The 129,324-nt window shown below is 35.5% G+C and overlaps 1 protein-coding gene across 1 annotated transcript; it reads left to right on the top strand.

Moving 5' to 3' along the window:
* Nucleotides 1–34,865: 34,865 nt before the first annotated feature.
* LOC129235915 (uncharacterized) lies at nucleotides 34,866–111,081 on the top strand. Its single transcript, XM_054869988.1, has 3 exons — nucleotides 34,866–35,121; nucleotides 94,231–94,377; nucleotides 108,447–111,081. The coding sequence occupies exons 1-3, from the start codon at nucleotides 34,919–34,921 to the stop codon at nucleotides 110,461–110,463; spliced, it is 2,367 nt and encodes a 788-aa protein (XP_054725963.1). The 5' UTR covers nucleotides 34,866–34,918; the 3' UTR covers nucleotides 110,464–111,081.
* Nucleotides 111,082–129,324: the final 18,243 nt, after the last annotated feature.

Below are 129,324 nucleotides of genomic sequence, written 5' to 3'. Positions count from 1 at the left end.
CGCCAGCAATAAATTTTATTATGGGAATGTCCGTGGCTCACTCGGTATGTAAATTCTAAAAGGTTGCATATTTAAAGGTATATTTAAAATATTTTGGAATTTATATTAATTTAAATCCTTAGTGCAAAGCTATCAAGCGGATATATGTAGATCATTTCTTTTTATCGAAATGCCTAAAAAAAGTGAACACAAAGAGTGAGAATCCAAGCTTTAAGTGAAAAGGGAAGCTTCAGATTGAGATTTGCGTAGACTAAATTCCACCATAATAAATCAAAAAGTGGAAGAAAACGTCTCACTAGTGAACGGAAAGACCGAAAACGTATACACGAGCCTCTTAAGGATCGTGAAAAATACTCTTCTGTCCTTCCGCAGGAAATTAAAAAATCCTTTAGTGCTCGAACAGCTAGAAGAAGGTTTCTAGGAGTAGGTTTAAAAGGATGCAAAGCCCGAAAGTAGTTGTGGCTTTAAGAAAAAAAAATCGAAACAAGTGTTTGGAATGGGCTCTCCGATATCAACATTTTACGGAGGAAGATGGGTTGTTGTTGTTGTAGCTGCATAAACATTCCCCATACATACTTAAATGGGGAATGCTGTTGAAGTGACAGTCCTGGGCCGGATATAAATCCGGGTCGTTCCGGTAACGTAGAATCGACTGTCGTGGGAACAAGGAAGATTGGGCCTGTATGGCTGCTGATGGTGGCGGCGCAATTATCATTTGTGCAATTGTTTTATGAAAAAAAAAAAGAAATTCTAACTTTTTCAATATTTGCTAATTTGGAATTATTTGGTTATAAGTGTACACTGTACACATAAATTTTGTTTTTTTAGCTGTATGAGTCCCATCGATATCGATAAATGTTGTTTGACAGCTGAGAATGGCCAACTATGTTGACATTCCTGCTCAGTAAGGGTTGACAAGTCATCATAGTACATTGTTTAACGCCGGAACAACGTTTCCGAATTGAGGAAATTTACTTTGAAAAAAAAAAAAAATAAATAAATAATAATAAATCTGTTCGCGTACTGTTGAAGAAGACGCCAAAATGTCGACTTGTCGTCGTTCTCAACAGTTGGAGGAAATCCGTATGCGACGTTTACTGAGGTTGCAAAAAATTATGGCAGCAATGCGCATGGGATATTCTATATTACATTTTATAATAAGTAGTAAGAGGACAAAATGTTTATGGACACACGCTTTTTTCTGTAAAATGAATCCATAATTAATAATATTTAACAAAAATTTTATTAGTCTTATGTTCACAGACTTGTTTTCTTTGCCGGCATTCGTTAATAAATAACCATCATTGCGTCATTTTCCTGCAAGGGTTCATTTACATATATTTACATATTATTCAAATTTATTGGACAAGGTAGTCAAACATGGGGATGAACGAACGGACCATCTAACTCGTAGCCGCGGTGGACATATGCCGTATATCATCTTAAAAAAATAAATGCAATGTAGTTATCTATCGGATTATTATAAAAAAAAAAATCATTCCAACAATATTTTTTTTATTATCATTTTAAGTTCTCAAGCTCTTAAAAAAACATCCGATATAATCGTATCAACTGGATACTCCTGGTGATCATTCTGACCATTATTTTAAAAAATCGGATAAATATTAAATTTGTAGTGTCGATGGAGGGTTAAAATATTCCACAAAAATATTCTCTGAAAAATTTCAAGAGGAATTTTCGTAGACGAAAATAGTGTGCGATAACGAGATCGCTCCTCTTTGCAAAAATACATAACATGAATGTTTTTAATTATTTATTAAATATTATAATAGTTTGGGGAAAAAGCAATCCATTATTATAGGGATCGATATGTCGTAAAGTATCGATCAAACAAGTTCAAGTTTATGTTCGTTGCCAAGGTTGTTCACACTAAATAAATTCTTTTTCTGTTTTTTGATTGTTCCATTCAGTTGCGAGATACAGGGCGTTAATGAAATCTTGTGATTCCGAAGCTCGTTATTTTCCATTTTATTTGCTTTATTATGATTTTTTATTTAATACGAGGTAGCTCAAGTGGAAAAATGTTTAATATTTGGGATTTTCCTACCTTCTGATGTAGATGTTGTGTGTGTATCTGAAACATGGTTCTCTACGTGGCATAATAACGGTTCGTTTTGTGTTAATGTCTATAAAACTTTCCGTTTAGATAGAGCCAAGCGTGGTTGCGGTGTTGTAGTGTTTGTTTAAAATAGTCTGTCTTGCTCCCTTAAACATATTTCGGACACTATGAACCTAATAGAATATATTTTCCTTGAAATTAAAACTAAGTATGACAAAATTCTTATTGGCTATGTATATAGACCTAACAAATGTATCGCCTACGCATCATTTGTTGATTTCATCGAAAATTTGTCTCTTAATTATAATTATTTCGTTGTAGCAGGAGCTTTTAACAGCGACCTGCTATGTGAAAATGAGTTCGTGTTAGACATGTGGAGCTTGGGTTTGTTCCCCGCTAACGGTTCTATACCTACACATTTCACGCAAACTAGTAGCTCTTTGCTAGGTATACTTTTTTGTTAAGGATACCGCTAAAATTCTCCTATTTAACCAGCTTTCTGTGCCAAGTTTTTCTAAGCACAATTTAATTTTCATGATATTTGACTTCCAATTGACCTATGAATCTGAATACTATTCGTACCGAGATTTGAAGGGGCTGTGAAGGAAATGGAGTGGGAATGTATCCGTAACATAATATCTAGTAATGAACAAATTAGCTTCATTGACGAAAACATTAGTTCGCTCTTTGATATCTTCGTACCACTTGTATACAAACCAGCAAATGATAAAAACCGGCCATGGTTTAACAACCATATTAACACGTTCACGCCGGCGCGTACCACCGGTGGCTCGCACAAGTCTGCTTCATGGGGCGGCGCGTACCACCAATGGTACTTTATTAGACGGTACCTATGAGATGAGAAGCCATAAACGACTACCCTTATGAAAAAATTTCGTTTGATATAACCTGCAATCGCTTCCGATAGAGCGAAAAGATGTAAACGTTGCCGTCTGTGGGCGAAGACCATGAATAACAGCGCCGGCGGGAACGTGTTAAGGGGGGGGGTAAGGGATAAAAATCGATTTTTTTTTTGCATGTTATTGTAGTAAAACATTTCAAAAATACCGTGTTAAAATTTTAAGTCAATCCGAGCAAAACTTTTTAAGTTATAGAGCATAAAGCCGAGCCGCCTCAAAACTCTGCCGAGACGCAGCAGTTGCGCGCGTAGTCCGTTACAAACTTTAAACGCGGTTTTCTCGAACCTTTTTTTTTAAGTGCGTAGTCATTGGCATTTGAAAACTACTCAACCGATCCTTTTGAAATTTTCCACACATATTTTACATATAAAAAACCTCCTCCCAACGTTTTTTTTTCGCCATTTTTTTTATATTAAGGTGGTTTTACACCTACAAAATGGCGGCATTTTTTCGTCAAAAATCACTTTTTACTTCAAACGACTACCAAATGGCTGAAAATGAAAATAAATCGTCAAAATAAACGTTGGGGGGAAGTTTAACTCATACTTTAACTAAATTATTCGATTTTTTTGATTTCAGATGATTCTACGCTGAGATATGCTGACTACTGCAAAATGTATTTTTGAAAAGACGTCTACGTAAATGTGCTCTCATTCGCTCATTTTGCAATATTTTTACATGAAAATTTTATCAAATATTCTTGAAATGTTACTTTATAATATGCAACAACTTTTAATAAACTGACTTGAACCGTTTCGCTGCAATAAATTCATGAGAAAAGTGTTTTTTTTAGCGTTTGCCCAGTTTTTGTTTTGAATGTGTCGATGATTGTGAGGTAGTACAGCCCATGCTTAGTGTGAAGTCGAATGCGTGGTATTCATCCAAAATTTCTAAAATACCTGTTACCAAAGATTTTAAAATATCTTACCTATGCTCTGAATACCATCTTAACCACGTCAATCTTTCCCAACTCTTAGAAGAGAGCCAAAATCATACCAATTAAGAAACCGAATGGAGACTATCGCCCGATTGCAATATTGCCGTTCTTATCGAAAGTTCTTGAGCGTATTATGCATCGCCAGATAAACACGTTTCTGAATAACTACGCCTTGGTGAACACATTGAAGTCAGGACTTAGACGTAGTAGGAGCTGCAACACAGCACTCCTAAAAGTGTCTGACGACATAAGGCTCAACATTGTCAAAAAGCATGTGACTTTTCTAACTCTACTTGACTATATCCACTCCGTAGACCATGAACTTTTAATCTTGAAGCTTAAAAACTTATTTAGCTTTTCAACGTCGGCTTTAACTCTTATGGAAACATATCTTAGTGACCGATTACAAGCAGTATGTGGTGATAATAGCATATCCAACTTTCTACCTGTAACCAGAGGTGTACCTCAAGGCTCTATCCTGGGCCCTCTTTTATTTGTCTTGTACATTAATGATTTGTTCAGAGTGATTACATATAGTGATGCCCATGTATATGCCGATGACGTTCAATTATATATTAGTTGTCCCATTAGCTGTATTGATATTTGCATCAGTAATTTGAATTCTGACTTGGTCCTCACAAGCAAGTGGGCTTCTGACAACGGATTAATTCCTGATAAGTTCCAATGTATCGTTATACACAAAAAATATATAGCGCTAGGCGGCTATACAGAAGTCAAACTAAATGAGGCTGTGATTAAATATGTGGACATTGTTAAAAATTTAGGGGTTACATTTAATAGAACTTTGACATGGAGCAACCACATTTTTATTGCCATAGGCAAAGTTTATGGTATGCTCCGAAATTTATGGACAATTCAACATTTTACACCAGTAAACATTCGACTGCTACTAGCTAAAACGTATTTGTTACCAACGTTACTGTATGGTTGTGAGTTATATACTCCTTGTGATAGTGTGTGCCGTAGTAAGCTTAAAGTTTTGTAAAGGGTGGTTAAATTTCAAGGGCCGATATTGAATGTCAACCACACCTAAACGCTAAGTTTTTTTTCTACATTTCATTTGACATTTTTTAATTTTAGACTAACTCAATTTGAACTGTGGAAAGACATATAATCGAGCTACGCGTTAAAGTTATGAAAACGGGCGTTCAAATCAAAATGCATATCGCGCACTTCGTGATTTTTTCGGTCAACTTAATCGTCCAAATGTGCGTATAATCGGAAAAATTGTGCAAAAGTTTGAGCAAACCGGGTCTGTAGGAGATGTGAAAACACCAGTGCAAGCTCGTACAGCTCTTACTGCAGAAAATATTGCTGCTGATCGCGATAGTGTGGTTGAAGAGCTGTCCACCTCACCTCGTCGTCGTGCTCAACAATTGCACTTCTCACGCCCGTCGTTGATGAACATTATGCATAAAAACTTGCATTTACACGCTCACAAGGTGCAATTGACTCAAAAACTATAGCCTCTTGATCATTTAAAGCGTCGTCAATGGTCAGAATGGTGGCAGGAAATGGCAACAGTGAATGACCAATTTTCGAAGAAAACCATTTTCAGTGATGAGGCAGTTTGGTGCGGTTTACGGGCCGGCGGCATCATTGGGCCGTATTTTTTCCAAAATGAGGCCGGTTAGGCAGTTACTGTGAATAGTGTTCGCTATTGTGAGATGATAACGAACTTTTTATGGCACGAATTGGAACATATGGATGTGGACGATATGTGGTTTCAACAGGACGGTGCCACTTGTTACACAGCCAACGAAACAATGGCTCTTTTGCGCGAAAAATTTGATGGCCGAATAACCTCACGTCGCGGCGATGTCAATTGGCCGCCAAGACCATGTGATTTGACACCGTTGGACTTCTTTCTTTGGGGTTATTTGAAAGAAAAGGTGTACGTCGATAAGCCAGCAACAATTCAAGAGCTAAAGGATGAGATAATTCGGCACATTAACGGCATAGAACCTAAATTATGCCTCAGCGTCATCGAAAATTTGGACCACCGGATGGAGGTGTGCTGTCGAGGCCGCGGCGGCCATTTGGCCAATATTTTGTTCCATACGTAATTGAGCCATACCAATATTATCATAATAAAGAGAAATAATAATAATTTCATAAAAAAATTGTATTTTATTCAAAATCAACACCGGTCCTTGAAACTTATCCACCCTTTATAACAACATTGCAAGATACGTTAACTGTAAAAAACGTTCTGACCATATTTCTGTTTTTGCGAAAAAAATGCTTCCGTTTCTTTTTGCGACTTGCTTAGCTTTAAATGTTTAGTTTTACTCCAGAAGATCATAAACACTCAGGGACCCGGATACCTCAAAGATCGACTTATGTTTTCAAAGTCCTGCCATTCGTTAAACATAGTCCCGATGAAATACCGTTGTTTGGTGACTGAAAATCAATGCTTTGTGTTCTCTGTTCGTCTTTGGACGGACAAAATTATAAAAGAAAGCTCGTGCTTCAAAAATAAATATTTTTGCTACCTTTCCGAAAATTGCTGAATGTACTCAAATGGTTTCACATTATTCAAATCTCTTCCAATTAATTTCCTACTTCTACTAGTTTTACCTTACTTTCCTTTTTAATACCTTCTCCAACTTCAACTTCTTTACCACTAGTTGTAATTTTAATTTCAATTTTGATTTTACTGTTAATCTTTTTATGCAAACTATTCTTAAGGTCAATCATTGTAAAAATAACCTAGGTTCGCATTTTATATTTCGGGATTAGAGAACAAAAACAAATTTTAATCATCGAAAATCACTTTATTGTTTTTCAAAACATTCTCCATGAAGATCTATACACTTTTGCATGCATTTGAACCAATTGTCGAAGCACTTTTGCCACTCTGAATGAGGTACCTCCAAAACATGCATTCTGAATGCCGCAACCGCTTCTTCAGGTGTAGAAAAACGTTGGCCTCTGAGTTTGTTTTTTACGTACGGGAATAAAAAGAAGTCATTCGGTGCCAAGTCAGGACTATACGGCGGATGACAAATTAATTTGATGTTTTGGGTGCTCAAAAATGCAGTTGTTTGAGTCGATATGTGAGAGCTCGCATTGTCCTGGGGAAGAGTGATCCGTCTTTGGCGATTGGTTTTCCTAATTTCTTGGGAGACAACTGGCAAACAAATAGTTGTGTACCACTCAGAATTTACTGTTCTGCGTTGTTCTAGTGGTACGGTTGCGACATGTCCAGTTTTTCCGAAAAAACAGGCGACCATTTGCTTGGAAGTGCTTCGTGCGCGAACAACTTTTGTTGGATTTGGCTCATCTTGAAACACCTATACAGTCGACTGCTGTTTACTTTCGGGCTCATACGCGTAAATCCATGATTCATCACCTGTCACGATGTCATAGACGTGTTTGGAAGCCCCGCGATCGTATTTTTTGAGCATTTCCTTCGACCAATCGACACGAGCCTTTTTTTGAGCGATTGCCAAATTGTGTGGGATCCAACGCGAACAAATTTTTTTGACAGTTAAATGTTTATGCAATATTGAATGTATGCTGGTCCCACTAATGCCTAAGATTGTCTCAATCTCACGATAGGTCACATGACGATCTTGCAATATCAGTTCGCGCACAGCATCAATGGTTTTCGGAACAACAACTGATTTTGGACGACCTTCACGAAATTCGTCTTGGAGTGAACTACGACCACGATTGAATTCACCATAACATCGATAAACACTGGTCCTTGATGGAGTTTCATCGCCAAAAAATGAGTTAAGTTCATCCATGCAATACTGCTGAGTTAAACCACGTCGAAAGTTGTAAAAAATAATCGCACGAAAATGTTCACGATTTAATTCCATTTTTGGACCGAGATGAATCTTTTAAGTTACTGTAAACAACACAAATAGCGCTAGTATTTCAAAACGTTCTGAGTACGTAAAAGCCAAAAAATGTCAAACTTTCCGATACAGCTGTCAGTTGCCAGATTGCAACACCAGGGTTGCCAAATCCCGACATATAAAAGGCACCCCTCGTAAATAAATAAATAAGTAAATTTAACCAGCTGTTCATCAAACTTGCAAATTGTTACAGGCTTTGCGTTCATGTACTTTTTTTGATATTTTTCTCTTTGAGAGAGAATTCTGGGAAATTAAGTTACTGGATAATTTTTATTTTTATTTGAAAAGACCTACTGTAATAGCTAATTACGTGCAATTTAGGTTTCCCCGATTCCGTTCAGGCATTTTTGGTGTCGATAATGTCGAAAATGTCGATAAAATCACAGAAATAATTGAAGTTGATCGGCATGTTAGTATATTAGTTGTAGCATCGCCTAGGAGCTGAAGATCCACATTAAAACAATATTTGCGCACATTTTTTTTTTAAATAATGGATTTCTTTTTCTCCAAACGAATATATTTTTACGAACCATTTTTCCCTACCTGCATCTATTTTTAAAACTTTTTTTCACCAAAATTGACAAAAATTAATCTATAATGCAGAGTTCCACAAGAAAAGTCGTTATAGTTTAAGATTATTTTTCGATGACTTATTGTAATTTAAAATTTTACGTTTGAAAAGTTTGAAACTTTGAGTTATGGGGTATGGGTTCTATTTATAGTATGAATTATATTTACAAAAAAATAATTGGCAGAACTTTGCAATACGTCTCAATGCAAACCACAACTAGTGTCTATTTATGTTGGCCGCGGTAATGCCCAGTTAAAAGTAATAATATAATATTCGCTTCCGTCTAACTACACCAAAATCCTTTGTCAATAACTCTCCATCCCTGACGGACAGATATTCGTAGTTATGCATTGTGCCCATTTACACGAGGAGACATCTGGAAGGGAAACATTTTGTTCGGTGGTGAAGGACGGCCGCGGAAGAGAGAAGGGAATTTGTCTCCTGTACTAGCGACACGCTTTGCTCTTCTTATTCGTATTTCCAATCTTAAAGCAATTTTTGACAGTTGCTTCATTTGTTTTCTTCTTTTGTGGGAGAAGGTTCTGAGTTATGTGTTGGTTTTCAAGCAAACGGAAGATGACAAACATCCGAACACTGCTTGGGAAATGCACGATTATTTTTGCTAGTAAAGTAGGTATAATTTAAAATATATTATGGGGCATGTTGACGTTGAGTTCTAATTTTCCCCGCATTTCTAGATACTCAAGTTAATTTAAGTTAATTATTTATGTATGAAGTATTTTTAATTTAATTTTTTTTATTTAAGTACAACAACTTATAGATATATTTAAATAAAAAAACAACAAATTATTTATTATTTAACCAGTTTGCATTTTTCATTCATATATTAAGAAATTACATGTAAGCGCGTGCGAGAATACATCCGAACCAGACGATGCTAAAGCATTAAATGTCAAAATGTTGCCGAAAACAATTTTGCCCGTGTGGCCGCGAATGAGACATGAAAAGAGAATTTCCAGTGTCTCCCTTCCAGATGTCTCCTCGTGTAAATGGGCACATTCTGAGCGAATAAGACAAGTTTCTCTTAGATTAGGTTAGCTTGAAGTGGTTGCAGATGGGCTATACCGGTACAAATAGGACTGTGATTAGATCCATTGTAATACCACGCAGCTCAAGCCACGCATTAGTCATGCATTTGAAATTCAAGGTGAAGAGAAACCCAACCCTTCGAGCGGTCAGCAGACTTCCATTGACATAATTAAGAGTTGGAAAAATCAAGTCCAAATCACGATATATAGCACGTTTTTTTACGAAACCAAAGTGTTCAGGTCTCCGTTTTGATGCTTTGAGACATTGTTTCGGTTCTTATTTTAAAACACATATTAAAATGTAATACTTTGAAGAACATCCCCGCATTGAAAAGGGCCACACAAAAGAAATTTACGTATAGATTTTCATCTTTTCTCGGTTTTTGAATTTCTATAAGAATTTCGTTCAACCAAAAAACGCTTGTTTGTCATATTCCCTTTTTTGTCAGGGCAACATCGAACGCTGCTTCTACGTGCTGGTAGAAATCTCTTTCCTACTGTCAAATAGAAAAGCTTTTAACATGAATATGGGCTTTTGTTAACTAAATTTGCCAAAAGGTCCACTGTTTGTCATAGAGTCAGGATCTCATCTCTGCATACAAGGCAATCTAGTAACTCAAAATAAAAAATAATTATCGATATTGCCGAGCATCTGAGATAATGAGATAATTTTGGGGAATCAAGGCAAAATATTATTTAGGCTAACCAAATTTCTTTAGCACAATTATTTGCATTTCGAGAGTTTCACAGAGCTCCGACATATGGAAGCAGATAAAAACTTTATGACAGGCGTCAAACCCACTTCCGTTTCATCAATTTTCTACGTTTTGCAAACGCATATTGCTGAAGACATGTATACATGTGTGCATCCGTTGATAAAGCCAATTAATCTGAATGTCACGCCAATTATTTGTTTAATAGTGCCAGTGGAATATGTAAATATATTTGTGTTCTTGAGCCAGGAGTTCCATATAAATAAGTATGAATGCACATATGTATGTATAAGCACATACTCACCATAAGGGAACCGAAGAGACACTTTTTGGGCTCATTCCGAGCTGGTCACATTTAAAGCGTATTTTACACTTATTTCGCAATATATTTACTTAACTATAACTATTATTCTATATATATGTATGTATTGTAGAAACCTGCGAATTGTGTTATCCCCACTAAGTAAATACGCACGTGTGAGAATATTGACATACATACAAGCATATTTATGTATGTATTGGGACAGAGTGCAGTGTTAAGTGTAATTAAATAATTTGGTTAAAATTCCCTTGACAAATAAACACATTTTTGAACGTTTCAAATTTAAAGCTGCCTTAAATATTTAAGAATTGTACTAAATTATGTTAACTAATTCGTAAAATCTAATCAAATAATATAAAATTTAATTTAATTTACCACGTTTCTATATATTTTAGTTCATTTAGTCCAACAAGAAAATATTTTTTCCTGGACTCATCGAATTAGTCTGGACATATTGCGATTTTAAAATATTAGCAACAGTCATTATAAATAATTTATCACCAAGTTTGCCAAGAAAATCTTTTGACATACTAAAATATTCAAGTTATTTGCAATTTTCCAACTAAAACCATTGCTTCTTATTGAAATTATTTCTGTAATTTACATACATTAGTATTTCGTAACGGTAAACTTTTTGAGTCCAAAAAAAAATTTGGCATCATTGTTGACAGCAAACCTCAATTTAAGTTCTACTAGGACAGCGATCCAAAACATAAAGCCCATATAGTCAGAACGTGGCTTATTGTTATTGCAGTAAAGTATTGGATACAAAATTTTCACATTTTGTTCAGAAAATTGCTTCCTACAAAACACTGTATCAGAAGGCACCAGCGTTTGAGTCGCTCTGCTAATATTTGCTTTTGTTGTTTTTATTTTCACTATTTCAAATTTAATTTCCACATTATTTGCTCCTTGTTGCATATAGCACTTTTTTTTATAAAATCTACTTAAGTGTATTGGTATGGGTAAGCAAATAAAACATTTACTTGTGTCTACAGCTTTTCAAGCTTCAATGGATGTCACCCCTCACGAAGTGCTCAAGACTCATTCCGGCGCCCTTATCAGCGTGAAGGTGCTAAAGGTCCTCACTACAGTGAACACTAACGACATTTAAACACAACATTGTTTGTGTCATAACATAAATGCTCGCAGATGGGTATTGCTAAATCTGTAATTAGCTGTGATTTAAATACTGAACGAGTATAATCACCACGTAATCGTAACTCGGCATATAACTAGAAATACATACATATACGCTGAGTACAAGCGTACAAGTCTCAATGGGTTTCCTGTTTTCTCAACTTGGAAATATTACTAGGACAACTCCTAATGAAACAGTCTATATCGCGCCCACTGTACGATTTTTGAAGGATATACTAACGGCAGATGTCGTCCTCGAGGGTTGACATCTTGTCGTGATGAGGCAGCTAAGTAAGTGAAATAATCCCGAGAGCGATGCTCTTCCATATGTCTTGATGTTGCTCAGGCCTTCGATAAAGTATGGCATGACGGACTACTCCATAAGCTTAAAATCTTGCATCCAAGGGAGTTTTCGGACGTATCAAGAGCGATAGCTTTTAGCCAAAAGCCAATTAGAGCCGGGATTCCACAAGGCAGTATCCTTGGCCCTATACTTTATGTAATTTTCACATCTGACCTACCGGTCTCTAAAACTAGCACTACAGCTACCTTCGCTGACGATATATGCTTTTTAGCAATCGGAGACGATGATACACAGTCCACTCGTAAGCTTCAGCAAGATGTTAACAAAATCACCGAATGGACTACAAAGTGGCGTATAAAACTTAACGAAACAAAATCTCTTCACCTAGATCTTACGAATAAAAAAATTCATACAATTAGGCATTCAAATTCCATACTCCAAAGTAGTGAAGTACTTAGGAATGATGCTGAATACAAAACTCTGTTGGAAAGAGCACGTGAAAGTAAAAGATACGAAATTAAACCTCAAAATGCAAAAATTAAACTGGCTTACTGGAAGAAGTTCGCCTTTTTCCATATAAAACAAACTCTTAATTTATAATCAAGTATTTAAACTCGTGTGGACTTATGGTACACAGCTGTGGGGCTGTGCCAAACAAACTCATCTTAAGAAAATTTGACGATTTCAAAACAGGCTCATTGAAAGCGCACTAAACGCACCATGGTATGTGAGGAGTTCTGATTTACATCGTGACCCCAAGATATCATCAGTATCAGAAATTGTCAAACTTTTCGCTGCAGCCCATACCGAAAGGCTCAAAAAACATACCAACCCGGAGGCTCGACAAGTTGCCAATCCAGATGAGCAATGCCGGAGACACAAACGAAAAAAAAAACCATTTGATCTTGTTCCAGAAATTCTAACGGCTGGCAAACAGATGTAAATTTCTGTCAGTATATGTATATTTCATGTAAATACTGCCGCATTTAATAGAAAAATATTACTTGATAGTGTAAACTAAGTGTAATAAAATGAAGTGTATTTAAGTCTTTATAACAAAAATATATAATATTGTATATGTATATATATACTGTGGGATTGAGGCATACTTGGGAAATAATATGACGAGCATCAATAAGATTTTGCATTATCATCTTGTGGTAAAAAAAAAGAGGTTGTCTGTAAAGTCGGTAACGTCATAAGAAAATACTGAATGAATGGTTGCATTTTTCAAAAGAAAATTATATTTTTATTTGTTTGATAGATATTTTGTATGGATATAGAGAATGAGTTAACATTAACATAACATAATATACTTTAACATAACATAACATAACACAACGCAACATAATATAACATAACATAACATAACATAACATAACATAACATAACATAACATAACATAACATAACATGCTGTTCAATCAAGGTAACGACGCATGAGCAAGATAACGACGCATATTTTGGTGCGTGCAGCCGGCTACATAGAATTATAAGACGTTATCACGTAAAACAATAATAATAACATTAAAACAACAGGTATTGTTAACAAACTTGGTTTTATTTTAAATTCTTCAAGTAAATCAAATTAATAATAATCAATAAGAAGGCATATGCAAATACAAATACGTGAATTTATATATGTACATATGCGCATATACATACACATATACGCTCACTTAAGTAGGAGAGAGCAAGATGTCGAACGTTGCCGTTCGTTTGCTTTGTTTACTTTGTCGTTCGTTCCGCGCTTTCGCTTGCAGTTCATTCAAGGTAACGGCAATGAGCAAGGTAACGACAAATGAGCAAGGTAACGGCAATGAGCAAGGTAACACTAATGAGCAAGGTAACGACACATTTTTTCGTGCGTGCAGCCTGTTAAATCGAATTATTAGACGTTATCACGTCAAAATCTTGGATCCTGCATAACTTGAAAAACGGCCTGGAAACGCGACTGGTCAAAGGGCAGCGAAAATTTATTCTAAAAGTACAATATTTTGAAAAATAATAAGACCATTTTCAACCAACAATATTAATTTTACCTTTTTTAAGCCAGAAATATAAATATCAACACTCGAATCAAAACGGCACGTAAGTGCTACATGAAGTGTACCTGTGGTACTCTTGCCAACCATCATACAAGTACATATTTTTCTAATCATGCTGAGTGTCATGCAATCAAGGAGTCCAAAAAACCCGTTTCCTATATATATATATGTCACGAATAAGCAGGTCTAGCTATAACTGTTAAATTAAGTTAACTTTAAAAAATTTAAGAATTAATCTTATTTCTCTTGCGAAAAATGGGGATGAAAGATTTGGTTTTTTGTTATAGATTTTTAACAGCTAAGATTTCTCTGTTCATTTTAGTATTACTGTACTGCATAGGTACTTATGTATATATATGTTGCGAAATTACTTGTTTTTTATTTTAAGGTTTCTGTTTTCTTACTGAAAAGAACACAAAAAACTAAGCCGGTTGAAAATAAAAACCAAAAAACTTATCTCAATAAATACATACATCCACATAATTTAAAAAATAACAAAGAGGGTAGATAAGAAAATGCGACTTTTTATGCGATTTATTATACTATTTTTTCTTTGATTGATAACGGCTTTATGTCATGAGGATTAAGGGAACCATAAGGTGGAAGTGGCGGCCAAAGAGTTGATACTCGTACGTACAGTACAAACAACTACAAGTAATAATACCAAAGGAGCTAATTGTGAAGGGTGACATTTACATCGAAATATTTCCATTTGATGTCTTCATTATTTACTTCTAATTTGTAGCCATGGATGGATTCAAAAATTATCATCAGGTCATGAGAATTTATATACGCACGTTTTCATTTCTATACAAAGGTAATAGGAGCAGTATAAACTTGATGCACACTTATACGTGTGCTTGCATTTCTACTTGGCGCTGCATCAAATGCTGTCCAAGTTAGCAAGCACCTTCACACATGATCATGTATGTATGTGCATGTGTATGTACACATGTTAGCTGCACATACGTAGTGGTAGTTACCTAAGGTTGACACTTTCAAGCCATGGGAAACTGCTTAGGTGGTTAACACTTTTTCTCTCCCTCAATATTTCGCGATACACTGTGATGTGGCATATTTTCACTTTACCAATGCAAATAAAACGACTAACACAATAATAAACGCAGTAAGAAATTACAAAAAACAACAGCAACGCACAATGACAATGGTAGCAGCAGGTACATACATAACTGCGTGGCACAGTATTCACAGCTTAAGCACTCGTGGAGGTACGCACTGTCGAAGGAAAGAATAAACTACTTATTTACAAAAAAATTTATATCTGTTTAACATACAGGGTGACCCCAAATATATGCTTCTTTTCAATTTCATTTTTTTTATTTTATTGAAAAATTAAATAAATAAAAGTCAAGTGGCTTTTTGCTTGATTATCAGTGGGCATGCAAAATCAAATATAATAAAACATTTTTTCTGGATGCGGTTTAAAATTGTAGGTTCCTTCCTATAAAGTACAAAATGGAGACACGCAATATTTGTCAACATTGCTCAATCATAAAGCGAAGGTGTGCTAGCGAGTGGTAATCAAGGCTTTTTAGCGCATAAAAGCTGTCACGATCTAAAAATATACCTTTATTTGGATCACCCTGCAAAAACATATGTAACATTAACAATATAAAGCGGCAACAACAATAATAACACTAGAGGCCTCACCAACAATCGCGCCAATATTGCTCATTTACTTGCAAGTTGTTGACATCGCTTCTCTCGTTGCTGTTAATTGATTTCATTTAACAAATGTCGCGAGTAATATTTGTTCAACTTGTTATGATCATTCGCTCTGTTCGTTCGTTCGTTTGTTCATCGGTTCGTTAATGTTGAGCGGTTTGGCTAGTTAGTCTAAGTTTTATTGTTGTTTTCGTTTTTGCTGCTTTTTATTAAAACTAACATACATTCCTACACTTCTCACGTACTACTTATATTGTTGCTTTTCAACAAGTTGTATTTACTGTTTTTGCTGTCCATCACATTTAAGCGATTCGTTAGCCAATGGCAGCAGACATTAGCTGCCCGAGGCGGTCTTTTATTCGGTTGAACTTAATTGATTTAAATGATGCTTTAGCGGTTGATAGCCAATCAGCAGCGAGTAGAGATTTAATTTTTTTAACGATTACAATAAGTGTGTGTGTGTGCGTTTATACTTTTAACTGGTGGGCCTTTAAATATTTTATTTATAACATAATTTTCCCAATACAAGAAAGCTTATACAGTAGACTCGGGGTTGAGGGAACTAATTCGTGCAAGGGTTATTCCCCTTAACCCAGACTTTCCCTTCAATTGAGATTGAAATTATACATGTACAGAAGTGGGCGGATTATAAATATTTTATTAATACTTATTATTTAAAGAAGTCCAATATAGTACTTTGTTTTTTCTTAGCTTCCAGTGATTTTTTCACTGCAATATCCCTGATATTGTTAAGAAAAATTATGTGTTCGAGCGAGTTGGTATTGTGTTTGGTTGTTGTTGTAGCAGCATAAACATTCCCCATACTTACATACGGTGATTGCTGATGGAGTGACAGTCCATGGCCGGATATAAATCCGGGCCTTTTCGGTAACGTAGAACCGACTGTCGTGGAAACGTATTGTGTTTGGTCCAATGGATTGCTTTGTCAAAAATTTTAATGGCTTCAGCTGCCTCTATTGTACACTTGTCGCCGTTTATTTCGTCATGCTCATCCTTATTAGAGGCCCTCGGTACCATTAGCGCAATTGTCATCTATTCCTGTCCATATTCTTAGTTCGATGACACTTAGGTTTGACTAAAATAAAAAAATTATGGCATGTTAAGTGCACGTGTAACTGTGATGATTGTGTTTTTTACCTGTGGAAATGCAGTTTCAGTTAAATTGAGTAATTCTTCAAATTCGGAATGTTGTTGTGCAACTATCTGCTGTCTTAAAACACTGAGAGGCACATCAATCTCGATACATTCATCATTGTCTATCGGATGTTTATAGTCATGTAATGGACACCAGCATTTTTTAATAACTTCGGCATCGACTTTTTGCCATGCTTGTGTCAAAAGGCAAATGGCATCTTTCAAAGTAATTTTTTTTTAAAAGTTGTCTATTTCGTCTTTACCAATAGCTGATTTTAATAAATTTGTTCTATAGTGCAACTTGGTTAACCTTATTACAATCTGGTCCATCGGCAGGAGAAGGGGTGTTACATTTGGTGGCAAATATAAAACGAAAATTGAACCACATTCTGTTTTTAATAACTCTTGCTTTGGATGGCACGGTGCATTATCTAACATCAAAACAGCTTTGACTGGTAGACCCTCGTGTATTAGGAATGTGGTAACCTAAAAAACAAAAAAATTTATTTAGTTCAATTTATTATTTACCTAAGTTATGATTTAATAATTTAATTTACCTCTGGTACAAAGAAATTGTGGAACCATTCTTCGAAAATGTCCGCAGTCATCCATGCTCTTTTTGAGCACCTGTAGTTCAACGGAGGCTGAAAATTTCTGAATGATCGTGGTTTTTTGGCTTGACCTATTACTGTCTGCCAGTTCCATTAGTGCACACTAAAACTGTGACTCGCGCCTTTTCACTTTTTCTTCCGCACGCATTTTTTTCATTTGGTCTAACGTATGTTTTGTCTGGCAGTAATTTTCAAAATAATCCAGTTTCCTCAGCATTATAAACCTGGTTTTCATCCAACTGTAATTCATTTTTTAGTCGCCAAAATTTTGCCTTGAATGCTGGCACTGCACTATGGGCTGGCATCAAGGAAAAGCGGCCATAAATCGAAATCAAAACATTTTTTCGTGAAACTTGGTATATAAATGTTTTTGGGGTCGCTGATGTCGAATCTGAAATTAGATTTTAGAAATTCAATATGGCGGATCCAATATGGCGACCGAAAATTTAAAAAATCCATATTTTTATACAAATATTTGCATAAAGGGGTTTTCGAGGTCGCTGATTTCGAATCTGGACTCAGGATTTAAAAATTCAATATGGCGGATCCAATATGGCGACCGAAATTTTAAAAAATCAATTTTTTTATACAAATATTTGCATACAGGGGTTTTCGAGGTCGCTGATTTCGAATCTGGACTCAGAATTTAAAAATTCAATATGGCGGATCCAATATGGCGGCCGAAATTAAAAAAAATCAATTTTTTATACAAATATTTGCATAAAGGGGTTTTCGAGGTCGCTGATTTCGAATCTGGACTCAGAATTTGAAAAATCTTTATACCAAGCGCCTAAGTTGAAAATTCCAGCACTTTCATAAGCCTGTTATTAGCCTGCAAAGTTTGGTGAACATTTGCAGTTTCCAGAGCCTACCACGAGGAGGTTACAGGTTTAGAAGACTCCACTTTTATTTTTTTTTTATTTTTTTAAATTTTTTTTTTATTTTTTTTTATTTTTTCTTTATTTTTTAAATTTTTTTTTACGGTTTTTTGGTTTTTTTTTATTAAAACGATTTTTTTTTAAGATTTTTTTATTTTATATTTTTCTTAATTTGAAAATTAAAGATATTTTAGGAAAATAAAATTGATTTCAACTGAAAATATTTTTTTTTGCTTTTTTAAGATTTTTTTTTTTTAATTTTTTTATATTTTTATATTTTTTTTATGATTTACTTTTTTTTTATCTCTTTTGAGGAGTGGCCGTTACTCTTCACTTTGCGGAACCTCTGGTAATGCGAGTAATGCAATTACTGCAGATGGAAGAGGCAATTTTTTTCGTTTTTGTAGTCGTGAACTCAAGCTATGAGACGCTATTAGTGGATCTGAGGAATCCATAGAACGCAAGAACATATCTTGCATTGTAGCTTCTCGACTACATTTCCGACTGTGCCGCTCACGGTAACACTTATAATTTTTATTGCGGGCTTCAGAAGCTTCTTCTGCAAACATTCCTACAGGTAAAATACTATTTTCTATAATCGCAGAGCCGTGAATTAATATTTTATGAACCGTCGCAGGCATAAAATACCAATTGTAGTTCGCAACATAAATTCTTGCAGTCTGATGGCACAGTATATTGAATTTATTAGGATCTATCGGCAGATGGCAGGATAAAGCCATTAATATTATTGAAAAGTTGGTTACTAATTCTGTATTCAACTCTAAACAATTTGCAAAGACTTCTGAATTTTGAAAAGCCCGACGAGCTGAATTGCCATCATTACTGTTTCCGCAACCTCTATCCTTGGGCATGTCCACTTTCAATCCCAATTTCTTCCACAAAATATCTTGTATTTCTGCTTTTCTGCGCGAATATTCTTTTTTATCAACTTCGTTTGAGACTCTCCACTTTCTTATATTTTTCCTGTATGAAATATTTAAACAGCATTCCAAAATTTTAATCCAAGCGTGCAATGGACTTATGCCATGCTGCAGGGAGCCAGTAATTGGTAAGAAAACATCTGTCGCAATATTGGAAAGATCATTGAATTGTTTTGGTGTCGCGTGGCAAATTGGACATGACTGTGATGATGTTGTGTCAGTAAGTGCATTTAAAACTTTACCATCTATTAGAGTCATATGCAAAGAAAAATGTAAACGTATACGAAAATGTTGTACCTCAATTTCCAAGCACTCGAGCTTATTAATTTGTTCGTCCATTATTTGCTTTTGTGATTTAATAATTTCAGTAGTTTCTTTTATCCATTTAAGTGAAATTGGGCGACAAAATTTTTCAGATTGAGAAATAGCGTTGTTCCACAAAATGGTCCCATTTGACGTTACTAATCTTAAAGGAATGCATGTACAAGCAAGTAAATTTGTATCAACTTTTTCTACACTTGATTCAGAATAAGGTTGTTTGAATGATGGAAATCCACTGGTTCCATCAAACCCCCAAGAAAAAATAAAAACAGCTTCAATGTCGCAAAAATTAGACTTCTGTGCATATAAAAGTACTACTTCTTGCTGCAACTCGGCAATTCTTCTGGCAGTATGATTTAAAAGCGCTTGAAGATCGCACTTAGCTTCATTCTCATTTATTTGAATGAATTCTTTTAGAGGTCTACATTGCTCTTTAGCTTCCTTTAATCGATCGTAAGGAGGCCAAACATCAGCTCCGCTTAATTTTGTTGCTAACCTTATATTTGTATAAACTGATTTTGAAAGCCCATTATCGATCAAAAAAGCCAGAGCTTCTTCAGGAGATTTCACAATAAGTGAAAGCGTGGCTTTACTGGATTGCTTTATTTTCACGCAATACTCTGGGTTTTCTATGATTTTCTTCAAAACCGAACTTAATTCGCACTCCTGAGACTTTATTGCAGCTTGTCGTGCCGCCAATAATATTTTTAGAGGATCGTTTTCACATTGCTGGCTTATTTTTGCAATTGCCCGCCGCTTCGATCGATCTGACATTTTTTCAAATTCAACACATGGGCGACCACGTTTCAAGGAAGAAGAATCGGAACTAGACTTTATTCTTAATTCTGGAATGAGAAACTGTGAATTAATCCATTCGACATTTTTCTCTGTAAATGATTTATTATTTTTTTTGGTTTTTTTGTATTTAACCTTTCTTTTAGAAATAAGAGACGCAACCATCTTAACTAAACGCTTAAGATCCTCAGAATGTACCTTATTTTCTTCAATTAGTAATTTATTTAAAATATATTTTACACCGCTTCCTTTTTCAGCATCATTGGCATCTAAAATTTCCTTCTTCGTGAATGTCGCCATTATAATGAAACAGCTTTGATTAAATTGCATTTAACAATGAGCCGACCAACTAAGTTTCGAATTTTCTGAAATTTATTTTTGATTTAATGCCTACTATGTTGTTAGAAGCAAAATTCTAGACATTTAAAAAAACCTTCCCCCAATCAGAATTACGTTCTCCCAACGATTTTTTTAATTTATCATGGCTACTTTGTTACTTTTGTAATGTAAACAAAAAAAACATTTCTATTGGCTGTGTAACGATTTTTTAAAAATATTTTTAATATATCAAAAATGACTCAAATCTGTCAATTCAGTAAAACGTTATGGGCATTTGAACATAGACACAGTACAAAAGCTGTTCAGAGCGCACATACGTTTTTACCGTTATCTCTGAAAATACTAAAAAGCGCACATTTGCGCATTAATAGGTAATAATAGATACTTCAAAGAATATTTTCATATTGAAATTTTGTTAATATCATGGAGTGCCAAAAGTTGCCAGCATTCGACGGCTAAAACTTTTTGGTAAAAAACAACATTTTAAGAATAAAATTAATTTTTTTTCGTCAAGTTCCTTTATTTCAAAGCTTTTTCAGTATAATCTGTGTTGGAATATTCTAACTGAATACAAAAACGTAAAATTTACCAAAAATATTTTGAGCGATATTCGAATTTCGCACTGTTTTTAACTATATGACCAAGTGCAAAAAAAGCCGAAGTATGAATGGTTATCGCCCTTTAATGGCAAAACTACTAAACGAAATTCTCTGAAATTTTGCTCATAGCTGCTCTAAAGTGTATAGATATCAAAAATATACTCCATTGGTCCCAGTTCCAAAACCGACTTTTGGCCACCTTTCTTGATGCCAGCCCATAGTGCACTGTTTCTTGATCAGAAGACAGTTTTTCACCGCAAATTTTCAACAGTCTAATTCCAAATCTAGCCTTGAATCCATTTAGCCAGCCCGAACTTGCGTTAAAGCCTCTTCCATTTCCATAAATTTTTGCATGCAGTTCTTTAGCTTTTTCTTTAATAAGGTTTCCAGATATTGGAATATATCGACTTCTTTGAGTGATGAACCATTTATACGAGCTTAGTTTCCATATTAGCAAACTCACCCTTCTTCAGAGACTTCCGTTTAATGCTGCACGCTGTCGATGCTTTTAAAATCTTTCTTTTACCATTTTTTATACGTGATATGGTCGAGATTTTGTTTTGAGGGGTAAAAACCTTTTCGCTTTCATAGTTAACTAGCAAAAGTAAATTTATCTTTTTATCACTATCTTATTTCGCACAATTGCTTCAACGCACTGAACCGAACTAAATAGCTTTACACTGGACAATGTACACAATATACATATATGTATATGTATATACCAATCATATGCGCTTTCTAACATAACTGTAAAATAACTGAAATTGCATAAACATTTTGAGGATCCTTCTACTCGGTACTTATTAGATTGAAGGTTCCCTCTACAGAGTACACAATGAAAGAATTTTTGTGGTCCCCTCAACCGAGTAGTTCCCTCAATCCGGGGTTCCCTCAACCGCGAGTCTACTGTAGTTTTTTGAACAATTTTCGAGTCCTTAACACGTTCCCTGTCCCAATACAAAAATGCAAAATTGACTGACAAGTCCAACAGGGTTTTTTGAATAATTTGTTTTTTTGTAGTCGAGTATCCTATAGCTTTAGTAATAATAATAATTAAAAAAAAAAAAAACGGATGTAGGGTATTTCTACCTGAAACACATATGGTCCATGAGCGTAGAGGGACATTTTTGCTTCTGCACGTTCATGAAACACATGTGGTTCATATACCCCCTGACGCACATATGGCTCAGGAACGTATCAGTGCTTATCAGGCGCACGTTTACTGAACCATATGTGGCTCAGCGGACAGGGAACGTGTTAATACCCTATAAATTTAGTGTCGGGTAAAATTGGACGACAACGTAATTAGTTCGAAACATTTCAACTCAAATCGTTTAAGTATTACAAGTATATGTGTATATCCATATATTCATATACCGTCGTTTAAACTGCAAAATTGCGTATTTGTACCAAAAATGAGATTTGCTCAGCGGAAACTCATTTCTCTTAAAAAATAGTAGTTGGACTAATAATATATGTACGGGATTTTGCGTAATAATAAGTGATGATTTTGTACCTTAAACTACGATATGTAATTGATGCGTAACTAAAGGGTGATTTTTTAAGAGCTATAGGAAAGTTTTTCAAAAAAACATGCGTATAATTCAGAAAATTGCATGAAATTTTTATTCAAATCGATAGTACAGTCCATATAATTTAATGTTTGAAGATTATTTCATGCGAATGTTGACCGCGACTGCGCTTCAAATGGCCCATCCGCTTAGTCCATTTTTGGCATACTCTTTCCAATGTTTCGGCCGGTGTCTCACATATAAATGCTTTAATGTTGTCTTCCAATGCGTTAATTGAAGCAGACTTGTCTGAATAGACATGAGCTTTAACAAAGCCCCACAAAAAATAATCTAAAGGCGTTATATCGCACGATCTGGGTGGCCAATTGACAGGTCCCAAACGTGAAATAAAATGTTAACCGAACTCGCCTCTCAACAAGTCCATTGTTACGCGTGCTGTGTGGCATATGGCACCGTTTTGCTGGAACCACATGTCATGCAAGTCAAGCTCTTGCATTTTCGGCAAAAAAAGTTGGATATCATTTCACGGTAGCGCTCACCATTTACAGTTACGTTACGATTCGCCGCATCTTTGAAGAAGTACGGTCCAATGATACCTCCAGCCCATAAACCGCACCAAACTGTGACCTTTTCTGAATACAATGGTAGCTCTTGCAATTCCTCTTGCTGATCTTCACTCCAAAATCGACAATTCTGCTTATTTACGTACCCATTGATCCAAAAATGAGCTTCGTCGCTGAACACAATTTTTCCACAAAAAGGTGGATCTTCGGCCAACTTTCCAAGAGCTCATGCACCAAAAATTCTGCTTTGCGGTAGGTCGTTTGGCTTCAATTCTTGCACCAGCTGTATTTTGAAAGGCCACACCTAAATCCTTTCGCAAAATTTTCCACGTTGTTGAGTAACAGATGCCCAATTGCTGCGAACGGCGACGAATCGATAATTGATGGTCATCATTAACACTGGCCGATACAGCTGCGATATTTTCTTCAGTTCGCACTCTACGTAAGCGTGTTGGTGGTTTGATGGCCAATAATGTCAATTTGGTGCTAAATTTAGTCACAATAACTCGAATAGCCGCTTCAGTGGGTCGATTAAAGTGACTATAAAATGGAAGAAGCGCGCGATAAACTTTCTTAACAGGACACGCATTTTTATAATAAAATTCAATGATTTGCAAGCGTTGTTCGTTTGTGAGACGATTCATGGTTAAATTATAGACTAAACTGAAGATGTTTGACAGTGAAACAAAACTCGAAACATGCGTCAGCTGTTTAAACCAACTGTTTAAAAAGATAATAGCTAAAAAATCACCCGTTACTTTAATAGTTGTTTGGACGACATTCTCCTCCAATTTTTAGTGATTTTGTTCTACAATTATGTCGCCGTCTGCTATCGGTAAGTATTTGATGATTCGTACCTACAAATACACTCGGCTACAGCGACCGCCATGGAGATTATAACGAAAACTAATCTAAAAGATGATAACTTCTGTTTGGAAAATGCTCAAATAGCAGAATATTGCTATGAGATGAGGAACAGTCGGAGACTATTCGCTATTTTCTAATGACCAGCAATTCGCAGAACGCGATTCGAGTTTCTAGAGCACCACTTGTTTGAAGACTTAGATCGGTTAGGATAAATTTTTTTTTTTGGACTTTAACAAAATATACGTTTCGATTTTGGTTACTCAGCTATGCAAAATAAATAAAAAAAATGGCGAAATAAAGCAACGGATATACTATGTATACCCTTACACCTTTTATTTGGTGTTTGGCCGAGTTCCACTTCCTATTTGTGGCGTGCGTCTTGATGTGGTTCCAAAAATGGAGGATCCTGCAGTTTTAAGCCGACTCCGAACGGCAGATATTTTTTATGAAGAGCTTTTTCATCCCAGAATTACACTCGGAGGTTTGCCATTGTCTGCCGAGGGGCGACCGCTAATAGAAAAAATGTTTCTTCCTTTTGGTGTTTCACCGAGATTCGAACCGACGTTCTCTCTGAATTCGCATTGGGCTATGGCGGCCGCAGAAATATTCACCATAAATATAACAGAGAATGCTGCTGAAGTGTCACAGTCCTTGGCCAGATGTAAATCAGGGTCGTTCCGGATTGTCACAAGATGGATGTACATATGTAATTATGCTGAAATGACAGCCAGCTCTCTTGTTATGCTGTGTAAAAAGCATTATAGTTGTATCTATAGCGTCTTTAGAAGCCAATGTGATTTTAGTTTTACTTAAAAAGTAAGTAAATTGAAAACTTTGAATAAGTTTTTCATGGTATTTTGGTTTTTCGTAATAGAATGTTTTTTCAGCAAACGGCAGACACGATTTGTATTTTGTGGAAATATACTGAAGTAAATACGAAATACTTACATACATACGTGCTTCATGAATTGATTATACTAAAAGTCACAGGCCTATCACATTTTCATCGGTTTTAACACATGCTTATAAACAGGTGCACGCACACACGTACATACACATGCATGAAAGTGCGTAACGCAACAAAGGAATAAAAACCAAACGGAGCTGCCACGCATGACCACTTGTTGCTGCTGGTTGATCGTTAAAATTTTGATTTCTTAATTGTTTTATAACGCGGAGAACTAATGCTTAATAGTATATGACACCGGCAAGAAGGAGCATTGGAAGAAATTGAGTAGTAAAATGCTACATTTTTTTTTCTTTGACATACATACATACACATATGAAAGATTAGAAAAATATTATGTTTAGGTGCATTTGAAACGTGAACTGGTGTGGTGTAGCAAGAGTAATTTGGGTGTATATATGTGTGTATGAGTGTTTATTTTCTAACTATGTACATATATACATACAAGTCAGAGTAGGACTGTCTACGTAAAGCCACTGTTTGCTAAAGAAATGCCGCCCCCGATGAATTGTGCACCACCATACGTATGTAGGTGTGTGTGTGTAAGTAAGAATGAGTTGGTATATGTAAATAACACTAGTTGAAAAACCTATCAACGCAGCACTTCTCAATTTTCCTTGAGTTCTTTAAAGTTGACTGAACTGCAGTCCAAAGCGTGCAGTCGGGTCGACCGGCGCGGCGGTGCTTTGAAAGTGCAACATTAATTGGCTGCAAGTTGCTACAAAAATGAATGAATATAAAACTTCCATGAACATTCATACTTAGTTTAATCCAAGCTTCTTCAAGGCTCCACAAAACTACTTGCATGCTAGCCATTAGCATTTGTCTAATGCAGTGGTTGTGGTGCGGCTCTTGAGTTGAGACGGCTGCTACTACTCTGCACTTCGTCGGTGCATCGTATCGGTCTTTTTGATGTGCGAAATGCTCGAGTCATTTCTGTGCTGTCTTTGATGCAATAAGCGTTAGCCAAACATTATCAATATAGAAATTACAACATTTATCAATATTGAAATGGTATACAAAAATAAATACACGAGTATAAAAAATCAATTTACACTATAAACAGCAAATATATGTATGTATGCAACTCTAATAATGAAACTGGAGCACCAAAGAATGTTTTAGCTTTATTCTTATGTATGTATATACCCGTACTTTGTAGTAAAATATGTTTGCATACAAAGGCTAATAAAATGCTCGATTCGTAATTAAAATGTCTGCATCTGGAACGTATAAGTACTTGCGTACGTATATGTTTACATACATAAATACAGAGTTTGTGTGTGTATGCACTAAATGTATGTGTGCTTGCATTGCACAGGGTTGAGCTTTATGAATGAATTGCCGCTTGCCACTGCATACTAGTGACGCGATTTAATGCCTGAGAAATCTAGGAATTTGGCATGAAATCGAATTGTTTGATCTTCACCGCCTGGTCTTCAACATTTGCCCTTATTCGCTTCTGGTTTCAATATGTTGAAATTCGCTTGAAATGGTTTGCAATATTTTCAAAATGGTATTATTGAGAAGCTGTGCTGTTGACCTCGTTTAATATTGTACTCCTGTCATACTTATAAACGCACACTTAGGCCAGAATATGCAGAAATCATAGAATTCATATTTTCACGCACATATAAGTACGAGTCATGATGGAAAGAATAATAAAATGGCGCCTATCGTGGTACCATTACTCTGCTCTCAGCAAATTTGGCAATGGTGACGTCGCATTAGCACCAGTATCGCCAGATTACCATTTGCGTAACTTGATTTAGCATTTTTTTGTTATTTAGTCTTGGAGATTTAGTGCTTTCTTCATGAAATTTTTCTAGCCTGTTCTAATTAAAATGTAATGTTTATAATTTTGTAAAATATAAATTTTTTTTTAATTAGTTCAATAATTCACTCAGTTTTATTTAGCTTTACTTTTTTTAGCATCTGGTCGCATTGCTCGCGATTTCGGTTATTGTTGGTGTTCTTCTCCTACCTTTGAAAATAAAATACCAAATTTTTATTGAATTTCTTAAAAAACTATATATGCGTGAGAAATTGTCTTTGAAATGTATTTTTTTTTAAATAAATGTGTTATGATAATACTAAATTTTATTTATGAGCTTTTTGTTAAGAGAACAACCTTTTTGCTATATTTCAGGTTATGCAACAAGATAAGGTACTCTTTTTGCAAAAATGCCGTTATGGTTTCTCAAGTATTTTCCAGTATTTTGTGGCTTATTTTTACTATGAATACATCTCTTGATACCCTATGTCCCACTAAGGATTGAGGGCCGGAGGAAACGATTACATCTCTATGGTTTTAATTCGCATTCAGTAAATTCAAACGCTTTTTAAAATGTCTAAAAAGGTTTTCATTATTAAGAAGAGTTGAGAGATGAAGATTTTTATTCTAACATAACCTTTGGAGGAGCAAAATTAACTTTTGAAATATCAAATTTTATAAAAACCAACAAATTTTCATTAAAACTAAAATCTTCTCAAGTGACCTCATTCTTTTGTTTAATAATACAGTTTTTTTTTTACTTACAGTTTCGGTAGCTTTAAATTAAAAAAAAAAGAAACAAACAGGAAACTCAAAAATTTTCGCATTTCGGGTATAAAAGAGCACTAAATTTATAGCGAAGAGCAAATGGTTGCAACACTGCACAACTCAGGTAATACGACGTCACGCACTCTCTGATGGGCGCAATCTTGCTTTTATCACTCTTGAGTACGAGTATATCATAGCCCAGCTCTCTTTTGCATGACTAGATTCCTTAATCCATATCGGCCTTACATTTTTTTGTGCGAATATTTCATTTTTACTTTTTCAAATGGTGCCTAATTTCCATAAATTTTGGTTTTCCAAATACATATTGTACATTTAGTAGTATATGAGTCCCCGCCGAGCTTTCAAACAACGATTAACGCTATGCGGTATTACAGTTTAAAATGGGTTTTGAAAGTTAATCTAACTGAATAAAAAATCATACTTTTCAGAGAATGTAATAGAATATCGGGTTGTTATAGTCGGAGGTATGAGGGTGAGCCTTTGGAAATTATAAATTAATACAAATGCTTGGGAGTTCTTCTACATTTCAAACTGTCATATAAAAACCACTTAAGCTTAAAAAGGGAAGACCAAAAAAGCTATTAATGCAACATGACTGATGCATATGAACCCCCCCTCTGTATTTGTATTTCCAAAGGAATGAGGAAATGGCCTCAAGGTTTGTAATGTTTCATGGGGCTCACATAAATATGAGACAGTCCAGAAAGTTCTATATTTTTTTACAATAAAGATTTTTTTTATATTGGGTATGGGAATAAGTTTCCGCCCTCGTAAAAGATATTCGCTGCTGATACTCTATTTGTGTTCACTCTAGTAATATACTGGTGATTTGAAAGTGAATATGTGAGCTTTCGATCGCAGTAGTTAACACTCGTTTGAAGCGTAGAGATCCTTTTTTATCTGACGCCAAAAATATCTACGTTCGTCCCGAAAAAAAAACAGCATTTGCGGGAAGTCATGCTTTATTATTACATTTTAAAGAAAAGTGCAGCTGAAACGTGTCGTGTATTGATCCATATTTACGGTAATCACGCTCCATCAAACACAACTTGTAAAGAGTCGTTTCGACGCTTCCAAAGTGGCCATTTCGACATGAGTGATAAAGATCGCGAAGGGGCACCGAAAAACTTCGAATATACTCAACTACTACAATTATTGGATGAAGGCGCAGACTGAACCCTTGATGATATGTCTAAAAATTGGATGTTGACAGATCAACCGTCGATAAACGTTTGCCCGCGATGGGAATGGTTCAGAAAACAGGTAACTGGGTGCCACATCAATTGGAGGAGAGGGATATCGAGAGACGCTTGGTGACGTGTGAGATGGTTCCTGAACGGCAGAAAAGAAAAGGTTTTAAGACAACCCTAAGCGTCGAAAATGTTGGAGCCTGCCAGGTGAACCAGGTCCATCGACAGCGAAAAAATATTGCATGCTTCAAAAGTTATATTGTGCGTCTGGTGGGATTAGAAGGAGGTCATCTATTATGAACCCCTCAAATCATCTGAAATCATCACTGGCAATCATTACCGACTGCAGCTAATGGGTTTGAATCGAGCTCTCAAAGAAAAGCTGTTCGAAATGGGACAGTAGACATGCCAAACTGATTTTGCTGCATAACAACGCTAGACCACACGTTGTTAAATCAGTCCAGAAATATTTAGAGGGACTGAATTTAGAATTCTTGTCCCACCCGCCGTATTCCCCAGACATTGCACCTTCGGGTTACCATCTGTTCCGATCAATGCAGTCAGCCCTCATTGGAGAGCGGTTCACTTCTTACGGCAGCATTGCAAACTGGCTCAATGAATGGATCAAGTCAAAAGAACTCGAATTTTTCATCAGAGGAATTCGTATGCTGCCTGAAAGATGGAGGAAAGTTGTAGCTTCCAATGACTCATACTTCACATAATATATTATTTAATTGTTTAAATAATTCGTAACTTTATTTTTTATTATTATTTATCCACACCCTTTGTGTTCATGTGCTTTTTGTTTTGCGTTTGTGCCTAGGCTTGCGGTCTAATAGACTGCCACGTAAACTTGCTGAGAAAACGATGCGTAAAAATACTAAAAAGTGAGGCTTAAATAGCGGATTAATTTCGTTAAAAGCACAAATATGGACGCAGTAACTGAGTTCTCACCCGCATTGCTAAAATCTTTTATACCCGAGGTGTTAAATAGCCTTGCTAAAAATATATTTGGATTGTATGAGGAAACTGACCGCAAATTCACTTGTTATGAATCAAATCAAATTTTAAATATGTCAGATATAGACTACTTTGGTGGATGTATGAGGATGATTATATATAGTCAGCCTCACATTTCGTTCAAGAGGTGGTCCCTTAAAACTGAATGCAAGAACCTGCCCAATCTGTCATTTAGGCGAACCTGAAAATGTATATCTTCATCTGCCCAGTGTATAAGTGTTGAATCACATTTGGCGAAAAAACTCTGAATATATTTACTTAGTCCTCCCATAAGTTCTTGTAGCGTGTTGAAATTGTAATACTTTTTTTAATAAAGCTATTTTTATTTAATCATGTAAATATTAAAAAAAAAAAAACGTACGTTATCCATGGATATTGACGTCGTTACTCGAACGAAAGATTGTTTGAGACTGTCCAAATTTCTGTGAGGTCTTCGACAAGCCATGTTCTCCAATTCTGACCACAAACTGTAGTACAATGAATTCAGATCTGGACTTCCAGACGGCCAATCTTCTGCGGCTATGAACCCAGGAATATTGTTTTTTGGCCACTGCTGTTGCTTCAGCCATTATTAACAAGCGAAATTTGCCACGTAACTGAGTATAATTTATGAGTAGACAATGCATACGAACAAAAGCAAAAATAACGGATTTTTTTCTGCGAATTTGTTCTCGCCATTTGTATTGTAAAATTTTTCACAGAATTTATGGCAAGACTAAGTAGACAAAGTCATCAATGTATTAAATGGAAGTAATTATCTAACCCTGTGTCAATTTTTAAGTCCAGAGGGTTAATATTGAATGAATTCTTTTAAAGAATATTTTGCTACTCTATGTATTTGATTTACAACATACCTGTTAAAGTCGTATTTTCCTCTTTGCTATATTTATTTATAATATAATGAAACGAATTTTTGAATACTATATAATTTATTGTAAATATATTAAATAAAGAACATTACACTACTACTACGACATACATTTAGGATGTTCGACTAATTGATCGCTGAGCTCTATTTTGCATTTTTTTTTTAATTTTTTGTTATGTGTTGCATTGATATAACTGAAGGATTCCTGTTTAAGTGATCCAAGTATTTTTTGCCCATGGTCTTAAATTTTTCTGAAACTGATGTATTTATAGGTTTGGTTGGTTCGTTGGTTAGAGTGGTGATTCATCCAGAATCTAACTAGAGCTTCCGCTTCCGCTTCCCCAGGACCCAGATTAAGGTAACATTATGGTTTTCACTCATGGCGAAAGACTATTCCTACTTTGTTCCACCAGCATAGAGGTTGTTGTAGCTGAATCCAATGCCTGGATTGCAGCTTGGCTATCCGAAAGAAGAGTGATATTGCCCTTAAAAGAGGAAAGCTTCCCCAATTGCAAGTACTTCCACCTGGAAGACAGTGCAGGGGAGACGCACAGATTTTTTAATTTTAAGCCTATAAGAATATATACCAGCTCCAACACCATAATCCATTTTACTGCCATTTGTATAAACGGTAGAGTCGAAGTTGTTTAGTGAGAATCCCTTATTCCATTCCCCCTTAGCTGGAAACAGAGTGGAAAATTCCTTTTGAATGTTACCGCCGGGACGATGTAGTCAGTCCTAACTGAGTTTGTCGCAATAATAGACTAGCATGACCATACGTTTTTTCTTTCCAGCGACCCGCTTCTTTTAACCTAAATGCACTTCTGGGTGCCGTCTTCTTAATATGTGGGTCTATTGGAACAACGTGTGTCTGCGCATTAAGGACCTCCCTAGGACATGATATGATTGCACCGACCGTTATTCCACCGGCTGGTCTTTGTATTATGCCGAGTAATTTGGTGTTGTAATCTCTCCCTAGAGCTTTCCACCAGACTACCGAGCCATACGATGAAATTGGTCGTATAACCGCTTTGTACAACCATTATGTATGCTTAGGTTGATGAGATGGGGTCCAAACATACGTTTGCAGACATATAAAGCAATTTCTGCTTTCCTTACCCGTTCTTCGACGTTTAACTTCCAGCTAAGTTTTGAGTCCAACTTTACCCTTAAGTACTTAGCACTGGGGGAAGGTGAGAGGGTTTGTCCGTTAATATTTGGTAGGTTAAAGATATAGGCTTGAGTATAATAAAAAAGTGAAAAAAATTACAATAAAAAAAATTAATTATCTTGATATTTATTCAAAATCAAAAATTTTGGTACCGTGTTTTTTATAGTCAAATACCTTTTAACATTAAAAAATATGTATTTTTTTTAAGATAAAGTAACTATTCCCCAAACATTTTCAATATGGTTGGCATCAAGCGAATGTGATTACAATCCCATTTTGCTGTTTCCACTCTACACCCCTTCGTCTTGGGTGCTTCGAATCGTTTTTTGTTGTAAAATCTAAGGTTGGCTAGTTCTACCCAACATCTGTGCAGCTGACGGAAATAATGTTTTTTGGTAAATTTTATTCTTCAGAACTGCATTCAAATTGCCGGTGAAACAAATAAACGGCCAAATTCTTTTTCGGAGAACCTTCAACACAGTTTGTTGATGTTGTCGATTATCAGCAGCACACCAGAGCCGAAATGTGCAACTATTCGCCCATAAGGAAGACTCAACCGCGAATATTACGTTTGCCCACTTCCGATCTGAATTTGCCTTAGCCCATGAAAGTTGTTTTTCAATGTTTGATAATGAGAGTAGCGGTTTTTTTAATGTTCTGTATCTAAATGTTCTTGAATCGTGTCGTTGGATACATAAGCAACACGTTTTCTTAAAAATACTTTAGTTTCGCGCAATGAAAAGTTCGGCTTTGTCACAAACAAATCAATGATCTTCTGATCTGCTCTGTAACGAAATTTTTTTGGGCCTTATCCGGGGAAGTCGTCAACATTTTTAATTTCGGTATACCGTTGCATCCATTTTTTATGAACGTCTTCTACTTCAAATATTTTGTTGCAGGTGCACGTGACATTTGTGGTCCTTAAGGGTGTGTACATAGGAACACTGCTTCGAACCGTTTTTCATACGAGGAAATCATTTTGTAAAAACAACGTACGCTTTGTAAATTTCTAATTTTACGCCTATTTAGCAGCATTTACATTTTTTTGGTAACGGAACTCTAAGCTTGAATTTTGCCGGTCATACCTCTCATAGATAGGCTGTACCTTTGTAAAAAAGGTACAGGATTTCCATCAAGTAGCGGTGTATAGTTGCGAAACTGGCTGTCATGCATTGAAATTTTGTTTTTAATTTTAATTTTGTTTTGTAATAATAATGAATCGTTTATCTTTACACAAATTTTAGTTTTTTTTATTATAAAAATTCATTGTTTGGGGGTTTTAAATAGCAAACATGGATGTTACTTTTTCCACGAATCTTTAGGAAAATATTTCATCTTACACGGTTTTTTATAGTTGCGGAATACTATAACTACTAATTTATGGATGGATTAACATGGATTTTTTCAAACGATTGTTTTTCACCATTTTCAAAGGAATGTATTAAAAAAAGAAGCCCTTTAAATAGCAAAGGGGTGATTGCTTTTGTACTATTAAGTTATTACAAATAATTAAACTAGAAAATGTTTATTGATAGTATTTGTTGTTGTTCGAAACAAAAGTGTCCATCCAACCAGAGTTCTGTGTGCCCCATATTAAATCCAAGCTTGAAAAATGTGGGTTCAATTTTATCAGCAACAAAAAAATGTTTTCTAGAGGTTTATTATGTATCTACATCTGTCTACTAATGAAAATTATGGTATTGCCAAAACTAAACAGTTATAAAAACGTATTTACATTTATACTCCTGCAATATAAATTCGTATAGAAATAAGCACATTTACATATATTTACTATGTGTGTGTGCGTGTGTAAATAAAACTATCCTTGCCGGTGCGATGGCGCAAGTGTCACTATAAAACACACTTGAACGTTCACTCACATATAAACATATCAGGCGCTAATGCTTGAAAGTATTTATGATGCTATATTTGTAAAAAAAACTCTAAATAAGAGATCATACACTTGTATACAATTTACATACCTGTGTATGTATGCAACTATAATAACTAATGTTTAAGGGTTAGAACTTCGAAAGGCTTACACAAAAATTATTATAAGGCACATCTATACCTTACAGATATCCGTTACTTAAAGTGGGGGAGAAATGACTTGAAAACGTAGTGAATCAATACTTTCTATGTAAAGAATGCTTACACGCACAAATACCACCACAGATATGTTCACATATGTCCAATTAACTCATAAATCGAGAAAAAACTTGGGCCGACTTAAATGCGACTTGTCGGCTTTCATGTTAAATTTCCATATACATAACCGAGCCACGTGCATATATACATGTATGTGACTACATACACATTCCCATACACCTATGAATGCTCAAGTGCTTGCCGCCAAACGTTGGTTCGGCATATGATCGTAAAAGCGATCGTATGTGAAGGCGTGCAGTACCCGATTCGTTATCTCAGTGTTTGTCAATGTTGGCGCTCTTGTTGGGGTTATGCATGTTGTTGTTGTTGTTAGCTAAAGTTGTCTGTATGTGGTGCTTTAGATATCTTCATTTATGTTGGTGTTGGTTGTTAAGACTGATTTCTCAGCTAAGATCAGCGATCGGTGGCGACAGTTTTCGTCGGCGGTTCAAGCTATGCGCGTTACATTTCGATCGCCTGCGGAAAATTTTGAAAGTTTGGTGGTAGCATGTGGGGAATGAGGGTAGTGTAAGCGTGTGTTTGTGGTTTCAGAATTTCAAATAGCGTTTAGGAAGTGACAACAACAAAATGCTTGGTGGATATAAAAAACAATAGATGTATAGAAAAAATTAGTTATGAAATACTGTGAAAAGAGTAAACCTAAGTTCTAAACAAAAACAGAAAAAACAAACGTTTTATTCAAACGCATTTAATTTGCCTTATTTAATATAATGGATACGGACAACAGTTCCTCTGATTCAAAACCGGCACGCTCTAAGCCTGTGGAAACACTTGTTTTGGCCAATTATGCAGCCAAAGCAGAACAGAAACGGAGTGGCGTCGGTGGCGGCCGCAAAGAGGATGAACGCATTACGACGGCAGTTATGAAGGTTTTGGAAGGATACGATTGGAATTTGGTGCAAGCGACTGCAAAGTGAGTGCATGAATTTACCTACTCGACATAGGTATATAAATATATGTCTACGCATATCTATAAACAGAGGCAGCAATGAAAATTTCTTAGAAGTATTGCCTGAGATATAAAGGTGCAGGTGGTTGCTGTTGTCATATCTACTTCGTTTTTGTTGACTAAACTTACTATTTCATAAAATTTTTCCTGGAAAGATTGTCTTTCCCCGAGAGAAGTAATTTTAATGACCAAAAAAGAAGTAATTAGTACGAGTTTTATAAGTGAAACGGACTCTGGTAGTTTTAATTAACAGTTAAAAAAAAAATAAAGTCGCAAAAAGATAAAGTACTCGTAAGTCTTTTTTCCAAAATTAGGTTTTAATTCACAGTTTCCATTGGTTATCTGATGATGAAACGTTATTAAATTTAAATAAGATGAAAATTATTTTTCATATCGATCGATTGTAATAGTTTGAGAATACTTCTTTGTTGGAATACGAGTTGGTTAGAACTTTAAGCCTATACACGGAAAAAGCGGTGATCAATTGAAAATCGAAAAGGTCACTAAGAACAGAAGGGTCTCCACTTTTTTTGTGTAAGCTTGCTCAATCGTATCGATAAAGCCAATTTTGAAATAACTACTCATCGTAGCTCGGTATTTTGGGTAACTCCTATATTGACTCTTTAGTCTTCCACGCCCAGTGGGATTACTTCATAACTGGAGATATTTTGATAAATCTCTATATTTTGAAATTTGAATTTCGAACTTTTTTTATACAAAAGAAAACACAAAATAAACAAACATATATAGTATAATGCATACATGCATCGCCACAGACGGGTCTGCCAAAGGCATGATATACCGCCGGTATATCACTTCAGCGGCCGCCGTAGTCGAACTGGTTTATTATTATTATTCCGTTAGTCTGGGTTCAAAATCTACTAAAGGTGTGATTCATCAAACTTGAGAAAGAAGGTTTTTCTAACAACTCTCGATCATTGGCAGGCAATGCCAAAGCTCCGAGGGCATATCTGTCATGAAAAAAGGTCATTATGAAAATTATCTGCCGTTCGAAGTCGGTTTGTACATATATAAAAAAATGAGTCACTTTCGGACGGAATAGGTCTAGAATAAGAGGAGGAAATACGTATTTTATTTAAATATTTGTCGTAATAATATTAAAACAAAAATAATGTTTAAAAAATATTTATAACATATGTACAGCAATAATTAACTTTGAAGAAAAAATACAATTACCAAGTAACAGCTGATGCCACCGTGTTAAAAAAATCAATAGTATCAAAGGAATAGGCAAACATTAACGAGGGACTGGTGTCCCTAAACTCACTATGACAAAGGTTATTGCTCAAATTTACTTGGATCTATGCAGAAAAGTCATTGATAATTACAACTCTAGACAATAGACAATTTAGTAAATACCTCGCACACAACTTGTTTTATGTTATTTCGACCCGCCTTAATTGGAAACCCCTATGCTACCACTTCAATCACGTTTTCTAATAACATTCGCAATTCGGCAGCAAATTCTAGCCTTTGAGGATACAATTTTTCGGGAAAAGGTTTATCTTTCCTTCAGAGGTGTATAAAACCTTTCCTTCAGAGGTGTGTAAAACGTGTAGGAGCTCGCCATAAAACATATTGGGAAAGAAGCCTAACTATTTTTTAGATATGTAAGCTCTGGGTTATTACTGTTGCGAAGCACTGTAAGATTTCAACAGCTAACAACTACGATACCTATAATGCATTAACAACGAGTGATTCGAGTTCGTCGTACGACTTTTGTTCTGCCTATGACGTCATCGGAATAATGTACAGGATGCCTGGAGGCAGAGCTAAGATTTAAATTTAAAGTTTTTCCCTAGCCACTGAGCGCATGAGCGGAGAAGAAACCGCGTTAGCTTCGTTATTTGTGCGGGTTATTTAGTTACGATGTCACAGTGGTCGGGTGAATGACGTAAGCCTTTTTCAAGGCCAGTGATTCGTCTGCAACTGCTCCTCGTAGATTTTCTTTACGCTGCTAGAATATTCGACGTTTACGTGATGCCCCATGTGAAGATTTGATTCGTTAATGGGTACGAAGGTTTCGGGCAACAAGTTCGAAGACAAACAGCTCACGGCCGAGGACCAGCCGGGCATCGAAAAAATGAGAATATTGCACTTTTGAACCTGGATCTTCCAAAAACTATTGTACATGAAGTGTTAAGGAAGGATCTTAGATTTCACCGTTTCAAAATTCAAATAGTTGAAGCACTTAAACCCAACGATTACAATTTGCGTACAATTTCTGCGTTGGAGCGATTTTGTACGATTCATTTTCATTTAAATGGAATGTTAAATAAGCAAAATTGCCCTTATTGGTTACTTAAAGGGCAGACCCCAATATTAAAACAGCAATAGCCACTTCACAGTCTCAAAGTTTGATGTGCAAAGTGGGGCAGTGGAATAATTGCACCATATTTTTTTGAAAATTTCGAGGGCAAGCAATTTCTTGGGACGGTGGCATATGTAGCTACGTCTGAGGAGAATATATCGAAAAGGGAAAATAGTTTTATATTTAATTTCACCTCATTTTCTTTTCTACTAAGCATCCCGAAGATAGGGCAAAACTTAATAAATCAACAATTGAATTGAAAACATTATTAAAACAACACCAGGATAAAAAGCTTGAGAATTACATACATTACTTGGGGGCCACGGCAGTTAACAATTATTCTCAATGGCAAATAACTAAAAAGTAAGTCAAATCAGTTTCATATAAATCTCCCATCAAAACACAACACGGAACTCAGGAAAAGACCAATAAAGAGAAGGCAAACACACTAGCTGGACACTTTAAAATAATATTCTCAAACGAAAAAGACTATCAGCACATTGAACAAAATGTAAATAAGAGTAACTCAGAAAAGAAAATGAAAATGACAACCTCAGCAGAAATCAGATATCATTTGAAAAATCTGAACAGTAAAAAAGCACCGGGCTACGATCTAATAAATGGTAAAATACTATAAGAAGATGTAGAAATTACATATATACGACAAATATTCAACATCATCTTAAGGACGCAATGCTTCTCAAGCCTCTGGAAAGTTGCACAAATAATCGCCAAACCAAGTAAAAATGCATCAGAAACGACATCATATCGCCCCATTAGTCTCCTGCCCATTCTTTCAAAAGTGTTTAAAAAAAGTTACCTGGAAAACAGACATTTTTTATAAAGTTTGAAAACGAAGGCTCGAACATGATGCAAATGACAGCAGTTGTACCCTAAAGTAGTGTCCTAGGGCCTCTATTGTACCTGATATTTACAGCAGATAGACCGATCCCAACAACAAAAAATTGCATGATAGCCACTTCCACGGATGACGCGGTTTTAATGGCATCAGACAAAATAGAAAAAAAGCTACTAACATTCTTCAACAAACAATAAATTACACTGTAACATGGCTCGATAAATGGGGAATATAAGTTATTAAAGATAAAACGGTACAAGTAATATATACAAACGTAAAGCCTAAGAAACACAAACTAACAATAAAAAACAATGAAATAAAAATCCTTTCTAGTTCAAAGTACCTTGGCATAACTATATCATAGATGAAAAACTAAACGGAAACATATAGAAAACAATTTCAGACAACTATACTGGCTGTTGGCTAAAAATCCCAAACTAAGCCTTAAAAACAAAGAAGCGATATACATATAAATCTATGATCTCACCCATTTGGAAATATGGCATAAAAATCTGGGGTATTACTGTACCCCACCAAAAACCAATATTAAAATAATTCAAAGGACCCAATCTAAAATACTTCAAACAATAACAAAGCAGGCTGGTTATACCAAACGACGTGATCCACAGCGACCTCAATATAAACAGAATTAGAAAATACAGCATGAAACATATACAACGATTAACAATTCATTAAAATGAACAAATGCGCAAACTACCACAATCGGAGAAAGTGGGAAAACGAAGATTAAAACGATTAACTCCAACAGAACTCATAATATAACAAAAAGAAAAAACAAAAAATAATAATAATTATAACACTTAGAAAATAATATAATGTTGCATAATCGGAAGTAAAATTGAATGTTTATCTAATATTTTTTAGAGAACAAAGAATTCCATAACTACTTTAAAAATAATTACTTATTGTTTAAATTGAATTGGTAATTTAAAAATGGAAATAATAAAAAAAATGCTTTTCATTTCGCGAATTTTTTCACTGGGGCATTGATTCAGTTATAATTTCCCGAGGACTCAAAGTAAGATTCTATAAATCTTAGTCGGCACATAAGTAGAGTCCGATATTAAATTGAAAAAAAAAACAACAACAAAAATAAACATGTCATCTCAAATCTGCAAATATTATATGTTCGGAAGCAAGGTATATTTAATAAAAATTACAAAATAAAGAGAGAAAAAACATACAAGGGGGCACAAAATTAATCATCCAATTTTGTTTTGAATACCTTTTTTACTAAATAAAAAAAATATTTTGAGTAATGGAAATCTTTATTTTTATTTCTACGAGCTCCATTGCCTGTCTCTTTGTATACTGCAGCTCACTAGTTCACAAGTATAAAATATATTTGACGTCGAAGCTATTTGCAAAAATTATAAATCTACCGATTATAATTTCCAATAAAATTTGCGCCTGGTTATTGTTGTTCTACTGTCCCTATCTGTTTAATGTTTCTTGCTCGGAAGTAAAGAAAATACAAAACAGATGAAAGTTTCCAACAAAAGAACATAAATAGTAATGATTGAACAAATGGAAGAGCTACAACAAAGTCGACAAAAATATAAAAAAACAGCGTAAAACGATAATATAGAAGACCCTTCGAAATAATATGGGGGCCACTTCGAGGTAATTCCCAAACATTCATGAATCCTTTATAGACGTAGTTGGGGCGCAATACAAATATAGAAATCGTTAATAACGTGTAAGCGTCAGTGGAGTGTTGCCAGCATCGATCATTAATGCAAAGGAGGATATATTAAAAAACTGATACATTTTTTTTCCTCATTTATTTTATACAACTGTCCCTTGACATTAAGTAGGCTATTTAGCAAATTGGCAAGGAATTTATATATACATCGCTTAATGGCCAGTGCTAAAAGGGATAAAATTAAAATAAACGAAAATGATTTAAATAATATACAATACAATAAACAGTTTAAATAGTTACATTTTAACTATTTTTATATATTTATTTTTTATAGCATTTATTATTTCGCTTGGTCGAGTTCTCTTTAGACGTCTTTTAGAAGTTTGTTGATTTCTGCATTATTCACTTTCTAGAAGTTTGTTGATTTCTGTATTATTGTGTTTGTGTTTTGTTTTATTACTGTGTTTTGTCAAATTGCCTTGTTGTTATCTTTTTGTTTTCTTCTTCTACTGTTGCTTTATTAAAAGTCCTATGGATCTCATAAATTCTCGTGTATCTGTTAGACATAGTCAAAATTCGAAGAATCGTCCATTGTCGTTGGATTTTCGCTATATGAGTACTTTTAGCCGTATCCCACACCTGTAGATTGTGCAGACTAATCAATGAAGTTGCCGAAGTTTTTCCTTTATTTGTATGACTTTGTATGACTTTTTGTTTGATGTGTAATTCCAATTTATTTATAGTTTCCAATCCAAGTGAATTCCTAGGTATTTAGCGGTTGGTTCTATTGTAAGTGCTTTGTCATTTACTTTTATTGGAACTACAGTAAATTTTGTTTTGGTAGTAAATATGACTTGTATGGTTTTGGCCCCATTTATTTATCAAACCATTCATTAACTGCGTTTATGTGTAGCTGCAGCTTTTTAGTAGCGATAGTTAAGCTTTTGTCTGAAGCCAATAGTACTGTATCGTCTGCGAACGCCGCAGTTGATGAATTGGTTACCTCCTGCATGTCTGCGGTGAACAAAACATATAGTTTTGGTTCTAGAAAGCTTCCCTGCGGAACCCCAGCTGCTATTTGATGCATATCGGAACAATGATTGCCATATTTAATATAAAAACTTCGTTCGGTTTGGTTGCCTTTTATGATGAGATAGCAGCCACAAGATAGTATTGCTTTTATTTTGTGAAGCAAGCCTTGTGCCACTCTTTGTCAAACGTTTCGTTCACAAATTTATATTTTTTCCCTCCGCATGCCAATAACCACTTCCTATGTACTCAGTACTGCCATAAGTACTGTTACAAGTTTAGTCTGCTATAGATATGAAAGTATACTCATTTTTTTAATGAAGTTAGTTTTATTTAATCATGTAAATATTAAAAAAGAAAATTTAATTTTCATTCGAAATGGTTACCATTTGCTTTTACACAAGCCTTCAAACGAGAAGGCATTAAGCGCCAAATAGACGGGACAGAAGAGCCTCAAATATTCACCAGTTAGGAAGTTCAGTCAGCTGCGAGCAAGCTCAAAAACAACAAGGCGCCAGTACCGGATTGAGTACCAGCAGAAGCTCTCAAGGAGATCGCAAAAATGCGACCACAAATCTTATTAGACATGTGCAACGCCTGCCTAAGAGAGGGAACTTTCCCAGAAATCTTGAAAAAGCAACAACTCGTGCTGATAAGCAAGGGGAAAAGCAACTCGAACCTTCCATCAGCATATCGGTCATCATGCATGCTCGACATAGCAGGCAAGCTGCTTGAATGATTGATCAAGCCTCGACTGACCGCAGCCATAGATAACGCCAGAGGACTATCAGCAAGACAGCTCGGCTTTAGACGCGGAAAGTCTACAATAGCGGCAATCAAAACTGCCACAAATAGCCTAAGAGCAGCGCAACAGGATACTATACAACCCAGAAGCATAGCCCTCCTTGCCACCTTCGATGTAAGGAACGCTATTGGTCGCCTTAGAGCTAATGAGAAATTACTTACGACACCGCAAACTCGTCTATCAAACCTCAGAGGATTCTCGTTGTATAGACGTCACATCCGGATCGGCATAAGTATCAATTCTTAGTCCCGACTTATGGAAGATTAGTTATGAGGAGATATTCAATATGGAAATGCCTGATAGTGTCTTTCTAATAGGATACGCGGACGATATTGCAGCAGTCATCACAGCACGAAACCTTGAACAAGCTCGTAGAAAACTTAACTAATTAATGATACCAACACAAACGTGGCTAGATTCACCTGGCCTCAAATTAGCCGCAGAGAAAACGGAGTTAATACTTCTAGCCAAAAAACACATCCCGTAAGAAGTTAGTATGCAAACTTGCTCAAATACGCTAATCACAAACAAAGTTCTAAGGTACTTAGGCATAAGACTACACTCTAGACTAACATTCTGGACCCAAATAAAGCACGCAGCAGAGAAAGTCGCTAAGATGGCATCCCTACTCAGTAAATGGATGGAAAATATAGAGGGACCAATCCAAATGAAACCGGAAATAATGATGGCTACTACGCTCCCCGTTCTCTTATACGGAACTGAACTGTGGGCAAATGCGCTACAGGTAAATCACCAATGCAACCTCTTAACATCGGTACAACGAAGGCCTACCGCACAATATCAGGGCCAGCTGTTCAAGTAATAAGCGGTTCCAAGTCATGGGCATTAAAGAAAGAGGAAATGGAAGAAAGAGCTAGCAAACCTGAAGCGCGCGAAATAAGGGATGAAACGCCAAGGGTATGGCAATACCACTGGATTAACGAAACGGCTAGGCTCAATTTTTATATAACCCAAATGCTTTCGGTGCACGGGGTCTTCCAGAAATATCTGTTCAAAATAGGAAAATGCGAACACTCCACATGCATATACAGGATGGGGAAGAAGATGACGCTGAACACACATTCTTCCAATGTATGCATTGGGAATAAGAACGTCGAACGCTGGAGAATGCAGTCGGTGCCATGACCACTGTCAAATTTTTCGTAAATTTATCAAAATTGAACCGAAATCATCGGTGGAATTCATGGAATCGGAGTTGAATATCTCAAAAACATCGATTTATCGCATTTTAACTGACCATTTGGGCTTACGGAAGTTCTGTGCACGTTTCATTCCCCAGACGAGCCGCCACCCAAAAAGCCGCGTTTGGAGAAGTCAAAAATCAAGTGGATGCTCATTTGTTTTACGATTCCCAGAGAATTGTCGACAAATAGCTCATGCCAATGGGCCAAACCGTCAATGCTATTTTCTATTGAAGCATTTTGAAGCGTTTGTTGCATCGCATTCATCAAATTCGCCCTGAATACCATAAAGGAGGAAGCTGGCGCATATTCACATCTCATCGATCCACTCTTGTGACTGATTTTTTGATTAGGAGTCGCATTTTAACCATCAATCATTCACCGTATTTGTCTGATATGACTCCCTGTGACTTCTACCTATTCGATAAATTGCATTTGGCCATGAAAGGAAAACGTTTTGCGTCCGTAGAAACCATTCAAAAGATTTGTACCGACATCCTGAAGGACATTTTGGTCAATGATCTGAAACACTCTTTCGGAAAGCTTTTAGATCTAGATCGCGCAAAACAGTGTACCGAGGCCAGAGGGGACTATTTTGAATAAATAAACTCGAAGTTATCAGAACAAAGCTTCTGTCGTTTAATTCTAGATCAGTCTTGTTGATGTTGGATTCACCTTGTATACTATGCCAGCTCTTGACCCAATACTTGACTCCACACATTGATCGTAGGCTAATTGAGGTATGAATTTTAGTTTCTTCTGTGAATTTTCAGATTTATGTTTCTATGGTTAGGACAAATTCGGAAATCAAATTTCATCAAAATCACTTAATATGTAGTATTAGAGTAGGCGTGGTGGTGAACCAATCTCTGCCACATTTCATATTCTTTCTTTTTTAAGAGAAAATAAAGTACATGAATAAAAAAACTTATACGAAATTTTTCAACGCTTACTAATTGTGGCGACAACTTACATATATTTTTCTTATTTAGTTAAAAAGTTATTCTAAAACAAAATTTATATTTAATTTTGCGGTATAAGAGGAAGTTATAGTGTGCGGCGCCCCGTAGTCGGTTTGGTTTGTGCATGAGCACCATTTGGTTACCCCGGTTTCCAAGTTCATTTCTAATGGTGTTCACCCTTCGGTAGGCAATGGCAAACCCATGAATGCATTTCTACCATAAATTGATAAGTTTGTCATGAAAACTATATGCCACACTGAGTTGTCATAAAGTTGTAGGCTCCTCAATTGGTAGGACAACATTAAGCCGCATCCCACAAATTTGGAGGGAAGGCTTGGCTATATATCTAAAAAGGATGTACGTGGCACTCTATAGATATGTATGTCTATGTAATACAAAACACTCGCTATTGCAAATTTCTGCCTTTTTCTAAACTAGTTGCCACTGAGATATTCTTTGGACAAAATGACGACTTCATATTGAGTAATAGAGTTTGATAAACCATTTGATTCAATTTTAATAGGAATATATATGTAGGTGTATCAGTTGTACTTTTGGTAAAATATAAGTCACTCACTTGATAACGTGTCTCACGCTTTATAAGATTTTTCTTTATAGGTATTCATATAAATACATATAAATCATATCTGCTAGTCCCATTAATGTTATTCAATTTTATTACTGAATTTCCAGCAAAAAACCTAAATATCATATAAAAGTCTTTTTAAAAAATTATTTTGCAAAAAAGTGCTCTAAAATAGGGGAGCTAATTTTTGTTTACACAACTTATCATATTAAAATCGCGTTACTCGTATGCCATCGATATGTGTTTCGAATATATGTTTTTGCGTGATTAAAATATTTTATGCAAGCTACTTGTGTGTGTATGTGGGTAGAGTCGTAGCGGACCATCGCAAAAGGGGCATCGCTTTGGGGACATGAGTCATTTATTGTTTATGCCTTTATAAGCATTTGTATGTAAGAGCGCAGTATGCATAAATGATTTAGTAAAATATGAATTATTTGTTTTATGCTGAACTATAATTCATGTCAATACGTTAAGAGATAAATACTCCTAACAACCTTAATACGAAATAGGGAAGCATTTGCGAACTAAAAGTTAACGTTCGACTTAAGATAAGAATAAAAAGTAAATAATATTCTGGCCGGGTAGAAGTGGCAATAAAAGAGAGAAGGAGATACAAAACTTTTTACCTAGGTTCAGTTAGAATGCAGTTGCTATCATCTACTAAGGCATTATTTTTCAAGAAGAACCTGCTTGGACTTAGCTTACCTCGCACGCCCATCTAATATGCATTTTGCTTTTATGGCTCTATGTAAATCAAGTGAGGCGAAGACCCATCTTCTGTAAAGATGTACAACAGTTCATTGCAAGTTTAGAATGGAATGTGAATGAACCTAGAGTTCCAATTGTAGACCGAATATAACTAAATATGAAAACATCGCCATCTATAGGTTTGGTTTCGAGCAACTCCATATGACACTGGCTGGACTTTGCGTTAGAACATGCTTTTGTACTCGGGTAAGCAAAAAGGAAGTGCCCTTCGTGAGAAGATATCACCTGCACGTCTGCCCTCAAGTTTAGAGACATCCGTGGAAATGGCTACGGCAAGTTTGTCCTCCACTCATGTTCACCCTCTGCTCGGAATTTTTTTGTTGAAATTGTTCTCAGAAGTTTTATTTATATTCATCTGTCCCTGCTTCGCAAGACTCACTAGAATACTCACCGTAAGCGAAGGGTAGCTCCCATCTGATATTCTGCAAGATCTAGAAGTAGATGATTAATTTGTGTAAATTTACCGTAGTTTTTCAACTTCAAAACTTTGTGTAAAAATTAAGCTCTATCAAAGAGATAGGCCGCCTAACCCAAAAGCGCATTTCCATAGGAACATCCAATATGGATCGGCAAAGATTGTGATTTAGGGCCTACTTGCGCATGCCGTAACAAAAACGACTATAAATATACTCTCGGATAGCCAAGCGGCCATTAAATCGATGAATGCGGCTATACTAAGATCAAAGGTTGCACAGGAATGCCGAACAACCCTAAATTATATTAGCGTCGTATTCAAGGTCAGCCTTATTTGAGCTGATGCGCTAGTCAGAAAAGGTACTGCTCTTCAACTGTTCCGTGATAAAAGTGCCATGGGAATATCTTTGGCCACGAGTAAGCTAATAATAAAAAACAACATTACCCAAGAGGCCAATAGGTCATTGGAAGATGAAGATACATGCGTAACAGCTAGGCTACTATGGCTGGAAATAAACAAGAAAAGGACAAAGGAATTGCTGAGCCTCTCAAGGGAAGATATCTCGAAGGTCGAGGCTTGTGTCACAGGTCATTGGGTATTTGGCAGGCATTCCTTGAGACTAGAAGTATTCTCCCATGAATATTGTAGAAGTTGTAGGGATGAGGAAGAGGAAGAAACAGTTGAACACTTCCTTTACAATTGTCCAGCCTTAGCTAAAATCAGAGCAGGTTGTCTAGGTAAACACATTTTCAATTCTCTTACATAACTATCTGGCGCGGGGACTAGACCATTCCTGCGCTTCATAACAGCCTCAAAATGGTTTCATGAAAATAAATAACCAAGGTTCCCGTGACGCACATTGGTTTCACAACGGACCTGTAAGGTCTAAGTGAGTTGGTCATACGGACCGACTACCATAACCTAACCTAACCTAGGGCCTACTTGGCGGTCGAAGCTGTTTTACAAATATTCCAGACCATGAAATTTGCTCATGTTCGTTAATTATGTCATCCTTGCAATTCAGCTTCTTAGGGCCAGTTTTTCAGTGCAAATTTTACCATGCTAAACATGCTTATCCAGCTAAACTAAGGCTATTCGTCAAAATTTGCAAGCTTAAACTTAGTTTAAAAAACTTACCACTGAAACATTGGTCCTTATTCAACATAAGCCCCAAGAATTTAACTTTGTTTGTGAAGCTTAGGCGAACGCTGCTGAGCTGTTGTGGAATTTTGTACCTTTAGTGAGCGTAACTGATTAAATTTACGTGGAAGAAATGAAAAAAAGGCTTACATAGAATGTATTTTTGCCATGAAAAAGCCCCTCATAAAAGATCTCGGATTAAAACTGTAGATCTCTCCATTTGTAGAACAACATCAAGACGCACGCCACAAATAGGGCCGAAACACCCAAAAAGGATGTAAGCGTCAATTATATGTGTATTTACATATGTACATATACCAAAAGTATACGAAAACTTCGCTTTGAATCAGATAGCTCAAGGAAACCTAGATTTTTATCTAGATTTTTCCAATAAGGCTTTAGATCTAGTTACAGTTGTTCTCCGGCCGTGCTTTAGGTGACGGAAGACATTCTCTAGCTATCTTTCAAACTACAACGTTTCTCAATGCAGTAATACTCCTACGGGACCACCTCAAAGATCGCTAACCTAAAACCCACTTAAAGATTGTATGGAATTAAATAAGTATAATTTTAGAATCATCATAGGAATTCTAACGGGGTACTGTAGATTGAATTATCATCTTACTAACATGGGAATATATTGCAATGGAACTTGAAGGTTCGGTAGGGAGGAAGATGAAACCGCCTAACATGTCGCAGTGCTAAATCCTTTCATAATAATAATAATAATTATTATTATTATAATAATGAACTCATGGTCAATCTTGGATCCCATACCATCCTCATACCTATGAAGACGATACTCAAACTTATTTTCCATGCCTAATCGCTCCAGACTGAACGGTGACTTAGATGGGCCAAAATGAATGGCCTCTGCTTAAATTGAGGCAAAACGCAGATTCTGCCAACATCATACGATTTAGTCGACGTAACTGGCTTATCGCTATTAGTCCTGGATAGGACAGTTATAAAATCTCGAGCTGTGGTTACTAACCCTGTCGGTAAAATAAACTTTCGCTTATTCTGCTTGCATCTTATTATCTATATATAGGTAAGTTATCCCTAAAATATGCACCCTTTCGGAAGATGTAGTTTTTGCAAATGGCGTTGTACGTCAATCATGTTCGACACTTGTGAACTAGACAGTTGTAATATACAAACGAACAAGCAATGGAACGCATAAATGTCAAAATAGAGATTTTCTTTACACAAAATCGTTTTTTTTTATTACGTAAAAAAGTTACTCAAAAAGATACTTGGATGATTAATTTTGCGCCACCCTATTAATCTCTGTGGCATACCTGTTACTCCCTAGCATCCAATACAAAGCTTAAATTGGTTATGTGAGGTATATTTCTTTCATTGGGCTGCCTTGACTGGCTTAATGCCAAGTAAAACTTTCAATACCTCGTTAATGTTTCTGGTTATATTTTACGCACGGGTCTAATGATATGTTTCATAATATTCTGAACTGTTTTTGAATTTATCTGGGTACCACATAAAAAAGTTTAACCGCTTCAAGCCGCAGCTTACAGGCCAATGCTTGGCTTTGACAAAATAGTTGATAACTGAATGGCCAAACTTAGTGCGGAGTTTCCTGGGGCTAGACATTGCTGAAGCCTATGCATTCTATTTCAACTCTAAAGTGCACTGGCGTTAACAACAGAATTTTGGTGCATAAAGTGGACTAAAGACTTCAAGATCTATAGAAAACTCTCTGCGAAAGTATTGACTTATCGATAATCAAGTACGGATACTCTGATCTCCGAACATAGCAATTTTAGTGTTGAGAGTTTTGCACGATTCTACCATAAATTTTCGCATAGCATTCTGCAAAAACCCTAAATCCACTGTTCGGGACTGTTTAGCAACGCAGCATTCACTACGGACACAAGTGTGTAATATTTTTTGACATTCAATCCATATCATTTTGCGGTTGTAGCAGTGCTGAAATAACCCACAGTTCGAAAAGAAACTTTTATTTGGACCAACTCGCATTAAGGTAGTGTTTGCAAAAGAAACTTTTGTTATTTGGAGACAGCAAATAAAAGAAAATAGATGTATTTACATACATACATACTTACACAAATATAATATGTAAATAGAGTGAATGCATATTTTATTTTTTTTTATTTTTGTGTGTACCTGTAATGTACTGCTGTGTTTTCGTTTTTGTTTGCTTCCTACTTTGTAAATGAGCCAATTTTTTTCTTTACGTATTTAACTCCTTTTTGTACTTTTTTTTATTTAGCGAATTGTGTTAATTAAAGGTGAGGATTAGTCATCAATTTACACATGTTGCGCGTGCTAGACTAGGATGAACGCCAAGTGATTTATTTTCAAGTAAAATGATAAGGGTATTCACTGAAGTGTTCATTGGGTATGCACTGCAATAATTATTACCAATTATATTACAAGTGCGCATTAAAAAAATATGATAATGCAACCTTTTATGAGAATTTTTTCAAATAAAAACAGTTTTTTAAGAATAAATAAGTAAAAAAAAATTAAATTTTAATTAGACTTAAGTGTTTTCTAGTTTTTATCTGCAAATATTCCATATTTTTATGACACCTCCGAAAGCTCAAGCTTGTTTTATTAATAAAGTATAAACAATCATATGTAATAATCTAATTTTGTTTTTAAATATCTTGTTCCTTAAAGAAAGAATGATTTTGGGTGACTAAGATCTTTTTTTTTTTGGCCTTTACGTACTCTCCGCTTGTCTGTATATATACAGCGGATGTTTAGTTCACAAGACCCAAATATGATTGACATACGACGGCATTTGGAAAACCTATAAATCTTTTGATAGGGTAATTAATTTTGCGCCACCTTGTATAATATGTATTTATATATTTGTCGCTTTTGTTCTTTATTGGGTGCTTGGCTGAGTTCCATCCTTCACTATAGTGTGGAGTGCGAGTGAATCTACGGCAGAAATTTTAATGAGGAGCTTTTTCATGGCAGAAATACATTCGGGGGTTTGCCATTGCCTACCGAGGGGCGATCGCTATTAGAAAAATGTTTTTCTTCATTTTGGTGTTTCACCGAGATTCGAACCTACGATCTCTCTGTGAATTCCGAATGGTACTCACGCACCAACCCATTTGGCTACGGCGGCCGCCAAATATTCTTTTTACCAACACAAATATTACTACTGATGCTTTCCATTTCAATTCAACCGGGCTATTCGGGTCATGTTCTTCGATTTCGATGTAACTGAAATATGTTGCTCTCTGGTCAAAATAATGAGACCCGTATTTTTTTGTTTGCCCGAAAAAATTTTTTTTCAAGAGTTATCGGCAATTTTGTTTTTCGGCTCAAACTCGATTTTTTTTAATTATATAAGAAAATTTTTTTTTTAAGTGCCCATAACTTAGTCAAAAATGAACCGATTTTAATAATTCTGGATTCAAAATGATCGTAATTACTTACACGAGCGACTTCATGTAGAAACAATTGCAAAAAAGTAGTTGGAAATTTTTTATTTAGCAAAAAAGAAAAAAAATTGAAATTTTTTCGAAATTCAATATTTGAAAAAGTGTATTTTTGTTTTTTTTATAACTCTTTCCTAATCAAGAGGACACCTCAAACTTCAATTAAGCTGAATGCCCAGTAGCTAAAATGAGTTGTTTTTGAGTAATGAATTTTTGAGTAAAAAACCTGTTTCGCACTTTTTGTTTTTTGCAAAATAAAAAATTTGCAATTACTTTTTTGCAACTATTTCTACATGAAATCGCTCGTGTAAGTAATGACGATCCATTTGAACCCAAAATTATTAAAATCGGTTCATTTTTGACTAAGTTATGAGCATTTAAAAACAAAATTTTCTTATATTATAAAAAAAAAAATGGATTTTAAGCCGAAAAACAAAATTGCCGATAAAGCTTGAAAAAAATTTTTTTCGGTCGAAAAAAAAAATACGTGTCTCATTATTTTGACCAGAGATCAACATATTTCAGTTACATCGAAATCGAAGAACATGACCCGAATAGCCCGGTTGAATTGAAATGGAAGGCATCTACTACTATTATCATATATATTCAGGTATATTTTCGCTGTTAAAAAAAGTATTTTTAAAAATTTTACCTTTGACATATTTTGAACCAAGAACCTATACGTACGTAGGACAAAAGTTTTGTATGAAAGAATTGTTTCCGGTTTCAGTCTACATAGAAGTGTTTGTGGTGTTTCTTCTCGCCAAACCATTATTTTTAGAGAAATTAGGCGTTAAAGCCATACTCCATTTTTTGTTTAGTTTTTGGGCTTTGACTGACAAAAATAAAGACTTTTGCATTTGTGGGTGCTCCAATGTACGTGCATACATTGGTATGTGATAAAATAAAGCCCCTTTAACCGAATGTCTAGAAACAAAAGGTTTAATATATATTTTAAGATTTAATCGTGCGCAAACTTTTATTTTCTTATAGTACTAAACTTCCTCAAGATTTGTCGGAAATGGCAAGAACAAATTGAATTTTTCCTATTATCTTGTTAAATTTGTTGAATAAAAAAAGAGCGGCAATCGCTTGAGGTTGTAAAAAGATTTCCGAAACCACTTCTAGCAGTCTATTTCAGTTATTTATTGATTTTTTATTAGTACCTGAGAAATGTTCTCGTCTGCGAAATGCATACAAAAACATTCATTTAATACAATTTTATTGTGATTTAACCAAATTCATTCAAATCAAGTATTTCACATCACATTTTTCGCATAATATTTTTGCCGGAGGAAACTTCAAATTTCTATGAAATGTTAGTTTTGTATTTGTATTTTTGAAGCTTACAGATATGCATGCATCAGTTATGTGTAACAAACCACTCGAAATGTGCAAACCACATTTTGAGCTAGCATTCATCCTTGCTCATATTTATAAATATACTTGTATCATAAACGGACACTTATTTTTTAAATGCCAAAATTTGCAAGTATTGATTTTTGTGGTTTTTCACTTTGTACCGAAATGTCAAAATGCCTATAAAATAGTAATTTTTAAGTTATTGGAAATTTAAATATACAAGTACAGTTGAGGTAAAAAGAATAGAAATGCACCAGTGTTCATCATCATTTACTAATATGCTTCAAGTCGAAGTGTAGGAAAGATATGGATTACAATTTTACTAATCGATTTCATCTAACCGATGTGGTTGGGCCTGAATTTAAGTAAATGCAATTTATTAATCTATGAGCTAGTCGCTGCTTTAAGAATTGATAGTTTGTTTTGATGTAAAACAAATAAATAATATTCAAAGTCTATTTATTTGTCTTTAGCAAATGTTATTTAATATCATAAAATGGTATGCTAGAGTGTTTCTAGATCTTTTAAAAAAGTATTAACGTTTTTGAACATAAGAAACTATGCTCCGAGAGCATGGAATTACATTAAACTTTATTAAATATCGTTAATAAGCAGCATAAAAAAAGCTTCTAGTATTTATAAAAAACATTAAGGTTATTAAATTTAAGAATGTAATATTTCGGTACGAGTCCCCATAATTCGGAATTTGGGGATCACATAAAAATATTCTAAAATTCTCGGGATTAATTTTTTCTGTTAATATTAACAACCCTAACATAAGCATGGAGATCGGCATACAATTAGATAGCAAAGTTGTCGAAGGCAGTCTAGGTTTCTTAACACTAACCATACCAACACTTAATAGATCCTATTTCTATCATATCTATCCCGACTTTATGTTTTTGTATGTATGTATGCAGCCGCCGTAGCCGAATGGGTTGGTGCGTGATTACCATTCGGAATTCACAGAGAGGTCGTTAGTTCGAATCTCGGTGAAAGCAAAATTAATAAAAACATTTTTCTAATAGCGGTCGCCCCTCGGCAGGCAATGGCAAACCTCCGAGTGTATTTCTGCCATGAAAAAGCTCCTCATAAAAATATCTGCCGTTCGGAATCGGCTTGAAACTGTAGGTCCCCCCATTTGTGGAACAACATCAAGACGCACACCACAAATAGGAGGAGGAGCTCGGCCAAACACCTAACAGAAGTGTGCGCGCCAATTATTTATTTATTTTTTATGTATGTATGCATGTATGAAATATGTGTATTACGAAGGAAATAAAAATAAAAATTAAATTTGTTACAATTAAACGAAATAGTAGACTGACCATTTCTATTACAAACGCAAAAGGCGGCCACCGTAGTCGAATGGGTTGGTGCGTGACTACCATTTGGGATTCGGAGAGAACGTAGGTTTGAATCTCCGTGAAACACCAAAATGAAGAAAACGTTTTTCCAAAAAGCGGTCGCCCCTCGGCAGGCAATGGTAGACCTCCGAGTGCATTTCTGTCATAAAATATCTGCCGCTCGGAGTCGGTTTAAAACTGTAGATCCCTCCATTTGTGGAGCAACATCAAGACGCTTACCACAAATAGGAGGAGGAGCTCGGTCAAACACCCAAACAGGGTGTACGCGCTAATTATATATATATTCATTGCGGGTCGCATTTTTTACATATAAGTGTGCCCATTGTACATTTGCCGCAAACATATTTTTTACATTAGATCAATTGTTGTTGATTTTATTTTCCTTACAGTATCCTATATGACATCTTTTCAAATCATTTGTAATAGACTTAGGCAACAATCCTTTCGTATTTGCTCTTCCTTTTGGTTGTTCACGGGCTTTTCGAAAACCGGTGCCAAGTTCTACTGCTAGCTTGAGTAAAATATTTTCTTTCGAGATATTTACTTCTGTCATTTTCTTGTACAAAATCCAGTCGTTTATGTCAGCTAAATCAAGGATATTAAAAAAAATATTGGAGTGGCCATCTGCAAGACTTAGATTTTGTAGTAAATTTCCTCGCCATTTGATCGACATGTCTACACCAAATTTGACTTGTTGTAATATGAAAGAGTTTATTATTGTTTTCTACTGTTACAAATTTATGTTTATTCTTCTTCTTAATTGGTGCGATAACTGCGATTTTGTCGCACCAGTCGTTTCTTTCTCGTGCTAACCGGCTCCAATTGGACACACCAAGTGAAGCCAAGTCCGCCTTCCTCTTTTATTTTTAGAACTAAGTAAAAGTATCTTTTTTTTTGACTACTTTTATAGACCGTAAGAGTACAATTATCTGTTACAAAAGTGTTCGCGATTAGTGGTAATTAAATACTTTTTATTTGACCGAATAGTTTCAACCAACGTAGTCTTTTTTGCTAGAAGTTGTGTTGCTAGGTCACAGTTCTTCCACAACCTCAGAGAATTATACTGAAGAGGGCCTTTATGATGTAGGTATTTGCTATCGACGTCCGAAGCTAACCAAAATTTGATTCCAAATTTATCCGGCTTGTTAGGCATGTATTGCGTAAATCGGCATCTTACTTTAGAGACAGTTTTGGATGTTCTTAATGAAAATATTCCATATCGTAGATATCTAGCGAAGGTGTCTGTTTCAAACGTTGGCTCCGCTGATTTTTTTTTATCAAAACGAATAAACCTAAAAGTTTCGGAAAATTATTTCTGCTCATAGTTTCAGAAAGAAATTGATGCCCTCATATGTTATTCTACAAAAAAGAAATATTCAAATTCTTTGTCCTTATGCAGCTCGTGCTTATAAAACTGTAGAAAATGCAAAAAAACTGCATCTAATTTTTCTTGAGATAAACTCCAATCGAAATCATCCGATGAAACGACGCTTGGAGTGTTTGAGAGAAAGATTCTGCGTAAGATTTTTGGACCTTTGCAAGTTGGCAACGGCAAATATCGCAGACGATGGAACGATGAGCTGTATGATCTTTACGACGACATAGACATAGCGCAACGAATAAAGATCCAGCGGCCACGTTGGCTGGGTCATGTCGTCCGAATGGATACAAACGCTCCGGCTTTGAAAGTATTCGATGCGGTACCAGCTGGTGGTAGCAGAGGAAGAGGGCGGCCTCCTCTGCGTTGGAAAGATCAGGTGGAGAAGGACTTGGCTTCACTTCGTGTACCCAATTGGCGCCGGTTAGCACGAGAAAGAAACGACTCGCGCCAATTAAGAAGAAGAAACTCCAATCGGATCCTCAGGCAATGGCGAACCTCCGACTGTATTTCAGCCACGAAAAGGCGCCTCATAAAAAACCAATTTGCTATTCGGAGGCAGCATAAAACTGTAGATTCCTCCATTTGTGGAACAACAGCAAGACACGTATCATAAATAGGAGGAGGAACTCGCTGAAATCCCCAAGAAAAGAGTGTAAAGCCCAAAGTATTCAGATTGACTGAAGGAATCGATTTAGCCAGTTGAATCGGCCACCGTAGTTCTTGTGCGAAACATATCGTCGGTGAGGCCTTGGTTGAGTGGTTTTTCTAAAAAAAGCCAATTTCATTTCAGCAAAAGCTTTTCGTAAACATCCGTCTCCCATTCGAAAGTAGCCCAAAATTACAGGATCCTCCCTTTTCTAAGTCAATATCAGGACGTAGACATCAGATTGAAATAGAAGTTCAATACAAACCTCTTTTATGTTACTATTATTTTGATTGCAACTGTACTTATGCCCACATAAATGCTGCATGTGGATGCTTGTGGATGGCATGAAAATGCAACACTCTGAAATATTTTATATTTGCTTAGAAATCAGAAATACTATTGAAAAAAAAAATCTTTCAGGAATATTTAAAAATTTGAAAGGCCGCAAATAAAGCATAACAAAATAAATGTATATTATTCATACATACCTAAGTTCATATATATAGAAAGCTATATGTAATTTTTGGCTTCGTAATGGACATTTTTCACATTGAAAATTTTCTGCAACTGACACAAACCACAAAGCGCATAAAATTGACCACAAAAAGTGGGTAACTATAAAATAAAATACAACTTAGATACTTCGAAAACCATAGACATCATGCGAAAATGGGTGAAAATACAGAAACGTAAACTAACAAATTAAAAAGAAAAAAAAAAACAGAAATATTCACAAATACGTTTATATTCATATAAACGCACATGGCTTTGCGTGAAGATTTTTTTATTTTTTATCAATTGAACGTGTTAAACAGGAATTGTATGCCAATTATATTATTTTTCACATGAAAATTCACATATGAAATATTTTTTTGTTTTATAAAACAATAAAGAAAACGCATCAAGCTTGTCAACGACAGATTTTTGTCGCCTGCAAGCTATTACAACTATCAACGTTTAATTGCAACTGTCGTGAAAAGCTTGACACTCCTCCTGCGAGAAATGTAGCTTCATTCGAACGCTTATAAAATAACACACAAATACAAATAAACATATATATATATATACATGCATACATATATATAAATGTATATATATGCTTATTAATTACATTCTTTATTCCCGGATTACTTAGAGTTACTTAGAGCGGTGATGGAATTGGAAAAATTAAAACTATACCGAATTCTAAGAGAAAAATACAGGAAAAATACGCGTAGATACATCGCTCGCCACGTTAACCATCTGTCTCTTAAATAGATTATGATATTTCATGCTACCATACATTCTCTGATACTTGTATTGCGTTAGAAAAATTTAGTTTTCCATTTAAAAAAATAATAGAAGAAAAATGTACTATTTACTTTCTCAAACCCCATTTTTTCCTTTTTATACGTACGTACCCCTTTCATGAAAAATTTCCCGGCACAATCCCCAGGAGACACTCTAAGTCAACAGATTTGAGTTCTGTTTTTTTCGATACATTAGGCTTATGAGTACGACACAAAATCCAGATATGAGGAGAGCTCCGAATGAATCAAGACCCAAAAAAACCAAGCCAGTAGGTCAGGCAGTTAATACGATTTTTATTAATTGTCGTTATGGGATGTTAACGTGAAGCAGTTCGCCAAAAAAGTAAGGGTTTATAGGAAAACAGCTCGTGTATTTTGCACCATGATAACGCATCGTCGCACAGTGTCATCATAATGTCCGAATTTTTTACCAAGAATGAAACGAATACCATTCAACAGCCATCCAATTCACCTGATATGGCTTCCTCCGATTTTTTCTGTTTGTTTGATTAAAAAAACCACAGCCGAAGGGAGTTCCAAGAGCTGAATCAAACACTGAAAGGTGATTTCTTAATTCATCTAAGGTGTAGCAAGCAAATGTTGACTTGTTAAATTTTGAAAACATTCACTCATAATAAATTTAAAAGGATAAAAGAACTTTCTCCATATATGGCATTGCTGTTTTGATTAAATTTTATTTCCAAATTATGTATTAATTATATATAATATATTATTATATTAATTAAGTAATTTAATCCATTAAATATATATTTAACAATTAATTCAAATAATGTCATTATGATATTTCGAAATAACCTCACTTTTGTAATTGAAGTGCGTGGGAATTATCTATCCTTAAGATTAGCAAGAGCTAACGTCTGTTTTTTTTAATCATTGACTCTATCAGGGCTCTCCCTACGTTTTATTCTCATACCGTTCTAGATTAAGTAAAATATTATCACGAAACAAAGTGAGTATTAGGGAGGACCAAAAAAGAAAAAGGTTTGTTATAAAATCAAAAAATTAGACACTGATTTTATTTTTACTTAATTTTTACGAGTTATATCAATTCCCGTGGAAAATGCAGCTTGAATTTGGTACAACATGTTTATAAATAAATATTATTTATTTTCCTCTATTTATTTACATACATACCTTCACAAAAGTTTAAAAACTTGGGAAGAAAACTTTTAAAGAGAACCATTATATGGAGCACCCTATACAAGGCGGCTGGTTACTGATATACACCGGAGCTAACACATCGGCAGAGCGAACTTAAATCAGCCCTTTAAGGTCGAAGGTAGAAAGCCCTAGCGACCTATCCAGGGACTCCCAGTGCGCCCCGTTGTATATCGGCCATGCTTTTTACATAAACAGTCGCACCTAACATGGATAACATACACTGACCAACACACCGTCCAATAATGGAGAACAAATATATGCGGGATTTTGTCTCCTAACTATCTAGCTAACTCTTACAATGTCACTGAAGCGAGGGACATCTTGACTAGGGTCCGCAAGGTCGTCGGACCCGTCACCTCCTTGAGGGAGATGCCCTTGCGGGAAAGTAAAAAGGTAATGGAATTGAGAGTGGGTAAATTATTTATTTTATTTGAATTACCAACAAAAACAACACTCGTTGGAATAGCAGGACAACCATCCTCGAATCCAAACTCAAAGAAAATGCTCGCGGGTCAAAGCAAAAAATCGTTCACAGAAATTCGGAGCATCTGCTATGGACGCGCCAATTTAGTGACAATCACTGCAAGTTATGCCCTTCTACTCATGCATTTGTTCAAAGATATATGCGTTTGTCTACGATGGGTAATTGCGTGTCCTTTCAAGTATCCTTGAAAGTTGTGACAGGATAGTCGACACGGCAGTTGAAAAACATTCATGACACGACCAACAACAACAATAAAAGTAAGAAATAAAAAGCATTTACAATTTGAAGTGTGTCAAAAGCACAGACCACACAACAACAAAAAAAAACATGAAACAGCTATGTGTGTTAAACCAAGGTTAAACACACATTTACAAGGTGGCAAAAAAAATATCATCCTGCTTGAAAATGCTACAATTCTGTCATGTGGCGCTTAGCATAATTTTTTTTTTTTTTTTGTAAATTTGCCTGCTGGCAGTGATGGAATTTATTGTGTTTTAAAAATAATGAGTAAAAATTGTTCCACTAATTTTTCTTAATAAATCTCTAGTGCTTCTGACTTGACGTGAATTTCGGAACGAGGTACATTACTAACTCTCCAGACATTTTAAAAAAAGAAAATAGTTAGTTTTCGGGCAATTTGCAATTTTCTTGTTCCTAAGAGATACCAATCCACTTACAAGAAAATATTCTATTGCGTGCTAAGACTAAAAATATAAGATATGTGGACATAAGATTTCACATATAGCGACTCCAAATTCCTTTTTCTGAGGCCACTCAAAGAGACTAGTCTAGGTTACTAGCCATCTAGACTAACATTTGCTAAGAAATGGACAATCTAACGCTTTGCTACCTTACATGTTATTGTTTTTGATAAGGGACTCTCGAACCGACTGTGAGTTGTGGTTTTATGTAGTCATCCTTTGTGCTGGTAAATGCAAAATGTAAAGAAATTTATATTTTTGTGGTTAAGAACACATACATATACAGTGGCTCAATAAATAACTCCGACATACATGGCATGCAGCTACAAAATCAAATTATTTTTATTTTATTTATATTTATTTTTTGTTTTTTATAATTTTCTATTGGGTATTCAAATAGGATTTTAAAAACAGTATATACAAATTCACAAATTCACTTGATCATTGTTATCATGTAGCATTCGCGAAATTGATGTAAAAAAAGAAGTCGGACATCTGACATTATTGCGATTGTTTAGCACTTTAAAACGGGGAATCCCACAATTAAATTGCTCTCGATAGGACAGTGAAAAGAATGAACCAAACGTAGTATATTAAATTAAATTTTCAGTCGTGTTTTGTTGAATAAAAAAAAAAATAAATAAATAATTCGCGCGTACACTTCTGTTAGATGTTTGGCCGAGCTCCTCCTCCTATTTGTGATGTGCGTCTTGATGTTGTTCCACAAATGGGGGGACCTACAGTTTCAAGCCGACTCCGAACGGCAGATATTTTTATGAGGAGCTTTTTCATGGCAGAAATACACTCGGAAGTTTGCCATTGCCTGCCGAGGGGCGACCGCTATTAGAAAAATGTTTTTATTAATTTTTCTTTCACCGAGATTCGAACCAACGATCTTTCTGTGAATCCCGAATGGTAATCACGCACCAACCCATTCGGTTACGGCGGCCACCATGTGTTGAATAAAAGTCCCAATTATAAGCATGGGTATACAGTGTGGATAGAACTCAATTGAAGTCAAAAATTTAATTATTAGTCATCAGTCACCGTTCGATTGTATACGACGAGATAAAACGTTTTAAAGAAATAAAATCTGTGGAAAATAAGAAGAAATCGGGACGACCAACACAGATGAACGGTGGATAGGGCAACAAATTAAGTAAAATCCAAATTTGAGAGCTTCTAAGCCCACAACAGAAGTCGCCCAACACCTTAATATTAACTGCAACCCCGAAAGTATACGTATAGTGTTGCGAAATTATAATTATAATGGAAGAGCTGGACGAAAAAACCTTCAGCAACGAGATTAGCCGACACAAGAGAATAAAATTCGCAAAGCGTCTGCACGTTTTACTTGCAGATGAAAGCACGTTTAACATATCGCACCCTAAATACAAAAGGGTCACAACTCAAAATACTAAGATTTTCAGGAGAGACGAAAAACGTTTTATGTAAAAATTATTGTAATATTTAAAGAAAATATAGTTCCATCATGAAAATATACAACATTGAAGAAGGTTCTACTATATTTTTTTCCAATTTTATATTATGTTTGCGAAAATAAAACAAAATTTTGATTTATGACTCTTTAACTGAAATTTGTTCGATTAACTAGTGATATTATCTTAAGTTGTGCCTTTTTAACTGATAAAATGTTTTAATTTTATAAGTTTCCTAACCTAATTGAACTCACTTTTCACAACTAAAGAGGCACAATGCAAAATAATATACCACGAAATTTATCTCTTTTTACAGTTATAGAGGCAGAACTCAAAATAAAACTCTTTATGTGTAATAAAAGTAATCAGCTGCTCTTGAGCCCATTAACGCAACTCAAAATAATTCTCTTTAGTTGATCGTGCAAAAGCAACACACTTGACATAAAAATAGACATAACTGTATTTTTCCAGTTAAAGAAGATAGTTATGTGAACGAAATATTTGCAGCAGTTAGAAATGTGTACTCTGAATTAATTTATGCAAAAGACTCAGTTTTGGAACATTTTGAGTTGTGATCCTTCTATACTGAGGGTGCGATATGTAGGTCAGATGCACAATCATATGTGTGGAAAAGACCTATGAAGAGTTGGGGGGGGGGGGACTGTTGAATGTTGTGAGAAAAAATAAAGGAAGACTGAATGTTGTGAGAAAAAATAAAGGATTGCTGACTAAATATTTGTTATATTTTTTTTAAAACGCATAAGTTATGAAGAGTGAAAGTGGGGCGAAAACCTTAATTTTCTTTATGATTTTTTCGTAGTACATACCAGGTGTGTTTCAAGCCAAACATACAAATAAATTATCCAATTTTGTTTTGAATAACTTTTTTACTAAAAAGCAAACATATTATTTTGAGTGATGAAAGTTTTTGTTTTGACCTTTACGCGCTCCATTACTTGTCTGTTTGTATACTGCAGCTGTATAGTTTACAACTGTCAAATATGATTGACGTATGACGCCATTATAAAATAAAATTAATTTTGCGCCACCTTGTATATAACTTTCTAGTTAAGCAATGTGCATGTTTCAATATTTTTTCTTTTACTTTCTTCAAAATATTTCTATGACGAATTCTTGCCATGAAAGATACTTTGTAATACATGCATTTGATTTCCTTCGCCTAACTAAGTTTCTTACAGCACTTAGATCTTTTTAAGAAGGTAACTAGTCCCTCCAGTGAGACATTTTGCAAATTTCCCAGGTCCTCACAGAAAAAATCGCCAAGATATTTGGCACGGCTTCTTTGAAATGTAGGACATTCACAGAGGAGGTGTTGTACAATACCTGTGAGGACGTTGGTAGTTGATCTGTTGAATCCAAGCAGACATTTTGTCCTTTTAAGATTCAGTTAGTAGTCAGAGACCACCTTTTATTGGTTTCCGCGGTTACGCTCAGGCCAATCGCAGTGTATAACTCGTTTAGAGGAATGCTTGTGTTCTCTACCACTCGCTGAAGGTCAAGCTCAAAGCCTTTCCTTGCACACTCATCCGCCCTTTCCCTCCACTCCAGAGTGTCTGGGAACTCAACAAAGTGAGTGTTGTGTTGTTCGATGAGCGAGAGCTGCATTCTGCATTGACATATCTTGAATTGATGCCCGTTGAGACCAGTGCCATGATCAACACCCTGGAAGTTTAAATGAGCAATTTAAAAATAATTTTTTCGAGTAAACTCCTGATCTAGTGCAATTGTCAATCTTTGAGCAGTCAGTATACAATGGTGACCACTATCATCTGATATGACTCTGGTCTGCCATTCCTTTCTGTCGGGTATTCGTATTTTATGCTCTCTTTTCAGATCTATCGTGGAAACCAGTTAGTCTGTTTTTGATGCATGACCGTACGTGTTTTCTTTTATCATGCCTGCTGCTTTAATCCCGGAAGCACATTTGGCCGTTATCTCTTTAACATATATATCAATGGGTGGAATATGTAGAATCACTTGTGCCGCCGCCTGAGACGTCGATCGGAGCGCACCTGTTATTCCTACACAAGCTAATCGTTGAAGTTTTATGATGCTCTTTAGGTATCATAGAATTGTGTCTGCACCGCCTTCCACTACACGAAATCTCCATTAGTCAAAATAGTCTGATTATCGTATTGTACGTTGGTTGATATACAGTTTCAGGCTGCATTTTTTTCCGAAAGTTCTCTTACCTTACCTCAGTGTTCTTTTTCCAAGAAAGCTTTGAGTGCAGAATTATGCCAAGGTACTTGGCTTCGCTCTATAAGGTTAGTGTTACTCCATCTATAGGCGGCTGGCTGGGTTACCCATTAGTCCGTTTGAGGTCGCCCACTTGGAGAGTTCCCTTAACGCTGATTGCATGAACCCACTGATAGTCTTTTCGCTCGTATAATGAGCAATGAATTTATCGATTTCGCATCAACATTGTTGAACCCTCCTTCAATATCCAGAAAAGTTGCCATACTAAATTCCTTATTTTTAAGGGATTTTTCTATTGTTCCAATAACTTTGTGCAGTGCTGTTTCTGCAGACTTACCCTTCTGGTAAGTATGTTGTTCCCTGCTGCAGTTATTGTACTAAGACTGCTCTTGATGTGTCGATCAGTTTTTCTAATGTTTTGAGTAAAAACGAAGAGAGACAAACTGGGCAAATTGGTCTGAAATCTTTCCCAGTGTTATGGTCCGGTTTCCCTGTTGATATGTAAGTAGTATGCATTAACAATCATTTAGTGTACACAAGTATATCACTGAAGTGTGGAACTTTAATCCGGACTCCACTGTAAAGTGTTTCATTTCACATTTTAGAAGCATTTATTTATAAATATTTCTCAGCACTCACATGCATACAACAAAAACCTTAGTGCTCAAAGTATCAAACTTCGTATAAAATTTTACAAAGTTCAAAAGAATTGCATCAAAATTTCAAATGTTTTAGTCAGAATTTTGTACTCAATTTAATTTTGGTTGATTACTGTGCCACTTTAAGGTGATTCAAAATCCGTGTTGGTTTTTGATCATTTTTTTTTTTTGTTGACTATGGTATGTAATATTTTATTTCATATAACGATTTCTCGAAATTTCTTTATATAAAAAAATGCTCAAGATTACCATCAAAAAAAAAAAAAAAGAAAAAGTGTTAAAAATCCACGAGAACCAGTAAAACCGAAAAAACTCTATACCAAAGTTTTGAAGATTGAATAAATATCAAAATTATCAAATTTTTTGTTTAATTTTTTCAGATTATTTCTTATTACACTCAGGCCTACAATTAAACCAATTTTCAGAAAAATTTACGACAGTATCCATAACTTGATATTAAATTATACGCTGATTAGATGATCAAAAAGAAGTGCTAATTTCTAATAATCAATAGAAGATATATTTGACGATATCTTTTAATTAAAGATTTGATAACTTAGTTCTGAATCACCAGATTTAGTCAAGCTGAATCAGTAGGCTGGCAATCAAAAATTCAAATATGGAAACTGGATACTACTGGGCAAATTCCATTACTTGCAAGCTCGTATATACATATGCACTTATGGTCTCAAGAATGTGCATATATAAAGTCATTCAAGTTTTGTGTTTCAGAGTATCCTACTGGCTTTGATGGGTACATGAATTGAATGAGTGGGCGTTGAATCATCGCCACTGAGTGGCTGCGAGAATGAGTAATTTATTCATCTTTACATTTTGTGCAATTGTGTTATTTATACAAATGACTTCAGCATTCTATTATTGTACTATCTATGCGCAAATCACTTAATGATTAAATTTCTTTGGCATATAATCCTGAGCCGATATTGAGCTTTGTAACAGTTTCGAACGCAAAACCAGCAATACCAATTTGAGCTTAATAAAAATTTGTTCGATTTATGGTGCCTATATGTAATTCGTTATTAGTTAAGGTACGTCAGGTACGTATTTAATTGGTAACACTAACCGATAAATTTGTTAAAAGCCCAAATGGGGTTACGTTAATCAGAAGCAGAATCAGCTATTTGTTGTTGTTTATTTTTGTGTTATGGGATATACACTTATTGTTATTTAACACAGAGATTTATTGACAATTCTTGATAATTTATTTATTTCGCATTTAATATACAATAATTATTTTTTTTAATGATAATGTAGCTTATTCTCCTCCAAAAACCAGATAAATACAAATTTCGCGCAAGTTTAGAAAAAGTTCAACAATTTCAAAACTTTCCATCTTTTCAATCAAGCAGATTCAATCACGCAGCTTTGTGGCCTGTGAAACTTTGGTATATGTTAATAAAGCTAAAATTTTAAGTCACTCAAAAATTGTGCTGATTTTTGACCACTATTTTCTGTCGAGGTCAGGTGTTTTCTTCCATATAAAAAAGTATTGAGCATTCATTATATGTGACCTGGTCTACATTATCCAGATATTTAAAATTTTTGTGATCCACTTTGTCGGCTTTAATCTAAAGCCGTTATTTGTAAAATGTAAATATGTAGATTTTTGGGCTCTTGGATTTCCAATCCCTATAGGTCTGGCTTTTGTGTTTTCTTGGCTGTAAGCTGGTGTTGTTATCGTCCTCCATAAAGAGCGATTTGCTTCATTAAGCCACTGCTTTCTTTCTACGTTTTCTGTCAATATTTTTTTAACAATTTTTGGTTTTTATGGTGTTTGAAAATTTTCTTTTGAGCTTTCGCTGTCTGAGGTAGTCACCTGAATATGTTTTATAACCTAAGCGCCAATAAAACCTAAAAAAGTTAAGCTTCATATATTCGTGTATATATATATATATTTATGTGCTTACTCACCAAGTACCAGCCAATTACTTTATTTTGTTCTATGTATATACAGTCAACGTCAAAAGAAAGTGTACACCATATATTGGCAAATTTGACTATTTATTTATTTACTTTTTAATTTAATTTATTCTTTAAAAAACCCAGTTCATACTACAAAAACAAAAAAAAAAACCGAATAAAGCAAAGCTTCAAACCTTGTACAAAATTTGTAAGAATTCAAATTTTTTACTCAGAATTCTTAGAGACTATATTTTAGTATAATAAAGTGCAAGTTCATGTGGTTAAAAAATCGAGTAGAATTTTGACAATTTTTTCTGCTGACGATGCAGGATGTTTTCCTCAATATAAAAAAAATATGGAGTAAGCGATAAATGGAGAAAATTCGCAAGACCTCGACCAAAAAAAAAAAATTATCAAAAATCAGTGTGATTTTTTACCGATTTGAAGCTTGCACTTGATTATGCCAATTTTTTTTTTAAAATTCTGAGTAAAAAGTTTGAAGTTTTTATGAACATTTGCCGTATTCTTACAAATTTCGTACAAATCTTGAAACGTTAGTTTATATGGTTTTTGTTTTAGTAAGAACTGTATATTTATAAGGAAGTAATTGAAATTAAAAAGTAAATATTCTAAATAAATAGTCAAAACTGGTCAATATACAATATTTCTGAATTTTTTTCAGAAATTCTGAGTAAGAAGTTTGAAAGTTTCATGAAAATTTACCGATTTTTTACAAATTGTATACAAAGTTCGAAACTTCTTTTTTTGGTATTACAGTTCATATACAGAAAAATAATTGAAAGCACAAAATAAATAGTCAAAATTATCACACCACCACACACTTGGTTTCGACCAAGCAAGCCTGAAAGGACCTATCCCAAAATCCTCCAAATCATTTATCTCAGCTATAAAAAAATCTATATACATACATGATAATATTCTCTTTTTCAAAGCAATCAAATATTTAAGTGAATGGCAGCGGAAATTTGCTTAAGCTACTTTACCTTACAACAATATACGTGAATGTATAAGTGAAAACATCATAAAGCCGCAGCATCAATTTTACTACCGTTGTTATCAATTTGCTGCACGTTTTCACCGGTAAATGCTGTTTTATTTTCGTTTTAAGTTGAAAAAATTTACATTCTATGAAAGTGAATGAAAATTATGTTTGCTGTAGCGTCATTGCTTATCTTGCACCAGGGCAACCTGCAAGAGCAAATTAAAAAAAAAGGAAAATCAAAGTAAACATTAACCGTAAAACGTCAACAAGTTCACAAAGCACAAAAAAGCAAAAACAAAATCAAAAATCAACAGACAGCTTCCGACCTTCTGTTGCATGGAAGGCGAAAAATGCACGAAACCAAAAACTAACAACTAACCGACATGTAAATAAACAAACAAATGTACATAGATTTGTATTTGCTGCATACTACTAGGTATTCAGTGCGTGGGAACTGTGACGCACCAGCAGATACGTAAGCAGACATCTGAATGGACAGGTAAATACCTGCAATGGCTATTGTTGCAGCAAAGTCGCACTTCTATAAATTTCGCTGTAATGCGTTTGGAATTCATGCCTACGTGTTACAACGTATGTATGTATATATAAGTACATTAGGGTGGTCCTTAAATGAAGGGAGAAAATTTGCATATCAGTTTTCCTAAACCTCTACGCATATGTCGATACTACATACTATAGTCGAAAGTATCATACCGTATACTCAAATATGAACGAGACGTTATCAATAAAACGGTCCGCGGATGCCATATAGCAAAAATAAATTTTTTGTTTTTTGGTAGGACTGTTATAAGCTTACATGGCAAATTTCAGCGTGATATGTCACATAGTTTGTTTGATGCAAGAACCATGACTTGTTGTCCCACAATTCCTTCCTTTTAAGACGAATGTTCTCGCGCAAGCGCTTTAAAACGTCTAAATAATATTCAGCGTTAACCGATCGGTCTTGCGGAAGGAACTCCGAGTGCACCACACCTTCGTAATCGAAAAAAACAGTCAGCATAACCTTAATTTTTGAGCGACTTTGGGGTGGTTTTTTGAGTTGATGTACGGCCCTCTTTGAACGATTTGTACCACTGGAAAACACGTGCACGCGATAGAGCAGAGTCCCCATAGGTTGTCTGCAACATTTTTAAGGCGTCTGAAGCCGAAATTTTGTTGGAATAACAAAATTTCAAACAAATTCTTTGTTCAACTTGAATTTCCATCGTTAAATTCGATGAACACATTCGAGCTTGACTTGTTTACAGTAGCACAGAAAACAAACTATGTGACATATCACGCTGAAATTTGCCATGTAAGCTTATAAAAGTCCTACCAAAAAACAAAAAATTTATTTTTGGCATATGTCATCCGCGGACCGTTTTATTGATAACGCGGACCGTATATACATTTTGGCTAATTCTGTAAAACGATTAGCGTATTGCAGCCATTGTTGTTGGTCGTTATTTATGGTTCCATTTCCAACAATTCAATTATAACCTACAAAAAGAGAAAAATAAATATGTCAAAAAATAAAAAAAGTTATTTGTGCTTAACATTAGTATGTCTTTGGTAGGTATTTGGCCCACCCTGTACATCGGGTATAAGAATTTGTAAGTGATATCTTTGACCGTGGCATTACCGATTCAAGGGATGTGACTGAACAAAATTTTATTTTGATTTTTTAAGGCCCACCTTAATATACAGATTTACATACATATGCACCAATGCAACACGCAGGGTCTTTCAAGTCCGAGTTTATTTTTCATATCTTGACTGAAAATTAAGGGTCTGCTTATTAATGATGTTATCCAAATGTCTCAAAATTTACGTATAATTAACGAAATGTTACGCTCAAGGCTTTATTTAATTTTTTTCTATTCACATAAACTCCGTCTTATGGATGAGCTCATAGAAAATAGTCCAAAGGTGTTAAATTTTGCGATTTTGGCCTCCAAATTGCTATAGAATATCGTGAAAGTATTCTTGCCAGGATTGATTCATTTGCAAGTGATTGCTTCGTTGGGTATGTGGCATGCCGCACCGTTTTATTGAAACCACATATCGTTGACAACCGTCCCATCAGTGGCACCGGACAAGTTAAAAATTTGGAAAGGGCTTTATAGTTGTTCTCACTGAATTGGCTCCTTCTAAATTCAATGGCGTCCACGGCTTTGTCAGTACTCAGACCTCTAAGAGATAAAATATATATACTATATGTCGAATGATCTGATCTTGATGATTTTCAGAAAAAACTGGGGCTGTAGCAAAAAGCTGTTCCATACAAAATTGTAGTAGTATAGCTCTGAAACTGGAGGTGCTATCTCCAAAAACCTTAAAATTGAAGGAAATTCACTAAAAAGAAACACAAACATAATAACAAATTAGAAGTGTAGTGAAGGTGTTTTGAAGTTAATATACGAGTACACATATCCCATTCGAACTGCGTTTACCTTACAAATATATTGTGAATATTTTGCATATATTTAAATATTCCGGCAATTACTTACCGTTATGTAGACAATGAAGTGAGGAACCTTGTTATTTTCTAATGCTTTTGTAATTTAAGAATGTAATGAAATAATGAATTAATAAAATATGTCTTCAAATATAAATTTACCTCGTGTTTTTATTCAACTTAAAAATATTTATATGGTGAACGCAGACCTTGAAAGCGGGTAATTTCTGCTCATTTGGTTACGGATTTTGCATAGGCGTAATGGAAAGCCTCTTTTTTTCTTCTTCTCAACTCCTCTCATCCCCGGTAGGACATAGAGCCTCAAGGTACGAAAAATTGTTGATATATTTAGAGATGTGACACCTCTCACACTAACTTAAAATTCTATACTGGTTATCTTTAGAAATATTTATGGTAGAGTACTGGAATTTAGAATGGATACAAATGTTATTATTCCCATACCAGTGGATGAAAATTGTATCTATTGGAAGAGATGGCATGACACTGCGTAAAAACAAACAGAAATGTTCATACCGCAAATTTCTGAAATGAATTTAATTAACGCAACGCTACAGAGGCATAGTTGGAAATATTAAAATAGGTCTTCATCACGATGTAAGAGTATCTTGGAAAGTCACATGTAACGTCTACAAAAACTTAGAGTGAAATCGGCGAGTATTAGCTAGTTATATAAATTAAGATTTAAATGGTTTTCCATTTCAAAATGTATGCTTTAAAGCAGGGCTTCTTAATCTTTTTTGTATAGCGACCCCCTTCAAGCTTAGGAAATTTTAAACGACCCCCTCCTCCATATAATGAAATATATATTAACCGTAGATGTAGATGTAATACCGCACTATTTTACAATGTAAATAAAATAGGGATTAAAGAATATGTTCCCATTCATTTCACATATATATAATTGGCAACGTTGACGGGATATCGGTCCTAATAAAACACAATAAATAGAATGACATAAAACTATATATCTATATATTCAATAGAAAAAATAAACTTTTGTAACAATTTTTTTAATAAAAACATATTATTAACATCAAACAATATTAATGTGATGGATGTGATTGTTTATTTTTACACAAATAATTAAATCTAGGCTCAATTTGAGTTAGTGCAGATCGTAATAAATTTTCAACATTTATTAAAGCTGAACGGTATTTTTATTTTATGTAAGTTAATGTGGAAAAGGCTGATTCACATAAATATGTTGTACAAAATGACAGTAATTTGTTCATTGCCATTTCCGATAGTAGGGGATAATCTGATTTGATTTCTATCCAAAATTCATGCACAGGCACTTGAGAAAATCTGAGTCGCAAGGTAGTACCACTTGTTAATTTGGCAAATTCTTCTTGTGCTTTTAAGTTTAAAAAATTAATTCCTTTTCCCTTTCAGTAGTCTCGCGACCCCCCTGGGTCCATTTTTGAGAAAAAATGTCCCAACGCTATAATAACTCCAATACACACCATGCTAGAGAACCATAAATCCTTCTCAACAGTTTTAATTTTTACACATTTTTGCAATATTTCCGTTCAAATGAAGTGCGCTTCGTCTGTAATTTTTCCAGTAAAATCATCAGATTTTCGGATGGACTTCACGAATTGTCGATGTTGCTAATGGTCGTAAGTCATTGATTATATCACCAACTAAATTATGTAAGGCTAAATGATCTATTCTATATGTAAAATTAGCTACGAAGCTTTTTCATCCATACATTGAACGCCCGCGATGAACGGCTACGAAGTTTAAAAAACTTGCGGATGTGAACCAGATGAAAAATTTAATTGGTTCGGTTCAGCGGTTCGAACCATTTTTTCAACTTTGGATTGGTTCATCAATGGGTTGGTGCGTGGCTACCATTCGGAATTCGAAGATTATACGTTCGAATCTCCGTGAAACACCAAATAATGAAACGTTTTTTCTAATAGCGGTCGCCTCTCGGCAGGCAATGGCAAGCCTCCGAGTATATTTACTCCTCTTAATATTTGCTCCTATTTGCGAGTGTATTTGCTCCTCGCCAATTATATATTTATATATTGGTTCATAAAAAAGAGTTTTTTGCTTTCAAATCAGGATTCGATTTGATTCATTCGTCCGAAAATTAAATTAAGAAATTGTGCTTATTTGTGTTATTTTCAATCAATAGTAATACAAAAAAATATAAAGAGTGGTTAAGTTTCAAGGGCTGGTGTTGATTTTGAATAAAATAAATTTTTTTTAAGATATTATCGTTATTTTCCTTTGTTATGATACTATTAATATGACTCAATTATGTATAAAGCAAAATATTGGCTAAATGGCCGCCGCGGCTTCGGCGGCCCACCTCCATCCGATGGTCCAAATTTTCGATGACGCTGAGGCATAATTTAGGTTCTATGCCGTTATTGTGCCAAATTATCTCATCCTTTAGCTCTTGAATTGTTGCTGGCTTATCGACGTACACCTTTTCTTTCAAATAACTCCAAAGAAAGAAGTCCAACGGTGTCAAATCACATGATCTTGGCGGCCAATTGACATCGCCGCGACGTGAGATTCTTCGGCCATCAAATTTTTCGCGCAAAAGAGCAATTGTTTCTTTAGCTGTGTGACAAGTGGCACCGTCCTGTTGAAACCACATATCGTCCTCATCCATATCTTCCAATTCGCGCCATAGAAAGTTCGTTATCATCTCACGATAGCGAACACTATTCACAGTAACTGCCTGACTGATGCCACCGGCCCATAAACCGCACCAAACAGTCACTCTTTGTGGGTGCATTGGTTTTTCGGCAATCACTATTGCGGCAATTCTGCTTATTGACGAGTCCATTGAGGTGAAAATGTGCCTCATCACTGAAGATGATTTTCTTCGATATGCATTTTGATTTGAACGCCCGTTTTCATAATAAGCCTGAATAACTTTAACGCGTTGCTCGATTGTGTATCTTTCCATGGTTCAAATTGAGTTAATCTGAAATTGAAAAATGTCAAATGAAATGCAGAAAAAAAACTTGACGTTTAGGTGTGGTTTACATTCAATATCGGCCCCTGAAACCACCCTTTATAACTAATAAACTTTTATAAAAATTGTTTCGGTTTTCAGATTAAACACTTGTGATAAATTCCGGTTCGGTATGGGGTTCAGTTAATTAGTACAAAGAAGTGGATAATTCGGTTCAAAAACGGATCACATTTCTGTCTTTTATGTCCAGTATTGAGCCAGTTGTCTTCATTGAGTGCCTTTCTTATTGCGGTCTCTGATGGATGATCATAACGAACTCAAAGCGAACGGAAGCGTACGGTATTTGAGGACAAATTGAGAGTAAAACTAATAGGCTTTTATTGGAGCAAAATTTCATGAAACTTCATGAATTTTTTATACAACATTGTTTATTTTATACATTAATCTGTATCTATAAAGTCATTCCATAAAATTTCCATTGGCTCAATAACCTCCTCGATCCGAGTCCGGAAACGATTGCTTGCTCAAATCAAATGCTAATTACTCATAGAAGAAATTGGGATGCTTACTGGTTTCACGCTCAACTACGCTCCATACGTAGTAATCCAGGGGATTGTAGTCTGCGGAGTTTGGCGTCCATGAGTCCGGTGCTATGTGGTCAGCCATTCAATCTTGTGTTACCATCACTTGTCCTTAGAACCTCGATGTGTGCAGCAGATTTTCTCGAAATTGAAGATTGTGGTGACATGTGATGCCATGTCCTTTGTTACGCACAATACCTAAAACCGTAACAGTGGCTTGAAACTTGGTGTGCATGAACGATTAGAACATTAGAGTAGATTAAAACATTAGTAATCTGTCCTTTCTGCGGTTGGTCTTTTGGGCTTAGTCAAATTGTTTTTGCCAGAAAAAAAACCATAACATCGCGGACGCTTCAAGGTGTTTAATTTTGTTTAGAAGGCATTTTGATCGGATAACTCACTGTTCTCATGTTTTCTCCCGCATAAACTATCCTCTGTGCATAACATGAGAGTTATACCGGAGATCTTCATGGACCTTAAGTTTCCTTGCAAGGTCCCTCATTGGTTTTGAAGTGTCCTCGTTAATAATCGCTGGCAATTATTGAATAAAGTCAGCAGATCGGACAGTCTCAGAACTTTCCTCGCGTTTTTGTCGTTTTGCAACAGATTCTGCGTCGCCGCGTGGTACTTCCAATTGGCGCACTTAAGAAAATTAAATATTTCTAAATCGGTGTTATTTGCACATAAAGCGATGATAAATGCATGTCTCTTCATTTCTTGAGTTAAGTAGCAGTCCTTTATGTCTATTGAAAATTGGTTAGTTGGAAATTTTCTTCTTAGTATTTGTCAGAAGGGATGTTGCTGCTAAATAGAAGCTCACACTTGAAAAACCCTTTATCTTTGTTCCCGCTTGCTTATTTGTGCTTGTAAATATGAGCGATCGTATTGTTATCTTTTCAATCAATATTTATTTTTCGGCTCGTATGTAACAGTCAATTTGTTGTTGGCTTTCGCTTTTTGTGTTGCTGCAACATTTTGACTGCAAACTGCACATTTTAACCGAAAATTAATTTGTTTGCTGCTGTTAAATATGTACAGATACTTAAACGATGACAAAAAACATCAACAAAGGTGCTAATTGCGCCTCATTTCGTTGAAATGTAAATTTATTTACGAATTTATTGCATTGGGAATACTGTACTAGAATATGCATATACATACATACAGGAAAACGAATATTTTATATTTGGAGCTGCACGTACTTGTGTTGGCTGTGCCAGTTATGTATGCATGTATTTAGATTGCTCATTTATTCTACTTGTTTCAAGTTTCTAATTTTCCTTCTTCTTTTCAGTTTTAAATTCATTCATTCTTTCTTTTCGCTTTTTTACAGCTTTATTCGGCCATTTCATTAAGTTTTTTAATATACATCATAAGTTTGATCGTTGGTGTTGGTGCATTTTTGATTTGGTTTGACTCAGTGCATTAGTTTTTCGCCCTCTTGTTGGGAAAAACAATTTTTTCGTGTGTTTTATTTCAAAAATCAAATGATGCAGTTTTAAAGAGAATGTCTGACTGAATAGAGCCAATTTGCCAAAAATTTATCAACTCAAGAGTAAGCTATAAATGGAAGGGCATAGGAAAAGCAAAGTTTAATCTAACTATATTTAACCCTAAAGCACACAATTTGAAAAATGACAAATTCACACAAATGAGCCTCTGAGGCTCACATATAAGAAAAAGTAAATATATTGATGAAATGGTATTTTTATAACTCAAATCTTTATTTCATGAAAAAAAAACATAAATTGACAAATTTTTATTCATTACCTACATATTTAATTCATTTATTGTTTTCGCAATTTTGGCAAATCTTGGTTGTTTGAGAATGCTCATTACAGACGTTTTTGTTACAAATTTTACAACATTGCTTTTGCATTCTTGCTTTTTTTGAAGGGCAAATATAGCAACGTTTTCTTTTATTATTGTTGTCATTGCTACTTACAGGCAATACATCGTTGCGAATTTGCAAAATATCTGAAATTGCGCTTTGTGTCTCCATTCTCATGTGTGGTTTTTTCTGCCTTTTCAATATCATAGGTTCCACTAACTGCTCACAAAGTTCTCTGAGAAAAAGGTGTCGACGGTTAGACTTTCCGCTGTTCCATAAAGAATTTTGTTTTGTCCATATAATGTATGCTGCAATTCTTGCTGCATCCAACATATTCATAAAAAATGCAAGAGGCCAACGGTTCGTTTTGCGTTTTGTCATGTATTCATGTACAAGTTGGTCGAATGTATCAACACCACCCTTGGTTTCATTATAAAACATATTTATTTCTGAAATATTTTTTCACCGTTTTTCAAAATATTGCATGTGTGATGCATTGTTGACAAAAAAATAACTGCCTTGCCGACTTTTGGAACATGTGAAGCAATAGTTATATTTTTCTGAAAGCCAAATATTGTAGATGAAACTGATGCTTTCCATTTCAATTCAACCGGGCTACTCGGGTCATGTTCTTCGATTTCGATGTAACTTAAATATGTTGCTCTCTGGTCAAAATAATGAGACACGTATTTTTTTGTTCGCCCGAAAAAAATTTTTTTCAAGAGTTATCGGCAATTTTGTTTTTTGCCTCAAACTCGATTTTTTTTAATTATATAAGAAAAAGATTTTTTGAAATGCCCATAACTTAGTCAAAAATGAACCGATTTTAATAATTCTGGGTTCAAAATGATCGTAATTACTTACACAAGCGACTTCATGTAGAAACAATTGCAAAAAAGTAGTTGAAAATTTTTTATTTAGTAAAAAAGAAAAAAAATTTAAATTTTTTCAAAATTCAATATTTCAAAAAGTGCATTTTTTTTTTTTTATAACTTTTTCCAAATCAAAAAAACATCTCAAACTTTAATTGAGCTGCATGCCTAGTAGCTAAAATGCGTTGTTTTTGAGTAATGAATTTTTAAGTAAACACCCTGTTTCGCACTTTTTGTTTTTTGCAAAATAAAAAATTTTCAACTACTTTTTTGCAACTATTTCTACATGAAGTCGCTTGTGTAAGTAATTACGATCATTTTGAACCCAAAACTATTAAAATCGGTTCATTTTTGACTAAGTTATGAGCAATTAAAAAAAATTTTCTTATATAGATTATTTCCATTTCAATTCAACCGGGCTACTCGGGTCATGTTCTTCGATTTCGATGTAACTTAAATATGTTGCTCTCTGGTCAAAATAATGAGACACGTATTTTTTTGTTCGCCCGAAAAAAATTTTTTTCAAGAGTTATCGGCAATTTTGTTTTTTGCCTCAAACTCGATTTTTTTTAATTATATAAGAAAAAAATTTTTTGAAATGCCCATAACTTAGTCAAAAATGAACCGATTTTAATAATTTTGGGTTCAAAATGATCGTTATTACTTACACGAGCGATTTCATTTAGAAATAGTTGCAAAAAATTAGTTGAAAATTTTTTATTTTGCAAAAAACAAAAAGTGCGAAACAGGGTGTTTACTCAAAAATTCATTACTCAAAAACAACGCATTTTAGCTACTAGGCATGCAGCTCAATTAAAGTTTGAGATGTTTTTTTGATTTGGAAAAAGTTATAAAAAAAAAAAAATGCACTTTTTGAAATATTGAATTTTGAAAAAATTTAAATTTTTTTTCTTTTTTACTAAATAAAAAATTTTCAACTACTTTTTTGCAATTGTTTCTACATGAAGTCGCTTGTGTAAGTAATTACGATCATTTTGAACTCAGAATTATTAAAATCGGTTCATTTTTGACTAAGTTATGGGCATTTCAAAAAATTTTTTTCTTATATAATTAAAAAAAATCGAGTTTGAGGCAAAAAACAAAATTGCCGATAACTCTTGAAAAAAATTTTTTTCGGGCGAACAAAAAAATACGTGTCTCATTATTTTGACCAGAGAGCAACATATTTAAGTTACATCGAAATCGAAGAACATGACCCGAGTAGCCCGGTTGAATTGAAATGGAAAGCATCAACTGCTCTTTTTCTGTTGGGCAAAAATTCAGGCGGGATGCAAGCCTTATTTTTTCTCAAAGTTCCAACGATAGTGAGTCGTTTACCAAGAAGGTTTTCTGCTAATTCTTTATTGTGAAATAGTTATCCATTGTTATATTTCGGTTTGTCCTGTAATAGGGTTCACAAAGTCGTTCAACGACATTTTTAGCAAGGCCAACACTTCTCGTATTTCCTTCTTTTCCTGTATAAGGAATTCCTCGAAGAGGATATGCGTTTTTGCTGTCACACAGCCACCAAATTTTTATGCCGTATTTGTCAGGCTTAGAAGGAAGATACTGAATAAAGCAACAGCGGCTTCCACATGGCATGAGTTGTTCATCGACAACTAAATATTCACTTGGCATATAATATTTACCTAAATTGTCATTAACCATATCCAAAATATTTCGAATAGGGGCCAACTTATCCCCTAGTCGTCGTGAGGATCTGGTCAATTTGTCATCGAAACGTATAAAACGCAATAATTCCTCAAATCTGCGACTTGACATACTTGCTTTGAAAATTGTTATTCCATAAAGCCGATCCCAAAATAAACGGTAATTTTGATTGTTTGATTTCATATGTCGTGCTGTCATAAGAAGTCCGAAGAAAGATAATAACTCATCATTGTCTAGTGCTTTCCATTTTATCGACTGATTAGCATATACCCTTTCCGCTTCTTGATTAGTGTATTGGATTATTTGTGCACAAACTTCATTGGAAATGAACAGTCTGAAGCAATCAAGTATATTTTCCAAAGTTTTCCCTGGAGGCAATAAAACCTTGTCAACTTTGCCTTTTATTTTGTTGGAAGATCGAATTTTCGAGGTTGGTGGGGGACTTTTCGACCATATAGTTCCATCTTTTCCTTTGTAAATTGCCATATTTTCTGTTGCGTCCTCAATATTTTCAGCGCCATCGTCTGAAAACTCATCTTCAATTTCCGAAGCAGAAAAAACATATTCTGATTCCGAATCAGAAGAAAAATCAGGAAGAACGAACTTTTCTTCTTCTTCAACAGAGTTTTCTAAAGCCTGTGCAATTTGTGTATCACTAAGTTTAGTTTTCGCCATTTTCTATAAAAAATATGTTTTTTTGAATTATTTTCGATATGAGAATCTCGGAATTATGAATTTTGTACTTACCAAGATAATCCAAACGAAATGACGAACGTTGTACCACTCAGCAATTATTGAAAATAAATACAAAAATTTTCGAACGTACATGAGTCAAACCACGTCAAGTGGGCCCCGAATTTTCCATCAAATTCCCGATTTTAAAATCAAATGCATTTTTGGATAGGGAATTTGTCACATAATAATTGCTGTGAATATTTTTTTTTTATTTCAATTTTTGTTTATGTTATTAACAATTGAATTTTTTTGCATGATATTTTTGTAAAATCAATATCTCAGAAACTACAATTGATAATTTAATGAAATTTATTTCGGTTACCGAAAAATGTGCCTCGACTGACAAAAAATTCGATATCTTCAGAACGGATTGGATGAACAAAGTTTTTTTTGCAGATTATTAAAGGTGAGCATTGTGCGCTTAATCTGACTGTAATATTGTCCATTTAGAGCGTGAAGAACGCAAAAATAATTGCGATTTTTCATAAAAATTATTGTTAAAATTTATTGTTTCAACAAATACATAGTCTTTGAACGTTAAATCGGTGGAGTAAACATTTTTCGGTAACCGAAATAAATTTCATTAAATTATCAATTGTAGTTTCTGAGATATTGATTTTACAAAAATATCATGCAAAAAAATTCAATTGTTAATAACATAAACAAAAATTGAAATAAAAAAAAAACTATTCACAGCAATTATTATGTGATAAATTCCCTATCCAAAAAAGCATTTGATTTTAAAATCGGGAATTTGATGGAAAATTCGGGGCCCACTTGACGTGGCTTGACTCACATAAACAATGTCTATACAATGATCAATATTCCGTTAGAGATTATCAAAACAGACGGTAGTTATATCAACCGTTATGAATTTTTTTTTTATATTATTACACAAGTTACTGACACAATCAACGTATTCTTTTTTATTCGAACCAAATTTGCATTGACATAAATTTTTGCAATTGAAATAAAATAACAATAACCCAAAAATATGAAGGAGCTCATTAGGCACATATGTGTAAATGTGTAACATTTATATTAAAAATTTTTTTTGAGATTAAATATATTTATATTTTGAAAACTAATAACACTAAATTAATTAAGGAACTTATATTGAAGAATACCAAAAAGATGAAAGACTTTTTTTTAAAAGCCATGAAGAAACTGCAGTCATGATATAGATTTGAGCCTCAGAGGCTCACTTGTGTGCTTTAGGGTTCAGAATTGAAATATGCGAAATCAATACATTTTCATCTTTCCAAAGAGTTTAAAAACTTTTGTTTATGCGGCGTCGGTAGTCTGGCGTAAGTGCACTAGCCTGCCATCTCAGAGGTTGTGGATTCGAGTCTCACGTAATGCACGGTCCTCGCACTTTTCCAAATGTACCTATTTTCCCTATTTAAAAAAAAAAATCTCATTCCTCAACCTCAACAACTTATCCTTTCCATCCTTACTCCCTTACAATGGTCAGCACCTTATTTGCATTGTGGCTGCTAAAGCAAGCAAAACTAAAAAAAAAACACATAATTTCACAATGCATTAGTAGCGCCAGCAAGAGGTACCGGGCAATCGCGATAATAGCGCCCTATGCTCCCGAGAGGATTGAACAAGGAAAAAAAACAAATGCTGTGTTTCTTTACTCAAAATTCTGAGTAAAGAAATAGTGTTAATTGTGTTTTGCACTCCGTTTGTTTTTTCTATAATTTCCATTAAATTAAGGCATGTTAAAATATCTTAACCATCGGTTGCAGAATGTTAAGGGCTAAATTTACTGTCACCAACCCTAAGCTCAAGGGTCGCCGCTAGCGAGTATTGTTATACCTCATAAATCTGGTATAACAACTATTTTCAATGCTGCCAGCTCTCTTTTCTCAGAGCATTTTCATAAGGCCGAATAATTGCAATAATAGTTCCGTTAACACACGGAATCTTCGTTGCTTGCAAGTGCTTAGTTTTTAGGCTACAGCCAACAACACATAAAGGGTGTTGACAATTATTTCCCTGTATGAATGCGGGCTAACTAACACTAATTAAGCGTTTTCAAAAAAATGTAATTTTTGGCAGCTTTTCTAGTTTATTTATACCAGTTTCTTCACGCTGACGCATGGCGAATCGAAGGCGCCTAAAATAAGACAAACATTTCTTTATTTTAAATTTCCGCTCATAGAATATAGAAAAAATGTAGAAAAATATGGACAAGTTTTAGTTTTTGGCATATGTACTTTTTAATGTATCCTATGATCAATTTTTAACCCAGTCCTACATGCACCCCTGGTAGACTGCCTGGTCCGATGGAAAGTAGTTAGGGTCCACTACACCTTGACAATCGAAGAAAACAGTCAACATCACCTTCCCGCTACTTTTTGATCATATCGTATTACAGTTCAAATGACTTTTAGAGAATATGACAGCTTAATTATTGCTCTAGATACATTATTAAAATTTCTTTTATTATACAAAATAAATGTTAAGCTCTGAGTAATTTGTTCGACCTCCGAAGATTATGCATTTTTATGCTCATTTTTTAGAATTTATTTTTTCAACAGGTAATATATAATTTAAAAATATATTAAATAAAGATTTTTCAAATCTTTTTTGTTTGACACCCATATAGTATCCACATAGCAGTATTTTAGTTAATTTGTTCATTAAATTGGATTAACAACCCTTTCCAACAGGTGGAAACCATATTCATAAATAATAAAATAAGCTTTCTTAAATTTATTTTATTCCACACCCTGAATTTCTGAATTTCTGTATTAATTATTGTTAATTACAATATTTCATTTATAATCAGGTGGTAACTCTATTCAAAAATGTATTCGAAATTAAGATGTTCAAATCACTTTTTTTTTACCTCAATAGTGTTATAGTTCTACTTGAAAATCTTTCTTCTTTTCAAAAAGGTGACAACCTTCTTCAAAATATGATCGAGACTAAACTCTCTTAAATCCTTCATAATTTAACCTTTCTGAAACTTATTAGTTCAATTAAATACAGTTTGATAATAGGTGGCAACTCTAATAAAAAAGTAGGCTATTTTCCAACCTGCGTCAGTAACTACTTGAGTGGAAGTCTGTTCAGTTGCTTTTCCGTGATTAAGTCACAAATATCCAAACATAGGCAAACAAACTTTCGTTCGTTCCCAAACGTTCAAACGAATTTGAACTATCATACGCGCTTTCTTTAGTTCTGTTTGAAGTATCACTGACTGATGCCCTACTTTTGATAAACGAATAGGGGAGGACCATGGCAGAGGTCATATTATAAGGTGTAAAACTGTTGCAAAGCCATGACAAATAAAGTAGCAGGTGCGAAAATGAAATCGCAATCATAACTCAAAACTGTGCTCGGCTTAGTAATTAACACATAGTTAACCAAATATAATACAAAATATATGAAATATTTTTTAACCTTGTTGCTTATTCGTAAATGAAAATATTTAGAAATCATTGTCGTAAGAAGAAAGGAAATTCTTTCAATCAAATTTGCAATTTTCATTCACTATCTGAAGCTAACCATGAATTCAATACTTCAAAACTTATAAACAATACCAATATGCGGTGCTAATCACCCTTTTCAAAACTTGCACACAGTTCTATAGGAACTTCGAAAGGCAATCCAAATATCGAAGTTGGGAAATTTCTCTTTATTATGAGAAGTAGGCGTGATTGTTGCCTAATTTCGCTCGTTTTTATTACCTTCGATATCTTTTATTAGAGAAATTTATATATCGATTTCCGATAAGTCATCTTTTTATGCTGATTTTTATTCTGATTGAGAATCACTAAAAAAACTCGATCCATCAGCTTGTTGAATAAAGCAGATTTGTTATATTTTAATTATGAGGTCAGTCCATAAGCCCATAATTTCACTTTTGTACGATTTTTGCATACAAAAAATTATTCGCGAAATATAACGGAAGTATTTATATTTTCTTTGATATATTGTGCATTCAACAAGTGATTTTAATCGCAGATAGAAGCACGTGTTGTTAAAAAATAAAATGGAATCTTCGAACTTGTATAAGAGGGATATTTTGTATTTTTTTTATAAAGTAAAAATGCAATAACTGCTACTGCAGAAATTAACACTGTTCACGGAGAAAATACCGTGAGTGTAAGGACTGCGCAAAAGTGGTTTTCAAAATTTCGAAGTGTAACTTCGACGTGGAGGATGCCCCGCGCCCTGGTTGTCCTGAAGTCTTAAACTCCGACGCCTTGCTCGAACTCGTGGAAGCTGAGCCAAATTTGATAGTCGATATGATAGCTCAGAGGTTAAATTCATCGCATGGAACAGTTCACAGGCACCTGGTTCAGTTGGAAAAGGTTTCAAAGCTGGGAAAATGGGTTCCGCATAGACTTTCCGTCGCCAACCTTCAGCAGAGAGTGAATGTGTATTCCCAACTGCTGCAACGGCTTGAAAATGAAAGACTTTTGAACCGTATCGTTACACGTGAAATGAAAAATGGGTCCTTTACAATAATCCTGTTCGCAAACGCCAATGGTTAGATAAAGATGAAACACCAGAACCGAACCCTAGAGATGGCCTTCACCCCAAGAAGATTCTCCTGTCTGTTTGGTGGGATATGGCTTGTATTGTTTATTATGAGCTTCTGGAACCAAACGATAACTCCTGATTATTATTCCTATCAGCTATCAAACCTGAATGAGGCACTTAACAAAAATCGGCCGTCTTTAGTGAATAGACGCAAAGTTTTGTTTCACCACGACAACGCAAGACCTCATACCACAAGGCAAACATTAGGCAAGCTGAACGAGCTCGGATGGGAGCTAATGCCGCATCCACCATACTCTCCGGATATTGCACTTTGTGATTATCACCTTTTCCGTGGACTTCAATCCCATATGAGTAACAAGAACTACTCCTCAAAAGAAGTTATAAAAAGGGATATCGAAGCGTATTTTGGCTCCAAGGACAAACAATTTTTTGCGCAGGGAATTAAAAATTTGCCTAAACGTTGGCAAGACATTGTAAATAATGAAGGAAAATATATTATTGATTAATAAATACTTTAAACATCTTTTTTATTAATTTTAAAACCACTCACGAGCTTATGGACTGACCTGGTACTTATTAGAAACTTCTAACTGAAATCAAAATTTAAGTATGTATTGTATAAAAATGCTTCATAAAACTTGGAAGAATGTGTGTTGCAAAAAAAAGAAAAAATGCAAATAAAATAATTATTAAAATTAAAATTAATTAAAAATAGCTTATTTTATTGCTGCTGTAGCTATCATCACCGATAGGGTTTCTTAAAATTAATTTGCACTTCAAATATTAAACTTGGACTTCAAAGATTAAAACTCAAAGGACAGAAAACTGTAATTCTGGTTAAATCTTAGGTTTTGGTACACTTTTGAAAAATTGTATACCATATAAAGCTTGAAACTTTTGAAGTTGTATGATTTTTGTTGTGGTATGAACTTATTTGGTGAGATTATAATTTTGTAACGGGGTGTACAGGAGAAGAAACCGTTTGGGTACGAATTAATAGTGGTTAGGGTACGTACATATAAAATATGCGTTCGGTGTTCACAGATGCAATGGGTTAGGCCTGACATAATGTACTCATTGTCGGGTGTTTTTAATTGGATTCTCTAAAAGAGTTTTGTAGAAATTTTCGATATTTCAAAACCTATATTTTTCAGAAAATTAGAGAAAACTTTTTGAGATGAATCTTTAACGTTTCCACTTTCGTCCAGTATTTTATCTTCACTTACAATTTATACAGCAGTTTTTAATTATGGAATTTGCGCTTACAGCTTTTTAATCAATTTTGCTGCTTTTTGAATGCAGGTTTTGCAGATTATTTATATAATATTATATATTTCCTGTCACAACTTTAACTAAGAAAAATGGGGGAAATAAATTTTAAAATATAATTATGAAATAAGTACACTCAAAACTAGAAATTATGCAGTAAAAAGGAAAATTATGCCACTATGCCAAGCATTTAATCTACTCATCATTAACCCGTCTCAAACTCGGTGGCGACTGTCCGTGGTATGCCAGCGGCGCAATTGTTGAGGGAGTTGTATACCACCGATTGTCTATGACTGGTCATGGCATTGACTTGCCCCCAAGCGCGTTACGTTTTATTTTGGCAAAATTGAGATATTCACAAAATCATCTACAACTACAAAAAATCGATTTAAAGCACTTTGTTATAAAAAGGCATTGCGACAAAAAAGGCAAGACGTCCCTCATTTGTTTTGATTGTGAATACGTGGCTCATTTACGCTTCATTAGGTGCATTGGAAAAAATGGGGAACCCTACCGTTACAAATGAAAATTATCAGCTTAACGTTAGGGTAAAACCATTTCAATAATTACTCCATAATCAGCGTTTGGAAATATAATGAAAGTGATTGCCCAAGGGTGATGCTAATAACAAAAAATATTTGGAATTCAAAGCGTTTGTTTTCGATACATTTTAGGGGAATTGTGTTAAAAGATGTATTTACTAAGTAGAGGCTAAGTAATAATAAAAACAAGCAACTGAAAATTGAAAGATTGCGCCCAAAGCCTTTTTACTGCAATTTTATTTCGTAAATATTTCGACAGCAGTCACGTCCAACGCAAGCACTTGAGGGCGTTTGTAATGCCAATTTTAAATGGAGACAACAAACAATGCGACTGCGCACTCAATTACATTTTAAAATCTCTTATTAAAAGATAAAAAATCTCATAATTGTTGCAAGTCACTAACAAATTGGCAAAACGAGATAAAAATGCAGACGATGTACATTCACCAAAATTAACTTATAATACATAGAAGCAAGGAATGACAAACAAAAAACAAGAACAAAACAGAGAAAAAAAGTTCAACTTAGCGGACCCGCCTTCATAAGCTCTTCCGTTGCTTGTCGCATTTTGGGCCAATTGTACATTTACTATTGCACACGTACTTTATGTACATACGAGGGATGCTAATATCAACGAAAAAGTGTGATCTCGAAATTACGGGATATTTTCGGGACAAAAATTCAATAACATATTTATTAATACAGAAAATCTTAAAAATCATATGCAAGGTACCTTTGAAAGTAATGATTAACATAAAAAGCATTGAAACAAAAATTAAAAAAATTTGCGAAACCATTATTTTACTCATTGAAGTAATCGTATATGACGAAAATCATATTTAATTAAATAAAAATAATTATTGCATTTAAAATGTACGTTAGAACAGCAAAGCATTTCAAGTAGAGGCGGCCGCCGTAGCCGAATGGGATGGTGCGTGATTACCATTCGGAAGGCAATGGCAAACCTCCGAGTGTATTTCTGCCATTAAAAATCTCCTCATAAAAATATCTGCCGTTCGGAGTCGGCTTGAAACTATAGGCCCCTTCATTTGTGGAACAACATCAACAAGCACACCACAAATAGGAGGAGGAGCTCGGTCAAACACCCAAAAATGGTGTACGCGCAATTATATATATATATTTCAAGTAGAGTCATTTAATATTGACCTGAATCTGCCTCACACAAAGCCTGTTGATGAAAAACATATTTCGGCCTCAACACTTATTGGCCGGTGGAACTGTCGAAAGGAAGTCATAAGCCATTGTTTTTATCAGTGCGAGTATGCCTTAATTATAAGAAATTCGATTTAAGCAGATTGACTTAATAAATTATGCAAATATTCCTTAAAACTATCTGTTTCCTTTACATTAGTGATGTTATTCCTTTAAACCAATCTCTTTTACAAAAAAACATACTTCTGCTCATATAAGCTATTAAGGTTTAGTTTGATAATTCTCTTGACTTCTTTAAACTAAAACAAGTTTCTTGCAAATTGACAAGCTTTTATTGTAATAAAATTTTGCAATAAACAATTTGAATTTAATATTTTAAATTTTTCGGCCTATCGGGATTAATATCCAGTATATGTAACAATTCAGTATCCCAGAAATCCGGGATTGATATCCTTAGTACATACAAATGTGCGGATATCACATATGACTCTCTGCCTTTTTCACCTCCCTTATCCGCAACCGTTTAAAATTCGAACTACCCAACTACATGACGTTCTCGCTGATATCTCAAATGTTGCACAGATTGCATTTGCAAAACGTCTGTGACTCTGACAGATGACACAAGTCCACTTGGATGCATTTTTTTTACGTTGTCTCATGTTTACATTTAGATTTGCAGCCACGCATAAAAACGAGCATACACATGAGAATGTAGCGAAAATTGCGACGGTGTCACAGGAGCACTAGTTGCATACCAAATATCTGCAGACTCTCTAAAAGCTAATCTAAAACGGACAAAAAAAAAACGGCAGTGCGAGCTTGTCCTTTTGTAGAGACAATTTATAGTTGGATTTGTTGATCTAAATTGGACTAAATAGTTATAATAGGGTAAAACCTGACTCTTTCTCGTACCTAGAGGTGGCTATCGCGGAAATGGAAATAAGTGGGAGACAGTTGACATCATCACATCAATGCTATAATCAGAGACCAACAATCAGCTATTACAGTCACAGAGCTCGAGTAGTGTTATTTTTGGAGTAGTTATTGTCATTTTGGATATTACAGCAAAATAAACTCATGTCTGTTCAAAACAGACCGCGGCAAACCAAACACTAAGTAGTCCCGCGCAATACTAACCACCTCTTCACTGACCTACTTAAATACATAAACTGACCTAACATCGCTCTACAGCTGCTCTACAGTGAAACGTCGTTGTTAGATAGGGTTTAGTAAGGTTGCCACAACAACAACAACAATTACATTCGTATCTACAATAATACCGAAATGCAAAAGTTTCAGATTGTTCATCTTGCGAATGCGGAAGGGAGAGAGGTTCGTGGGGTGTTTGGGTACATACATATATGTGGCTATAACTTCCCGAAATCATTATTTTTTTTTTGAAATCACACCGATTTAGAAATCTCTAATTTTCTTAAGTGCGCATGAACGGGCGTTCATAAGCTGTATCGTGATTTTGAAATATCAGGCGGGCTTAATTCAGGTATGCCATCGTTTTCGGACATGGTTCGAGTAGGTTATTGCAGCTAATAAAAATACAGTTGAAAGCTAACAATTGGGACCAGTATTGGCGCAAAATCAACTAGTTACATACTAGTTTCCTAATACTCCACTTCAATGCAAGGAAATGAGCGCGAGCTTCCAGCTGTGCTTGTGTTTGTTTACAAGTTGTTTGCCAGGCGGGTTGCTTTCTTTGCCTTCTACTGCGCTTACGCGGATGGGCACTTCACGCTTGGCAGCGCGCTAATCACAATCAACTGAAGCATTTCGCCGTTGTGGCACTTGTTGCTGTGCAGCATGCTGTTGTAATTTTTGTCTTCAATTGATGTGTTTTTGTTGCCTTCAAATATGTACATATGTACGTAGATGTGCAAAACTCATTAAAATGATAGCTTCAAGTGCGCTTGAGTCTTCTTCCTTTTGAATATGGAAAAATGTATATATAGCGATACGCGTTGCATGCAACATTATTGCATTCGGTATTCTCAATCAGCGTCCGGTGTAAATGAAGCATTTAGCAGCATATTTGCACTTTGATAAGTCACTGCGCGCAGCTGTGTGGATGTTTATATCTATGGGTTTATGAAATCATATTAAAGTAAGCAAAAATTTTATAGGGGGACATTTATTTACGAATACATACTTCTATTTGCATTTTACTTCTTTCAAACTCATTTTGATGACCGCGATAATTAGTTATTTCTAAAAAATATAGAAGCCTGCCCATAATTTACTACGCACTCTCCCATTGCAAAATTAGTCCCTCCTTTGAAATCGCAAAATTATTTTGAATTACTCTTGACTGACGTATTATTACCACTTTAGTGCCTCTGATAACTGACACTTGCCATGGCCACTTAACTTCATTTTTCACACCATCCTCATAGCTTGTCTGTCGTAAGAAGCAGCGAAAAGATTTTGACCCTGTCATGGACTTTACTTAAGCTGCAATTTTCATTAATATCAAGGGAAACACCTCATGGTGACTTTGAAATTTCATTACTCTGCTGTCTGAGACACATAGTACAAACATAGCGCTAAAGAATGCAAGGAACGTACACGACAAGGGTTGCCAGACTGTGAAGTATGCAGGCGGAATAGTTTTCAATTCCTTCTCAGCCACCTTGAAAATGCTAAAATCGAAAAAATGGATCAAAGAAGTTGCATCAAATTTTGCGTAAAAAATGGATTTAAGTGCTCAAAAACACTTGAATATTGGTAGAGGCATACGGTGATAGTACTCTGAGTAAAAAAAATGTTTACAAGTGGTACAAGCTTTTCACAGAAGAACGAGAAGATGTGAATGACGACGCTCGCTCTGGACGCCCTAGCACATCAACAACCGATGAAAATGTTGAGTCGAATCACAATTAGAGAAGTTGCTGAGGATGTCGGCATATCGGTTGGCTTATGCCATGCAATCTTTTCGGAAATTTTAGGCATGAAGCGTATGGCAGCGAAGTTCGTTCCAAAATTGCTCGCATGAGCATCGCTCAGGAATTGTTGAATGACGTCAATGATGATCCAGATTTGTTTAAAAGGGTCATAACTGGTGACGAACCAGGGGCATATGGTTATGACATCGAAACCAAAACCTAATCGTCCCAGTAGAAGAGTCCAGTAGAGCCTAAAGTCGACAGCAGAAACTCGTCAAACACGCAAAACACTTGTCATTTAAGCCACCCACAAATAAACTAAACATTCTACATTGCTAAAACCGTGAATATATCTTCGAGACGAGGGTACCAACAGAAAAAATAACAATAATCGAATGTCGAATGTACGTAGCCCGCGAAATTTGAAAATTCACCTAATTTTTTGAACACACCTTGTATAATCACATTAGTTAGAAAGACAACAAAATATGTAAAACTTGAAATAATTTAAATGTCCACATTAAATGATATGTCTGGATATATGTCTCTACTAATAAACGAAAATTGGCATAAATATTTATATCTCTAATTTTTATATTTATTTAAATGCATCCACTGCATTAAAAGCATTGACTCGTTTTTTCTTATATCCATTTTGCGGTTGCAGTCGATTCCTCAATAATAGTAATTTTAGTGGACATTTCTTAAACATGTTGGATGTCTGGCAACGCTGGTCTTCTTTATACTTTATCTACTTGCCCACAAACCCACTGCATTACTGTTTCTAGTGGAGGGCTTTAAGTAAATATTTTTGCTGACTTTACAAAACAAACAAAGTCTCCCTCACGAACTTATAGACATTTCTTTCCTTCTGGCTACTTTGTATGCAACAGTCTTGTGAGGATGATTGCATTCCGTAAAGTGGCTGGGTGGAATTGCATGTAGCTTTTTTTATAGTATTTCGTTTTCCCTGCTTCAGTTTTCGTTTTCCTTTTTTGCTGCAAATTTGTATCCTTCTCCCTATTCTCACCACATTAAGTATGATTTCAGCTGCTTCTTAGTTCAATAATTCAATTTGTTATATTATATGGGCTGCGACTGCTTTGGAAATGTATATAGGAAATATATATGTATGTATTCCTTGGTTTAATTATGATATACATTTGGTATTAACTAAAGCCCATTAATATCAATTTCATTGCTTCTAAATCATTTAACATGCTTGCTTTTCTCTGTAGTGCTGGATTGCCGCTTTCGGACCTGAATCTCATAGTACTCTTTTAAATTTGAAAACTCTGCAAAGTGGAAGAGGTTGTCTTACTTGCATTTTTATAGTTGCATGGATCAGCAGGCTGTCCTCCCTTTTAGTCTCTTGAGAGATACCCGCTGCCTGGGGAAACCGGGCGCATTAAACTTTTCGAGGAAAAATCAAACTATTGAAGGAGCGTAGAAGGCCTGTCTCCATAAGCTAACCTCGGGCCGTTCGAACACAGATTCCAAGGTGCGTGCAAAGTGTTGCCTTAAAAGTCTTTAGAGAGACATTTGCACGGTTAAGGTAAAGTGAGAATGGTGTGTTGCTACCAAGGTAGCTGAGAGGAATAACGCAATCCCAAAAGGCGAGCTCACGTCTCATTAGAGGATTTCTCTAAAGAAGTAGGACAAAGAAGTTTTCTCTGCGAGCAATCAGCGCGAAGTAGAGAAAAGTAACGAGAAGTACGCTCCACGGCATCGTAAGAGCCGGTCGCTAATAAACAAAGAACCCTGCACGACATCCCGAGCTTAGGAAAGAGACCTCCATAGTAGCATTCCGTAGAAATGAATGACGTGGTGAAGGAGCACTTGACGCTAGCGTCGTTTATTAGGGTAGAAATATATATACTGACAATTAGAAATATTATATATATCTTGACAACTAGAACTCGGTCCTAATGGATATCTTAAGGTTTATATACTATATTTCTGCGATACCTTGGCCCGACATCGGTTGTTTAGGGTGTCCGCATGCATCCAGACTTAAACCCTGGAAAGAAGCCATCTACCTTATGGCTTGAGATGTACTTGGTGGCTCTTTATTGCACTGATATCTTCAGTACGCCGCAAACCTGGGTTTGGTGCCAGCTGAGTCATCGAATTCAGAGGTTGAGATTATCCAACAAGCAAACAAAGGACTATCCATTGATGGGTAGAAGCTAGTCCGAGTTGGTGACATCAAGAAGAAGCAACGCTTCGTTGGCTTTGTCATCAACGAAGCTGATCTCCCAGTTCTAGCGGAATATCAGTGATCCTCGTGGGGTTACTGCCATTATCTACTCTGATACACAAACTGCCGTTAAATCAGTTCAAATCTGAGCGCTGCATAAGTAATTGATTATAAATCAGTCCCTTCCCTATATTCATCTTAAAGTAAGCTCTTGATCAAGTTGGTCTACATTGCACAGACCAACAATAAACGAGTCACGGAGCCTTGTGAATAACTAGATAGCCTTAAATGCTAGTGCCTAATTTAATTTGTTTAGGTTTAATTTATTCCCCTAATGAATATTTGATATTCTGATATGTAAGAGTATAATAAAAAAATTATATACAAAATATAATTAATGAAATTTCTGAATGAAATTTCTTTTTATGCGAAAAAAATGTACTGAAGGCTTACCGTTTACTGGAAACGTCTTACGCATGCATGTAAGTTGAAGCAGAAGTCGTAATGTTATAACTTATGCTTTTCCCCTTAGGATATTCAATTCTCTGTAATTTTAACTAAATTAGAAAGTTCTCTTAAAACTTTGTTGTAGCAGTTGCTGCTGACATGGCGTTTGCCATTCAATTCAATTACGAATTTCCAAAAAAAATAACAATTCTCAAGAGAAAGTACAATCAAAAGTTAAAGAAGCAATTGTTAATAAAAGAAAATGAATTTTTCCAGCATTCAATTGAAGTTTACAGTAATCTGAATATGACGTCAAGTGCTGCTTTTATTTTCACTTAAAAAATTGCCAAGAGCAATGTTTTTAATCATTTATTTCGATTCAATGAGTTACTGATGGTGCCGCTGCCTCGCTTACGTATAAAATAAAATACATTAAATATTGCTTGGATGGCATTTCACCAGAAAACTCATTTGACTTAAATACTACTAATATGAAACTTTTCCACAATCGTAATAACAACAAAAATAATTTATTATCCACTTTTGCATATACAGGGCGGTTTATCTATTGTATTTTTTTAATTCCTTTATTATTCCACCTTGGAACATAGGGCTTCAACAAAACATATAAGTCTTATTGTGTTAACCTCTGTTCTCTTTACGACATCCCACTGTTTCTAGTTTACGAAGGGGTAGAACGCCTCCAAGTATTCTGGGTCGTCTGTGTCCTTGTGGGTTCCTTTCTGAGAGTGTGCCCGATCCATCACCATTTACGACTACTTATCCACTTTTGGATTAGATTTTCCTCGGTGATCTGCACAAGTCCGTATTTCGGATACTGTTCGCCAAAAAACTTTACATATTATTCGAAGGCATTTATTTGTGAAGCATTGTAGTTTCTGCGTAATGGTTCTCGACACCAGCCACATTTCACTGCCATATAATAGTGTGAATTTTACGCATGAGTTTTTTCTTGTTTTAGTTTGCGAGATTTGTCTATTTTTCCAAATTTACTGTAAATGTCCAAAGGCTGATCTAGCTTGACCATTATTAGTTGAAATCATGCTACCGAGATAACAGAAACTTTCAACATACTGCACCGCTTCTCCCTCGATTACAATATAGTTGGGATTTGTGTGACTAGAACACCTATTTTGGCCTGAATGTCGGAATGGCTGTGTGAAAGCAGGCAAATATCATCAGCATAGTCGAGGTCGTGTAGTTGGCGGGATAGCGTCCAAGTGATGCCTTGGCTTGTTTTTTCAACATACTGCATCACTTCGTCAAGTGTGATCGCGAAAAGAAGTGACGACAGTGGGCATCCCTGTTTCACGCCGGATGTTGTTCTAAATGGAGTGCTTGTGGCGCCGTTTTAGAGAATTGTTAGCTCTGCAGTACAGCAGAGTGCCTTTATAATCTGCACGATTTTTGTAAGAACTCCTTTTTTCCTAGGGAAGACCATATTGCAGTGCGCTTGATGGTATCAAAAGCATTCTGGAAATCAATGAACACCATATAAAGTGGGGTGTTCCATTTTAAAGATTGTTCAACAATTATTCTCAGAGTATTCGCTTGATCTACGCAACTCCGGTGGGGACGAAAGTCTGCTTGTTCATTGCGTAATGACGTTTCGACCGGTTGAAGTCTGTCCAAAATAATAGTTGGGACGCTTTTATAAATAGTGTTGAGCAACGTCATGCCTCTCCAATTGCCGCTCGAAGGTCGCCTTTTGTTGGTAGTTTGATTACAATGCCTTTTGCCCAGGACGTCGGAAAGTTTTCGCTCTCCCAGGCTGTATCGATGTGCGGATGTTGAATCGACGCGCTATTGAATAAATGAATATATATTATATTTCGGGCCAGTAGATAACGCTTCGAACAATCTGTAACTGATTGGATACAATGCTTTTGACTTTTAAAAAACATTTTCTTTTAGTGTGGTAAAACGCTTTGTTTCAAATTTTTGTTGATTTTTGACACTCAAAAGTTGTCAACACTGATGACAATTCATAGCGGAATGAGTAGTTTCTCCACTCAACAGAGAAGTCGCAACTATTTTCGACGACGCATTCCTAAGTCTATTTTATGTATTTTGAGATCGAATTGGTGTCTATATTACTTTGATTGGGAGCGATTTACGGTTTTAAAGTTGTTTTGGAAAAAAGTGATGACCAAAGCATAAATCTTCTTTAAATATTCCTCGTTTGAAACCAATTTTGTAAATACGTGGTTTATTAATGAAGAAACTAAAAAAAATGTAATTCAAATTCATATTGAAAAATATTTTTTGTATCTCAATTTTTTTTCTTTTATTCGCTTATTTTTTTATTCATTAGGCATTCATAAAGAACTTTCATTTTATATCCTTATTACATTACCTTACCCATTAACACATAGCAGCTGTGAGCACGAAAAGAGAAGTACCAAAAAATATTTGATATTTTCAAAATAAATTTAATCTATAATGTGATTAGAAATTTTTTATTAATATTTTGAAATATTATTCTATTCTATAATGGAACACATATTTAAATGAGTCCTAAAGGGTGGTTAAGTTTCAAGGGCCGGTGTTGATTTTGAATATAATACAATTTTTTTAGAAAATTATTGCCATTTCTCTTTATAATGATAATACTGGTATAGCTCAATTACGTATAGAATAAAATATTGGCTAAATGACCGCCGCGGCTTTGGCGGCACACCTCCATCCGATGGTCCAAATTTTCGATTTTAAATAACCCCAAAGAACGAAGTCCAACGGTGTCGTTGACGTTTAGGTGTGGTTCACATTCAACATCGGCCCTTGAAATTTAACCACCCTTTATAACGAAAAAGGGTGTAAGCGCCAATATATGTACATATGTATATATAACAAAAGAAAGAAATTCAGGGTTAACATTAAAATACCAGTGGTCGTATAAACAACAATTTTATAAAAATATTTAAGGAAAACTGCATTGCCAAAGTTTGCAGATACAAAGACGTAACTAATATTTAATTGAATTCTTAAATATTTTTTATTACAGCAGCACAACGGCTGGGCATTGAATTCACCACCAATTGCTCATATCGCTGCTTTGGAATCTTCAGCCTCGCATCTTTAACAATTTCCCAAAGTTGTTGAATGTAACTCAGATTGGTATTGGGTACATATCTTTTTAAGTTCCCTACATATATATAAGTTCCCTTATATAAGACTAAAATTTCGTTGCGCTTGCTTCAATATTTTTTTTCATCGAAATAGTGCATTTAAAATAAAAATCTAATAAAACAATAGAACAAAAATAAAAAGGGTAAAACAATTTTTTTTTAACGATTGAACGTGGCTTCATTTTATATAAGAGCGCTGACTTTTTGAAACCACAGAGGTTGAAAAAGTCTACACATGCCATTTTGAAATAGTAATACTGATATGTCAAGGATGATATATTAACCGGTTTGGCCAATTCTCTATGGTGGAAAATAAAATTGTGCGTGTAACTTCGGCTGTCACGTCACCGGGCAATCGGCAGCCGAATTCGCCCGCTCGCTTCACATGTAGTCACACATCCGTTCAATCAGCCGTTGTTCAGATGGCAAGGTAGTGTCATTGGTTGATTTTTTTCGTATATCACCAACACAATCTCAGATTTTTCGTTAACGAATCGCTATCATAGCCCCGGTAACGTCAGCCAATCCGCTGATTCTTTGAAATTCGCTGAGAGCTGATCTTGGATACACCTTTTGAATTATTTTCATTACGCTGATACGTAATTAATTATAATTGAAAGAAAAATTGCCTATTAGGGAGGGAATTCTGTAGTAATAATATCGTTTACACCACGCGTCATCCGCAAAGGAGCCAGATTACAGCGCTATGATATTTTCTGAAAGTAAATCTTTCCGAATTAAAACTTTAACTGTATTTGTAAAAGTTAGCTATATTTTTATATTTTTATATTTTTAAATTTTTTAGCTGTATACTTGAATATTTTTATATATCCAAATTGCATTCCTTAATTGGTTTTATTCGAAACTATTATTGTCTAAATAAATCATTTTGTTTTGACTTTCAGAATACCCTCAGATCGCAAAAAGGATCACATCAAACGACCCATGAACGCTTTTATGGTTTGGGCACAAGCTGCACGAAGAGTGATGTCCAAGCAGTATCCTCATCTACAAAACTCGGAATTGAGTAAATCATTGGGAAAATTATGGAAGTAAGAATTTGTGACAGAAATAAAAACAAATCTTCACGTAAAAACTATTTTTAATCCCTGGGGTTGAGGAAATAAACAAACATAAATAGATTTATTTTTATTTATTATTTATTTATTCCTGGTGTATTTATTAAAACGGTGATTTATAGAGTCCTTCCTTCAAGGTTGGAAAAGTAGTTTTGTCCAACTTGTCTCAGAGCAACTCTATGAGATTCATATCGGGGGAGTGAACTGGACATTTCCTAACATTATGAGCATTTTTTTCTTGCAAATACTTCCTAAAATTTTGTTTTGGATAGTTATCTTTTATTTATAAATATTTACTTTGAACTACCCACCTACGATATTTGTTTAATCGCCATTTATATAATTCTGTCTTAATTTTTGGTATAGCTCGTTAACTTTTTTTACGGAGAACAACTTTAATCCTAATGGAACCTCCCACGCACTTGATTTTTAGTATCAGACGTGCTTCTGTCGCGCGTTCTCCTATTATCGCTTCACAAATACTCGGTCACGTGGAACTGACCACCTTAAACTTCGTTTGATCAGACCAAATAGCCCTGTTTTTTTGTTCTGAGAGCAAAAGCAATTTTTTTTGCAATTATCGTACTCAAGCCTGCTGCGATTTTTTTGTTTTTATAAACCATTCAATTAATTTTTTCCCTCAACGAAACACTGAAATTGTTACTACATAATCCATTATTTCGATTTGCCAATTTAAACTCCTTCGCAATTCTCCAGTAGTTCGTGGCAGGTTTTTAAAGCAATAATTTGAAAACGCGCTTAAACAGGGACATATTTCGGTTTTGCCTTGCTTTTAATCTAATCTATAATCAGTATTTTTACTTTTTTTTCAATTATTAGGAACCGGATTTTTCCACTCGCTTGAAGTTCGAAAATATTTCTATTCCCAAAGAGTTAAAAACATTACTACCATCCATCACTCTGAGTGTGGGTGTCAGGCGTGCCTAAAAAACATAAGGGCTTTTGAGAAGTTTTACAAGAAGTATTACAAAGAAAACCAAAGTATTCGTCTCACAAACTGCCGTGGAAAAAAGAAAAAATTGGACAAGAATAATGAAAAGTGACTCGTTTAAAATGTAGACAAGAAGCGACAGAATACTTTGATAGTGCTTCATCTCTATTCCTACAAAACAGAAGCTATGTGGGAAGTCAATAAATACATATGTATCTCCTAGATCATATAAGACCTTCATTGTCATATAAATTTAGATTAAAGTTAGTTCTTGCATTACACAATCATATAAGCAAAATATGTAACGTCTCATAAAAATCCCTAAGGATAGACTGATAATGCTCAAAACCATTCTTTCTACTCATTAGAGACTGAGAAGCCATCCGCCCTGGTCGGGATATGGTTAATGACTTTTGTGAAGCCTGTAACTTGATCTCTCACACATCATCACACGTGCGCTTCGAATGCGATGCCATATTAAGAAGGAGTAAGCATCTGGGCCTGGTAAGGCTGTAAAAGAGGCAAACACCAGCCTGTTTTCATCTAAGAAAGAACTTCGTCATGATGAGGAATTGCGAAGAACAGAGGGCACAAATATCTAAAGGTCGACGTTCTTAAATCTATTTTTATACCTATCTACCTAGCTTTGAAATAGATTTTTCATTCATACTTTCTTCCTTAGCTCTCAAGCACAATTGGTATCTATGCCTGAGTACTTGGGTCTTCAATTATGACCTTCCAACCTACTCAAACCTATGAATCAGATCCATTTACTTACAACCTTTATTAGGTGTTTGGTTGAACTCCTCCAATTTTCGTTTTAACATATAAACTTAATATATAAATTTACATAATTGCCACCTTTGTTCGGTGTTTGGCCGAGCCCCTCCCACAATTGTTCCACAAATGGAGGGACATATAATAAGAGGGAGGGACATATAAATCCGGGTTCTACTGAATGGTAATCACGCACAAGCCTATTCGACTACGGCAGTCGTCGTTTTAATGCTGCCTTATAAAGGGAGAAATTAGCAGTAGTATGTCACCTTTCAACGGACGAGGATTTTTTTTGTAATAAGTTTATAGTTAAGCAAGAAAAAAATAGCAGCTCGAATGTTAGCTAGTATTATTGCTAGGTCCATAACTCAATATTCACCAAAAGTTGGCAAAAATAAAGTTCTTTGACAGTGATTCATATCTAAGTCCACCATTTTTGCCATATTTAAGGGCAATTACAGTCGTAATTGAATTAAATTTTTTGAGATTTTTTCTTTATTTTCTACTTTTGACATTGATTTAGTTGTTCCTTTACGCAATCTATGCTCTTGAGAGAGAGAGAGTGAGTTTTATTTTTCATTATTTCCCCAGAAAAAGAAATGCACCCGCCTTTTACACGTAATTTAATACCGTCATGGCAATATAATAGATATGTTTTGGCTTTCATTGAAAATTAAATCTTTCTATCGTAGTTTCCAAGCAAAAGAATTGAAATTTAATCGATAACCATACACATATGTATGTACGTATGTACTAATCACAAAATCTAACCAATGTGCGTGAAAAAGTGTAAAGTGTAGTCGTAACCACAGACGATATTCTGTTCACACTTAAGCAGTTGTAGTGGCATTCCCTTAAGCGCCTGGATATATGCAACATTACTTTGCGCAGTAAATAGAGCACAAAACAAATGCTAAAGAACGCGGAGCATAAGATAAAACTAAACACTGGGGATAAGAAGATTCTCCAAGTAAAATCAGAAAACTTAAGTGAAAATGCGCGTTCACTAGCAAAGGAAACGAAAACAAACAAGAAAAAAAGAAGCTCTAATTTAACTCGAAGCGGTGCCTGTGGGTAAAACAAATAGACACCTCCCGATATCGCAGCTCTGTCTTGGATTGTAGTGAAAAGAGCTATTGTAGTTGCTGTCGATATGTTCAAGCACATTGAGACAAGAGCTGTTGGCTATGCTAAAGTTTCAATAGTTTGCTGCTTACCGTTTAATTGGTTTGATATTCGCTGACCGGAGGTTTTGCTCGGTTGGCGGTGTATTGCCGTGGACGCTGCTATATGCTGCGATGTTAATGACGCTTTTGGTTGGTCACCAGTACAAACAAAGCAATTTCGAAGTTTCGTTGATGAAATGCAAACAGAAAAAAGTAATTAGTTGCTCGCTTAGTTAGTTTGGTTAGTGAAGTATTATCGAATTTTAATTTCTTAGACTATTTGAATTTGCACGCTGCTGGTGTTTACATGTATAAATCGAAAAAATCGCAACCGTACTGGAAATTAAGAGTGCAGAACTCTTAACTACTTGCTAACTAAGAAAATAGAAAGCGGAAATTGAGAGAGAAAGTGATTAAGTGAAAAAGTGCAAAAACTTAATTCGAAAAAATTGTCTCAATATTGCTTTAAAATACATTCTATAGTATTATTATTATTATTATGGGGGTATTTCGCACTGCTAACTGAAATATCTATTATGCTGCCTTCATAGGTCCACAGAGAAGTGCTCTTCTGAGCCAAACTTCTTCAATAAACTTTAGTATTCATCATATTTTAATGAGTTTTCTTTCCTCCTCCGATAAAATATGTTTATCGAGGTGATTGTGTAGCTTATGCACCGGTGGTGGGCACGATACCAGCACAATGTAGCGGTTTCATCTTCCTCCCTACTTTTTTTTCAACCTAAACCTACCGATAAAATTATTATACATAAATCTTGCTGTTTTACTACGTAAATACCTTTTTTTTTGTACAAAGCCTTTTTTCACGTATAGTTAACGAACATAGTAAATAAATAACTGCAAGCAGTGGGTTCGGTGTGAGTACATTCAGAATTTCTGCTGTGGCGGCGTATTAAAAGAGTGGAGAGAGGATAAAATTTAGGGCCAAATAGATAGGCATGCGGTGTCGGTAGTCTAGCGCAAGTGCAGTAGCCTGCCATCCCTGAGGTTGTGGGTTCGAGTCCCACTTAAAGCACGGTGTTCGCACTTTTCCAAATTTATCTACTTTCCCTGTTTCTATAAAAAAAAAATTAATTCCTCTAACGCAAAAACTTATCCTTTACATCCTTACTCCCGCACAATTGTCAGCGCATTATTTGCATTGTGGCTGTTAAAACAAGCAAAAACAAAGAAAAGCACACAGGTACACATTGCATCAAGTGGCACCTGCAAGAGGTAGCGTGCAACCGCGGTAAGAGCGCAGACACACCACTTTAGCGAAGTCCTCCACCATCTATGCGATCTGGCAGTAAGAAGGCGTTGTTCCTAAGCAACGACAGGTGGGCATTCCTACTACTTAGGACTGATGGCGGCAAGCTAATCACCTTCTCCGTCAGAAATCAAATAGATTAACGAAACCAATGCAAGACAAGTCTTGTCGAGGCCCTATGCTTCCGAGAGGAGTGAACAAGGGGGGGGGGGGGGGGGGGGGAATAGATGGACATAAATATTTAAATATTTACATTGTAAAAACTAAGGGTTCCCTGAGATAGCCAGTTTGGTTGAATATATTTTAAGTTTACAGGGGACTAGCGCTTCAGTGGAACTGGTATTTTCAAAAGTCAACAAATCGACTGTGACAACGATGTCGATAGGGACGGAGTTGATAATTAACTTGATTAGTTTGGAATAGTTTAGTTTGAGTGTAATTTTCTTGACGCATAAAATATGTAAATATTTTTCAATTTTGATATCCTTTTATCATTTCGATATTCCACGTAGTTATTAACGATAGTGGAGCTTTCTTTTTTTTCAGTCAAAAATGATGATGCTTACGTATGGGCTGTTAAAAAACGGGTTTGTGTGATGGTTATTGTATACCGGAAATATTTGTAATAAAATACTAAAGGGAAAATGAAAGTAAAGAAAAAATTAATACATTCAGTATCGAATTTTTTGCTTTTAATACTTATTTTACGCCGATAAAAGCAGCTGGCCGAAGTGGCCTAATATACTTGAGCAACATGTTTATCATGAATTTTTGTGAGTTAAAAAAATGTCAAAATGTGATGAAAACACCCAATAAAAAAAAACAATTAAATAATAGGCGTACACTTCTGTTAGTTGCATGGCCGAGCTCCTCCTTCTATTTGTTAAAAAAATGTCAAAATGTGATGAAAACACCCAATAAAAAAGAAAAAAACAATTAAATAATAGGCGTACACTTCTGTTAGTTGCATGGCCCAGCTCCCCCTATTCTATTTCTGGCATGCGCCTTGATATTGTTCCACAAATGAAGTGACCTACAGTTTTAAGCCGACTCCGAACCGCAAATGGTTTTTTATGACGAGCTTTTTCATGGCATAAATACATTCGAAGATTTGCCATTGCCATTGAAAAAACTGTTTGCATTATTTTGGTGTTTCATGCACGGGATTCGAACCCACACACTCTCGAATGGTAGTTATGCACCAAGCCATTCGACTGCGGAGGCCACCGGCCTAATACCCCCAGCATAAAACAACACGATATTTTATAAACCTCAAGCATGCTCTTTATGATAAAACTGTTTACTCGAAAATTTTCTAAAGAATCTGATTAAAAGGTTTAAAATTTGCAGGAAAGTTTGTTGAACTTTTTAAATTTGGAGTTGGGAGTTATATGATTTTTATAGTGGAATGAACTATGTTTTCATAAATAAATGATTAAAATCGATTAAGAAAGAAAGAAATTGTAAAGATTCTTCTAATATGCCCTGTGTTAAAGTTATGAACTTATGTATGTATGCCTATGTGTTCGTATGTATAGGGAGTATTGAAATCAAGTTGAACAGATTTCAGAACAGTGGCAAACAACAGATTCATAACGCGCGCTCAGCAAATTTGAAAGAACTAGCGGATTGATTGACATCACACGGGTGACCCTTGGTTGAGTTGATTTCACGTGAAGTGAGTTGTGGTGAGTTATATGTAAAATATAAAAAACTCAAGTCCAACCAATCCCTCTTTGGTATTCCAAGGATGATAGAGGGGCAGGTTTAGCTATCCTCTATGGTGAAAAATAAAATTGTTTGAGTAACTTGGGACTCATGGGAATTGGAAGCAGAATTCTGTCCACTCATCTCACACGTATTCATACTCTCGTCCAATCAGTCGTTGTTCAGATGCAAGCAAAGAATTAACATAAGCGAAGATAGTGTTGCTGTTTTTCGTATATCACCAACACAATCTCAGTTTTTTTTTAAGCAAACCGCTGTCACCGAGAGCCAATTAACGGTTTGATCTTGGCCACACCTCTATTAATCTTTTCACCATGTTTGTATTCTTTAACTATCAGCGCACGATCTCTTCCGTTGAGATGACTAATCTTTTGATCGATTTCGGCTCGCTTATCTTAACTTATGGATACGTTAGAAGAGGCATTGAGTCGCCAAAATCTTCTAAACAAATGGATGCCAATGGGCTTTTGGTGTCAAGTGTCCAGTGCGCCTCACTGTCTGAGCAGTTAATGCTTATTTTTAGTAAATCTTTAGCTTCTGGCATTTTTATAGATCAGTATAAAAGTGCATATACGAGTATAACTCTAATATTTAAAAGTGGCAACAAGAATAATGTTAGCAAATATGGACCGATCTCGAAATTATTCACAATGTATAAAATTTCGAAAGCGTTGTTATCTAACCAACCAAAATGGATTTATTAAAGGATGACACACTTTGCTGCTTTTACCGAAGATTGCTTTGTTGCATATCGTGAAAGGATTCAAGTCAATTGCGACTATGCTGATTTTTCGAAAGCCTTCGACAGCTTTGGAGTTCCGTTCCAGTTTTCTTGAGTGGATTAAGTCTTACCTGGGTAATAAACATTGTGTGATTACCTGTGATAATGTCTCTATGCAACCTTTTGCTGTGTCTTAAGGCATATTTCAAGGTAGCATCTTCAGTCCTTTGCTATTTACATTAATCATAAATGACATCTGCCCATGTTCCAAGACTTCTAAATACTATATTTAATTAAACATTTGTGCAAGACTCCTTTGCCCTTCAATCGGAACTCGATATAATTGACGCTTGGTGCGCTCGAAACCATCTTAACTTGAGCGCTAATAAATATTTCACTCTTTTTTTACAAGAAAGCAAACTTCAACTTCGTCTTTCGTGCACTGCACTTTAGTGAACCAACGAATTTCGTTGCTAGGTTTTCGCCTTATAGCCTCTCTTTCACATATTTGTTTTTCTTGCTTGCTAACTGCTGTAAAATAATTCTGTGCATTGTCCCTCTGCCTTAGAAAAAACAGCTTTCAATGTCTCTTTCCGGAACCTACGCCGGGTTCAATTGTTTCAAAATTCCTGTCAAGAGCTCTCTTAGAGCTAAATAATGTGCCTAACTTCGGTCCCTATGCACAGTACGCAGCCTCTTATTTAATTACTTTAATTAAATTTTAAGAGCGCTTGTTCAGTAGACAGTAAGAATTTATTGTTTATTTGACTAATATTACATAAAATAAAAATAAAATGAAAATTAACACTTACATTAAATGAAATTATAAAACGCATAGCTGCACGAACCCCGACTTCAGACACAAGTTTGCGCAGTTTACACAATGCTTTGTCTATTCATGATGAAATGACAGAATACGTGGCTTACAAACTAGCTGTCGCCTGTCAAACTTACCGCCACTGCAGGCAGAGTACTCTTCTCGACAGGTGTACACGTAAAAAACAAACTCACTATAAAACAGTAAAATTTTCCATGCATTCCAATACTAAACAATTTCTGAGAAGCGCATATTATAAGTAATTTCATAAAATCAATCAATCACTGAAAACTTTTTCGACAAGCTTTCCGAATTCGACTAATATTTTCCACCACGTGTAATTCGCATAAAACAAAGACTCATTATTTTTTATATATACGTACATGCTGCTTTTTTAATACATTTTTTGTTAAAAAAAATATAAATATGTGAAAACAAATAATTTTAATTGATCTTTGTGTATGAAATGCTGATTCCGAGTGTTGCTCGCTAGTGAAGCATATCAAGCGATTAAGGCTCAGCTGCTCGAATAAAAAGAAAAAAAAAGCAAATCAAGTCTGATGAATCTGTTGTTGTTGTTGCGGTTTCTGCTTTTTGTTGATAAGCATTTTGTACGTTGAGTTGAATCAAGTTAAAAGTGCCTGCAAAGGCTTATCGCCAAAACACCATCACTGAACCATGTAATTTTCAAAAAATAAATAATCTCCGCATCGGTGGGAAAATTTATTGTCAAGCAAAATATGATTTAAGTTCAAAGTTAAATTTATATGTACATTTCAAAGAATTTGGAACTGAAAAGTCATACAATTAGTCGCAATATAAGAGACGCAAATATATTTATATTTTCCTTATAATAAAATGAAATTTCGGTATTACTTTTAAAGTATTTGGTATTACTAGTAAAACAATACGAGTATATAGCGCAGCTGTTGCGCTATATTTTTCGTACGAGTCATGTAAAAGCTGTAGAATGGAAACACCTTTCAGATTGCAAGGGATAAACGCTAAAAAAAACACTTTTTTCATGAATTTATTGTAGCGAAACGGTTCAAGTCAGTTTATTAAAAGTTGTTGCATATTATAAAGTAACATTTCAAGAATATTTGATAAAATTTTCATGTAAAAATATTGCAAAATGAGCGAATGAGAGCACATTTACGTAGACGTCTTTTCAAAAATACATTTTGCAGTAGTCAGCATATCTCAGCGTAGAATCATCTGAAATCAAAAAAATCGAATAATTTAGTTAAAGTATGAGTTAAACTTCCCCCCAACGTTTATTTTGACGATTTATTTTCATTATCAGCCATTTGGTAGTCGTTTGAATTAAAAAGTGACTTTTGACGAAAAAATGCCGCCATTTTGTAGGTGTAAAACCACCTTAATATAAAAAAAAATGGCGAAAAAAAAACGTTGGGGGGAGGTTTTTTATATTTAAAATATGTGTGCAAAATTTCAAAAGGATCGGTTGAGTAGTTTTCAAATGCCAATGACTACGCACTTAAAAAAAAAAGGTTCGAGAAAACCGCGTTTAAAGTTTTAAGTTATGAAAACGCGCAACTGCTGCGTCTCGGCAGATGTTTGAGGCGGCTCGGCTTTATGCTCTATAACTTAAAATTTCAACACGGTATTTTTGAAATTTTTTACTACAATAACATGCAAAAAAAAAATCGATTTTTATCAACGTCTTCGGTTGGTTTAAATTACTTCCTGCTCATAGGGTATATTCAATAGGACAAGCATGTCGAAAAACTTATAAAGTGCAATATTTGTTCGTTCGTATCTAAGTGATATTTACCTACTTAGTATAAAGTATTACTTTTTGCCAGGTAGGATTTTCTATTGTACAATACTTCGAGGCGATAATAATTGGTGTTAATATCCATCATTACCTACTTACTTTAAATTAACTATAACGGTCAATAGTCACATGGTTGTCGACAGGCAAGTGCGCGTTGCTTGTTCGATGGGAGGAGTCCTTCAACTTGTCCTCGTTTACTACCAGACCCATTCGTTTCGCTTCTTTATTTAGTTAAGAAAATCTGATAAATACAATATACTGTATAGGCTGCCGGACGACAGATTAATGTTAAAGCTGCAGGTCCTTTATTTTCTAGGAAGTTGGCAAATCACACAACATACATTGTAGGGGCTCCCGATCTAACCACTTTTTAAAAGTGTATGTACCATTTTGTTATTACCTATTTTGCAATTTCTCTTTTCCACTGTAATGAAAAAAAAAATTAATTTACATTGGAATTAATAAAAAATGTTTTCATTAGCCCTTTAGGCATCCGTTTTCCTTGTCATTAACGGCTTTTATTTTTAATGGAAATAGTTTCCATTACCATTGAACGCATTTAGTGGCGGTGAAAAAAAACTGAGTACCACAATACTTTAGTGGCACTAGTAAAAAATAAGGTTAACTGTTTTTAACATTAGTGGGGTTTGAAATTTATTGTACTACACTCATGCCTGAGTGGCGGGCATTTAATGGCTACAACTTGACAAACCCATATTTCTTATAATTTCCACATAAATTGTATATCCATTATGTTTCTTATTATATACATGCAAGTATTGCTCGTTTAATTAGTATTTTTCTTGAATTGTTTCTCAAACTATAGTAAATAATGATTACTAATTTAAAATGTATCACGTTGTTAAAATTTTAAGTTGCCCAGGCTCAATAACCTTAAAATTTCAACAGTCTGATATGATAACACAGGTCTGCAAAAAAATGGGTTCGGAATGTTCTATAAAAGTGTAGTGCCATTTCCGAAGTAATTTTTTGCGTAGAATCCGAATCCGGGGTTTAAATTGCTTTATCACGTCAGGACTTTGAGATATCCTAACCTAGAAGTGCAAAAAACGCTGTTTTTGCCCATTTTTGAGGTTATGTAACTACGAAGATTTTGCTCTTTCATAAAAAAGTAGACGTGGTATTTTAAATTATAAGTCTTCCTCTTTTAAATGCCGTTGAGTTTGCTCAAATATCTTATTTTTTTTGTGCGACTATGTAATCGACCGTATCACGTCTCATGTTATCTCAATGGATTTTCGAATATCGAAAAATCTACATGGAAACTTCAAAATGCGATATCTCAGTGAAAAATAAAGATATTTAAGCAAACTCAACGGCAGTTAAAAGAGGAAGACTTATACTTTAAAATACTATGTTTACTTTTTTATGAAAAGCAAAATCTGCGTAGCTACATAACCTCAAAAATGGGCAAGAACAGCGTTTTTTGCACTTTTAGGTTAGGATATCTCAAAGTCCTGACGTGATAGACCAATTCAAACCCCGGATTCGGATTCTACGCAAAAAATTACTTTGAAAATGACCCTACACTTTCCTAGAACAAAACGTTGTTGACCTGTGTAATTGATTGTCGAAAGCGGGTATTTTTTTTTTATAGTTTTTTTTTTATTTTCCCAAATTAAGGTATTTGCCATTTAATTAACAATTATACTTTTGATAAGAGCATTTATGAGTTAGTTAATATTATTTATACAATTATGAATAAAATTCCTTTTAAAAATACAATATACAAAGATACTAGATCAATTTCTTTTAACAGCTACGTGATATTTCTAAGATTGTGATTTATACTGGGTTGCCCATATTCGACGGACCCATGTGTTTGTTTTTTAAATCAAAGAAAAACACAATTTTTTTGATGTTGACGATAATAATCATTTTATTTAGTTTAAGTATATTTGTAAACATAACTTTTTGAATATGATATCTCTCAAATGGCCGCTTTGAGCCTGTACGGCGTATTGTGCCCGTTTTGCAGCATTTTTCATAGTTTTAGCTAACATTTCGGCTGGAATAGCGGCTATTTCCTCACGGATGTTGTTCTTGAGCTCTTCTATGGTCTTTGGCTTATTAATATAAACCTTTGATTTTAAATATCCCCACAAGAAGAAGTCAGGTGGCGTTAAATCGGGCGAACGTGGTGGGCAGTCAAAATCGCCATTTTTCGACATCAAACAACGAGGAAACAATTTCTTCAAAAAATCGATTGTGGTGCGAGCTGTGTGTGGTGGAGCGCCGTCTTGTTGAAACCAGAACTGCCTCATACGCTTTCGACGAATAATTGGCATCAAAAAATAGGTTATCATATCGCAATAACGCTCCTGATTGACCGTAACAGCTTGACCATCTTCATTTTCGAAGAAAAACGGCCCAATAATCGTTTTCGCACTAACGCCGCACCTAACAGTGACTTTTTCGTCGTAAAGAGGTACCTCTTGAATTTTGTGAGGATTTTCAGTGGCGTAAATACGGCAATTTTGCTTGTTTACCGTCCCATTCAAGAAGAAATGAGCCTCATCGGACATGATGATTTTGTTCTTCTTCTTTTGACTTCTTTTGTTGAATGTAAATTTCAACAATTTGGGGGCGCTCGCGTGGCGTGTACTGTTCTATGGTAAAAATCTACTTGGACTGACGCTTCCAACGCGGTATGTTATTAAGCGATCTGATGTCTCTGTGAAAAGATACAGGGTTGCCAGATGGCTCCGTCGAATATGGCAACCCTTTATAAGGTCGATCGGTCGTTTGCGTTGGTGTCGACGGGCTTGCATGAGTTCTTGTGTAGGAAGAACATTTACTTCGTTGTTGCAGTGTGTTTCTATCGTTGCCTGGTACTTTCTGCTGACACTTTTCAGTTTGTTCAGTTTCACCTATTCGAAGATGTAATCCTTTTATTGACAAAATTAAATGGTTCTCAATTTTATCAATATTTCAAAATTTTTTGGGCCATTCTGCCCTTCCTTTGCTTGGATCCAAGCAAATTGAATTTGGATTCATCGGAAAATATTACCTTTCTGAGCTTGTACACCATCCAATTTCATACTTCTTCGCCCACTGTAGACGCTTGTTGGGGAATTTTCCGCTATAAAGGTACATTTTTGGTAGGCCTCCATCGACTCCTTATATGCTTAATTATAATATAATCCACATTTTCCCACAAACTCTCTTTTGGTATCGTTCCTTCATTCCTTAGGTTGGAGATGATGGCGTGAAAATTAAATTTTAGCTAGCAATCGTTCCAAGCAGCAGGTCGTTCTATTCTCATGAAGCAATTTTCGCATTATATAGTCCTAAAAAAATTTTCTTCTTGCTTTTTCTTCCATTTTTTCATAACTTCACATTTTTTCGTTTAATAAGCCAGGACGCAATTTATAGTAAGTTCTATAATTTAAATAATTCGAATCAGATGCCGGCGAGAGATAGTATCGGGGAATTGAAGCCAATCTGAATGCCTACCGCATTCAGTTCGTCCGAAATTCCATGAAGGAAGAATGCAGAACTTTCCAAAAAGGCATGGGAATACTAACGGTGCACCCGGCTATTAGTCATACAACAACTCGGTATGAAACTGAAAATCAGCCAATGAACAGTTTGTAACATTTTGTGTAAAGTTGGCCCGAAGAGGATGCTCGAGGGTGAGGATGTCTTATGAATTGGCGAGTATTTGCTGAAACGTAATGAAGCCATTCCATTTGTGAAGTGGAAAATAACAAAAAAAAAAAAATTCTCACATACAAGAGCATTAGTTGAAATAAGTCGTAATAAAATAACTCCGAGCTGGCTCAAATGATCACTGAGCCCTCTGTCCCACCGACTATCGGCTTTACGTTATCGAAACTACCCGGACTTAAGTCCGGCCCAGAACTATGGAACCACCATATGGTGAATGTTTTATGTATGTATGTATAATTGGCGCGCACACCCTTTTTGGGTGTTTGGTAGAGCTCCTCCTCCTATTTGTGGTGTGCGTCTTGATGTTGTTCCACAAATGGAGGAACCTAAACTGTAGGCCGACTCCGAACGGCTGATATTTTTTGAGGAGCTTTTTCATGGCAGAAATACACTCGGAGGTTTGCCATTGCCTGCCGAGGGGCGACTGCTATCAGAAAAATGTTTTTCTTAATTTTGGTGTTTCACCGAGATAGTCACGCACCAACCCATTCGGCTACGGCGGCCGTTTTATGCTGTTATAAAATCAACAACATCGTCAAGCTCGAGTTAATGGCCAGAAAGGGTTTTTGCGTGTTTGGTGGCTTTGGAAAAGCATCAATCCTTATGAGCTCCTCCCATCTGGAGGAACACTCCGAGCTGGCTCGAATGATCTCTGAGCCCACTATCTCACCGACTGTCGGATTTACGTTATCGAAACTACCCGGACTTAAGTCTAGTCCAGAACAATGGAACCACCATATGCTGAATGTTTTGTGCTTATAACTGCAACATCGTCAAGCCCGAATTAATGACCAGAAAGGGTTTTTGTGTGTTTGGTGGGTTCAATCATCAATCCCTATGAGCTCCTCCAATCGGTAGGAACACTCAATACTGACTTCTCCGCCACCAATTTTTTTTAACATCATTTTTTTATTTTAAATTTTTTTAAATAATTTATACAATAATATTTTCATTTTGTGAGCATAACTATTCGCCTGTGTGCCTGCCCCTGTGCTAGGCTGTAGTTATAACAAGATTTTTGAAAGTCAGTCAATTAATTTGCCTAGCTTTTATATACTTTAGATTATTTTATTATGCGGTACAACTTTAACGCTTTCCATTATTTTCTTCTAAATAGGAACCTCAAGGAATCCGACAAAAAACCATTCATGGAATTCGCCGAAAAGTTGCGACTCACTCACAAACAAGAACATCCTGACTACAAATATCAACCACGTCGCAAAAAAGCGCGTACTCTTACCGCCAGTGGTGTACAATGTGATGAAGTGCTGTCTGGTACTACGGCCACATCATCAGCTGCAAAACTGACTAACACAGCGGGAACATCACTCCAACTAACAATGGATTGTGCATCTAGCACTTTCCATCCTAAGAATTGCAATGGTTCTGGCAGTCGGAAAGGAATGGGCGGTGGTGGTACAACAACCACAAATCGCATTAATGGACGTATCGTTAAGCAAACGCAACAACAGTGTAATAGCAACAAAATTGATGCTTTTGGTGGCTACAATACAAATGGAAGCTTCCATAGTAATAATGGTGAAATCACATGTGCCGCAGACATGTTGAATAGCGAAGCTTTCATCAACTCGTTGAACAGCGCATGTGCCGCCTCATTGCAGAATGCTGCCAACGGTGGTCTGATGCCCGAATTGGCTGGACTGGATTTCGGACAGCAACAATCAGGGCAGCAGCAGCGCTACGATTACACACGTCCCATGGACTCGCCCTGTTCAACGGCTAGCTCATTGCAATCCACCGGCGCAAGCACCTCGGCGGACGGGCAGCCTCTAACACCGCCTGCCACACCGTATGCACTTAGTAGTGGTAGCCTTTTAAGTGCCAGCTTGAACGGCAAGCGCACACCTACCCAAAACCAATTGCAGGCGCAGTCTTTATTGCGACCCTCGAGCGAGTCTGTCGTAGTGGGTGCCGATTTGGGTGTGGGGTATGGCGTGCTTGTAGATGGCGCACGCGAATATATCACATTGGATGAGAGCTCCTATAGCGCAGGATTACTCGACTTTCCACGTTCTGCCAGCGAGCTACTGGCGTCGAACGAGTTGGCTTCACCACATTATTCAGGTAGTACTGCGAGCGGTATAAATGGTGGACGCCTTTTTGGCGCAGATGCCACTGCGAGCGATAGTTATAGCAATTATGCAGCCAGTCAATATCTCGGCTACAATTGTGGCACCAACCCAGATGCCTGTAACTCGCCGCATTCCATTGGAGTGTTAAATTACTTGGAATCTAGCGCAGCGGCTTCCGCAGCTTTAGTAGCCACAGGCAGCAATAACAGTGGCAGTGGTAACAAAACGAGTACAACATGTTCGATGGGCAAATTTGCTGCGTCGCAAAGCTACTTAGCGCCGGTATCAATGGGCAGTGGGGATATTGATCCGAAGGAAATTGACCAATATCTCATGGATCAAGTGGTGCCACTGACACAGACGGCAGCCACACAATTGCCGCAACATACGGCATCTGCTGTGGCAGCAACAGCGCCCACACCATCCAATTCAGTAGCATCCGTAACAAGCGCCATTTGTACAACAATAACCAAAGCGCCGCCAGCAGGAGCAACAACAATTTCAGGTGGCAGCTCATGCATAACTTCCATAGCTGGGATTGGCGGTAGTGGGAGCGCAGGCAGTAATTCTGTGAAATCCTCTGCCTCATTTCAACTACTATACAAGCCACTTTCACATCAACAGCCACAATCATGCGATGTTTTGGAGTTGCAACCGTTGAATTCGACATCCTCTACAACAACAACAACATCCGCATCACCATCTTCATCATCAGTAATAACGAACGGTAGTGCGAACAAATGTGGTTCTGATAGCAGCAGCAACAACAATAATGGTTTAAGTGGCAGCCATGTCGGCAGCGCCGGTAATTGCTTTTATGCGACTGGCATTGACATGGACGCGACACCGTTGTCAGCGTCCCATGGTTATCACCAGCACTATGGGCAACATCATCATGGACGACAACAGCAACAACAACAGTTGCAGCAGCAACAATCCTCGCCGCACCATCAAGCACAGCGCGAACAACATCAGTCACATCAGCAACAACAGCACCAACAGCAGCAACAACATGTCTGGGGCAGTTATGTCAGTCCGTAATCAGCTTTATTTCGTGCGTGACCAGTTGATCCGCTTTCAACAGATGCTTATTTACCTCCTCACCCACTACGTTGCTTGTTCACATTTTTGCTAAGTTGCTGGTGAATCTATTCGCGTTTGCTCTAGAAGACTTCCTTTTGCGTTTATACGAGTGTCTTTTGTGAACTTAGTTGGTTAGTGGGATTTTCCATGCCAGTTTACACATACACACGCATGGCATTTTGAAAATTTGACGCTGCCTCCGGGCAGTCTGCTGTTACAATTCGTTGAGGGATTTGACCGATAAAATCCCATTTCATCTGGCTTGATTGGTTACCAGTCCAATTTAACGAGAGAATTTTTTTTCTAGGCCGCGTGAAAATTCAATAAACGCGTCGCCCGGTGTCAATTACGAAGCATAACTACTATGGACACTAGGAATTAAAAGCGATACTTCAATGAAGATTCCTGCTAAGTTACCAATATTTTTTATATTTCAATTTGTTTATTTAAGTTAGTTAAAAATGAAGCCCAGTGAAAAATTAAGTTTGTATAAGTTCAAAACTTGAATGTTTATTATTATTTTTATTAAATTTTTAGGATTACAAAAAAAGTTGGCAGCCTCAACGAGAAAATTGCTTAATACTAAATAGTCTAGAGACAAAATATATATATATTTTTTAAGAATATCCTTAAGATTATTACTAATAATTTTGGGGGGCCTCGCATTCTTAAGGATCTATTTTGAATAGAAATGTACAAATGTATGACAAATTGTTAAATGCAATAAAATAATCAAACTGTTTTTTCATAACTGAAATATATAGTTCAACAAATAAATAACCACGCGTTTATTTTAGGGGAAGCGTTTAATATAAAATATACAGGGTGAGGCAATTAAGTTCCGTTAACTTCATAACTTAAATTGAATAAAGTGAGAATATTTTTAGTTCCAGTCGATTCCCCGTTTTTGAAGGCAGTGGGAAAATGAGCAGCTCACATTTTGTAAGGGTTTGCCGCCCCTCTTCCAGAGTACCGGCAGAGATTTTATGAGCCGTGTATTCAGTGGTCATGAGACCTGGATTTTGAGTAATAATCTGAGACCAGTACTGCACGAGAGAAAGAAATTTTTTAGGGCATTAAAGCTTTTTGTAATTTTATTAAAAATAAATAACAAAAAAATATTTATTAATATATTGTATTTTATGCCCAATGATGAGAACACAGTAAAATAATAATGAAAATGGCTTTATTGGTTCTCAAAATATCCTGCTTGGAAATCAATGTACTTCGCTTGAACCAAGTTTTAAAATACTTACTTTATCAGGGCTGTAAAGTGGGCGACCCATAAATTTTATCCTCTGACTGCTCAAAAACTCTTTTGCGTGAGCCGATACGTGGGAGCTTGCATTGTATTCGGAAAGTATGGTTCGCCTTCGGCGGATGGATTTCCTTAATTCCCCAAAACAAAAAGTATTGTGTACTATTCAGAATTGACTTTTAAGTTTTTCTAGTGGTACAGTTGCGACATAACCAGATTTTTCGAAAAACAGGCGATCATTTGGATTAAGTTGGTTAAAGTTGGAGCTCCTATATTGCTGATTACTGTTTTGTTTCCAGCTCATACGACATCATATATGTGCTTTGAAATACTCCAATTGAATTTCTTTACACCAATTGGTACGAACACTTTCTTGGGTAATTGTAAAATCATGCGATATCCAACGAGAACAAATATTCGTCACGACCAAATGTTTCTGCAATATTGAATATATATGAGTCCCACTATTGGTAAAGCATACCTCTATCTCCAACATAGCTTATTTCTGGTACAATAATCGTTTTTGAATGGCCTTCATGAAATTTATTCCGCAAGGGTTGACGGCCACGTTAGAAATTGTTGTACCAGCGTTTCATAATGACTAAATATGGTGCTTCAACGCCAAAAGTCGAAGTAAGTTGATCACAGTACAACTGTTTCGCTAATCAAACATCACTAATCCATCTCCATCTGTTGGGCGAGATGAATTTCTCAACTCAGTGAAAAAGAACAACAAAAGTTCGTAAGTGAAAACGTTATATGTAAGTTCATGTTAAAACGAAACGTGTTAAAAAATATAAATTACAGCTAAAATATCTAAATTTATTTCTTTGAATGTGGAATTCCGGAAAAATTATATTGAGGTAATTTAAGAAAATACCTGCTACCTCGACTGCATTATCACGCCAGATGGTGGAGCAGATGAAGATGTCAACTGCAGGATAAACAAAGCAAGGGCGGCATTCGGGCGAATGCATACAGTATGGGCTCATGCGTGAATTCCGTATTGTTGTACGGAAGCGAAACATGGCTGGTCTCTAATATCATCACACAGAGGCTAAAATCCTTCGTCAACAAATGCCTCCGCATCATCTGCAGAATATTCTGGCCAAACACCTTCGGTAACGACGCACTGTGGCCCATCCTTAGGCAAATCAAACGCAGAAAGTGGCGATGGATAGGTCACACGTTGAGAAAACCACCAGGTAGCATCACGAGAATGGCACTGGACTGGAAACCGTAAGGAAGCAGACGTCGCGGTCGACCAAAAAACGCTCGGAGAAGTTCGATGTTGTGCGAACTAGCAGATGCCGAAATCTCATGGGATGGTGCAAAAACAACAGCATAGAACCGTGTACGATGGTAGAGTCTTGTCGAGGCTCTATGCTCCCGGGAGGAGTGAACAAGGAAAAAAAATGTAAATAACTTATCTGTAATTTACGTGTAAAATTCTTCACCTCGCATTGCCCGGGATCCATTAGCAAAGTTAGCAGTGGGAGGAACACTGGACTGGAGGCTGGTCAACGAAAGCGAGAGTGTCTAAGGGAGGGTGTTTAAATCAGTCAAAGCGAATAGATTTCTGCTGAACAGATAGTGAAAAGGGGTATTGTCGTCCAGTAGCGGCTGTAGGTAGACATTTTTCCAAATTGTCGAGAGCGGCTTCATATTACATCACAAAGCACCGGCCTTTTCATTGCTCTTTGTGTAAGTGATTCCATCAAATAATTGCATATGAAACTTCCTCAAAGTGACAGAGTATTTGTCAACTTTTTTCAAATATTTGTATGTGTGGTGGAAGTGTCTGAAGTAAAAATTTTACGGAATTTGATATTTTGACCTTTTAAGATAAAGCTATATACCGAATTTCACTGAAATCTGAGCACCTATAATTGCGCCTACTATCGTAAGAGGCGTGACAGTTTTCCAATTTCCACTATATTTCAGATTTATTTTTCCTACAATAAATGAAAGGCATTTAACGAGATACAGCGAAATCGGTACACGTTAACTATTTTTTAACGCAGCTTATACCAATTCGCGGCACTGTGACTTGTCGCCAATATTTAACACTCTCTGTATTTCAGCTACATTTATTTATTTTTTCTTATTCTTTTAAAAATTAAATTGAATAAAAAACACGCAAATTAGCTTTGACGCAATGAAGGAAATTTCACCACTAATTGATGTAAATGTCACAACATAAAAAATATAAATATTTGTTCGACTCCTTGTGCCGCGTTAACTGATTTTCGCCAAAAATGCTGAGAGTAAAAATTTGGTTGAATAAATAAATCCATCAACATAACCGAGTACGGTTAACCATGTTTACTTTTATGAAAAAAAGAAACGAAAAATACTGAGTGCGATGATAAAATTTCATTCGCTTTTTTCGGCAGTCTTGCGCGCTTTCTACATATAAAAAAATTTAAGCGTTCGTCATATGGAAGGAATAAGAATACCGCAAAACACGGTTAAAAAAAAAAAATTTGCTAAAATCAAAGCAAATTATGAGCTACATTAAACTGGCTCAATGTTATACTAAAAGTGTGTGGACTACAGAATTGCATACCCAGCATTTTTCTAAAAACTCTGACTAATGAGTTTGAAATTTTGATGTAAATTTGTTGAGTTTTCAAAATTTTGTACAAAATTTGAAACCTTGAGTTATATGGTTTTTGCTGTAGTATTAATTATATTTTTTAACAGAAATATACACAAAATGAACTAAACAATAAATAAAGAGTCAACACTTTGCAATATGTCGCGCTGCTCTTACTGTGAACTTAACTGTATGTATTGTATGTAAAAGTATTTAAAAAAGTATTAATAAATATTTAAATATTTATTTATTTTTATGCCCACCTGCTAATAACTGACTTGTGTACCATCTTTCGAAGTGCTGGAAAGGGTGCGTGATATATATTTGCATTACTAAGTCAGCCATCTTAAATGTTCCCCAGACACTCTGAACATCAGATTATTGACCGCAAATTTACCTAAAAAATTATATAAAAAGCGAGTAAATTAGCATTTATTACAAAAGGAATATAACAATGTATACGCATATTTACATTTTGCACGATGGCGTTAATATTTTCTACATAAATCATTTTTGGACATTTGTCCGCTGAAATAGAAATGTTTTAGAAAACGCAATTAGCTGCCAAGAAAATTATTATTTACATAGAAATTCACCACATTCGAGTGCCTGAGAAACTCACTAAATCTACATACCCATACATACATACAAACATTCGTATATACTTAATATGCTTGTCATATAATTAACAACAACTTGTTATAAAACTCTAAATATTTTAGCATATTTGTATTACAGGTAGATGTATTTGTTTATGCGTGTATTCGAAATTGTCAAAAAATAGATGGAATGGTACTAAAAAAATTTGGCGCTTTTTCAGGTCGCAATTTGAATGAAGAATCTCAATTTTCCTCACCAAAGCTGCTATGTTACGCTTAAGCAGCGTTATAGATATAGCAGGGGCGGTTGATAATACTACGACCTAGCGATAATTTAGCTTTCGGATTACTAGGGAAAGGCGAAAATGCAAATGCGACGTGGTTAATATAGTATATTGACGTTTCAAGTCAAGACTAAGAGAATAAGACTCATTTGCCAGAGTATATCCAGAGAAAAGTGGCATAATTTTCATTTTTGAGGTATAATTTCGAGTATTGAAATATTTTCTTGGCATAATTCTACTTTTAGTCTTTTTTCACATATTTTTAGTTAAATTTGTGACGAGAAATATTTTAAACAATCTGGATGAATACATTGTTTGATATTAGCTTAGCTTTAAAAAGAGGGGTAGATATTTCTTAAAGAGGGATTAATATTTCTAAAAGTAAATTATGGCCAAAACTCATTAAGATCTGAAAGCACCAGGTCAATGAATAAAATCTGCTTTAGAGTTTGTATGTTAAGGGATGATTTATTTAAAAAAATTGACTCCATTTTGCTGAAGAACAAAGGTTTTAAAATATTGACGAATTTAACAAACTCCCTTAGAGAATCCAATCCAATCCGAAAAAACTCGCGACAATGGCTAACTGTTTTACAGCTTTCATCTTTGGAGTACGCAACTAAAAAAAAATGGTGGACACCGAAGGCACATGTTCGATATAACATCCCTAACCACTACTAATTTGTACCCCAACGATTTCCCCTCCTGTACAACCCGTTGCAAAATTATAAGCAAACTATTTTATTAGGTGCGCAACTAAGTTCTCGCTGTTTTTTTTGATGAAAAAATAACTTTATTCTGAAAAAATGGTTACAAGTGAATCATTGAAAGTATGGTCCATGGCTGGCTACTACTTTTTTCCATCTTTCTGGTAGATCCCGTATACCGTCGCGATAAAACTGTTCCCTTTTCAGTGTTTCCAGTTAGGCTTTAGCGGGTTTGACAACGTGAGGCCGAGCGTTGTCATGCTGTAGAGTTACTTCTTCATGCCTCTCTGCGTATTACGGCCGCTTATCGCACAGTACTCGGCTCAATCGCATCAATTGAAGTCGATACCGATGGCCGGGCAGTCCCCATGACTTTCTTTTCTTTGGATTGCTGTAATGAATCCATTTTTTATCACCTGTCACGATGCGATGAAGAAAACCCTTCCTTTTTTGCCGCGCCGCTGGAGCAGTTGTTCACAGGTGAAAAAACGACGTTCAACATGCCTTGGCTTTAACTCATAAGGAACCCAAGTCCCCTGTTTCTGAATCATTCCCAAAGCATGCAATCGCTGGGAAATGTGTTGGCGGATAACTCCTAATACTGAAGCAAGCTCTTTTTGCCATGGATACTCATTGAGCAATGTCTCCGATTCAGCGTTTTCGAAGGTTTTGGACCGTCCTTCACGCGGACGGTCGTCAACATTAAAATCACCCTTTTGAAGCGACGGAACCAATCTCGGCACGTTGTTTCACTTAAAGCAGCATCTCCATAAACTGTTTGTAGCTCCCGATGCGATTCAGCCGCCGCCAAAATCAGACAACCAAAAGTATATGATACCAAAGTAAAATCACTAATGTGTCGAAGCAGTTTGTTTACCATATGTCTAAGCTTGGTTTATGGCGTTTAGGTTATGTTAGAATCGACTAGCACATAATGCTGGCGGCATCTATTGACAAACAACGGGAACTTAGTTGCGGATCTAATATTATAAAAATTTGTTTCATACTACAACCAAAACTATATTATATAACGCAAATTTTCAAACTTTTCCTCAAAAATTTCAATTTATTAACCAGAATTTTTAGAATTGTGACAATTTTTTTCATTTTCATACAAAGTACTTATACATACTCTAATTTTTCCATGTGGGAGAAAAGCCTAAAACACCATAAAAAAACAAAAAAATTCGCAATGACTTGATGATGGTTAGGGCAAGTATACAAATTTATTTTCACGATAATATACTTTTTTCTTTCGGTAATATGCAAGTAATGACGATCATTTTGAAGCCAGAATCATTAAAATCGGTTCATTTTTGACTAAGTTATGAGCAATTAAAAAAAAAAATTTCTTATATAATTAAAAAAATTGATTCTGAGGCGAAAAACAAAATTGCCGATAAATCTTGAAAAAATTTTTTTTCGGGCGAACAAAAAAATACGTGTCTCATTATTTTGACCAGAGAGCAATATATTTGAGTTACATCGAAATCGAAGAACATGTCCCGAATAGCCGGGTTGAATTCAAATGGAAAGCATCAGCTGATTATAGCATACAAGACAAAGTTTCAAATTTTATATAAAACATTTAAGTATTTCATTCAAACTTTCAAATGGTTAACCAACTTTTTTTTAAATTTTAAAATTATTATTTTTTGCTGAGTTGCCACGCAATTTCCTTCATACAAAGTACATGTTCGAACTTTTGTATTTGGAAGAAAAGGTCTAACTGGGTGTTAGGTAGGTAGGCAGTCATACAACGGGCTTTAGAAAATCACTTTGATAATATTCCATTTTTTTCAGTGGTATACCATTGAAAAAAAAGCAAAAACAATCATCATCATATTTTTGAAATTATACTTTCCATTCATCAATCACCATAGACCGCGAACTTATCAACCGCTCCTCGTATGTACGGCTCAAATGTCTATTTCTAATTTTATTGTTCGCATATGACTACTTACTTCGCATTTTGATGTGTTGCCTACAACACTCGTAAATTCTTTGGTGCGCATGCGCTTTGAAATAAGTAGTCGCTACTAGTTGACTGGTGAAGGCTGGGTGCGCTATTGTACCCTTTGATCTCCATTTTATACGCGTCATTTGGATTTATGATCTTTCATAGTTCGAACGGACGCTTGCCACTTTAATTGGCTGCAGTAAATATAGAACATTAATTTGAGCGTTAAATCGTTGTAAATGTTGGAGATTTTTACTTAAATTTTGTATAGATAGGAAGACTGCAAGCAGGAATTGCAAAAATATTATAAAATTAGATAATATATATAATTTTACCTAAATTAAACTGAAACGTATTTGGGGTAATTTTAATGAATGTTTACAACGCTTTAATTTTTTTTTTAGCTCGTACAAGCAAATATTCAACTTTATGTGCTTATTTACTATAGTTAACAACACGAAAGCTCTTACTGACTACTGACTTAGTGCTAATCCAACTTTCCAAATTAATAAATAAAAAGTACCAAGAATAAAATACAACTTGTTTAATAAATTCATAAATGACTTAGAGACTAAAATGGGGCAATGAACATAAAAGCCAGTAGGTGTTTAGAAACTGAAAAATCGAAATAAATTCGTGAAGAGTGCGATAAGGGTAATAGCTTCGTAAAATTCCCGCCAAAATAAGAAAATTAATACTTTGGAACAGAAATTCATAACCAATGTCGCCTTGTCTTAAATTAAACACAACGATAAAATGGACCTCTTACAATCAAGTGATTTTACATATGTTGATTAAGTGCAGCGAGAGAGAGGGAATTCGGACAGAGGAATCTAAGAATTTTCAGTTCAGTTTTCCTGACTACAAATTGGTTATAGAGTCCTAAAGTAAAGAAAATATATTTCGACCTACACCTTGAACTATTCTTCTTCTTCTTCTTCTTGATATGCGCGATAACCGCTTAACCGATTTTGGCCGAGCTTAACAACGGCGCAAATTGGATACACCAAGCGAAGCCAAGTCCTTCTCCCCCTGATCTTTCTAACACAGAGGAATGAATCCTTCCTCTTCTTCTGCTCCCAACAGCTGGTAATATATCGAATAATTTCAAAGCCGGACGACATGATCCACCACGAAGCCGCTGGATCTTTATTCGCTGCGCTATGTCTATGTTGGAGGCCATAAATACCCAACTTTTAGGGAGGTCGTAAGAGGCGGCGGTGAGATATTGGCTGTCATTGACAAATGAGAAGAGAAAGGGACCATTTCTAAATCAAAATGGAGGTGGATTGAGGAGGCTATCGCCGAAGTTTACGTCCAGATCCTGGAGGATCACCCCGGACCTCCTCCCCTTTGTCATGACGCAAGCTGGTATCAAGGTAGAGCAAAGCTCATCGCCTGCGAAGAAGGTCAGTCAACTTTACAGGTTGGCCGTAGCCAAGGTAGGAGAGGTTTGGCCGGGAACCAAACTCGAAGCGGTTAGTAAAGAAGAAATTCCAAGCAGACCTGGAGAACGAGCTTGGATTTCAGCCAAGCCGGCAGAGACGAATAAAGTTGAATACATTTTTAAATCATGCATTAGCGACCTGCCAACTCACAACTGGAAGTTAGGAAGAGTAGAAGAGCCAGTAGAGGGAAGAAGACAGGTGATGCTCATCCTTTAAGGTTCGGGTTTGTTGACGCAACCATTCGTGTCTATCGCAGCGACGAGCCAGCTTTGGACTCAGACAAGACTAGACAAAGAACTAAGAACTTTACCACCAAAGATAGCTCCCAAAGACTCCACTACATATGGGGAGAACTGATCTAAGCAGACAGGTCTGCAGAGGCACACCTCAAGGTGGTGTCCTCTCCCCTCTCCTCTGGATTTTGGCGGAAGGGGTTGATTGTGTTAATTTGCTAAATTTTTTGTTGTTTATTTGTAATTAAAATGCCCTGCTAATGTTAATTTCTAGAATTTTTCGCCTTTAATCATTTAATTTAGTGCAAGCTACAAGACCAGCGGGCGTCAATATAAATTAAGAAAAGACGAAGTACATGACACGATGTGTAGTAGTAAGCATAAAAAGGGATATGTCCTTTTCTATACCAGACCGTATTTAGGCAGCTAACATAGCATATTTTGACCATGTCAAACTTATGAAGTCTTCATTGATATCAAAGGAACAAAAACTACAGATGTACAAAACTATAATAAGACCGGTTCTCACCTACGGCTGTGAAACATGTATCCTTAAAGTTGACGACGTGAATTCACTGATTCGATTTGAAAGAAAAATTCTTAGACAAATATTCGACCCTATACGACCGCATACGGTATAACCACGAGCTCAGTGTTTTAATCGCAGAAGGAAATGTAACGCGGTTTATAGAATCACAAAGATTACTGTGTGGACATATTTTAAGAATGAGCAGCGAAAGAATGACCATAAAAGAAGGAGGCCAAGAAGACGATGGTTGAAAGACGTAAAAGACGATATACAAAGGTTGAAAATCTCACAACATAGAGCGAAAGCGGACTGTCGAGAGGAATGGAGACGTATTGTATAGGAGGCAGTAGCCCATCCCGGACTGTAACGCCAAGTTGATGATGATGAACTCTCGTAAGTGCCATATTTATCATGACCAGCAGATTTTTATTTAATCGTTATCGATTATACAGCTATATTATTTATAAAGAAGACATCATAGTCTAAGATCCGGCTGCAGATTTGGTGTAGTCATCGAGTACATGCTGAAATCCACATTTTTACCCACATTTATGATTAGGAGAATAAAAATTCACCAAGTTGCCAGTAGAAATGTGGCCGCAAGTATTTTTAATTAATTTATTGTTAATTGATTTTGCGGGAAAAATTTCACTAACCAAGTTTTGAGATAAAATATCGTTCGGTTTACTGCAATAGGTGTAAATACTTAAAAAAACCGTAGTTGCCCTTGCGCGCTTGGCCGCACCTCTCCGCAGCCAGGTATAAACAGGTATGATTTCGATATATTTATACATCCATAACGTATATTGATCTGTTATAGATCAAAATATAGCTAATTTTTTTCTCATTATTATGATATATAGCAACCTAATTAAATCTGGCCGCAAGTTAGGGTTGCCAGCAGTTAAAGATGGGAAAAATTGAAGGTTAAGTGAGAGGAAGCTAGCGCGTAACATCACTAGTCTAACAAGGATAGCGACATTTTAAGGCTATTGCGCATTCGTCAGATGCTGGTGTTCTCAATCACCAGTTCAAACAATAGCAAGATCGACCAAAGAAATAAGTACTCCAAAAGAATAATCATTCTTTCAAAACTACAAATTTTATAAATACAACAAAAAATTAATATTGATCAAAAGTAAAGCCAAGGTTACTATGTAAAAAAAAAATTAGAAAAGAGGTTGACCCACACACACATCCACACATCCACATTTTTAATTTTTTTAACGGGAAGTTAAAAATTCTATTGTGCAAGTACTGTATGAAATAATTTTTGATTTTATTCAAGAAATCAATTATTTGGTACATATAGATTAAACATTCTAGTATATGGAAAATTAAAAAAATATATCTTGTAATTCCGTGACTTATTTTTAAAAATCTGAATCATCGGAGCTTTCATTTATACTATCATCGCTGCTATCACTTTCATCGCTGCAAATATCAGAATTGCCGTCATTATTGGAGGATTTGTTTGCAGAATCACACAGCACACTCTCCACTTGCTAAATGCTACTGAGCCAAATTGTATCAAGTTCAGCGCGGAAAATAATGGTTGGCTGGTATCAAATGGTTTCTTAAAACCTACATGGTTCTTGGGAGACTCAACCCCCCCCCTTGGCTTTACTTTTGATCAATATTAATTTTTTGTTGTATTTATAAAATTTGTAGTTTTGAAAGAATGATTATTCTTTTGGAGTACTTATTTCTTTGGTCGATCTTGCTATTGTTTGAACTGGTGATTGAGAACACCAGCATCTGACGAATGCGCAATAGCCTTAAAATGTCGCTATCCTTGTTAGACTAGTGATGTTACGCGCTAGCTTCCTCTCACTCAACCTTCAATTTTTCCCATCTTTAACTGCTGGCAACCCTAATTTGCGGCCAGATTTAATTAGGTTGCCATATATCATAATAATGAGAAAAAAATTAGCTATATTTTGATCTATAACAGATCAATATACGTTATGGATGTATAAATATATCGAAATCATACCTGTTTATACCTGGCTGCGGAGAGGTGCGGCCAAGCGCGCAACGGCAACTACGGTTTTTTCAAGTCTTTACACCTATTGCAGTAAACCGAACGATATTTTATCTCAAAACTTGGTTAGTGAAATTTTTCCCGCAAAATCAATTAACAATAAATTAATTAAAAATACTTGCGGCCACATTTCTACTGGCAACTTGGTGAATTTTTATTCTCCTAATCATAAATGTGGGTAAAAATGTGGATTTCAGCATGTACTCGATGACTACACCAAATCTGCAGCCGGATCCCGTACTATCAAGCTTTTATTGTTTTTGAAAATTACATGACAAGGAGACGTGGATACAGAACGATTTCATCCATTTTCAATATTAAATTAGCTTGAATAAATAGCAGTAGGAGTACCAAGTTTCATTGGAATGTATTAATATATGCTCGAGTGATCGTGTTCACCGACAGACAAACATGGCTAAATCGACTCCTCTCATTAATTTGAGCATTTTTGTGTATGCACACTGAGTTAAATAACTATAGCACAGGGCTTTATTAAAAAGTTTTGGTAATTTATTTGTTTCTCATTTAATTGTATTTATTTTTTTATGAAAATATAGTTCATTTTCGTACAAAAACCATATAAACCAAGCTTCAAACTGTGTTTCAACAGGTTTTCATCAAAACTTAAAACTTTTCAATCATAAGTTTTAGAAAAAATTCGAGTCTAAAGTTTTGTCAAATTGTGTTGTGGTAAAATGAAGTGCAACTTTCTAATGCCGCAAAATCGCGTTGATCTTTGAAAATTTTTTTGCTGACGTGAGGTGTTTCCTACCATATAAAAAATATTTCAAGCGCTCCTATCTTATGTAATATACAGTGCGAATAATAGAAGCGTGACCAAGAAAATTCAAACTTAGAGCTCCGTTATAAAAATATTTAAATGTTGCTAAATAGGCGTATCCTTTTGCGTAATACGCGTTGTGCCATTTGTTAGTTTTTTGACAAATTTAGAAGACGTCCTCTCACTTTAGTATGGAAGACTATTTGCAGTAGTGTGCCTATGTACAGACTCTAAAAGTCCAAAAATCTCACTCGCTTCTGAAGCAGACAATTTGAAGAAGTCGATGACGTTTATAATTAAATAGGTGCAATGGTATACCGAAGTTAAAAACGGTGATGACTTCCTCGGACGAGGCCCACAAATGAATATCTCTCTAACGCAAGATTAGACGATCATTGATTTGCTTCTGACAAAGCCAAACGTATAGTTACGGGAAGCTGGAGCAGTTTTAAGGAAAAGAGGTGCTAATGTATCCAAAGACACACATCGAGGATACCTACGTTCAGAAGGCTGCAAATTTTGGAGCACATTGAAAAGATTTCTGGCCGCATTATCACGTATTGAAAGAAGACTTGCATGGACTAAAGGAAATTCAGAACAGAATTGGGTAAATTTAATATTCATGAATGGATTTTCTTTTTGAACGAATAGTTGCATGTCGGCTCTGGTGTACAACTGATAATCGACAACTCCAACGAACTGTTAAGTATCCAGTTAACGTTCATGTTTGGGGCTGCTTCTCTGACAAAGGTTTTGGTCGCTTATTTGTGTTTACCGCAGTTTTAATGAATAAAATCTACCTAAAAGCATTATTACCGTTAGAAGCGAAAATTTTTTGAAGAACAAGCCAATTTTCGGCTTTTACAAGAAGACAACGATCCCAACCATCTAAGCCGAAGTTGTGTAGAGAGGAAACAGCATAATGGGGTTGATCCTTATTGAAACTGTTAACAATGGTTGGACAAAGGAAAACAAATATGGACGGTGAAAGAGTTAACAACATGAACGGCTGATTTAGTGCCGATTACTTCCACAACTTGTGCAGAAATTAACTTAAAGTATGCGTCGCAGATTATTGCTAATGGTGGGGACTATACCTTTTGTTGAATATATTGAGTAATAATAAATATTATAAGCCCATACAAAGCAGTGTTTTAGAATTAAATTCGTCAAATAGTTTCCAAGTTATGACATTCACACTTCTATTAGACTTCTACAGTCTTACTTTAAAACTTTTTCTCATCTGTGTGCAACAAATTTTAGAGCTGGCGGCTTCTCTTATTTGGAAGGTTCTTATGTCATCTCAGTAATAAAATATCAAGTGCACTAATAAAAGTAACGGCTAAGTAAATGTACTTATTTAAATTATGCAATAAATACGCACTTTCAGCAAATGTGCAATAAAATCAAATCGGCACAAAATTGAAAGCTGACAAATAAATTCAGCTGTTGTTATAAATTTCAGTATTTTTCTTTACGTAAGCAGGCATGCATGTATATGTATGCAAACATATTTATACATTAGTGTGTATTAGACACATGTTAAGTACCTACATACATATAAAACACACACACACACACAGATGTGCCTTTGCTTGTTTTGTGGAAGGACGCCTGTCACAGTTGGACGTTGCGCCGTTGCGCTCAACAAATTTGCGACTTGCCATGAAATCGAATCATTTGATCTTAGCCGCCGAGGCATTGCTACTTCTTTACTATATTTAATTTATTGTTGTAGCTGGCGCTGTATGTGCATACATGCATATATACAATTTTGCAAGTGAATATTTTTTAATGCGAGTATGCGCCAAAACATTCGCACACACTCCTTGGTTTGCTTCAAGGCATTGTGCTTCAGGCTGTCATTCCTTTAATGGTATTCTTCGCCTGCCTGTGCGCTTTTTAAATGAAACCAAGTGACATGAGTAAGTTTTGAATTTCAAATGAATTCAACGCAAATGAATTTTGCCTGCCTTTCCATTTTCCATTTATTCTTTTCGAATATGGTATGTATTTTGCATGCATTTGAATTTTTAATTTATTTTTAAAGCATTTGTCAAGTTTTCTTCGCCTTTTCGAAACAAATTAATCCGATTTTAAAAGTCGAGGCACATATTTGTTTTTATATGATTTTTATATTCCCCGCCTGCAAATCAGTTATGAAAGGTCGATCAATCGGACCGTGTAGTTTTACGCCCACGCACTTATGTCGGTGGGTATAATAATTTTATTCATATAATAGTTGTATGTAATAGCATAAAATATTCGAGATGGATATACCTATAAGACAAACATATCTTATACTACACATATAGGTATACCGAAAGGTTCAGTCTGATGAGTCATTTTTTCCATCTGTACGCCCGATAACTCGAACTAAAATTTATTTATTTCAATGAAACTTCGTGCATTTATTACACCTTCTCTAAGGAAGGTTGATAATAAAAATCAGTGAAATTGGTCAATAACCCCGCTTACGTCCTATATAAAGGTAATTTATCAAAAAAGTAAAAAGAAAACTTGATATCTTGATACTTGATATAAATGAAGCAAAAATACTTACGTTTGACATAAATGATGAACTCAAAAAAAAGAAATGTGACGTAAATAAAAGTTTGAAAGTTAGGAGGAGGGCTAAACCCACCTCATTAGATCCGAGATCGGATAAAAGCAGTTTCTACTTTTTATATGTTAAGACTAAATTTCCGTCTATTCATCTGAGTTTCTATAATTCTAAAGAATTATAGTCAGCCCAAATTAAATTTTATTAAACTGTACGCAGGAATATAAAGTCTTGCCATACATTCTGTGGATATTTTACAATGCATATGACAAAAACAAACCTGCAGGAAAGAGTTCGGTTACTTTTGCGTTTGTTTGTATGCATTGTCTACTCATAAATTATACTCAGTTTCGTGGAAAATTTCGCTTGTTGACAATGGAGTGGGAGCTAAGGAATTGCAGCGATTACATTGCATGAGTGTGGTAAAAGTGCAAAAGAGACTTACGAATTGCTGAAAGAACTTAAATTGAGAATTTTTGTTTACCGCACGATCAATCGTTTTTTTAAAACGTCTGAAGTAACAGACCGAAAAACGAGTGGTCGTCCTCGCGTGGTTCTAACCAGTTGAGCCATAAAAGTCGTTCGAAAAAGAATTCGCAGAAATCCCCTTAGAAGGCAGAAAATCATGTCTAGGGAAATGAATGTATCGACGTAACCTATCTATGTCAAGACTAATAAAAGATGATTTCCAAATGAAAGCCGTCCGTGTCTCAACTGGTCACCTTTGAACAATGCACTTGAATTAGACTTGACAGATGCAAGCAACTTCTTTGGGGGCACGCGGTCAACGGTCATGAAAATATTCTTTTCACAGATGAGAAAATTTTCACTGTTGAAGAAGTTTTTAATAAGCAGAACGACATAATTTATGCTAAAATTTCTAAAGGCGCATAAAATGTTGTTCCAAGAGTTCCAGCTTCCGTAATGGTGAGAAGTGTCTTGTAAAGGCGTTACATCTCTTCATTTCTGCGAAAAAGGAGTTAAGACTGGGGCAAAAGTGTATCAGGAGGATGTCTTAGAAGGCGTGGTGAAGCAGTTCAGCAGTAATCTCTTCAATTGAGAGAGATATTCCAGCAAGATTCCGCTCCAGCCCATAGGGCAAAAACCACCCAGCAATTGCTAAAAAAAAATATATATATTTCTGTGTTCATAGCCTCAGAAGATTGACCGTCTGGAAGTCCAGATATGATTCCATTGGACAACAGTTTGTAGTCAGAATTGGAAAACATAGCCTGTCTAAGATCTTACAGAAATTTGGAGAGTCTCACACAATCTTTGATTCGAACAGCGACGTCAATACCTATGGAAACCGTGCGGGCTGCAATAGTTGAATGGCCTAAACGTTTGAAGGCTTGTGTAAAAGCAAATGGTGATCGTTTTTAATGAAAATTGACAATTTTTTTTCTTTTATTAAATTAAATAACTTCATTAAAAGAAGTATTATAATATCATACATATAACGGACTTAATGTAACAGAACTTATGGCGGGACTAAGTATGAAGTTCTAACCGGACCGATTAGCCTTTTTTGTTTGTTTATTATTACATATTTCTACTTCTTACTGATTTAATTCATCTTGAGAAATCTGTACCGAAAATGCAATATTTCTTTCAAATTATCTTCCCTTGCAAATCAACAGACACAGGTATGATAAGCACACGCTTTTGGACTCAACCTTTCATTATCGGTGACGCTCTTTTTTCAAAAACTGAAATAAAATATTGAAGTGTTGAGTAGAAGATATGAAGTTTTTAGTAGAAATGTGTTGATGAAATGTCGGGTTAGATCTGCTTCAGTCGCTCTTTTATAGAGAGTTTGCTTGAGGTCTTATGAAGACCAGGAAAAGATTTTCCCACACTTGTTCCCACATGTGCCTAAACCAGTTAGCTTCGCCAAGGAATCGCACAAATTCGCACAATAAGTTCTGTTGAAAATCCTACTCCTTCCCCAATTCGACAGCTTCCAGAGATAACATTGAGCGGGGCTTCAAACCGTGGTCAGTGCTTCATTAGAATTTCCTTAGACAAGCCGTATATTCGTTTTAGAAAAGCTCAGTCAGGAAGCTCAGTGTACTTCATTTATCAAGCGTTGACGATATTACTTCACTAGTGGCAACTCTTGGCTTCGTCTTACTTTCTGACAGTAGGAATTGTAGAGGAATTTTGAGCTTGAGCGTGGTTCTCCAAGTTTTGTCGCGGACGGTTTCCGTGAAACACTACTATGTTCCGAAAAGGAGTACTTATAAATTGACGATGTGTTGTCGAAAGAAGTGTGTGGATATTTAACGTTCTTGAATACATATCGAGTTAGTCGCTGAAGACTCAAAGATCTTGATTGCAGCTTGACTGCTTACAGCGAAAACAAGTTTTACTTACCAACTTTACCACCATGTTAACTGATAGTTCTCAGTTAGAAAAACTAGTTTGCACACTTCAATTTCCCTCAATGCGAATTACAGGGAGAAGACGGGTTATCATTTTTCTAGGCTCGTCTGTGATGATTGAATTTTGTTCAATCCACTCGCATCTATCGGAAAAAAGAATGCCGAAGTTGAGGCCATTATTAACGTCTGTGATCCGATAACCTCAGATTCGCTGGTACATTTTGAAGCTCTCTAAGAGGTAAGCTGGACCTTTGCCCGTCATACTTAGCCTTTAATTGCTCTTAGTTTTGGATCACTTAGCTGTAGGGATTTTATCTGCCCTAGTAAAATATCCAGCAGTGTCTCCAACGCCATCTGGGGCATCGAACAAACTGCTCCGGTTGCATATAAACGACAGTCGTTGCACGCTGTGAAAGATGTTCACATACTTATATATAAAAATTATTCTTAAAATTAGCCGATCATAATTTTACATTATTGGACTTATATTTTAACACAGTTGTGTACTATTCATAAAAAGATTAGCTTGCACTTCATAATGAGAAATAAAAAAATATTTTTTCAATACTAACTTTTATTTTACTAAGTCTAGCTTCCCTTCTACCATTATAAGTTCCTGAACTTAATAGTACAAGAGACTTCGTACAGGATATTATGTACCTTCACATTAACTCTTGCCTACAAATGATTGCATTGAATATTGGTTTCATAGCATATACACTTAAATAGCATAAAGTTGTCTCTCACGAACTCATGCATACGTGAAAAAATAATTGCTTGTAAAGAGATATGCACAATTACACAAAAAACCAAAATTTATGAAGGCTTAAAGCAATTTCATATCAGTTTACCTACAAGAGAGCTACAGGTAATATAATATTGCAAATATAAAAGGCGCTTCTCATACAAACGTCGCTTTTACTGGTACATTAAAATAACATGACATTGCTACTGTTGGGAGCAGTATTCTTCCACATCACTTGCTAAGAATACCAAAGTAAAATATAACTTGTAATTGGAGTGAAATTGCTGAAAAAGGCAGACAGTCGCTTAGAAAATTCAGAAAATCATCTGAAAGTTGCCACAATCTTTGAAGTTGCACACCAGACACAACCTGTGAAGATTTCATCTGTTGTAAATAAGTTAAAGTTTTTAAACTTTGCACAGTCAAGTAACTTTGGCTTTAGTTTTTATTTCCATGACTAGTACTCATACCGGGTGGTCTCAATAGAAGTATTATTTTGAAAATGAAAGAGAAGTTCTTTGTTATATTAATGCCATTGAAGAAGAAAAAGCCTCTCTTTTTGAAGGAGACTCATTTTATTCATGGGATTGATTCGGCTGACTTTACAGCCAACCAAGATTAGTTTAGGTTAGACGATTTTTTAGGTTTTTTACCGAGAGTTGGCCTCAGTCACCGGGGTGGTCTC

The sequence above is a fragment of the Anastrepha obliqua genome, chromosome 1, assembly GCF_027943255.1.
Source record: "Anastrepha obliqua isolate idAnaObli1 chromosome 1, idAnaObli1_1.0, whole genome shotgun sequence".
In the NCBI taxonomy this organism is placed as follows: Eukaryota; Metazoa; Arthropoda; class Insecta; order Diptera; family Tephritidae; genus Anastrepha; species Anastrepha obliqua.
Note: the sequence above shows the minus strand (reverse complement) of the source record. Positions and strands in the feature narration are given on the sequence as shown.

What these genes read in the sequence shown, in the direction of transcription:
- LOC129235915 (XM_054869988.1), top strand. Translation starts at nt 34,919, where the DNA reads ATGGATACGGACAACAGTTCCTCTGATTCAAAACCGGCACGCTCTAAG. An exon ending in TTGGTGCAAGCGACTGCAAA is followed by an intron (nt 35,122 to 94,230) that starts GTGAGTGCATGA and finishes TTTGACTTTCAG; the next exon opens with AATACCCTCAGATCGCAAAA. An exon ending in TCATTGGGAAAATTATGGAA is followed by an intron (nt 94,378 to 108,446) that starts GTAAGAATTTGT and finishes TCTTCTAAATAG; the next exon opens with GAACCTCAAGGAATCCGACA.